Here is a 144,179-nt window from a genome sequence, read left to right as displayed (position 1 = left end):
TATTTATTTTATTATACTTTAATTTTTCCTCCAAGTGGACAGAGGATGTCAAAAAAGTACCAATAAATGCAAACAACACAATCAATCAATTTGACTCCTGTGATACTCAGACTATGCCTGGACTGTTTCCTTCTGATTTCTCAGTGTGAGGATTTACTTTGAAAAGCAAAAGAATGGGCTTAAATTTCCCTTCAAAGCTTATCTGTACTTGAAGTGAGGAGGCTTCAGCGATACCAACAACATAAACCTTTAGAAAGTCACCAGTTGATAAGCAGCAGCTGCAGAGGTCTTACAAAGATCTCTCTCTGTGGAGATCATCACTGCGAGTGATGATGGGCTTGGCAGAGAAAAAGACTCAGTTATTAAGAGGTCAAACTGCCTATCTTTTCCTCCTGTCTTCACATCACTTCATTTACAACTTGCTCAGTGTTAATGTAGCAGAGAGAAATAGTAATGGAGTGGGAGACAAAGACAAAATAACACATGGTGGAAATGAAAAATTGTTCTCTATGCTGACAGATTCAAACCTTTACAAATTATCATGTCACATATTTCTGCACATGCATTCTTTTATCAGCCCTCAAGTCTATTACTTTTAAATTAATATTATATTTTAAGCTATTACTGAAATAACCCAAATGAATATTTGGAATTTAAGGGTATCACTAATCTTCAGAAACACAGAGGTATTTCAACATCAAGAGAATTGATAAAAATACTCAAACTGCTACTATCAAAACTTCTTACAAAACTCCCAAATGCCTTCACCTCAAGTAGATAGATTGTTATTGTTATAGAATATGACTCTGGGATCATTTGCTGTCTGGAGTCACTTGTCCACAATGGTTACATGGATTTTTCTGAGAACTTTTAAAACCCTAGCCAAAATGCTTCAAACATTTCCAGCAGGTTTTGACATTTATTAAGTTAAATTGTCATAGTCAATGTCTAATTTTAACTCTTAATTTCCTATCTGCATTTGTCTCAGAACTCTCTAAGCATGAGATTCCAAACAACAATGCAGGGAGTTCTTTGACCCTGCTTTATTCATAAGAAGGGTGAAAAATTCATCTTTCTAAACCAGTCTGCAAACCAATTGTGCCTTTGTGTAGGTTACAGTTCCCAAGTGTGCAATAAGAATCTCATGGTCCAAGGAGGAAAATATGGTTTCAGACATAACGTAAGGAGAGTAAAAAAGGTATTAATGGAAGAATGTTGAAATGTCTGAGCAATGAGACTGCAACAGTTCAACCTACACAATGCAGAGTGGGAAAAGTTTTTACTTGCTCACTCTTGCATTATATACAAGTTCTGTCAAACCCAGTTGCAACCTAGAGTCTCAAAAAGAGCACAATTGGTTTGGTTACATCCTTGCTCAGAGTACTGAGGCACTACTTCAGCAGTGAATTAGGGCTCTTGGCATTTCCAGTCTTTGACTTCAAAGCAGTAGTTAGAAATCTAAGTTGTCTTTTTTAGACAACACTAAGAAATTTTGCAGACACTCTTAACATATGTGGTTATGAAAAATCTGTATTGGGGCTGTAAAAAGAGGGAGGCTATTTTGTCTCTTTTATGGTTTTCTTTATCACTCAACTGCTTTAGTTTTGTGGAAACAGAGAACATCAAAAAAAGTCCTTCTGTTCTTTAAGTAGTCAAAGTAGATTTCAAATAAGAAGAAAACATAAGTAGTTAAGTTACAATATAAACTGAAAAAACTTTGTGGTTAAATCTGTGATATTCACTAATTCTGGATATTACTACTGTGACATATGTCTGTGTTTAGTCTCAAAGTTTAGTGCAAATGTAAGTGAGAAAGCAAAAATCCTCTCTTATGTTTTCCTTCTGCAGGCAGCTTGCTATTGAGGTCCCTCCTAGCTCTGAAGCCAAATTCAAAAAAAATGACAATTGCAGCAACCAGCTCCAACCATAACTTTAAATTTCTTATTTCATTATATAAAGTATATTTCATTATCTTTGTCAAAAGACTTATCTCAGTTAGAGACCTGGGAGAAAGTTAAAAACAAATCTCCAAAGATCTTTCTTAAAGGTCACTGCTAACTTCTTTTCTTTTTCGAAAGAATAACAGCTATTTAATCAGCCATTAGAGTAAATCTGTCACGGATGCATAATGTATAAAATTAGCATGCATGTGAATAACATAAACATGCAAATTTACACATCTCTTGCATTCCCACCATTCTTCTCTGTATCACCAATCACAGTTAGGGCAAAGAAAGACAATAATCTGGAAGCAAAAAATCAGGACCTACTATTGCCCTTACCTATTTGTATCTCCATTCAGTCTCTGACACCCCACACCCTTTCTTATAAGTCACAATGAATGTCCTTTTCCCTAGATCTGCACAATAACCAGTGCAGCTGGGTCTCTATATCAGCACCATGTCAATAATATAACATTTTAAAATACAAATAATGTAAATACTGTGTGTTTAGACTTTCAAAACTAACTGTCTTATGAAGAGTTAATTTTTAATATTATTTCTATATCAAGTGTCTTTTCCTCTTAGCACTTACTAATGTGCACTTACTAATGTAATGCACTGGCAATTCGAAAAGGTGGAAAATCAGAGTTCTTTCTCTAGACAACCTGCATTGGATCCATTTATAGCTGGTACTCCATCTGTTGTTATAGAAACACGTTTCAATATTATGACCTCTCTCTCATCTAGCTAGCTGGTTTAATTGCAGCCATCACCAGGACGTCGAAGGACTGGACAAAGAAAACAACAACATCCAAAAATTCTGGGTCAAGTTAATCAAAGCAGCCTGGGTATATTTACATATATGCATGTACATTTCTTCCTTATAGTACTACTCATCTATTAATTGCAATGCTCTTTTTAGTTATTGAAGGAAAGCTGTAACAGACAGATTGGGATGACATTTAGTCTGGAAGGTGGTAAGATTTGTGGCCATTTTAATCCCTTTTGGATATGCCTAACTCTGGTTGATAATGAAATTAAATGGGGGCACAGTTTCCCAGGAAAAGTGGTAAAAGACATGTTGCTTGGGACTTTTGAAAGTAGGTTGAACAATGCACAAGAAAATGTCCTGTCAAGAACGAGCTACACTGGCAGAATGACAGACTACACAATTTAAGAGTTGCTAGCTATTTCTAACTTTTGTGGGAATCAGTTAAACCCCACAGAATTGCCCATATAAACATGAAGCTAGAGTTTACTTTGGGGAAAGGAGAGCAGAAGAGAGAGAAGAGTGAAGGCGAAACAGCAGTCTACAGAAATAAATACTGAAGAACAAATCTTCTCAATTTCCTTATGCAATTGAACTCATCATATCACTAAAACTTTTACATACTCCTAAATGTTGCATGATCAGAAGGAGAAAACAGAAAACAGAAATTAGTGTTGTTAGACACTAAGCAGAACAAGTGTGAGAGAACTCTGCCAATTAGCAGGTGTGCACAGAAATTCAATAACACAAGTTAAATGTGTCATTTCTCACACTCTGCCATGATTTTCACCAAATAAAATACCTCAGCATGACAAAGTAAATACTAAAAGCACACACTAATATTAACCCAAACAAAAAGCAGTGAGGTATCCTGCTGTCTCTAGTATCCGTTCTTTTCTTTTGGTACTCCACTTTTACTCCATATTTCCAGGCTTTTATGTGTAACCTTTTTTAACAGTTACGAAAAAATGCATCAAAAGCATTTTTGAAACCTCAAGTAAATAATTTTCATCACATCAATTTTATTTATAATTTTATTAACTTTATCAAAGAACAGCAACAGAGGCAGGAACAACTGCTCTTTTACTAGTTTTATATACTGAGGTTATGTAATTTTAACTCTGTGTTTTTATGTTATATTTTACCATTAACACTAATAATTTTGCAAGACTAATTTGTAAAGCTGGCCTCTTATTTCCAGAAGGTTAGTTTGGTTTGAATAATACCACTTCAGTTCACTTATTACCTTTTTTTGTAAATCTGTAAATTATAAAAGTAAAGCAGTGTGACCTATCACAGAACACTATCTCCCTGATAAAGCCTGAATTTTTTCAGGTAATTGTGGCACATGCTGATGTTGTTTCTATGTACAAGGAAAATTAATCACAGTGTTGTATGTGTCTTAGATACTGGTCAGCAAAAGAAATTATTATCAGTGCCCCATAAGTTCTTGACTGTTCATGCTTAAAATCAGACTACTGCCTAACAAGCTTACACCAGACATCTGCCTGCTTCCACACAGAAATTTTTCTTCAGTAGAGAAGAAAGGATTCAGACATTTGCCTGGGTTCCAGCAGCCCAGGTGCAATAGTACCAGTAGCTGATACAGGACAGATCAAAGATATCTGATTGCCAGTGACACAAGATCTATAGAGGACCTACTCAAATGGACAAATTTGAAAGCCAGTAACACTCAGGTTTAAGGAAGCTGTGAGAACTAGAGTGCCAAACTGGTTCATTTTTCTCTTCTCCAGAAGGTACAACTTGAAATTGTGGCCCTCAAAATTATCTCTTTTTCTAGACTTCAAAAGCTCTTCCTACAGTCCTTCATAACAATGACCTCTATAATAGGTAAAAACTAACCTTGCACATGAAGGCAAAGAAAAAAGTATGTATTTCCATAGAGGATTAAATTTTGGGTTTAGAGATACATACGTGCAAGTAAAAGGAAGATCCTAGGTTTTGCCAATATGTTTTGTTGGAGTCTGTTTTTTTAAGCAAACAAAACTTGAAAATGAAAATTTCATAGAGGAAATTCTTGAAAGAAGAGGGAAACTCACATGAAGTACTTCTAAAAACCTATACAATTGCAATCTGTTCCATTTTATCTTTCATTATATTTTACTTAAGATAAACAAGCCATCAGGATTTCTAATGTGGTGTTCTGAACTAGATTCCAAACTGATTTTACACATCAGGCAAAATCACTAGATTTTGTCTGTTTCCCCACCTGACTTAATCAAGTCATTCTAACTTGTCTGGAATGTGGAAACTGCTGCTGCTTGTGACATGGGTAATATTATGGTCTTCAAACAACCTGTTATAATCTATTCACAGAACCACAAGGCAGCAACAAATAAAACTTTTCTGAACACTTTTTAAGATTTTATAATGTTAACAATCAGTGATGCAATAAGACTAGTGAGTAAATTGTTGTGCTGTCTTACTAGCATAGCAAAGGCCATATTTTGAAGTATAACTTGTCCATTGTAGATTATGTTTAGGACAGTATGATTAAGATTAGCCAAATTTAAGCAGAAAATGAAGTGCCAAAGGGTAGACTGTTTTTTCAGTACCTTTGTTAAAATTAACCAGGATTTATAATAAAATAATTATTCTGTCTGCTAAAACTCCAGACTAGAATAGCTTCTTTATATTTACTCTGGTGTTCCAACATGAAGTAATACTGCTGTCCCTTATTTGACTAAGCAGTTCTTTCCAGAGTAACATATACCCAAAATTAGTTCAGAGTTGTGCTACTTGGGTGTGTTTTTCTTTATGTGTATTGTATGTGTTACAAATACATCTAGTTGATAACTTCTCCAGCATCCTTTTCAAGCAATAACAGATAATAGCATCATAAAAGGGAAACACAGGGAGATCATCTGGCAGCTACAATCTCTTAGGAACGAGTAGAGTTGCTTAAGGTTATTAACAAGGTGGGTCTGATGTAGTCTGACATGAGGTATAGCAGCAAAAAACTGCTGAGACAGGACACAATAGGTTCTATTATACCCATATAAATTCTTCAGAAAGGACATAGCTTGAGAAGAATTAAATTAATGAAAATGTACAATCTCTCTGCAGGGACTTGGAGTCAAAAATTAAAGGATAGTATTAGTGTCTAAAGCAGAGGGGAAGGAAGGACTATTACTTCAGAAAATTTGCTGAAAGCTTGATAATAATGATTATGCACAATATTGACTTAAAATGCCTGCACATTAACAGCATTAAAAAGAAATTTTCTATACTTGGAGAGTTTTTTTGATCTCCAGAAGATATAGGATATCAATTTATTTGTCCATGCAGGTGATCACATTATGGAGTTTTAAAATTAGAGTGTTTGAGAGCTGTCAGGCAACTAAGCCAAACACAAGCAGAAAATTACATGCCTCTAATGCAATGACAAGACATCCTTTCTTTCCCATTCTCCTCTGCCTCCTTGGAGGTGCAATTTTTTATGATTTATTTTATGTTCCTCTTGAGATAGCATTTTGTTGTAGTATGTATCTGGGAGTCCTCTAAAATGTATTTATGATGATGAGCGATTGTAATAGCTTTGGAAAAGTATTAAAATCTTGGTGTTATTAAAGCCAGTGTGACTTTCGCCTCTTCTTCAGAGAAGCCAGATTTCAGTATACAGAAATCCATGATAGTATGGAATGTATTCTGCAAAGGACTTTGCAGAAATATTTTTAAATGGAAAATCAAGTGCAAACCATACACATAAACTGTTTTGTACACTGACTTTGTATAGAGTTACATGAAGAACAACAGGAGTGTATTTTAGGCATCATACCATTTGAGAGGTCGTCTCAACCTTCCAGTAGGAATCATTTTAGTTTTGATAATCCTTGAACTTCTACAAACTCTCTCCCTCACAGACAGTACTGTCTTCCTCACTAGTAGATCCTTGCACTAGTAGACTCCATTTGAACTCTTAGTCACATTAAGAAATAGAGAGCATCTAGTACCTAAGTATGGACATTGAAAGAAGCAGAATTCATTGCTCCTCTGCTCTATATTCCTACAAGATCTGGCCTCAATGCAGTCTCCTTTTTCCCTCTGAAATTCTTTTTATTTAGTAACAATTAATACCAGCTCCTATTCTATACATCTCTATCTAAAACATGCACATTTCAAGAATGGAAGGTGACTGGTATGTTATCATTAAAATATCTCAGCCTAAAATAGTCTATAAAATGTAATAAAACACTCTTTGAAACTTTTGTCTTGATTGAAAATTAAAACAAGTTGTATTTGCAGAAAATAACCCTACCTATAAACATATTCTTCAAACTCTGTCTTCTGTACAGTGTTAGTTTTTCATACCAAATCTAAATGTATCTCAAGTTGTTTTAAATATACAACAAAACCAAAAAGATTCATCAAAAAGGAACCATGCAGAGTTGTACACCAAAACATCCAAGCTTTCTGTGTTTGAATTTAAAACAACATTATCCCATTTATAAGAATCTTGTAAATTATCCAACTCACACAGGAGTTTTGATACAAAAGGCTATGTAAATATTTATTTGACCTATAAATAGTTGTGCCACCCCCACAGAGATGACACTTTGCATTTCAGAAGAGTGGATCAATATCATAAATACACAATGCAAAGGGAAGAAGCCAAGCACTGAAACTTGAAGGACTCCAATAGGTCAAAAAATGTTATTTTAACGCAATTTTCTGTAACCATTTATATCACATGTTAAGATCAAGCTTATGATTTTTTTTATTTCTTCCCATCTTCCTTTTACTTACTACTAAATAAATTTTTCACAGATTGTATGAATTCCATTGCTTTTTCATTAGACAAAAAAGAAAGACACTCTACTTTCAGCTTTTGTCTTTTGATGAAGTGAAACTTAAAAGTCCATAATACACAAGTACTTCTGTCCAATGTCTTTTCAGTCACTTAGAAAACAAATTTCAGGTCCCTACATTTATCTTCAAAGTTCTGAAGCAACTAGACATTAAAGAACTTCTGATTTGCATTCTTTCCTTTAGCATTATGGGCCCCTACGAAAAAACATTTAGTTAAAAAAAAAAAAAATCATTTTGACTGCTGTTCTCATCTATGGCAACTATTCCTCAGTTTTGCATGAGAAAGAACCAACACACCCACAGAGTATGAGCAGAGACACACTTTCAAGAACCTTGTGGCACCTAGAACACATCAGAATTATAAAAAAGGAAAACACCAAAAGGTATGATATTCATGTCCTGATAAGCACAGTTAAAGCTTTTAATATTATTAAGGGTAGACTGTTTAGAGACTGACTCATTTATTCCGACACAGGAAAGCTTAAAATCATACAGAGAAAGCACGCTTGAGGTTCAAAGCAGTATCCCTGCCTAATGTTACATTGTGTGATGCAGCAAACTGATTTTGTCCACAGTAGTTTCTGTATCACATTGCACTTCTAATTATGGATATATCCATCATTTTATGCTGAAACAACTACTAGAATTAATTACGGCATAGACGTGCTCATTCATATAGTTTTTCTGTGCTAGTGTAACTTACTTGGAATATTATCAAGACCGCGTGTCCATTTTTTATCATACCTCTTATTCTGCACAGGAACCAAAAAAAGCACATTCTCTCAGTCTCTCGGGTACACACCCCACAACACGAAAAAAAGCAATTCCAATCTCTTTTGATTCCAGGAACAGAAAGGAAAGCTATACTTGATACTTCTTCAAAAGTGACTTTAGAAAGGCATAATCTAACTATTGCAACTGGAGTCCAGCCAAGGACCATCGAATAAATAAACCTATTCTTGCAAAATACACATGAAATATTCCGTGATATAAAGTTATCATGAACATAGTTTTATTACTTATCTAAAAGGCTGAAGGCACCCTGCAGTTCTAAGCTAGAGGACTTGACTAATTATTAACTGAGAAGTATATCACCCTTTGCATCACAAAACAACCAAGCTTTGCACCTTTTCTTTCATTGAGGGCCTCTCATACACTACTAGCATTTGAAATTTCAAAGTAGGAACCCAAAACATTTAAAATGGTCTCAATTATTTTTAGAATTTCACTATAAAAGGGTAAGAGAAAGATACTCCCTAAAACTATAAGACTATATTAATGCAGACCACACTTTCATTTTTAACTTTCTCATAGTTCCCAACAAGCATGCAAATATTTGTAAGTTTACATACAAATTTGTACATTTAAATACAAATATTCTGGAAAAAATAAATTTTAAATCTATTGAGTTAGAAGACTGTTATTCTCTTCACTTTCAAGTACACAGAAAAAGCATTTTTTTAACAAATATTTTTAAATTTCATTTTTTTAATTGTTATTTACCCATATTAGAAAATTATAGCTTCCATCTTTGATCAAGGTCATTACAGAGAGGCAACAAAATCATAAACTTGCAAATTGTTTCACTCTTCAATACTGAAGATAGGTTATTATATATTTAAATAAACACACAGAGTAAAACGTACAGATATAGAAAATAATCTCACCAACTAACAAAGGGTACTCCATGGCTTTTAAAGACTGACAGCACCACTATCATTGAAATGTAAGCCATATATTGTCCCTATTAGCTGTTTAATACTGTTTAAATTTTTCATGAGCCATGGTTGCAGAATGTGGTCAGTAGAACCATTTACCATCAATATCAGACCACAAGCTGTCTCAGAAGAGACAGATTCTTATATTAGTGAATTACAGTTAATTTAGCATTTTACTGGAAATTCCAGCTTCTAAAAACAATTACAAAGAAGTGCTCAATCAAAATATTCATTCTGTTGGGTGAAGCATTTCCTTATCAAGGCAGTACGTAACCTTGAAGCAATGAAATAAGAACCAATATGATCAAGCATGTTCTGTTTCCTAGCCAGGGTTCCACCTCTCAGTCCCTTTATACTGTACCACGTGTATTTGTGTCATCTGACTGCATCCAATTCAGGACGTACAAAAGTAATTGGTCTTACCTTGTCTTCTAGAGCTGTAGCAGGGGAATCTGGTGAGGGACACTGGTCAATTGGCCTTCACACCAGTGAATCTTTTACAAAGAAGTACCCAGAATGCCAGAATTATATGGTAAGAAATTTCTACACTGCACAAGGAGCCACGGAAAAACTAGTATGCATTTATTTCTCCTTTATAATGTAAGACACAGAACTACCTTTTCAGGGAAATAAGACAGAAACAAGAAGGCAAATTTAGTGGGAGTTTTTTAATTGCAGGGTAGATGGGATCCACACATTATAGAATAGATATAAGCCAATTGCACTAGTGAAATTATATACCAACAGAATTTTTAGCGACATCTTACTTTTCCTGTAAGTTCATCTATTGGAACTGTACAACAAAAATTTCAGGTTTATATTCATTTATTTTAAAATTATATATTCTTCTGCCTCTCAGGATTTCCAAGAAAGATAATAAATAACAAAAATAAAAACATAACTGGAAAGAAAATATTATTTTAAAGCTTATGATTTCTAAACCAACCGCACTGCTTTAGGTGCACAACTCCACTCATGGTTTTTGGTAGTATCTGGAATTGAAAAGCACAACCATATGGCTGTTACCTGCAGTCTTTTTCCCTCATACTCCCATAACATCTTAGGTCGTCATGTTATGGGCATTAGAGAACTGTCCCTAACCTGTTTCTTCAGAATCTCTTTATGGAGTTTTTGTTCATTAATTTATCTTGTCCCTTTTTGTCCTAGATGACATTCATGTTTCTAGTCATTCTCCTCCTACTTTGAGCACATACTCCTACTTACAGTATTATGTATGTGATCTAGTGAACAGCACTGTATAATCCACTTTATGCACCACCTTGGAGATTTTATCATCATCATCATCATCATCATGGCTAGCCTTCGGGAACGAAGATTTGAGAAGGGCTCTACCCATGTTTGCTACAAGCACACTGGTGGCTAAAAAAGCCAATGCAAGATAGACAAGTCTGGTTGTAGAAGGCACAGCAGAAAGACTCCCCAGGTGACATCGACGAGACGCGATTCTTTCTGCGTTGTCTTTTCTCCTCGAGAGTGATCCTGCGTGTGTTCTCAAAAGAAACAGCAGCGTTATAGATGGTGTGTCTCCAGGCCTCCCGATTGGAGGCCAGGGTAGACCAATGGTGGTGATCAATATGGCCAAGGCTGAGGGATTGTTTCAGGCAGTCCTTGGATCTCCTCTTCGGGGCTCCTCTCTTGCGGCAACCAGTGGCAAGTTCCCCATAGAGCATGATCTTAGGGAGGCGGTAGTCCTGCATCCTGGAGACGTGCCCTGCCCAGCGCAGCTGTGTTCTCAGCAGCATGGCCTCAATGCTCGTGACTGCTGCCTGTTCAAGGACAGACGTGTTGGTCACATAATCCGTCCAGTGGATGTTTAGAATTGAACGGAGGCAGAGCTGATGGAAGCGTTCTAAGAGACGCAAGTGGTGGTGGTAAATGACCCATGATTCAGATCCCTATAAAGAGTAGACAGTACAATGGCTCTGTAAACGCTGATCTTTGTACTTTTCTTCAGGTGTTTGTTTTGCCACACTTTTTATGGAGTTTACCAAAAGCTCTGTATGCCTTTGCTAACCTGTTGTCTATTTCTGCATCAATCTTACCGTCTGAGGAGATGATGCTTCCCAGGTAATTAAACTGCTGGACTGACTTGAGCTCTGTTTCACCAATGGTGATATGGGGATGGTGGAAGACTTCCTGAGGTGCAGGCTGATATAAAACTTCTGTTTTCTTCAAGCTGAAGATGTATGTGATCTAGTGAACAGCACTATACAGTCCAGTTTATGCACCACCTTGAAGATTTTATAAATCTTAATCATATACTTTCTTAGCCTTCTCATATTCAAACTGAACTTCTAACATTCTTAATCATTTCCCATAAAGCAACTTCCCTTTCCCTTTTATCATTTCAGTTGCCTTTGCTTGCTCCTTCTCTCCTCATTCCTCCCTGAGATGAAGGAATCAGAACTTATTGAAGTACTTATGAAGGTTTAATATTACACCAGTGGTTATCAGATTTCTCATGTTAAAAAAAAAAAAATGCTGTTTAAAGCTTACTGAATATCCTGAAAACATGGGACAGATAAAAAGCCAGATTTTCAGGATGAACTCTCTTGGTTCTGTGTATTTATACCACAAAATTTTTGTCCCTAAAGCACAGTGTAGTCAGGATTCAAACAAACTTAAAACTGATTAGGACTTACAGCATTGAAGACAAAAATCAAACATTTTGCCCTAAAAAAAGATGTGATTTCTAATTATGATTTCTTTCAGTGATCATAACATGCTCATGACAATTAAGCAGTACAGGCTAAGCTGTGTGAATTAATGAATTATTTGACAAGAAGTTGTATTTCACTTAACAAGAACCATTCATTTCCTCTCAATCAAATCAAGTCCTTTGCCCAACTTCAGCAACTAAAAGCAGAACCCCAAGGAAACAATTAACACCACCTCCTTCTGCTACTTAAAAAGGTGTTCTTGTTTACGTATCTCCCCACTCTGCAAGACAGCACCTCATGCAATAATTATAAATAGTGAGAACGGAATATTGGTTTGGAATATTTGGTTTGCATTTAATTCCTCGGCACCTCAGGAAATCCAGTACTCTGAAAATAATACTTGGCTCAGAGAACACAATACAAAAGTTGTTTTTTTTTTTAATTTTATGAATCATACTTCATCTTCATGCTCTCTCTGACTCATTGTTTAAATTCTACAACTAAAGAACTATGAGAATAGTTATTGTCTATAAATTCAACTAACATTTTTATGTCAGCTCCAGCCATCTGGTTTATTTTTTAATCTCTTCAAGAATGGATTTAAGACTTTTCTTTTTGCATCAAGATAATAGAAGAAGATAAAAAATACATGCTTTCATCCTCTGGTTTTTCACATTTCAGGAATAATAAAATACAATATTAATTCTTTTCTGAGTTTTAGCACTAAGAGATTCACATTATAATCTTCCTTACAGCTTGCTGCAAAGCACTACATGCCATACAAGAAAACAGTAATTACAGTTTTTCTACAGATTATTCAGGTGTGTAATTTTTAACAAGTGCACTGAGATACATTTAAATGGGTTTAAAATGTTTTTTTACTTCTGTCAAGTAGTGATTTACTAGTAGGCTGTCCATCAGATCCTGATCTAGTGACAACCAAATCTAACAGCAGTTTCTCTTTACTTTTTTAGGAGAAAATACAAAGGAATACAGCTACTAAATATATATAATTATATATTTTTTAAATGCTAAGTATTTAACATATCTGCAATTAAGTTTCCTTTGTCTATTGGAATTTTTAAAGAATAGTATTGGTGAAGGGAGCACTTTGTTTATATTTATCATCAGCAAAATTTTTAAGAGCTGAATTCACTAGTCTGCATAAGTCCAATAGTACTAAATAGCTGGATTTCTGAAGCAATTTCTGTCCATCGCAGCTCTGTAGGCTACAGGGTTCAAAAATCAGTGAAAGGTGGTCTGTCCTCCAAGCAATTTTTGAACCTCTAACTTTTCTAACACTAGAGATCCTCTTGGTTTTATATCAACATAAATTTTGGTGGTGATCTGCAGCCACAGTCTAGCAAAATATTTCCATACTGCAGTAAGATACTTGTCAAAAAACCCTGTTCCTATTAAATCCAAGAATTCCCATCCTATATTCTGAATAGGATACATTTAATAAGTTTCCTAGGGTATAAAATATTGAAGTTAAAAAGGTCTGATGTATTTTGCCTTAAAAAACTTTCTAGAGCTATTGTTTTCTGGTCAAATAGTACTAAGAACAGATTTGTCCACATTGTGAAAAGAGAGAGAAAAGATAAAATAACAAAAGTTGCCTGAATATTTTTTTTAATTCTGATTGAAATTACCTGTTAAAATTTTAAGAGATGCAGTTCTCATTTCCCTTTTACATAGAATCACTGTAACTTAAAAAGAGTTTTAAAACATCTTGTCTTGGAAGTTATACTCAACCTAACCATACATTGCATGTGGCTCTTTGTCACTAAGCTGCTGCTTACCCATTATAGCCCTCATCTTCATGATGAATCACAACTGGCCAAAACAGTAATATAAATGCAATTTATGTTTTACCCTCCCTCTTTATGATTAATTCTACTAGAGGTACAAATTTGCATGAACGAATTTCAGTGTGTTTTCTGCCCTGAACATTTCCTGCTGACTTCAATTCAGCCCTGCTGACATTTATTACAAATAATAGCTAAATATTCTTGATTTAATGGCTGTGGTGGCCCCACGTCTGAAGGTGATGTCTGTAATAAAAGCAGACAAGACAAGCTTATAAAAAATACTAATCAGATTGTGTTTGCACACATAATGGAAAGGCCTCACAGACGTACCAGCAAAATGGAATGACAGCTTTTAAAATGCAGCTGCTCAAAGTCAAGAGTTCAAGAACATATCACCTGCCTTATATTTTGTCCCTCTCCATTCTTTTACCACCTCTCTAAAGCACAAGTGACAAGACAGCCAAAAGGGTCAAAGTTTCAGTTTTGACCCTCTTTACATAAATAACAATGAATACCATAAATCACAGTGTAGTCACACCTACTGTCATTGCTAATTCTTCTACCAGAAAAGCATGAAGAACTAGAGGGACTTGTCACCACTGAGTCAGACCCACATCTTCGGAGTCGTTCATCCTAGGTTAATATAAACCATGTCAAAAGGCTCAATTTCCATCTACCATGTTCCCTGAATGCAAAAATGTTCTAGTCTTTAGACAGCAAAAAAAAAAAAGGTTGCCTGCCAGAAGTACAGAGCAGAGAAGAAAACAATAGCTGAAGAAGTTTCACAAGACGTACACATATTTATCACAGAAAGATTGAAGAAAACACAGAAAGAAGGATACTACACAGGTTTACAGATGAGGACACAGTCAAAGACTTTTCCTTTTGACCTGTGAACAAACAGTTACAATGCATCAGGGATGATAAAAATTAACAGGGCCACTTCAAGTTTTAAACAAACAGCAATACCACCTTCTCCCCAATATTCTAGAAAGGATCCTACAGCATCCAAATTAAAACCAGTAAGCCTGTAGGTCTCTGAAGTTGGGGGGGAGGCGAAGGGAGGGAGAAATAAATCATACCAATAATGCTTTTTAGAAGTGCCTCACAGCACTATATCCTTTGCTTTCTCTTAGTATTATCACCATGCAAATGGTTTAAGGAGCAAGTTTCTTCATCACTGTCCCAGGGACTAGAGGTGAGGCTGACTGGCCTATAGTTTCTCAGATGCTCATTCTTACCCATCTGGAAGACAGGAGTAACACTTGCTGTCTTCTAGTCTACAGGAGCCTCTCCCTAATGCCATGATCCTTCAAAGATAATCAAGACTAGCCTTGCAATGACATCAGACATCTCCCTCAGTATTTCTGGGTCCAAAAAGTCAGACCACATGGACTTACATACATCAGATATACATCAGATATATACATCAGACCTCATGGCCTGGTTTTTATAAGTGCTCCCTAACCTGCTCCTCTTCCACTGTGAGGAATTCCTCTGTGCTCCAGACTTTCCCTTTTGTCTCAGGGCCTGGGATTCCAGAAGGCTGATCCGTAAGGAAGGAGATAGAGAAAGTATTTAGTACCTCATCTTTTTTCTATGCTGTTTGTCACCAGTATCCCTGCCCCACTCAAAGTAGCAGCTCCCTTTGCTTGACTGTCTACCTGTCAGGAGGGAAATTCCTTGAGCTTGGAGAAGGTGACCCTTAATAATCAACCAGCTCTTCTGAACTCTTATCCTCTCCTGTCATTGTTTGTGAGGACGACCAAGTAAACAAAACTGGGCATTCTATGATGATGGCCTAAATTCAGCTTTATTTGCTTCATCCAGAATGTTACATCTTGTTCTTCACACAGCTGCACTCACACACCGGCTCCTTCTGTAGAATCTTACATACTAACACTATTCTTAGCTCTACTATCTATATTTACCACTAGCCTTCACATATGATTGGATGTTCACCTCTTATTTACATTCTTTTCCATGCTGCTAGGCACTGTGGCCTTGCTGCATCCTCCGACACTCTTCATGGACATATCGCAAGGGATTCTTTCAAGAAGATCTTTGAAGAGGACACAGTCTGTTCTCCTGAAACACCATGCTGTGGTCATGCTTTTTTGCCCTGCTGTGCCCTTGTAGGATGACGAACCCACAATCTTATGGTCACTGCAGACAAGGCTGTCTCTGACTTTCATACCTATGACCAGTTCTTCCTTGCTTGTAAGCAGCAGGTCCATCAGAGCACCCTGCCTTCTTAGTTCCTTGATCACTCATCATCCACATGCTCTAGAGAGTCTCCAAGACTACTGTTATCCCTCCAACAGATATCAGGGTGGCTAAAATCCCCCATAACAACCAGGGACGGGGAATGTGATGCTTATTGCAGTTATCTGAAGAAGGTCTCTGCTACCACTTCCTCCTGCTCAGGACATCTATAGCAGACACCCACTGCAACAGCAATTATCTTGCTCCACCTGCTGATCTTCAATCACAAGCTCTCAGCTGGCTCCTTACCCAACCCTGGGCAGAGCTCCACGCACTCCAGCTGCTCTCTCACATAAAGGGTAATGCAATCTCTTTGCCTTCCTATTCTTACTCCAAAGGAGCCTGTATCCAACCACTGCTCTTGAGCCATCAACCCTCCTTGCTCCTTCTTCTGGAGCCACATCAGTGACACTGCATAGCCTTCTTAATGAGGCTGCTCTCTCCTACTAGTCATAGAAAATATTTTTCTTAACCATAGCCAGGTTATTTTCTTATCATGGTTTGGTTATGAATAACAAAATATTTATCACCATTTATCAGTAACCAACAGGACTTACAAGAAAGTGTAACTTAACAACAAATTTACAAAAGGGCTAAAGGATTGTGTTTAAATCCTCTTTTTTTTTTTTCCTTTTATTTTACAATAAGGACATTTAAGACAGGGACTTCATCTAATTCTAAAAGCATAAAAAACCAGGAATCTATGCATATTTTAAACATTTTTTAAAACAACATATCTATGTATCAGACATGTACAACATCTAGTATTACCTAAGAGTTATTTCTTACCTATTGTTCTGTGAAAATAATGTAGTGTATCCTGTTTTTCTCTTCTGTCGTGGTTTTGCCCAGCCAACCAGCCCTTGGGTCTGAGGATGGTTTTGTCCAGGTGGATTTCCGGACAAAAAGCCAATCAAAAGTTCCAGTAATGCCTTTGCTAATTACATAATTAAGAAAACGGAAGAGAAGGTTGGTTGCACAGTTGAAATTAGTAGCAGTTCAAATTAGGTAGCCATGTAGGAGCGGTGGCAGGCCCAGGTGGGGGCCAGGCCCCCTCCATCCCCCTCTTGGGCCAGGGGCAGGTGTGGCACTGAAGCCCCCCCTTCTCTCTTGTAAGAGAGTGGAGAAAAAAAAACTTTAGAGGACTGACTGCTTGGACAGAAACCGCTGCAGAAGAATTCTGGCAAAGAGCTAACAAAGTGTCCAAGGTCAAAGCTGGCAGTCAGGGGAGAGAGAAGTTCAAAGGTGGGGGCTCTTTCTCCCCCCTTTCGCTCTCTCCCTTTAGCAGGGAAAAGACTGAAAAATAAAATCCCTGCTACCTGTGAAAAATAGTTGGGGTGAGGAGACCCCCATGCGGCTCACAAAGGAGCTTGTGGATGTTCAGGGAAGCTGAGACTTCATGAGAAGGACTGAATTGAGGCAGAGTCCTGTTGAACCTACGCTGGAGCAAGAACAGCTCAGGTGGGATGTTGGAAGAGTTGTGATCCTTTAGAGAACCTAAGCTGGAGCGAGACAGCTCAGGTGGGATGTTGGGATCCATGTGTGGGATCTATGCTGCTGCTGAAGATTTATGACCCTGAGAGAGAAGTTTATGCTGGAGTGAGAAAGGCTCGGGTAAGCTTGGAATCCAAGTGTGGGATCCATGCTAAACCCATGTCGGAGAGGTCTATCAAGGACTGTTCTCCCGTGGGGAGGGACTTCCACAGGAAACAGGGGTGGACTCATAAGCCATTATCCCCTGTAACTCTGTGGTGAAGATTCATGGTTAAGAAGTGTCTTCATGCAAGTCCATGGAAGAGAAAACCTTCAGGGCCTGGGTAACTCCCAGCCTCCGGTCTTAGCCCAGGAGGGGGGTAGGCCCAGCCCTGGAGGCCAACACAGAGCAAGAGAGAAAGAGAAAGAGTTCCAGCTGCGACAAGAGTGCTGCAGAGTTATTGAAGAGACCTGGAGCTCCGAGAATGGAAAAAGAGATTACTTCTCCTCCTTGGACTGATGTAAAGGGGGGAGAAGTATTTCTATAAATACATAGTTCTTTTACTTAAGTAAAATTGTTGTAGATATAGTTCTTTAGTAGTTTTTATTTTGCTAGTAATAGATGTTAATATTATTTTTCCTAAATCAAGTCTCTTTTGTCTGCATAAACTTTCTCTCAACTAATAGTAATGGGGTGGGGGGTGTGACAGCAAATTGACCCAGAGCAAAACCACGACATTTTTGGTGGAGAATGTGGGCAGAGACTGCCCAGAGAGGCAGTGCCCAGATCAAACCCCGACATCTTCCTTTACCAACTTGAAAATTCACAGCAATGCTTACTATGTTCTTAATTCATTTACAGTCTGAACCAGGAAAGACTTGTGCACCACTAATTCCTCTTGTAGATAAGAACTCCTAGGAGCTAGGCTTGTTTTATCTATATTTATCTCTTGTCTATGGCAACTCTGTTTTGTCCTTTCTGACAGGCACCAAATAAGGACTGTCCACATCAGAGATTTTAATTACTGAAATCCTTTTTTTATTGATCACAGACAGCAAAACAGCTCTTGTGTTAACCTTTCAAAATGTCAACTTAATTTCTGAATACAGTGGGGTTTTTTTAGGTCTATTGCTACAGATTATACATATTGTGTTATATTACTGTTACAAAAAGTGTGTTTTAATTGTATTCCAAAAACGTGCTTAAGAATTGCTGTAATTCATGAGAAGAGCTGCTTGACTGCTTACAGACAGTCTAAGCAGATCAGGACATAGGCTTATAGATTTTGTTGGGGCAATACATATTCTATTTGTTTGGATTTTTATGCCAGACCCCCTCATTCAGATTCTGCACAGACCTTACATTTTTATGTAGCAGAGGCCTGAGCAAAAGTCTGAGGTTGCATTTAAAAACGTTCCTGTTGAACGGCATTTAGACAGAAAACAAGCACCTCACATGGCTAACACTAAGTTTAGCTGAAATTCTCCCTCAGATCAGGAAGATACTAGCAGCGTTCCACCACCTCTGCAAATTGTTCACATCATTCCCACTTCATCAGAAAAGAGTGACCTGTGCCTCACTGGGCACACAGTCGTTTGACACTACATAATTAGATTACGTAGCATACTAGAACAGAAGCAGAGGTTGTGAATTGTTATGTACCTGTTCTCAGAGTTTTTTATGGCTCACAGATAGTGACCACTAATAAGAAGCTTCAGATCACACATTCCCTGACACAAGGTGCATCCAACCTTTCTCTCAGGATTTTTGAAAAGGAGATCCTAGTGGATTAATGATAACAACAATGTTCTGAATCACTTCTAAAGAAAGGGGTGCCACTGATAGGCTCACTCAGAACTAAACAAAATGGCTGCCAGAGGTAAAAAAGAAATTGGATACTCCATGTGCTGGCTTTCTTTATTATTTAAGTAACATGTATTTTCCAGATTCTAAATCAAGTTCAAATCAAATGAGAGAACAATTACCTTTGGGCTACTGGCCCAAGGACCTATCCTGAACACTGGTTTTCCTCCTTTGATTTTCATCAGCAAAAGCAGAAAGTATTTGGTTTATTCTCTATGGAATTTCCATGCTAAATAATCAAACCTACAATACTTTGGGTGACCAGGGATATTATTCATGTTCTTAAGGCTTTGTGGGATTAAGGCTTAAGTCCACAGCACTTCAAGGTTACATAAGGTCCTTAACTAATTTCATTAGCACTTTAATGAAGGATTCCTTTTTTTATTCTTTCTTTTCTTTTTTTCCTTATTTTTTGCAGAACATTTCTGCAATGATTCTGCACCTGAGCTCTGAAAGAAATGCTTCAATAGAAGTCTCCATAAAGTCAAAGTCAAATAAAAACCACTGAATTCTTTAGTAAAACCCACAGGGGAAGAAAAATCAAAACCAAAAAATGCCACCATTTTCTTTAAACAAAAATATTGACATTGCTATTTAAACTAAACACAAGTGCACATTAGGAACATTTTCTATTTGTTCTTGGTCTGGAAATTAAATGTCTACATTCTTCCTCATAACATTGCCAAAGGCAAATCACTTACCAACAAACAAAACATTGTGACTTGTTCTTAAGTATCTTGCCATCACCTCTATTGTTCCATTTGGTATAGCATAATGCCTGTGTGTTCATTAAGTCCACATTTTACAATATGGCACATGTTATTTCTCTCCAAAAGCCTGCAAGCCAGGTGGGAAAAGTCAATAGCTTTGGTAACACTGAGCATTCCTAACACAACACAAAATGCTTGCTTTGTGCTTTGCACTGTCTGCCTATTATGCAGAAAATCAAATTGCCAGTATGTCCTTTTGCTTAAAGCTGTAAATACAGAGAAGGTCATAGTAAACAGTAGCTTTTCTGCACATGTAGCAGATATCTACAGTTGTCTTCTTAAGATTTTTATTTTGGAAAAGCCCTTCAAATAAAAATACTTATGTATAAGAATTGGCTTCTTTGCTTTCCAAGGCCTGTAAATGTGTGCCATTCCTGACGAAGAAAGACTTTTTCCCATTGTTCCAGCTGTGTCTAGAAGTGTATAGCTGATATATTTCAGACTATTTACCTAAAAAGTAGTGGGAAAGAGGGTACTTCTTCCAACTCATTTACTCAATTTAAGTATCAGAGTATATAAAATTTGTAACACAGATTACAGTTTTAAAATTCTGCAAATATCTCTCCCAGACCAGGTCCAGAAGGACTGGTTCCACTAAACTTACCCGAAACAACAATCTGCAATACATCTGAAGGTGGCAAACTTGAGCGTACAGGAAAGTGCTGGAAATAACCTAAAGGTATAACTAGAGAGCCTCAGATGTCAACCATTTGATTACAAGAAAATATTTCCTAGTGGAATCCTGAAAGCCTAAAGATGAGATAAGCTTTATGAGTTCTTCTTTTTAAAGCTTTCCAGTCTACTTGTTTGAACGTAATATCAGGCAAAGCTTTTTTTTGTTAAGAATGACAATTTAAAAGGAAAAAATGTCACAGCAAGAATTGACTCTCCATCACTACTCCTATTTTTGAAATCCACTACAGAGGAAGTCACTGAAGGTTATTTTAAAATCAGTGTATGGAGGGAAGAGAAGAATTAGAGAGCTGGCATTTAAAAAATATCCAGAAGTAAAACTTATGTTTTTGTTTCAGTAAGGTGACATCAGATGTGCAGTGTGTTCAGATTACACACAACACAAAACTTTGAGAGAGCAAAAACATATGATCAGATAAAAATGTATCATTCTTGACAGTTTATTCTACTTCAGTTTTAACACAGAAATCACAGAAGCCACACATGCACACCATAGTTACACGTTCATCAGTACACTACTGGTCTCTGTTTGACAGAGTGAAAGCCATCATTCTCAGGATGGAGTGCCTTCAGACTTGATCTGCAATTGTTCACAGTCTTAATCTGCAATTTTTCACATCAGTAGTAATGAAATTAACTTAAATGTTTTTTATTTACTCTTAACTTTACTAGTACAAAGGTTGGTATTTCATGTCAGCTCCACATTAGCCGTAGTACAGCTATGCACCAGCAAACCTAGTGAAAATGTGAATGTGGGAGGAGTTCTACTTTAATAGCACAAACGGAATTAAATATCAATCACACACTTTCTATACCCTCCTATTAATAAAGAAATGCCTACCACTTCCCCATAAACCACACTGCAAATCATTCTAAATATCCTTGGACAAATCCTCTGATACCACCAAAAGCTGCTGAAAGCCACTCAAAACAGCCATGAAGTAAGAAGTAAGATTCCCAGAAATCTTGAACATGATACACTGTCTTACAATATTGTAAAACATTTTGATGCAAAGCTGTGGTAACAGAAATTTTCCTGTAAAACTAGGTGGAGGTTCTCTCAGCTAAAACAATTCCATTCCATTTCTCTGGAGCTTCAACATTCCAATAAGAAAATATTCACAGAAAATACAGCCAAGAAAAAATTTCTACCCCTACCAATCTGCTGATTTGTAGTTGATAGATAGACTCTAATGCTTAACAAATGCAAAGTTTCCAGCTTTGAAATTAGTAGCAGAACACTTATTTCTACCAAAAAAAAAAAAAAAAAAGTAAATGTTATTTCCCCCAATATCTTATACAGCCCTGCAATTCCTCAATCTGCATGATGTGATATCCATTATATTCAAGATTGCGCTAAAGGATTGGTAGAGCCTCTTTGGTTTTTAAGCATTTCTGACAGAGGATGTACTGTGCCTGGCTAAATTGCATAGACTGTTTCACAATAAGAAGCATGTCGTGTCTTTAGGTGATGAGGCTTCTGCTTTAAAGCTAAGCAGCTCAGATAAGGTGAAAGCTGATAAGGACTCAAAGGATGAGGATGCTGGAGACTGAGAAGATAAGCCTTTTTTCTGCTTTTTTTCCCATTACCATTTTCATATCTAACCATTTGGGACATTTTTCCTGAATGGGAGTGCAAACCAGATAACAGCATTTTGGAAAAACGGAGTAAACATAATACCTATAACTGTTTTCTTTCACTACTGTGGCACAGTAACTTACTGTTGGGATCACTGCATATATTTAATGGTGTTAGTGGTTCTGTAAAGATACTGTAATGACTAGTGAAAATATTATCCTTTTTTGAGGGGATTATAGTAGGGCTAGTGGTTATCTAAAAACTAGATGAATCTTCATTTTTATAAGAAAAAGATAAGGGGAAAAAACCTTTACATTCTGTACATTAAACTCCACTGGGAGATTCTGCACACTGGGGTTAATGTCCTATACTTACACTAATACAGTTATTTATTTCTACTGTAACTTTTTAGAAGTTTGCTTCTCCTTTTAGCCCCTTCTTGTTGTTTTCTTATAGCATTTTGTCAGGAAGAAAAAACCATTAAATATTCATAAACTCTTTTATTTATAGCATTAATAGGGATTAGTCTTTTTCATGCTTTATGTGTTTATTGCATAGTTCAACCAATTTTTCAGGAAATAACATTCTTCAAAGAACACATGTTGTACTCACACACTGATCATTCCATCTCCCACATTCTTTGCACTTGTGATTGGTCTATTTTGCACCAATTAGCTCAATTCGAGAAACTTTCAGCAACAAGTTAATCATACCTTTAAATTAGTCAAAAGAACTTATTTATTTTCCTTTCTTAGTGACAAATCCAGTTACCATTATTAGTTTACTTACAGTCACTCTTCAATATATATTGATAGTTTCTTGGCCTTATCAGCAGCACCCAATTAACATGGCAGCATTACATTAGTACAGTTTTAAATCCCCAAATTACTATCAGCTAGATAAGTGGTGGAAAAACATCATTACTGCAGTATTTTGTGCCATTATATAATGATTGTTTACAGAGCACTGTGCACCTAATAAATTACCCATTATGTGGGTATTTGTGATGCAGTATATTATTAAGAATAATCACCCTTCTCTACAACACAGTTTCAGTTCACTTCAGCTGACAAAATTAAATTCCCATATGTCTAGCTCCTTACTTAGCACAGTACCACTGTTGAGTTTAATAACTAACTCCAGCAGCTAATATTTACAGAAAACCACCGATGATCCAAGTAATGGTAAGGTAATAGCAAGACAGAGACTGCTTAAGTGCTTCAGTTAAGAAGGAAGTAATGTTTACTGTTTTATTCTCACTCCCTCCTTCCCATCCACCACATCCATAAACAGAATGAGGCTTCATCACCTGTACATGCCACTATCATTCCATTGCTTCCAAACACTGAAAGCGAGGTAACAATAACAACTCAGCTGTGGTATGGTAGTCTTTCCACCTTGGAGCAGCACAAAGCAGTTGAATCCAGAATTCTCAGTTCAACCTTACTTACCACTCTCTATCTTTGAAACTAAGTTTTTATTGACTGGTATCATATATTCTTTTTCAAGATCCTTCTAAGTTTAATGTCTTTCTGAGTAGTCATTCCTGAAAGAAATACCATTCAAATACACCCCCACTGCATATGGCCACAGAGCTAGGTCAATTTATATCAGATCAAATTCTGCACTATTTCTACACAGTTCAAATATATGTGTTTTACTGTAGTCCCTCAGGAGGGGAAAAAAAAAAAGAAACAAAGAAGCAGATTTTAAAAATATTACAAGTTGTTAGATGCTGCTTAGCTTTCTTCACTCAGGGTATATAAAGAACAAGGTCTTCTGTCACAGAAATATTTCACATTTCTTCTTCAGAGGTATATTTTCAGGCTTAATTACAGGAATGCAATTTACAGGACTACTGCAACCTACTAGAAGAAAAGAAGCCTTTTCTCTTCTTTTACAAGGGGGAGAAAATATGGCATAAAGCTCATTAGTTAGGTGGTCCCTGGACTCTGCATTACACCATGTTCCACCAAGAATAAACACATAAAAATCTTTTGTCAGAGGCTTTGATGACTTTTATTTGAACTGATCAGTGAACCTAGACTGATGCAGTGTGCTATATGTACAGTATGCTGAGGTTCAGCTGTGCTACACCATATGAGGGCAACATATGGACATGTAGTGCCCCACTAATCTGGAGTCCTGGAACATTTGCTGCAGCCAGGTGCCACTGAGGAAGGTTCCCACCATTGAAAGAATCTGGGCATAATGCACCAGTGTCTCAACATTGCAGAATAGTATCCTACTGCTCACCCACGTACCTCTAGAAGAAGTGGTGTAACTCCAAGAATTGACCAGGGGTATTTTTACTTTTTTTTTTTCTTAACCAGTGACAACAGAAGGACAGGTGTCTACAAACCAGCTTTGGCATCACTGAAATGGTTAACATATGGGCCAAATAAGAAGTTAAGCAGTGTCAGAAGGAGGTTAGATAATCAATAAAGTGTTTCCATCTCTAACTTTGATTCTTCCAGCACAAGAGATGTGCAGTCTTGTATTTACTGAGAAATGACCAGGCAGTGTTGTAGTGGTGGTTTTCTAAGAAGCAGATCAAAAAACCCTTGGGAGATCTGCACTCTCTGGAAGAACAGCTTGCACTTGGCCAGCTACACAAATGAGAATAAGCAGAACAGTAAGGTTAAGATTCATTCTGGTCTGAAAGGTACGTTACTCTAAAATCTTGAGTTATACTCAATATTAAAGGCTGAAATTACTGTCGTAAGGAAAAGCTCAGTTTTCATTACATGTGTACAGCTACCCAGATACACAAACAAAACAGATCTCTAGTGACAGCATATATAAATATACTTGAACCTCTTGTTTGCCTGAATAGTCCAGGTCATTACCCCTTGGTGAGATCATAATTTCCAGAAATAACAGTACTCAAGTAAATGCCATGAGCTGGTAGCTGGACTTCTCTAAATGGCGAAAGCAGTTGCATCCTGTATTAGGTAAAAACAGCAAGGTTTTTGTACTGGTGGGGGATAGCTCTGTGAGAAGAGGTTGGGGCCACTCTGTGCTGGACACAGCCAATTCCAGCTGGCTCCAATGAACCCACCGCAGGGTCAAGATGTGGTACCTCTGTAAAAGTGTATTTAAAACACGGGAAAAATGATAGCCATATGAGGAGAAATGGGGTAAAAAGAGCCAGAAACAGGGGGTCAGAGAAGAAAGAAAGGGAGGAGGTGCTCCATTACAGAGCCAAGATTCTCCTGTAGTTCAAAGAGCAGACAATGGTTGGATAGATTTGTTTCCTGAAGTAACCTACCCTGGAGCAGGGGAACCATATGAAGAGGAGCAGCAGTGAGAAACTTCCAAGTACAGAGTACAGCCCCCTCTCCCCATACCCAACCCTATCTCCTGTGCCATGTTAGGGAATGGGTAGAGATAGATGTTGGGAGTGAAGTTGAGCCTTAGAAAAGAGGAATGTAATGTGTTAATATTTATCTTCCTGTTTCCCACTAGTTGAATCTATTGAATTGTGACTAAACTGAAATAATTTTCCCCAAGTCAAGTCTGCTTTGCCTGTGCACGTAATTGTAACGTGATCTGTCTTTAATTCAGCTTCTAATTTTCCTCAACCTAGTTTCTCCTCCCATCTCACAGAGGGAGACAATGTTTGGTGCATGGTTCTTAGCCAGGGCTAACTCTCCACACATCCCTAGACCAAAACACAGGCTGAGGCCTGGGCTCTTGTCATGTGTCTGAGAGATTAAGTCTTGGCAAAGACCTGGTAGAAACTAGTGCTTGACTGAAAGACTTAATCCGTTACAACTTGCATTTTAGGCTAACCTTGAAAAAGAAGTCCATGCATCCTTCTTAGTTGGTAATCCTGAAAATTTCTAAGTTTTAGTTATTTATTATGACAGACTTATCACTGGCCCCTTGATGCTTAGTTCCAGTATAGGCTTGTATAATGGCTGCATGTTTCCTTTATATGTCTTTCTCCTCTAAATGATCCACTTTATTGAAAGATACATTCAAAATATGTTAAGAGGTGAGGGGACCAATCCAACACAGATGGAGAATTACTGAGAGTTGAGAGAAGATTCTTCTGACATACTCAGGAGAAGCATTCTTTGAATTAATTGCTTGCTGTAATGGCTTCCCATTACTACCAGTAACTGGCAATTTCTACATGCTTTTCAAACTACCTTCACAGCTAGAAGAGCATCTTACCATGTTAGAAATTACTTAAATCTCTCCAATTCCAAGTACACTGAAACCAAAATGTGTTGTTTCAGAAAGGTACATGAGCAGGATATATTAACATGTCTAGGATTTAACTCAATATGAGATTTTTTGCATAGCAAATTGATTTATGAAACTTGTTAACGGTTCACTAAAGTTTCAGGGATTTCTCTTTTCTTTTGTTTAATTCCCTGTTTGGAAGGTTCCTGTAAACTCCAAGATGTTCAGAGGAGGCATTCTGGTGATTATTAGAAAGAACACCATCCTCTTCCCTATGATATAAATATGGATGCTGAAGAGCCCAGAGGTGGGAAAAATCTCACTTGTGACAGGTAACAAAATGACTGCAGTAAAAAACCAACATATCAAGCTGAGGTGAAAACTTTCACACACGTAACAAAAGGATATCCATTTTCATGATGGCAAGTTGCAAGTAACAGAAACTCAAGACATCTGGTGTTTTACCCTAGAGCAACCCACCCACAGCACATTCAATAAACACAAGATGACAAGAAAACTAAATACATAGATACATCATACCAGACATTTTCAAAGCAGTCAAACCACATTTTTACCTGAAATACTAAATTTACTTACTATTATCTTCCCAAAGCTCACCAACGTCTGTACAACTGTTTCAGGAATTAATGGCTACGAAGCTTCACAGTTTTTGAATGAGAAAAATTTTCACTGCCAAAACCAAGTACCTGTAGGTGACAATACAATTCTCCAAATTAGTTTGTCATTGTATCTCTGGGCACGCTTTCAAATATACTACATATAATTGATTATATCAGCTAAAAGGAATGTTTCCTAATACTTCACCTGTACAGCTTCTCACTGCACTACATAGAAGAATTCCAAGTGAACCAACAATACAGTGAATAGATAAGATATATGGAGATTGCAAGTAGGACTTGATTTCACTACTCAGTGTTCACTTCTTCACATACCATGATAGGAAAATAAATAATCTTCATTTGCATCAGAGAGCATTTTGCTCAGATTCACAACATTAAGACTATTCCAATACAGTATATCCTATATCTTCATCATTGTGACATCTTTCTATCTGATCCTTACAGATTTATCTTTACAGATTTTTTATTGTTAGGCAAAAAAAATTAATGTTTAATTCTTCTGTTAAAGTCTTAATTCTTGCTGTTCAATACTATGGAAAAGAAGAACACAGTATTACTCCTTGGCAGGAGCCTTTGCAGTATTTGACGACTGTCATCCCTTGTACCCTAGTCTACTTATCTCTAAGCTAAACATCTTCAAGCTGTTCAATCTTTTCTGGTAGTTAAGGCTTCCTCGAGATCCCTTGAGGGAAGAGCCATTCCCCTAGTTTGTCAAAACGGTTTTGAATTCCACCTGATATCCCAGTATACTTGTAGCTATTCCTAAAGTAGTGACATTGGCAAATTCACCATCTTTTAGAGCAGTTTGCAGATTTATCTCCTAACCCCTGTGTTGGGATTCATTTCTGTTTGTATCATACTGAAATAAATAAGACCTCTTGTCTTTGAGAATGCGTTGTCTTTGCACTTTGAGAATGTCTTTGGCCTACAAAGACAAAAAAAGGACAAATATTTGTGAGAAACAGCTAATTAGCAGTGACTGGCCTCCTAGAAACTGTAATTTTACTTGGAATGAAAACAAATATTATCTAAACAATAAAGAGGTGCCACAATAATCTCAATTGCTAGGTTTATAAGTGTATATTCACATCTTAAGATTCCTGAATTGTCTTCTTGGGAAATATAAAAATCAGTATTACCATCTATTAACTATTTAAAGAAATCTGTCCAGGATATTAATGTCCTTTCCCAACTTAGAATATACTGAAAGTGTCAGCACTTAATCACAGAATCATAGAATGGTTTGAGTTGGAAGGGACCTTAAGGATCATCTAGCCCCAATCACTCAGCATCTAGAGCAGGAGGCTCAAAGGCTCATCCAACCTTGTCTGGAACACTTCCAGGAATGGAGTATCCACAGCTTCTCTGGGCACCTTGCTCCAGTACCCTGCCATCCTTAATCACCTGAACCTCAGTACTTCTATTACATGTTAAAAATTATTATGTCTCTATTATTTAAATTTGGCTATTTGCTAGTTTAAGCACTGATCCTCATTACCAGCTGTATTACCTATAAAATTAATGTCTTCATCTCTAAAGAAGTCTAGTAATACACCTGCTTTAGTTCATCTATTGTTTTGTCTAAATATGGTCACAAGTTTAAAAATAACTGATTTATAGATTTATACAGTTTGAGTTGTTGATGGAAAAATTGCTGTTTTCTTAATTAGAGAACCCAAGTAAGCAGGTTACTACAAATACACATGTGGAAAGTCTCACTAGACACTAAGTTTGATTACCTACTGAGAACAAAATTAAATTCACAGAGAAATGTAAAGCCCTGTCTACTCTCAGCTAGAATATCATTCAAATGTTAATAATTAATTTTATATTTCATATTTAATGATAAAATATCTTAAAAACTAGGGCCCTCATTCAGGAAAACAAATCATTAAATGCATTGATAAAGCTACATAACAAAGTCAACAGAACCTAGAAATTTCTGGATACCAAATTTTCAACAGGGTTTATGAACGGAAATATTTCTAATGAGATTCTTTTGATGAATCTCCACAGGTCAGCAGAAACATCGCAAAACTGACACTTGATGTTCCCAAAAATGCCCAAAGGGTGGAGAAAGACTATAAAAAAATCTGTAGAATCCTTAAAAAATTTCTAGATCTAAATGTTTTCCTGATAAGATGATTGGAATAGAGCTCAAATTATAGATGAGAAAACCTGAAAACAGTATTAAGGATACATGAAAGCAGTGCATAGAAATAGCCAAACCAGCTTTGAACAAAGTAATTTTAGAGATGGAAATTGAAAGCACTCTGCCATTCCCAAGCTAATTAACCTGCTGAGAGGCAGAAATAGTATCATAATACTGCAGTACAGGGGTTAAACTAGTATATCAGCATGTTATTTTACTAAGGAGTCTGCTTGGTGCTGAGCTAGGAATTTCTGTAATGATGCCGCATTGCAAGTTCTGGATATGTGGTAACATTCCAAATCTATGGGAGGACCAGCATCAAAACCAGCTAATAAGCCTTCTGTGTTTTTAAATGTTAAATCATACATTATTTCTATTTTTCTACCATTTAAAAGCCAACTGACAACATGTCTACATGGCCTTTGTTATATTCTGTTTTTCCTCCAAATACAAAGTCAGAGAAAGATATTTCACTGAAAACAGAGAAACAAGTTTAATTGTACCATCTTTCTGTATTTAGTTCAAAAAATGTATTATCACCATGAAGAATGAACAATAGAAAAGATATGCACACTGCAGCTAGTACTGATGTTTATATTTAGAGTTTAAATATTCAACTCATAAATATAAAACTCAAAACATAAATCTGTTCTCTTTCTAACATTATAACATTTCTTTAAACTTATAGAAACATAGAATATCCTGAGCTGAAATGGACCCACAAGGATGACCAAAGTCCAGCTCCTGGCATTGTATAGTACACCACCAAGAATCCCACTACATTCGTAAGAGTATTGTCCAAATGCTACTTGAACTCTGTCAGGCTTGGTGCTGTCACTGCTTCCCTGGGGAGCCTGTTCCACTCCCCAAACACCCTTTGAGTGAAAAAACTTCTCCTGATATCTATCCTATATCTCCCCTGACACAGCTTTGGGCCATTTCCTCAAGACCTGTCATCACCAGAGAGAAGAGACTGGTACCTGCCTCTCCACTTCCCCTCATAAGGAAGATGCAGGCTGCAATGAGGTCTCCCCTCAGTCTCCTCTTCTCCAGGCTAAACAGACCAAGTGCCCTCAGCCACTCCTCATATGGCTTCTCCTCCAGTCTCTTCACCATCTACACTGCCCTCGTTTGAACACTCTCCAATAGATTAATGTCTTTTTATATTGTGGTGCCTAAAACTGCCAAATATTCAAGGTGAGGCTGCCCAGTGCAGAGCAGTGGGACAATCCCCTCTCTCGACCAACTGGCAATGCTTTGCCTGATGCCCCCCAGGATACGGTTGGCCCTCCTGGCTGCCAGGGCACTGCTGACTCATACTCAACTTGCCATCAACCAAGACACCCGGGTCCCTTTCCACAGCACTGCTTCCCAGCATCTCATGCCCCAGTCTGTCCTTACATCCATGGTTGTGACATCCAAAGTGCAGAATTTGGAACTTGTCTTTGTTGAACTTCATTGGCAATTTCCTATCTCTAATTTGTTGAGGCCCCTCTGCAGAGCCTCTCTGCCCTCCAGGGTGTCAACAGCTCCTTCCAATTTAGTATCACCACCAAACTTCTTAGTATCCCTTAATGACATTAATATTAATATATTAGCATTTCATTTCCATGTTTGACATTGACAATTTTGTAAATACATACTGCTTAAAGTCTCTGATCAACAATGCTTTTAAATTCTCTATATTACAATTTGGCCCAAGCAAGATAAAAGAAAACAACATTGATTTGACGTACTACCAAGTTTTCTAAGTAATTTTTTTTCATTTGAAGAAATTAAAGGAAGAAGGTGTATTTTTTTTTTAAAGGCAGCTTAGCAATTTTTTTCTATTTTACTGTGAATCAGACAAACTGCAGGTTGTTTGTCTCATGATCCAAGTCTACTTCTACTCTGAAGACAGCAAACAAGTATACAAGGGAAAAGTCCTGCTTTTTCTTTGTAGAAACACTGAAACAGAATGCTTCAGCACTCTTTTGAGTTGGATTCATACTTCATTTCATCAGGAGTTTTCTTTAGTACAACAGTCAGCTATGATTCTGTGTCTCACCATCACACATCCTTCAGCATACAATCCACATCTGACTTTCCTGTCTCAAACATACCACTGTAACCGCTTCCAATAAATCATTTAAAGAAACTATGTAAAATAAAGTCCTTAGTCTCTGAACTAAAATCCCAGCAGCACATTTATGCATGTTGCATTAGTGGCAAACACTGGGACCCTCCATGCCATCTGTACTCGGTACATGACCGGGCAATGTACAACAAATTTAAACTATGAAGACCCACAGAAGAACTTCAAGTGGAAGATACCAAGGGACAGACTTGACACTAGTATCCCACTGCCATTAAGGGCATCACATTCTGCTGCATTCTGCACAGCACACAGAGACCTGGGGTGAGCTCTTCTATGCAGCAGCACAGAGACCTTTACAATGCAGCACAGCCTGTCTTCTAAGACAGAAGAAGGGCAAACAACCCAGGCTATACAGATGCAACTTAAACATAGCAAGGAATGGTTACTGGCCACCAAGACCTACTCATCTACACTGTTGAACTTTCTCTCTCTCAAAACAACACAGTTGGAAATGGACCTACCATAAATACACCTCAGTCTTTTTACTCAGCCACATATCTCTTCATCATCACGTACGTGTCAAACTCCCATCTACTTTTCATAAAAGCCACACATCAGTATACCCTACATGCATCTAATAACGTACCCCATGCCAAGCCCTATCAAGATTTGTCACCTCAGTTGGGTAAAAAAAACATCAAATACCGCTTCTATGCATGAAAAAAATCTAACTTTGCCAAGACTTTGTTTGTCTCGATTTTTGACTAGATGCCTTGTGTTCTCAAGCCTCACTGGCTACCCTCTTCTTTAATAGGAAAAAAACCTCCACCCACCAGGAGAGGAGGCCCTATTGTGGATCATTTCTAGCAGAAATTCTCCTTAGCTGATGCCACCAGCCATGCAAAAGTGCCCAAGGGAGACTTATTTGAAACCTCTTAATAGCCTCTCACTACCATAAATCACAATTCATAGTGCTGGCTGTTCCAGATAGTGTCATTGCAGCTTAGATAGTGTCTCCATTGTTCAGATCCCAAAACACAGCTCCTTATGAGTAAAGAATGTAATTTTCACTTGAGTTGCCACTAGAATATATGACACTAATGACAAAAGCAAAAGAAAGGACATCTCTCAGGTTCTATACCCTGGCTCCGCATTATCCTTAGGAGGAAGAAACATCCTAAAACCATACCCTATGGCTGGGTCTTGGGAAGATCTCCCAGCTGAAGAATCCAAGCCTCTCATAAAAGTGCAGACACGTAGCCTGCCCTACTTGGTGTGTGGAAGTGTCTGATCATCAGTCTTGGGTAAAGGTGGCAAGCCAATCTTGTCATAGATAGTGATGGGTAAAGAGATGCCAGAGCTCAACCTTCTCACTCGGTTTCTTGCAGGCTGTAAGGAGGGTGGTCACCTCCTAGTCTCCTCAATATCAAGACCCTGTTTCTGTTTTCCAGCTGTGGAAAATCAGCAAATTACTTCACAGACGCTCGTAAGAATGGTGTTTGTACAACACAGTGCCAAAAGTGCATCTGGCGTGCCCTGGGGAATGGCAGAAGGCCTGCTGGGATGATTGTAGAGCCATGCCAGAAGGAGCATGCCAAAGCAGCACAGCCTTATCTATTCTAGTAATTGCGAGACGATTTTAACTGCCAAACCATATCCAGAGGGGGAGGTGGGAAGGGCTTTGGATGGCACAGGGCAAATTCATGCCAAGAAGCATTCTGACTGTGTATCAGTCCAGATAAATGTGAGCCAGTGCCAGAAAACATTAATGCCAGACGCAGAGCCACTTGCACAGACACAATCACAACACACAAATAATTTCCACCTACACCCATCCGTCTTCTCTCATACCCTCATATAAATTCACAGTCCTCATGTTCCAGATTTCCTCTCCAGGCTCTTATTGCTTTGGTTTATTTCACACAAAGATTCCAGAATTTTTACAGGTAACATTTATCTAATTACACTACTTACCTAGGATTTCTCTTCTTCATGGTTTTTGTGCATTGATTTCTGCTGGTAGAGGTTCTGAGTTTGCAAGTCTTATTCTGATCTAATGATGTATACCGATTTAAGAGATAACATTTATATCTTTTATCCCAATGTAGGAAAGATTTTTAAAAATTGAAGATGCAAATATATCTTTTTTTCATTTTACTTGAAAGAGAAGTCAAAGGTGCAGATGGAAGGACTTGTGGTGGCTAAGAAGAAAGGCCGAGAGAGGTTCGAGATATGGAGAGCCATTTACGCACGTTATTAATGGACTTTTCACAGACTTTGAATATTTCACAAGCTGAAGGAGCTTGGACAACAGAAATAGACTATAATTGTACCACATGAGTGGTATTGGACTTTCTATGATTGTGTTGAGTGTTGTACCCCAGTTTTATTCACTGTAATGTGTTAAGACATGTTGAGACGTTCTCTCCCTTACAGTTCTTCTTCATCCCTGATTGGGTAAGATTTGCCACAGTGTGGGCAGTCCTGCCATCACCCTTTGTTTCTGTGATTGGTCCTCAGTTACATCACACCATTCCTACACTCCCTATTTGTTGAACCTTCCTATCAATCCCATGCTCCTCCCTAGTTCTAGCACCTTCTACCCCAAACCCTATATAAGTAGGAGTTTCCCCTGAAAAAAGTGACAGCCTTTCTGCCTTCTACTGAGCACAAACCCCTGTGTGCTGTCATCTCCTTTCCTTACCCCGGGCTGCGACAAGGACTAGGTAATTGATTGTCTCTGTAAATTACAGTAATGGCCTACAATTTGTCCCTGCAATGCAAATTTACTTGCTTAGAAGTAGAAGAAAACCCAAGTCATGAAAATCAATGCTTTGAAATTCCAAACTGCATGATATGTAAGTCATAAACTGCTCAGATTTCACCAGAAAGCTGACTAGAGGTTTGCTTTTCCTACATTCCCCAGAATCGGACGCCTTGTCAATCCTATCTCCAATGGTTATAAAAAGTTGTCTTAGGTAAATGTAATGGCCAGTTTATAATTTGAATTCTTAGAAACACAGTTCCAAGGTTTAAATTGTAAAAAGTCTGTGCTCCTTAATAACTTGTTTTGTTATTTTCCTCCCGAAAAAACTCCAAATGAACCACCATAATCTTTTTCCACAGTGATTATATAACACTAAAGTCAACAGAGTTGCAAAGTTCCCTGTTTATTTGAGGGAAGGATTTTACCCCTATTCCCATGAATGGTACCTGAATCCATACCAATTCTGTTTGCATCTAAAAATAATGTAATTAAAGCATGGCTTAGTGATATTCTTCAACAAAACAAACCGAAAATCTTAGTGCCTCTATGTTAATTAATTTCATAGATTCATACAGCAACACATAGGGTTATCAAAAAGTTCAAAGTGAATAGTGACATAGCTCCAAAACTGTAAATAACAGCTGGACTTTTGAGATTAGTGACTGTGGATAAATCAATGGTAAATTAAAATACCAAAGGTCTTATTCTAAGTGAAAGAAAATAATGTTTTACTGCCACTTGAGTGCATTCCAATCTTTCCTTTTGTATGCACTCATTCGATTTGAGACCTTTTTATTAGTAAAAAAGAGCCATTTCAATCACTTTTAAAACTGCCTAAAAGGTATATATTGCATAGTGAGACTTTTCCCCCCCTCAAACCATTATATTTTACAGAGTAAATACATATTTTCAAAATAGGACCTACATTCTTATTTACCCAGTTGACCGCAAATTTACAAGTAAGTGTCATATCAGTTCAAGATTTTTGCTCTGCCTTTTCCAGCTGACCATTAGTACAATGCTTCCCAAATGAAAGAAAACTCAGAAGTAAGAAATCACGCCTAGAGTATGCAAAACAGGAAAAAAAAATTCTAATATTTACAGGGTTTGTTTGGGGTTTTTCTCAGTTCTTAGGCTGAAGTGTGATGTAAGAATGTCAATCCTATGCCATGTGTTTCCTCTTTTTACTTTTTTGAACTCTTTCACATTCAGAATTACATACAGAGTTCCACTGTTATGATTTATATAGCTATCAAAGCCACCTAGAATTTTTACTGCTATTTGATGAAATCTTACTATCCCTCACATCTTCCTCTCATTTAACCTTTACATCATAACCATAGAGTCTGTATTTTTTCTTTTTCCTTTCTTATCCACAGTTCTATCTGTTATTTCCTTTAAACTGCATAAACTTCTTAACTTGTAAACTCATAAAGATGGGGACCTATAGTGTCATCTTGGACAATACTGAGTTAGTGCAGGTAGCTTGCATTATCTAGTACCATGCTTTGCTCCTAATCATTTGCAGACATAAATGGTACAGAAAGAAAGGCAAACATTTAGAAATTTGTCTTATGATCAGTAGAAAAAATATCCCCAGAGAAAAATCTTCCAGTTGCAAGTTAAATATGAGAACCAAACTGATTATTCTTCTACTTACATACTTTGCAATCATGTGTTAAAAACTTCAGTAACTCATGCTTTTTCAGTAATTGCAGTCTTCCACTACAGTATTTTCTCCTTTTTTTTTTTAACACAAATCAACTTGAAATGTCCCAGAATCATTCACAATGACATAATAAAAAACACAGGGAGTTGCAAAAACATACAAGGATCTACAACATGTCTCTGTCTGTAAATGTCAGGAACTACTGGTAACAATTCAAAGCAGTCTCAAGGTCCACAGAATTTCACACCTCATCTTGCACCTTTGAGTAATTCTTCAGGTTTTGCTCCACTATCTTCAGAGCCGTCAGTCCACTTTCTGTAAGGGAATACTGAAGTAGCCCTTCATTTTCTGCAGATATTCCCACACAGGAATCTTACATTAATAATTAGACATCTATATCTTATTGTTTACCTGGACTGCTTTCTTAATCCCCTGGTTAATGATCTTCCTCTTCACACCAGTCTTTCCACAGCCTGGTACAGCTACAGCCTCAGTCTTCACTCCCTATTCTGCCTGGGCTGCAATAATTCATAACATCTGAATTTCTTTCTGAGAGAAAGGTTTGTTATATTGAGAAGCTAACAAGGCCCATCATAAGTGGTTTTCATAAATGCACAAGCCTCTCACAGGCCCAAAATTTACAACTGTTATATACATACCATCACGCAGTAACAATCTGTACATGAAAGTGGAAATTACTTTGTCGGAGGTTTGGAATTGATATTAAGCCTCTCCTTCCCCACTAAGAGTAAAGAACTTATCATTCCAATGGAAACAAAGGTACATATTTATAAATAATGAACATAAACACTTTAATCATCAGGGTTTATAATTCCATAGGACTGGAATATTTTACATCCAGTTTTAGTCAGTTGTACTTACCTGGCAATAGCATTTCAAATTTAATTATTGTACTAGTTTAGATGTGTGAGTGCAAAATTTTATGTACATTGCAGTGTCTCTCTCAGAATAATTCTGTCTGGGCACGTTCTACTCCAAGTTCTCAATTCTGCCCTTGTTAGCATGCCTATTACTTCTGTCTTTACTTTGTCCAAAAGGAAAAGAAATCCTCTAAGATGTAACACTGTCTCTAACTATGATGGAAGATAAATGTGTGTCCCCATTCATATAAATGTGAGAAGTCATAACCCTTCAAAAAGAAGCTAGCCAAAGTGAACTTCAGTTTTCAATAACTGACTGACATTACCATATAAAAGCATAAAAGCATGAAAGTCATGTAAAATGAACTGTCTGCTGCAATCTTCAATGTTCTTTCCATATTCAGATAGTGGCAACTGTTCAAAACAACCAAAATAGAACTCACAATGCTTCTGGTGCAGTTTACATGGAGAGGCGAAAGAAAAACAGTAATACTTGTGTCTTCATCTCTTTCTTTTCCAAAGTGTTTTCTAGCAACTAAGATGCATACAACACTGTAACAGTACTGTAGCTCTCCTCATCTGTGACTTCAATCTCTTTTCTAAACTTCTTAGCCCTTTACATAGTATTGTACAGTCCTCGTGGATATTTCATCTTTCAATGAATTTTAAAATAAGGACTATGTTTGGAAAAAAAAAAAAAGATCCTAAGAAACATATAACATATTAGACAAACTATCTAAAAATCTATTTGCAAGTGTTATTCCTGCAAATACCAATGAAGATGCAAAACATATCTGCATTTTTTACACCTACACTCCTTATCTCACTTTTTAAATTAAACCCCACCCACTACTGGGAGTTAAAACTGCAACTACAACAGCTATAGACAGCATGTTCAATCCATAGGTTTACTTTTACCTCCTTTCCCTAAGCATCTCTGCTTCTGTTTCTGAAATCTAGGCTCTTGACTTTGCTGTTGGATTTAAGTTTCTCTTCTCTTTGATGGATTGACAAAGGTTTTCTGAGGCTTGGAGTGAATTTCTACTGCATTTATTCAAGTAAGGGACTGATAGCCGTGGTTAAAAATGACCATCATGGTACTAGCAGATGCTACACAAACTTCCCTGCAGAGCTCTGTGAATGCATTTCAGTCCTGATCTATAATACCCCTGCTATTCTTAATCTGGACCTCTCCTGTGCAGGGCCTGAAAGGAGTTATCTGGTATTATGGCTCTGTGATTCGAGCAGAGAGCCGCTAAGGACTAAACAGATACCCCAAAGGTCATCTTCACTTGTTCGCTAAGCCATTTTTATCATCAGATCTAGATTATGCAGAAGTTAATAGGCATTGTCATGAGTCAGTAAATATGAAATTGTTTTTCAGCATCTGGACAGAGCAAAGCAGTAAAAACAAGGTTACTCACAAAAACACAGAAAAAAAAAAAAAAAAGGAAACCTGAAATTAAGGCATACAAAACCAGGGTTTTTTTTGCTACAACTATATGGCATTTTTCAATTCTACATATAAAATTCCCAATTCAGATTTTCAGCTTGTGCTTACTACTGACTCATCCTGAGGAATATTGGTGTACCAGTGCTGTTTACTCAACATGTGAATTATAAAATGTTCTCAGTGATAGTTTAAAAAAAAAAGAAGTGTGAAATGCTAGAAGCTATACATACATAATGGGTATTTAATGAGAAAGCATTACCAAAAAAGAATACTGCCAGGAGGGCTAGTCTGAAGTGAGATGGAAGGCTTAGCAGTTCCTGCCCATTGTCTTTGAGACAGGAAAAGCACAGCAGAGAACACAAACCAGCAGCATATCTTCACTACTATAAGCTTTAATAGATCTATTGATGTCAGAGCTATGACAGTTTACACCTGCTGAGGATCTGTCCCTATACTAGCAAGCAAAATATAGAGCAAGTCGGGAGAAAAGAATGAATCCCAGATGCTCACTTTGTAACTGCATGTTGATATTATTTCTTGAAATGCAAGTTAAGCAAGTCTAACCTTTTTATCTGTTATCTTCATTATATGGCACAGTCTTGCATCTTGAGATATAAAATTTTAATAATGATTTAGCAGGTTTCAAAGTCTTTAATGAACATGTTACCCTTTTTCTTGGGAATAATATTCTATTGCAACATTCAAGATACGAACTCTAAATTTCCTTAGATGTTAACGACTAACTTATAAACCTTTTTAAAAAAAGTACTTGCCAGCAAAATAACAATATACTTCCTATTATATTAGTGTGAACAGTGTCACTGAAACACAAGCTATGACTTTAAGTCCACTTGCTTCAAAACAAAGCAGAGGGTATTAAAAAGGTATTAGTAGCCAATGCTTGTATGATGAAATACTGGATGCCACCACAGGCAATAGATGAGGTACCAAATCTCAGTCATCCATTATTCTAAAGTACAGCAGCAAAGTGAATCAGTACTGAGTGTTCTTGGTTAATCAATACCAATAGAGCAACTGTAGTGACCTGTAGTGAACAAGTGTGAGACAGAAGAAGCAGCAGAGAGGAGTTGACTGACCACTACCCCTGTCCCTTGGGGAACTGGAAATAAAGCAGTGAAGAAATTTTCCTATTAGAATGTTCTTGACAGGATGCAGACAGAGTTAAAATAGTCTTGAAAACTTTTCATATTTGCCATTATTACTGGTGAAGTGTCACAATCACAAGAATGAGAAAAAGGGGAGAAGGTTTTTTAATCATTCTGGTTTTGTTTCTCGCAATTCCACTGTATTTGAAATGGGAATAAAATAGTTTTTCCTAAGTTGAGTCTGTTTTGCCCATGACAGTAATTGGTGAGTCATCTCCCAGTTCTTATCTTTAGCCATGAGATTTTCCATCTCAAGTTCTCCCACTGGTCTGCTAAGAAGGAGGACTGAAAGAGTGGCTGGGTGTGTGTCCAGCCGCCAGCCGAAGTCATCCCACCAAAACTTCCTTTATGGGCTTCACGAGTTTTAAATGGCTGTCTATACTTTAGTGGCTACACATGGGCAGATATCAGAATCTATTATGAAGGGATATGTTCAGAGACCTTTTCTAATTAATGGTTTAATTATTGATATGCTTTTTATGAAAAGAATATAATCAGAAAGGAGTGAGAATGCTACCAGGCTACCAAAATTTGTCAAGGCCCCAAAGTAGAAGAAATAAGATTAAGTGCAGATACACACTTATTCCCCTTAATTATTGTTGCCATGTTTTCTTTGAATATTGATTTTTGCAATGTAGAACAGACTTATTCCGTTATATGTATTGGATGGTAGCTATATTAAAAAAAAGAAAAAAACCACAAAAAACAGAGTAAATGTGTTTATATTAGGATGTGATATAGGAATTCAAATAGTTTTGAAAACTTTTCATATATGTTATTAAGTCTACTGAAATATTAAGTTACAAAACTCTTACTTATACATTTGTTGACATATCAGTGGAAGGTTTTGATATTTCAAGATTGTAAGACTAAGAAAAGATGTAAAAAATGTGTTGCATACATTTGCTGGGAACTATAATGCATTCAGCTGGACCTTGACACAGAGGTGAGAGTATGTCTTCAGTGTAAAGTTTGCGCCCTGCGGTGAGTCAGCTGGAGCTGGATGGAATTGGCCACAATTTGCTCTGTAGGGCACAGGAGAGACTCAGCCTCTTCTTACAGAGGCCACTCTGCAGCCCCACACTGCCACTACCAAAACTTATGCACATAACCTCCTAAACCGAAGCAAAAAAGCTAAGATGATGACATTTCCTCTGATCTCACTCTAAATAACAAAACAAACCAAAAAGAAACAGAGTATTCAACCCCTTTTCTCACAATCCCTCTATCAACAAGCACACTGTCTGTATGATATTTCTACATGTAGTAAGGATTCAAAACAAAAAATGGACTTTAAGCCTATTTAGCTTTTGGAACTACCTCTTAGCCTAAACCTTTAAGTGTTTTACATTTTTCCCAGCTTGCTTTGCTTTCACATATTTACTCCATCTTAACTTTACTCCTTCCGTATCTTCTACTTCCTCTTTGCAATCCTTAAAGCATGAGCATTAACCCATTTTTGGACAGATAACTCAAATGCTTAAAGTTGTGAAGAAAAATAGTTACAATTAGCCAAGTGTCTTGTTCATTAAGCTGCAAAAATGAATACTACTGCTGTTCTAAGTACACACTCAGGAATGTACACATTACTTACCAGTATTATACCTTTGAATTCATTAACTTTCAGTATTCAAACAAAAAAAGGGGGAGTAGAGAATGAGAATATGCATGTGCTTAAGTAAGTGCTGAATCAAACAAATTTCATTTAAAAATTGTTAAGCCTATATACTCCTTATACCAATTTCTCTTTAAAACAAGTACGGTCGCTAAACATAAATACCAAAAATGATAAACTAACAACCTCATAACTAAACACTACATAGAAGTCTAAATCATATAGCTGGAATATGAAAACAAAGATTACAGGTATGCATGAATGAAGAAAGAATGGGGGTGGCCACCCAAATGAGTGAGAGAGAGATTGTGTGGATGTATGAATGTATGTGAACTATATGCACCTTATGCCATATATCTGAAACAAGCACACTCACACAACAAACACTACCTCTAATACATCACCTTAATAAAAGACAACTCATAATATGATGTTCCTCCCCTAAACCCTTTTTTCTTTAATAAGTATGTTTTCCTCAATTATATGTAGACCCTCAGATAATAAAGGTTTTTGTTCTACCCAATTGCATAGAACTCTTAGGTAAATAAGGTTTTTGATTAATAAAGTTTTGTTATTGCATAGAACTCTTAGGTATATAAGGTTTAAGCAAGAAATAAGTTTACTATGTCAAGTGAAAAATGTTTTGTTAAAAAATAGCTAAGAATTGCACAGTTTTTTTGAATTTGCACTGTTTTGTATCTTGTTATTAATAAAAACAGGGGAATTGTGGTGTGGGGTCTTGTTACATGTGCTGCAAAGCATCCTGGGAGTTGTAGTTGTAAGTACTCTGTCACACATGCACAGTTAAATGCTTGTATAGGATTGGCTGATAATGTCACATGTTGTGACGTATCAGCATTTGAAATTACTATATAAGTTGTGCCTCTTTCAATAAAACCATAATTTCGTTACACACCATATTGGTGTCCTCATGGTCCTAAGGACTCATTACTTATTATATTAATAACTGTTACAGTTACAATTAGCCAAGTGTCTTGTTCATTAAGCTGCAAAAATGAATACTACTGCTGTTCAAGAAACAGTAGTTGCATACATGGTAGTTGCTTCCCAGGCAATCCCTAACCACACTTACCGTAGCAGTTTCCCTGGTCTCAGAAGTGTATTCATTTCATCTTGGACACTTTATCAAAGTGGACTGGCATTGTAAAACCACCAGTTTCTGCCAATCCTGTGTTCCGAGGTATTACATCGAGTAACAGCAGTAAAGAGCCTTGTTTCCATCAAAGCCATTAAAGAGACAAGAATCAGGAACTGTACAACAAGATATAAATATGAAATCAATAACAGGAATACATAATCTGTCACCTGCATATAAACGAATTTTATTCCCAACATCTACAAATCCAAATAAAGCACAAATGTAACATACAGGTGAACTCAGCCTATTTTTCACTCCGTTGTTAAATAAATTTATTACAAACACCTCCTTATTGATTATACAGTTTACATCACTCTTCAAAATTATACACACCCTTTATTATCTTTATATGGGATTAGCATTCTAAATATTTTAAAGCTAGAAATAGCACACTGCAATCATTACCTTTAGATCTGTAAGTGTTCTGTAAGACACATCTTTTGCTATCATTATTAATTTAGGATGTTCTGAAGCATAATCTGAGTCATTTAGAAGGCAATGAAGAATTAGAAAAGCAATGGTTAGATAACTGGAAAAAGAACGTATTTCCCTGCCTAGCAGAAACACTCATGACGATATTTAGTTTTAAATAGTTCACTTATTTCTGAACAACTTCTCAGATTCATACTTATTTCCACTAATTTTCATTATTTATCTAGAATGAAGTGTGCTATATTATCTGCATACACACTAATTCAATCTGATACTGTTTTGCACTTCTCTAACAGCTAGGTTGATGTGATCTTTTCTTTCAAATTTCTTAACCTCAAAGAAAGAAAGTGCTAGTTCACAATAGCATAGCTCCAACTGAAAAAGGATTTCCTAACAGCTTTGTGATACAGCATCATTGAAACTGGTTTATTTCTCCTTTTCTAACTTATTTTCAGATATACAAGGAATCTCACTTGTACTTTGTCAGAAACCACAACTCATGAAAATACAACGCACACTATTAAAGTCACAACATTAGGAAAATTACTGCTAGCTTGTCAGAGAAGAGTTTCTTTTCTAATCTGAATTTCAGCCTTTGTGAAATATGCTGTAGGAAGTCCCGGAAATGAATCACCCAGACTGTCGAGATTATGTACAGCTTGAGAAGCAGCAGTGAAGAATTTTCTGTGTAACCAAATTCTGTTCTAGACAGAGTGAGATCTTGTTATTTCAAGACTCAAGATTTTGATGAAACTATATCAACATGAAGAAAGTAACATCATGGTCAATAACCTCATGGAATACAGGCGATTAGGACTTTTCAATACAGGATGGTTACTGAATAATACATTGCTAATATTCACATAAAAAAGTCAAATGGTTAAGTAAAAAAAAAAAAAAAAAAAAAACAGGAAAAAACCCCAAATACATTCACTTCTGTGAAAGCTGCTAGACATCTCAGAATTTTGCGATGAAAGGCCAAATTAATTGACTACCCTACTGGAAGATGTACACATTAAAATAAGTGGCAAAGCAAGAAACCTCTGAAGACTTTCAGAGTAAAACAAAAAAACTCACATCTCAGGATGCATGTAGGAAAACCTATAGATACCATACTGCAAAGTAGAATGGTAAATGTTTTAACACCTATCACTTAAAATCTTCATGTCAAGTCTTTCCTCTACTTTAATGTGGGTTATTTGCAGGAATTCTTTAGCCAGTTTAATGGGCACCATAAGAAAATGTTGATTTAATAATACTGAGAAAGAGCAGCACCTGGAGGCACTAGTAAGTGCAGTGGTTAAACCCCAGCTGGCAACTAATTACCAAGAAACCACTTGCTCATTTCCCTTCCCACCACCAACCAACCCTGGATACGAAGGAGAATTAGAAAAAGGTAGAACTGGTGGGTTGACATAAGAATGGATTAATAACTGAAATAAAGGAAAAAATTAAAAACATAATAATCATTAATAATAATGGGATTAAAACACAAAAAAACCAAATTCATGCACAGTACAACTGCTGACCACCTCCCAACTGATTCTCAGCCTGTTGATGTGCAGCAATCAGGATTTCAACTTTATATATTGAGCATGATGTTCTATGGAATGGAATACCACTTTGGCCAGTTCAGATCACCTGCCCTGGCCATGCTCCCTCCTGGCTTCTAGTACAGCTCCTTACTGGCAACATTGGAAATAGATTATTTTATTACTTTATTATCTCATATTGAAACATAACTACTTATAAGTTTATTAGACACTGCCAACTCATTATAAATCACTTTTGCCCCAAAACTGCTTCAAAATTAGAAATTCCCTATGGCAGAAATAGCAGTCTAAGCACAAATTTCTAGAAAGTACGAGAAAAATGTGATTAAAAGATCTCTGCCTGTATTTTCAGTCAAATATTGCACTGCTGGTGACTTCCACAGAGATAACAAAGCAACAGGCAAAGGTAACTGGTAAAATTTATCTCAAAAGACAAATAGCAAACACTGCATTGCTTATTCTACTTCAGTGAGAATTTGTCTTGAAAATATCCTTCTTTTTTTCCTTACTCGGATTGCTGGTGCAGCTAGAAACTCAGATGAAAAATTAGCTAACCAACAGTCCCCAAGACACATTTGTTCAAAACCTGCTTCATCTTCAGTGGACACCTGAGGAGAAACTAGTTAAAAGCTTGACAGATTCAACACATGGCAAAGCATCTTTTGTTGGCAGTGCTTTAAATTGCTATGAGGGAAGGTGTATCAGTGAATTAGAAGTCAGCAGAGGGAAAGAAAAAGCCACTGTTAGAAAAAAGTGTTAGAAAAAAGTGTCATACCGAATTCCAGAGGCTCAGAAAAACAGCAAATTTTCCAAATTAATTTTAAAAATTCTTTAGCAAATCTTATTTATCTATCTGTGGAAATATATATTCTAAGAGAGATGTTATGTTTAGCACTAGTTTCACATCAGGTAAAAGAACAGATTCTCCAGTTCATACCCTCTGACCTTCAGAAGAGTCAAATTTAGACACTATAGATGCAGGAGAACAAATAAGTTTGTTTTTAAATTACAGTTGGATAAGCTGATGAACAGTATTCTAGATGTGCTCAGCTGTGATAACAAAGGTCTGTGCTTGATAACACAGAGGGGTTTTTGAAGTCCTGTTTCTTACATCCCAATGACACATATCAATGCAAAACATGTCCAGAACTATTCAAATGCAAGTGGATTAGATTTAATGAAGTACGGATTAGACTCCAAACAAAAAGAATCATATGTCTGAAAGGTAACTGAAAGTATAACACAAAATAAAATAAATCAAATTAAATAGGATTGCCTGAATGACTCTATTATAATGGTAATAACAGCCCCTCCAATATCTCCTGCTTCTTCTTAATCTTAATTCAAGCCTGAAAGTAAGTCTTGTTAAGCTGAACATCAAGTCAAGTGTTTTGCCTCCTCCAAGATCTACACTGTATTTAAAACCACCAGTCACAATCTGGCTTTACCATAAATCAGAGATTACTTGCTTTGGGGTGGCCTTGTACCAACACCCTCCAAACTGGCTTGGAGTAAAGATGTGCTTAAATACTTGGCCAATACATAATAATAATAAATCATTTCCTTTTCAATTCCCAGTCTTTCTTCTAGAACTCTCTTCAGAAAGGGAGGAGACAAAGATTACAGACATAAAATTCTTTGTAGATTAAAGAATTAAATATAAGTATCAGGTCAAATGCATTCTAGAATGTATAAGAAACATTCTTGTATAGATGTTCTGAATCTCCCTTTCCTCCCATGGAATTCTGCTACATCACCTATCCTGGAAGATGGAATGGGTGTGTATATAGAAGCAAATACATCTTCATTTTGTTCTCCTGGATAAAAAAGACCTCTATAGACAAAAATAAGCATGCCGTGATACTCTGGTAGGGAATTCAGATCTTTTTGTGTGCAGATTGTTTTGTGTGCAGAACCCTCTTCTAGTTCTGGTTTTAAAAAGTCCTTTTTATAGTTAAGGATGCTCAGTGATTTCTCTATTAGCCAGTTTCATTTCTTTGTGTATATGAAGGAAAAATCCATACTGCTTGACAAAAAGGAATGCAAATGTAAAGGAATTATTTATCCATTCTGACTAATCAGGTAATTAATTCACTGTGGGGAGGGGGGTGACCATGACATGACAATTTTCATTACAATCTAACTAAAATTATTACTTGTCTCACTACTGCAATGAGTCAACAAACTTGCTTGTGTATTTCTTTGTACTCACAAATTATACCCATTTATGCCTGACATAATTCAGCATACTTTTTGTTCCAAAGAGTAAAAAACTCTTAAAAAACAAAGTATGCTCTAAAAATCCCTTTTCAAGAGATAGTTTGACTTTGTGTCTTTTTGAGTTTCACTCCCTGCTTGCAAAAGCTTTCCAACTTACCTGAATGCTGATGTACAAGAATTCAATCTGCAAAGCTCCAGGAAAGGAGTGGTTTTTCACAGCCACAAGACATATGTGTATATATGTGTACTTATATGATGGGTATGCCTTCAGGTTAGACAGGGCAACTGTGATGGATGCAACCATCCTGCCAGCCCGGCCCTTGGAAACGTACCTTCAAGTCAACCTTCTCTGAGCCTGGATTTCTCTCTAAGACATACAGACGTGGCTGCCAGTGCAGTAACCTGGTACCATTCTCTTCAGAGATAGTTGAAAGCCAGAGACATATTGTAGAGCTGTGCTAATAATGTGTTCCAGTCAATCTCTGTGTCAGAGAATTAGGAGGTGAGGTGTAGAGTGAGTGTCACAGTCACAGAATGGGAACTTTACAGGTTTTTCTTCTGGAAAGAGAAAAGATGAATGGTTATGAGCACCTTTCCTTTCTGGAGGCAAGTCTGAACAATAAAGCCTGTTCTCATAAGTCTAACTCCAATCTCACACTAGAGAGGAGACCGTAACTAATATTTTCAGTGAGGCTATGAAGACTCTGCCTGCAATAGGCAATCTCCCTCTGAAAAGCACGATAGAGTAGGCAGGAGGAAAGACTGGCTCTGTTACAGGTTCCACTTCTAACACAGAGCTCATTTAGCTCATTTATAATAGTATTACATTAAGTTGTCCTGTAACAAGTTGGCTATGGGTATTTTAATGCAAAATCAGGTTTAGTGAAGGCAGCTACAAGTTAAAAATATTCATCTGCCTCTTCTCATTAATCATAAGGCAATTTACATGCTCTGGCCATATGCATTCTTAATAAAAATAATATCAGCAGTCATAGGACTGATCCAGTTTTAATAAATTTTGCAATATTCACATTTTCAAATAAAGTGGATAACAGCCGTGTTTAGAAAAAAAAAAGGATACTTTTTCCCCCATGTAAACATGTCAAAGACCTAAAAAAACCCTACATCTTGATAGTAATCTTAAGTTATTATATTATACCTATTGACTCCTCTATTTTAATCATGATTTTTATAGATTTTCTACATAATGATTTACCATGATCTTTTATTCATTTACCATGACCAAAATTTCTTACAAGCATAAATCAATTATTTCACTTCTACAGCATCTAACCTAAGGATCTCAGAAAGTTAAAAATTGTCAGCTAATTAATTCTAACAACACTGCTGTAATTTGACAAAGGTTATATAGATTTCACTTCAGCCACCAGCAAAATACCTTATCCTCTGATGTGAAAAGCAATAGCTCACTAAAAGGGCTCAATAGAATAATATTTTGGGTATTTTTCTACGATGTGCTCTGCAGTTTCTATTATCTAGTTGTAGATTATTTGGGATCTTACAGAGTCAGAATTAAATTACTTCAGAGAATGCATATGTTTATGTAGAAGGGGTCAAGAAACACATGTGGTTCTCTGCAGAAGGCACAGACTTAAATAATAAAAATTTGGAATTAATGTAGACTGTGCCTGCTTGGCCAGATGTCCTCTTCATGTTAGCAAAATGATTTAGCCATAGCATTTGTTAGTATTACATTTTGGGACCTCTTAGTGCAATTATCGCACTAGTAATTTAAATGTTACACCATCAACTTGCAAATGTTCACTTAAACTGAGGCACATGGCAGTATCTCTATGCTTATAAAACACATGATAAGTCACATCCTTTTAGCAAGCACTTCAAAAAACAGGTTCACTAAGCACATGTTTGACACAGCTAATTATAGAATCAATTACATGAAATACAGGAGTGCAACAGATGACATGCTTGAAGCATCCTGATCTGCATGGGGTAGAAACCCAACACAACTCAAGAAATATGGTAAAAAAGCCATCCCATTCAAGGAAAGAACTGCCCACAAAACTATTAGCAATGCATCAAAAATATGACATTTCTTATAAATCTAGAATCACAGTTTATAATTCTCAGTCATCCTGCAAACACCTTGCAGCACTACTGTAGTTGCAAAAAACAGCCTCTCAGTGGTATTGATGGACCACACGAAGCCACATTGGCCCTTCCTTCGTTGTCTTCAGACGCTTTCTTTTCTTAACTCTCTGATTTGGAAGTGTACAGAGAAACTGTATAGAATAGATGGTACACATTTGTATGTCTTAACACATTTAATTTAGATATTGTAGTTACTATGGCCTTTCAGGTTTTGAGAATCCTATGCCATTTAGACCTCACACTATTTAGGAATGCCAGACTATGGCTCCCTAGAAAGACAGTTGAGAGGTCACTGAAGCTTAATCAGTTCCATAATCAGAGTACAGTTCATTCCCTGAAAGAAGGACTCTCCCCTGTACCCTTTCAGCTCCAACAGCCACATAATACTACGATCAGAAGAATGACCTTTCTAATTCTGATGTCTGACTCAGCTCCAGGGACAGTTTTCCAAAGTGCTGTCAGTGTTTGAGCCACGTATTAAGATCCTGAAAAACAGCATGCAGTGTGATCATGAATCATCATGGTAGAATAAGCAAAAGACAAACAGTGTGAAGCAGGTGTGAGCAGAAGAAAGATGGAATGGGGAAAAAATAAGCATACAGGTATATAGGTGAAAATGGTATTACTGAATTTGCTTTCCCCTCTCCTTTCTCCTAAGTTATATTTTTGGCAGCTTTTTCTCAATTTTCCTGCTACTTTGTGACTCCTAAAACACTTTAATACAAATCTTGGCATTAAAAAAAAAAGCAGAAAAATCTGCAAAAGGACAACCTCTGCCTCTTTTCAGAAGGGAATAAGAAATGCTTTCTTCCTCCACCCTCCAAAGAGGAAGGGAAGCATAGCAGTGAAGAATTTCCTTGAATCTTCTTCAATCATTTTTTTCTAACATGCTGGAAATGTGTCTCCTGCTTTCATCTTCCCTGTCTCTATTCCTTCCCTTTGCTTTATTCTCATGATAAAATGGTGTATATCATTAACAGTCTTTAATGGACTTACTATTGTTTTGATTTTTTTTTTCTTCCAGAGATGTAGTTGGTACTTGCAGCTGCTTATAAAGTATTTCAAACAATCTAAAACAAGTGGCCTGAATGATTTGAGATTATTGGTCAGGGCAAACAGAGCCTTTCAACTTCATAAGACAAATTAAAATGCATTATAAGATGATAGTCATGAAAGCCATATGCAATTATATCCTAAAGTGTTACATGAAACAAATATGGTCTGCTCAGAGATCTATTCCATATCAAGAAACCGACTACACGTGGCATTGGTTAACAGGAGCTGGCAGTCTCCAAAGAATGGTTGCAGAACCAGTGCTCTATGAAAATTGATTGCTCTTTTAGCCCTGGAAGAGGTGCTTTAGCTCAGAATTTACACACTGCATAAAGATGTGTTAGGTACAGTAAGCCTTTAAACAAAGTGGTAAGGATGTGGACCAATTCCATGACCACTTAACTTCTCTGCTGCTCAGGGATCTCTGTGAAGTTTAACAGAGATATTCATAGTACCAGATGGTCTGGAATTTAACTACACAGAGGATGGAGTGGGAGGGAACTCCATAACCTTTACCTTTACTGAAATAAGCAAACTGTAAAACACAGTTTAGTCACAGTACTCCTTTTTTTTTTTTTTTACTTTTGTTTAATTGTGCTTCATTCTTTTTACAAAAGGCACTGCCAGAAAGCACCCCTGATAGCTGGCTCCAGGAAAACAAAGGTGCCAAGACATAGGGTGAAAGTGGACCTGCTGTTGGACCAAGACAACAAAGGGGACGATACAAATATAACTTGTGTGTGCACAACCCATCTGACCATAGTTCCCTCACAATTATCCTTCCTGACAACACTGAAGAACAGAGTGCACAGAGACTACCTCAGTCCTCAGATAGTATTTGCTACCAGCCCTCATACTACTGTCACGACATATGAGATCCTCTAGAGCTGATGTCCCCAGACCAAAGATATTGGTCTCTGAAGAATACCAGAAGAAAATGAGCACTCCACATAGCCCTACGTTTCACAAATCTTCCAGCTGGTTCTGGGTATATCTCTTGCTGCCACCAGAGACCCTTCAATTACTGAAAAGTGGAAAATCAAGTATTAAAGGGTGCCTGGAGCATCTTATATCAATCAGTGTAAAGACCAAAAAAAAAAAAAATCTATTAATATTTTAGACAACTTTGGTCCTAATTTCTTATTTAATGTGTTTCTGGAACCCAAATTAAATTCAGAAAAGCAACACCACTAAAGAGCAAAACCACAAAACATTGTATTTGGACACAATGCAGGAATGAGGACCAAACACTAGGGATCAAAAAAACTACACTCAATAATTCAAATTGCTCAGTAATTAAAAAAAAAAAGTATTTTATGGTTCATAAACCAATGCATCAGCTGTTATTGCACTTAAATTTTTCATTCTACCAATGCTCCCTACAGAAATGCAACCTGAGCTCCAATAAGCAGGTAAAAGTGAGATTCTTATGGAAGCTTTACAGGTAAACTAATCATTCAGGGATTAGTTGTATTTCATGTAAATACCTACAAATTTCAGAGCGCAAAAGGTAATAATACTTTAAACTATAATAGTAAATTAAATTCTTCTTTTCTTCTAGTGCTCTTAGAGAAGAGTTTTAAGCATATCTTAGGTTTACAAAAATAAACAGTGATGATCTGTTTTTTTGATGACTTGGGTAAAGAAAGCTATCATTAAATCCATCCTCAGCACAGACACCTGCAGACTTAGACACTCAGCGAAATGGTCTGGGAACCTCTGAATGCTTCTTGAAATTCTAAACATAGAATGTTCCTCAGACATGCTTTTCTGGGCTCTGGTGAAAGTAGCAAAGGATTTTGCTCGTCTTTTTCCTATTCCTGTGCATTGTGCACCCTCTAGTGGCCAAAAAACCCAAAACAAAACAAAAAAACTAACCAACAAAGCAAAAACATATTTTTCACTATTCAAACCCTTTCTTGGCTTTACTGTAAATGCAAGACAAATGAAGTCTTCCCTATTTTCTCAGGCATTTCATGCCACACAGCAGCTCAACACACTGAGATGAATTAAATAGATTGTCATAATGCTATTACTGTGCAGGTAGTATGCAGTTTCATGTGAATTCTGTTGTAATTAAGGTCAATCATGCCATCTCTAAATTAACAAGATACTCAAAATCAATAAACACCTCTCTCAGACACATGGAATCTCAAAACCCTATCCAGATTCTACAGTCACACTGCAGAATCTCTTTGCCTAGCACAGTTTTAATGTAGTTTGCACAATACTTGCAACATGATTTTGTCTGGATTTCCTGATGTAGCTAGAATACAAAGCAATAACAACCAGGAAGTCCAGAAATTACAACAGAGAAGCAAAAACAGATCAAAACTCACCAGCCAAGGACTACTCTTAACCATACGAAGGACAAAAACAAACAAAACAAACACACGTAAAAATCAAACAAAAATTCAAAACTAGAAACAAACAAAAACCCCCAATCAAACAAGAAAACCATGAGTATACCTTAAAAAGGATTTGTAAGCAAATTCAAGATTCTGGATGAGATAGAAGCAATAAAAATAAAATTCAAATTAATGATCCTAAATAGATGAAAGGATTCAGAGCAAACACACCCTTACAGGACACAGGGACTGGTAAATGTCTTACAAAAGGTTAAGGGATACACCTACATTGGATATACATGGAAAAATTTGCAGCTGCTCGGCCCTGTGCCTGTGTCAGACTGATATTCTCTGAGATTGTAGAATTCTTGTAATTTCTGTAAACCTTCACACCAACCAAAGAGAAGTTAGTATCTGACTAACTCCTACTAAAGGCTGTAAGTAGCCATATTATCCTTCTAAATTATACTAACAGGACATAAAGGCCTAGTTTTAGAGGTCTATGTACTTAAAATGAGTTAACAGATAGAGCTACACTTGGCAAGTCTTCAGTAAAAAAAGATTTTTCTGACTTTGACAAAACGAGGCGTCTTCTTTATGCTATTACCAGTTTTTCATACAGAATTGCATGCAGTTGTTTTTATGAATGTATTTCATTCGGCAGCATGCAGCACTTGAACTGTTTCCAAAAATAGAATGAACTCCATTCTTTGTTTTTAAAAAATCTGTTTTCCCATAGTAATTGATTACAATATTGTCTTTATAATAGTTCAAATGGCTAACCAGTAAAACTATATGTACTAATACTGTTACAGCTATTGTTTCAATATTACAGCATAATGACTTCATGTTCCTGAAAATTATCATTTTCAATTGTACCTACTATGGTTCTAAAGATAAGCTACAAATTGCTTTGCTCCTCTCTTATGGGTGTTACATCATTTCTAAACTTGTACATAACAGAAAAATTTAGTGTAAAAGTTCTTAGGCTCCTGAGCAAAATTTTTGTCCTTTCATACCTAGCCTTTCTAGTTCCAGTGTTTATTATCCATCTGAAATGCCTTCTCTGCTGTAAAATAAACATGTTTTGTAAACATTTAGTAATTACTGATGATGGTGGGTTTTGGGGGGTTATTTGGTTTTGTTTTTTTTAACAAACACCTCCCCTCCTTTGGAACTTCTTCCATGGTTTTCTTGTAATCAATGCAAATACATAACATAAATATCTTCATGGTTTTTAAGCCTAATGTGAGATTATCTGTATATTCACAGGGTACTTTAACTTGGGTTTATCCTGAAAATTTTCCTCTCCATCTTTTGGCTCTCCATAGTAATGATAAGGAAGCCCTTTCCCTGGCAAGTGCTTTTTTGTGTCAGATTTCAGTTAAACAAATCATCTGAACTAATATTTCAAAAACAACATACTTTTGTATTTGCAAAGAAAGAGTAAATCACATTTAAGATCAGGTACTGCACAGATTATGTACATGTTTGAGACAGTGATTTTAAAATTCAGATGACAAATTTAGAACTATTTAGAACTAATACATATACCCAAAGCAAAGGTATATTATACATATGTGTATATAGAGAGACAAAAACCACAAAAATTGCTTTGCTCTCTTTCAGCATATTATGCTTGCTTTGTAGAATGAGAAAAGCACCAGGTTTTCTGTATTGTGTATACACAAGTGCCAATCTTGGTGTCACTACCTTACACATATACAAAACCAGACAAATACACACTCCCTAGCTTCTGTATTGCAAACAATCATGTTTTGTCATAAAATTGAACTAGCACATACAATGAAAAATTTATTTGTTTAAACATAAAATTTTTTTCTCTGGGACACGGTATTTTTGTTCGCTTTAAGCTCTTCAGAAATCTAAGTGATTTGCTGACTAGTATTCTTTCGTGTCTCATGAGAACCCTCTAGTGACCGCTGCTGGTTTGCAATGGTCAACAATTATTCATGTTTGTAACGCCTCTCCTACCTTGTCTTATTCATGTTTGTAACACATCTCCTAATTTGTCTGCACTCAGGCAAAAATCACATGATTAACCTTTTTTTTTCCCCAGTGACACTATTTGTTGATGGGATTCCTTTGACAAAAATAGGTAGTAACATTCAAATTTTTCATAGAACCCAAATATCACTTCAAATGCTCAGTGCAACATGAATGGCATAGTGCTATCGCACTGGTAGGTTACACTGCCAGTTCTACCTAGTTCAGGCACCAGCAATCTAACTGGAGCCATGCTCATAACCAGAGAGTTTAATCTAGCTTTCAAGTGGGTTTTGATGCTGCAATTAAGAGTTTACTAAAGAGACAGTTATTTTTAAAAGCTCGAGAATACCTAACAGGCCAGACAGGCATACTCTTTGCCTGGTCAAAAACATCACTAAAGAAATAGGTAAAAGCAAATTTAGTAATTTTGGGGAAACTCTGAAATTCCTTACAGCCAAAAAAATTTTTTTCAGATATTTAGTTAAAACAACTGAATAAGCCTAACTCAAAACACAGCATACTCTGCTTTCTCACTCGCTATATTTCATGCATGAAAAGAGTATCTCTATTTAAAAAAAAAAAAATTAACAGATTTGTATACTTTTAACTTTTTGCCTTTTAAACTCAGTTTCAACTCAGTGAAGCAGCCAACAAATATGGATTTAATTATAGGTAAAAGATGCTTTACCTGCAATGCAAACTCAATACAAAAAAATCCAAGAAAGCAGCCCTGCTTTAAATTTGCACAAATAATTCATTACACTGATTTGAAAAGAGCTGTGCTTTAATACATAGATTACTAAGGGCTTGAGTCGATAAAGACCTAGATTTCTGTGGGTAAAGTTTTAGTGAAAACCTGATCATCTGTAAGACACTTCATTAACGTCTTTTAATTCTTGTCTCAATGATGAAATCATTAGAGTCCCTTAAACTTCTAGCTAACCATATTCATCTGCCAACTTCTGAAAACTCTTGCCAATATGAATTCAAGGCAGAATATTAAGGATCAGCTGACACCTTCTGATAACGTAGGAAGACCCCTTTCAGACACAATGCTCCTGTATTACATCTTTCTTCTGAACTTCTTCAGCCTTCTCTATCTTACTAGATAAGGTAAGTAATTAAGGCAGACAGTGGTCCACAGACTTGAGGGCATCATGATTAGTTGGGAAGTCATGATTGACAAACCAGAAATAACATGGTTTAATTCACTCCTTACAATGATACTACAGTCAAAAAGTTGTGTTAACATACACAGACTGCATTGGTGCCACAAAATGCCCTGTGACTTCTAAAGATAACATTCTAAGCTCCTTTTAACTTCACTTTGATTTTTTTTAGCAATTTCACTCATTTTCTCCTCTAAGAAGCACAGTGGGTGAACTTCACCAGCATAGAGTAGGCTTCTACAGGAACCTCGCAACAACGCTTGAGGGGTGTTCCGGGGTCAGTCATCAGTGGGAGCTGGTCTTGTCCCCTCTGCATACTGTCACTCTTTACTGCTGGAATAATTCTTAAGCTTAAACCTTTTTCTTAACTAACAGAAGAAACACAAGCACACTGAACCTCAGCAATCTCATCTCTGCATTATCTCCTCTACAAGATGTTAAACACTGGCAGAAGTTTAAGCTGTCATAAGTAGCAGTAAAATGCACTAAGGTCAATTAAGTAAAAAATTAATTAGCTTAGCAATTTGTTCTGTAATGAAATGTATAAATGTAATTTAGCAAAATAACATGAGGGGATGCCAAAATATGGTCTTTAGGATACACTGCTTCAGTAATGGTTTTTTAAATGCTCTCTAAAATATCAACGGATTCATGATCTTTGACAAAGAGCACGGTATTAGCAAAGATATAACAAATCTGTGATAATGGCACCAGAACTATCATGGACTGTGATGTTGACATGTCTGAAATTTTATAATCATACTTACTTTATCCGCTTTTACTTTTGTTCGTTTTCTGTATTTATCTTTATATAAACTTTATACAATCATTTACAATTCCATCTAAAAGGAAGCACACAATAAGCTTGCTATTTTATACAGCAAAATACAACCCTCCTTATGAAAATAACTTCACAAAACCTTCTACTTCACATTTTCAGCAGGACAAACCTCTTGAAACAAGAGGTTTCTTTCAATTTGGCCAATATCTCATTATTATTTACCCCACAATCACAAGCCATCGCTGAGTTTTGCAGAAGAGCTGAAATTATACAAACCACTAACTGACTACTCACATCAGAACCACTGCTCTTGCTTGCACTGCCATCTGCTGTTGATGTTAATTTTGTTTCTTGCTCAATAGCTTTAAAACACCAATTTTGTACAGCTAATTTCACCTAGCCTATAAGAAAGATACATAATCAACATTGATTTTTTAAACTATTTTAAACACACTAGTTGTTTCAGTTTCTGCTGGCAGTAGATGCATAATTGTCTTATTCTCATGCTTTTCTAAACACACAGAATAATCCCAATAACGAACGAAGATTTTCCGTCTGCTGTTTTGGAAGTGTTTGTTTAGGATCCTGTATGTGTTTCTTAAGAGATTTTCACAGAATAAAAATTAAGAAGTAAACCAACTAATCACAAATTTATTAAAACCATGTTTATTTTTTAAGCCAACAAACCTAGCACAGAAATGCATGACATATTAAAGACATAAGTTCTACTATTCTTTAGAAAGCAGACCTAGTAAAATATTGTGGAATTTTGTTATTTTAGTAAGGTCTGCAGCTCTACAGTAGCAATAGAATGCTAGGAATTTTATCTGAGAGGGCCATTATCCAATGAAACAGAGACTATTATGTTTCCTTTGCAACTGTCTTTGGAATTAGCCTAGGTTTCTATATAGACAAAAACGCAGACAAACTGAAGAATAATTTTATTTCTGAAATTCAAACTTGGTAGATGTATTTATTTTAGTTTTGTAAGTTTATATATGCATGTGTTGGGGGGGGTTAATTTATGTAATTATATATATATTTAAACATACAACATGGCCCTAAATCCACTAATAATTTCAGAAGTAGTAGGCAAGCCATGCTATCCCCATGGTTGACTTCTATTGCTCCTCAGAATACTGAGTTGGAAGGAAAATCTTCCTTCCCAGGGATCAATCTTAAAGGCTGAATTCCAGGTAAAAGTTCATCACTTTTGAAACAAAAAAGATATTAAAAAAGGATAGTAGGATTAAAAGCACTGATGAACTTTTGGGGCAGATCTCAAGAATCAAATTGAGGACTTGTTTCTGCTCTATTTGCTTTCCATGGCAAGGCTTTAGTAACACGGGGGGCTACAGGTGCAGCTTCTGTGAGAAGCTGCCAGAAACTGCCCAACAGAGGCAGTGCCAGCTGGCTCCAGGACAGACCCACCACCAGCCAAGGCCGAGCCCATCAGCGACGGTGGTGGTGCCTCTGGGACAACAGATTTAGGAAGCTAAAAAAGTTACTGCACAAGAGCAATTGCAGCTGGAGAGAGGAGTGAGAACATGTGAAAGAAGCAGTTCTGCAGACATCAGGGTCAGTGACAGAGAAGGGAGAGGTGCTCCAGGTTCTGAATCAGAGATTCCCCAGCAACTCCTGGTGTGGCAGCTGTGCCCCTGCAGCCCATGGAGGTCCATGGTGAAGCAAAGATCCTCCTGCAGCCCATGGAAGATCCTATGGCTGAGCAGATGGATGCCTGAAGGAGGCTGTGACCTTGTGGGAAGCCTGTGCTGGAGCAGGCTCCTGTCAGGACTTGTGGCCCCATGAAGAGAGAAGCCCACCCTGGAGCAGGTTTGTTGGTAGCACTTTGACCACTTGGGGGACCCAGGCAGGAGCAGTGCACATTCCTGAAGGACTGCAGCCCATGGAACAGACCCATGCTGGAGCAGTTCATGAAGAACTGCAGCCTGTGGGAAGGACCATACTGGAGAAGTACAAGGAGTACTGTCTCCCATAGGAGAGACCCCACACTGAAGCAAAGGAGTCCCTCTGAAGGAAAGAGTCCCTCCCCTGAGGAAGAAATATTAGCAGAGACCATAATCCCATTCCTGTCCCACTGCACTGCTGGGAAGAGGAGGTAAAAAATCAGGAATAAAGTTAAGCCCAGGAAGAAGGCAGGGGACTTATTTTTAACATTTGGCTTTACCTCATTATCCTTCTCTGGTTTGACTGGCAATGAATTAAACTAATTTCCCAAAGTCAAGTCTGTTTTACCCATGAGAGTAACTGGAGAGTGATCTGTCCCTATCTTTATCTCACCCCATAAGCATTTCATTATATTTTTCTCTCCCCTGTCCAGTTGAGGAGCGGAATGATAGTGACTTCAGTGGGCACCTGGCATCCAGCCAAAGTCAACTCACCACACAATTTTAGGTAAGTTCTTTCTAGTGCTAGGGACTGGGCTGACAGAACAAGGACATGGGCAATGTTAAAATGGTATGAGTATATAAACTACACCTGTTAAGAAAAGAGCAGAATCAGCAGTCATACAGTGATGGCAACACTTAGGTTCAGCTGTTTCTTTTGGAGAAAAGACAGAGGAGAACATGACAGAGTTGTACTATGAATTACATAAAATAGGTAAATGAGAAATGACTGTTTGTGCCCTTGCAATACAGTAAGAATCAGAAGAGAATATTAGGTGGCAGGTCCAAAGTAAAAACACCACCACAGGAAAAAAGAGTGTTTTTTTCCAAATTAAGCCAAACTATCTAAGAAAAAAAAAAAAAAAAAAAAGAATAGAAAATGACAACTGGATGTCAATAGGCAGGACATAGCAATTTAAGTAACTACATTGAAGACTTAACTGTGATTCGGTGGGACAAAATTATGAAAGAGTTGCATAAGATGAACAATAGTGAGAAAGAGGAAAGCAGTATAATGAGCATGAAATTTGTAGTAAGAATCAACACTGCAGACATAAGCAGATCCAGGAGATGGACAGAGTTTAGGCTGGCGGATACAAAACGTTCCATGACAGCTACAGTAAGAGTATGTAGAAATGAATGTCAGTATTTTTAAGGGTATTTGGTAAAGTACCATTTTCTGTGGGGTAAGCTATACACAGGAACATACAGGGACACAAACCTGATCACCAAATGGTAAGGGAGGCAGTAATAAGAACCAAACCTGGTCAGCCACACTAACTGATGTGGGCATATGAAAGTGCAGGAATGTTTATTCCAGCGAGGCTACCTTGATTTGGAACTTGACTGGCAAACCGAGGGACTAGTGGTAAGCCAGGAAGCAAAATATACTAAGACACACACCTGACAAAGCAAACACGGAGACCATGACAAGAAACAAACCCAGCTAGTCACAACAGCTGCTCGACTATCAAGCATCTACAGCTGCCACTCCCAAGAAAAACTCACCTGGAGTTTGCAACCTGTCAGTCAGTCTGCAAACTCAGGGGCCCTGAATTGTGTGGGGTGAGGGAATCTACAGAGCTGTGGAGGGACAAACAGGGGAAGGCAGAGCAGGAAGGGAGACAAGGCAGAGAGAAAAAAGTGGCCCAGTTTCCTGTAAAATCAGGTACTGGGGAGGACTTGCATGTGTGTGTGTGTGAATGGAATGAGGTGCCAGCCATGGGAGTCAGACTGAGGATGTGGGTGCTCCTGGGCTGTGGTGTCAGAGAACTGGAGTGACTGGGGGGATCCCCACATAAGCTACTGTAGCAGAAGGGGCTCCTTCAGTCACAGTGCTTCTTCCCAAATCTAGCTGCTGTAGCAGACTGCTCTCCCAAAAAGGAACCAATCTACTTCCCTGTTTACAGGGAGCACTCAGTGACAACACTGTGTTTCCTCTCTTTCTGGTATCACTGCACTCAAGAATCACCTCCACCTGTATCACTAGCAGAGTTAGCAAAAATCCTTCTGGTGGATCTTTTTACTGCTGAAAATGCAAACTATTTCTTTTCTACTCCTCCAAATAAAGATTAAGCTGAACTTGAAAAGTTTCACAAGTAGACACAAAAACCCAAACGAAAAGAAACCAAAACATTGTAAATAGATTTTGAATATTGCAAAATAAAACACTAAAATTAGAAAGTGTCATTAATTAATGCCACTTTAACCCATATAGATTATAATAGGTCTCCCATGACATCACCACATACTGTCTTCTCACAATAGTATTTTTGTTATAATGCAGGTAGATCCTCTGTGTTCTGGAAACCAAATGAGGTCTTTTTTTAAAAAGTTAAAAAAATGTGCATGTTTCCTACCTCATGTATTACACAGACAGATAGTGGATACTATCAAGGCAAAGAATTAACCCAGAGAAGGAACGCTCTTATGAAATCTGCTTTGGAAATTTCAATTTTTATCCCTGTATTAGCTCTACCATATCCCATGGATATGTAGAAAGAGACTTTTTTTTGCAAAATCTGTAAAACTAGCTTCCTAGTTTTAAACTCCCCTTTAATTTAAGGGAAATCATCCTTTGAATTCAAAATAAGATGCATGAAGATAATTAAAATTTAAAAAAAAAATCATTAGCAGATACCAGCTAATTTCTGTTAAAAAAAACCAAACTATTAGATGTTTTTAATACTAAGTCTAGACCTCAGCTAGCAGTCTACAGAATAGAAAGAGTAAGAGCTATTTCAATTCAAATTTGCTGCAAATATTATTTCACTGATCATGAGGAAGTATTTGTAGACCAGACACTGACAGATTATTAAAACCATTTTTATTAATCGACCCTTATTAAACAATTCAAACACCAATTCAGCCAGCACCTGAGAAACTTGAGAAACTAAATTAACCTGTCTAGAACTCAGGGAGCCATGATGTCACATTCATAAGCAATCAGTTAAATACAAGTGCTTAACAAATGAAACCAAATTAGAATATGGAGAAAACTGAAAACACAGGAATAATTTGGAGAAAACTAGAAGAATTTCCATCAGCCACAAAGCACATATTATAATCTTACCCCTACCCAACCCCTCATCCCCAGTGTAAAGGTATTACTTCTTTTCTGTTTAGCCTTAACACAGTCTATCAAGTTTGAGGACTCCAGCAGATTACTACACTTTATTTAAATGCTGAGTCTTTGGGTTACACTTTGGGCTAGATCCTTGAACAATTAAATTTTTATTGCCTTCATCCTTCTCCAGTGAATCAAGATTAAGCAAGTTAAGCAAGGTGAAAGAGAGGAAAAGAGGGCACTGGTCAAGCATTCAGTCTCACACAGGAAGCAGCTGGAGCCTTCCAGAGCAGTGATCCCTTCTGATAAGCCACTTCCTGAAAAGCTAACACCTCCTGAGGTAAGTCCTGATGATCCTGCTTCTGCTTTCCTCTTCTTCACACTGTGCATACTATCCCTGCAAAATTAACTCATGCACATTAATTAAGTTTCCGCACTCATCACCTCCCACCTTCACATTAATTATTTGGGGAAAATATGTTTCAATAACCTTCCTATCACAAACCATTCACTTTTCAGGAGCACATTCTGAGCAAATTGATCTTGCTACACTCCTTTTTTCTTGTCAGGCACAGCATATATTGCAGTACAATCCACAACTGAAAGAGACTTCCTGTTCAGCTGACTGAAAGTCTTTTGAGTTGAAAGAATGCTTATTTTCCCTATTTTCTAGATTAATAGCTGAGGTCCAGAATTACTATTAAAACCATCTTATAGTACTTGAGGGGATTAACTGAAATTAACTGATACTTGCGAATGGATTTATTTTTTCATAATAATTACTATCATACAGCTTCACTGCAGCTCTTTCCTAACAAGAAAGTTAAAACTCCCACCAAAATGGTTTCACCTCTTCAGTACCAAGAGACTCATATTTATATCAATTCATCCCTAAATCAGGCACTTTAGCATTTGTCCAATCATTTCTCTGGAAGAATTACTTGGAAATTAATCAGATGCTTGGGAAAAATACAAGTTAGATTGTCCCAAAGCCCTGGTTGAAAACGTCAAAGGATATTATTAAGGAATGCTACAGTGCTGATAAAAGAAGCCTTGTTAGATAATAGAGATTTCTGCTTCCCCCATTAACAGCTAAAAACAAGCCATATATGCACTTTATTTTTATTACTATTTTTTTAAGATAAGAAGTGTGAAAATCCTCATCACTATAATGCATTGTACATAAACTAAAATATTTGACAACGTATTCCTTTCACACGTCCAGTGTCTTGCTTCATTTCCTTTCTCATGAATGACTTAAACCAGAGCTGCCTTTTAAACTTCATCCAGCACATCAATTCTTTGAAAAACAGCACCTTCATAAAACATAGTGAAATTAAGAGGTAAGAATGAAGCACAAGCCCAAATGAAGAACTAGCAGACCTTCTATGATATTGATACTGTTTCACTGAATCTGAAAAGCACTAAAATAGATTATTCTTGTGTGTAATCTAAACCCAATACTAAAATGGGATCAATCCAGATTCTCTAACAAATCTATATAATATAAACATAAAATAATTAATTTTACATTATTTTTAATAAATCTATTAACCTAAGTAACTGAGAGTTACCAAGGTCCTTTTCAGATAGCTCCCTCAGCACAGTTTATTAACTCAAATAAACAGATTTAAAAGGTAACTCGGGCCAGACAGGAGCACAGTTGTCTCACTTGCAGGCACTCCAGCTCTTGTTATGTCCACACACTGCAGTGCTCCCAATGGCACTCAGGTACATTCTTTACAGCACATCCAATTTTTTTCTAAAGGCTGCAGCACAAAATTAAAAGGGCATCAGGGCATTCAGATATTACTCCCTGACTGTTGTCTGCAGTAATCAGCAAGCATTTTTAAAAGTCTGTCATTAGTCACTTTCAATACAAAGCCACCAGAGTCTTTTTGAGAATCAGAGTAAATTAGTGAAGCATCTTCCATTTCCACTCTCAAACTGACAACCTCACTCAGACTCCTGAAGCCTTACAAATAAAACTTTACAACTGTGTTCCCCACTACTAAAGAGCTAACACAGTCAAGTCAAATAAATACTAGCTAGTACAGGCTTTATTTACTGCAAAATTCAAGAACCATGGCACAGCCAAATCCAGCACCACTCAGACCTTCTCAGTGAGTTTTACTTAGATTTTGAATACACCAAAGGAAAAAAACAGCTTTCAAAGCAAGTTTGCATATTTTAATTCTAAAGAAACATTAAATTGCTCTTAGAAAATTCAGCTCAGTGAATAAATAGTTCTGTACATATCCAGAAGAATTTCTAACATTTTATCCAGCAAAATAACTACTAAAATAATAACATATTCAAACTTACTAGTTGGTATGTTACAACCATTTAAAATTCCCAATTTATTATAGTTGCTGATATTTGAAACAAGAGGTAGTAAGTTGTTTTTGCAAGGATGCACTGGGAGATAGCACAAATTCCACCAAAGGTACTTAAAATTATGCAAGTTGGGAACTGCTGACATGATGTCAGGACATGGAGAACGTACCCTACCATGAGCAAGAAAACAAATGCTTTCTTTTACTATTTATTCCTGATTATACATCAGGAATGTATAATCTAGCCTTTTGCAATACTCCTGATGATTCAAAAATGACACTGTCCTTGAGTGACAGGTTATATAGATATTATATATAGATACATATTTTTAATATATATGAGTATATATATCGACCTACAGCTCTAAACCTGACGGACTCTAACCTTTTGAGAGCTGCTTTTAAAAACAAGCTACTGAGCAATCATTATTTGAAAACAATAGTGAACATTTTTAAATAAAACATTAAAACAAAGATTTTTACGAGCTATTCATGCTTAATACAAATGCAAGTGGCAAACCTGAGAATGTAATACTGATGGAAGCACTGGATTTAGCTTAACCTTTGTATTCCAATCTTAACTGACTGGAATAACGTCAACCTGTTTTGCAGCATTTTGTTGTTCAGTGCGAGTTTCCCTCTGACTTTTCAAAAACTACTCTTTTGGGTTTTTTAAGTACTCTCCAGGTGCAAACGCACTGGAACAGTCCCGCGTTCCTGTCTACAGGACTGGTATAGCCTTGGTTTTCCCATGCTTTTCTAACGCGGACGGGACACACTGTTCATGAAACTGTCTCCTGGCTCATTACATCATTCCGATCTCCCTGCTAACTCCTCTCCCCTGTCATGTCTCATTCGCTCCACTGCTCTCACAAGGACTTTGCGAAACCTACTGCCACCTACATTCGCCTTCTGCTATGAACCAATGCCAAAAAGTCAGCACGACCGCTTCCCTACGAGATCCCTGCCCAGCAGACAAAATGGCTGTTTGCCCTTTAACCCTGAGGGAGCGGCGGGCGATTCCCCCCGCGGGAACACGGCGCAGCCTCGGCCTCCGTCCCAGGTTAGGCCCAGCTCACCGCCAGGCTCAGGCTCAGCCCCAGCCCCGGCCCGCACAGGGCGGTGCTTCCCCCGCAGCGCCGCCGGGCTGGGCGGCGCGGAGCGGCCGCAGGGACGCGGGCCGGGGGCGGTGGAGCCGCGATCGGAGCCGGCGGAGGCCGCGCGGTAACGGGGCCTCCTGAGCGGCCGGGGGGAGCGGGGCCGCCGAGGGCCGGGTGGAGGAGGCGGTGGCGGGGCCCTGTGTTTGGGAAGGGCGTGGAGCGGGCGCTGAGGGAATGGAAGCTGTCGCTGCGTGTCGCAGCAGCAGTGGGTGCGTGTGTCCATGTGCGTATTTCTGTGTATTCTGGCGAGAAAAAATATGTTTTTCTCTTTCAAAGCAGCTTCATTTTCGTGGCGAAATCTTCCTCTCCTTTAAGCCTCCTTAGAACTGGTTTTGATGGTTAAGGTAAATTTCACTGTATTCAGAGATTTGTTTTGGAATAGCACACTAATGACAAGAATTTGACTGTTGTGTCAGCATTATTTTGTGATACTATGAGTCGTCTGTACAGCATTAAACTTAATTCTTTTACTTAAATCCTTTTAGTAATGGTGGGTATGTTCTCTGGCATTTTGTTTTCCTTATTTTTTAAAACTTAGTTGACACAATGACAGACTTTGAGAAGAACCTCCGCCAGGACATGATTTCTCAGCTGCACAACTTTGCTGCCGTGGGAGATGCAGCCAGACTGAAAGCACTGCTCAGTCGTTCCCCGTCACTTGTCAATGCAGCTGCGGGGAACGGCTGGACAGCCCTGATGTTCGGTGCCAGGAATGGACACCTCGAGGTTGTGCAGGTTCTTCTTGAGCAAGGGTAAGCCGCTTAATAGACCCCATTCAAGATCTCTTATTTTCATCCCTTTTTGCCCGTTTCAGTTCATCTCAGAAAAGTAAGCTTACTGACAGATAATGTCAGAATTTTTGTGGTTAAAACCCTGGAAGGTGTACTCTGTGTCAGTTTGTAACTGCATTCTGCTGTTGCATAATGCTTTCTATATTTGCTGAGAAACTCTAAAAGTTAAAAGCATCTCTAAAATTATTCTTTTGATCTTCTAGGATATCTTATCACTCCTCTCAGAGGCCAACAAACTTTGCATCCCATTCCAACCACAATACTGAATATAAATTTGGTGTGTTTGATTGTTCATTTAGATTTTTTCTCTAAATTTTATTTGTAATCCACTTGCATCTATGTTATAGTGCAGAATTTTTTTGACCTACTGACTCTTAAGTCAGACATGACACACCTTTACCAAAGCTACCAGTTCATAAATTTCAGTTGTACCTTAGTTTTTGAACAATACACATTCTCCTTCTTGCTTGACCATATCATTGTTACTTTCTTAAGAAAGCATCACACCAAGCGTCTTCATTGCTTGTCAAAAACTTGCTATTTGCTAGTCATCTGTTGTAGTTCTGGTGTTTCAAGACGAAGATGCAAATAGTGCTTCAGTGTTCTTCTTGAGACTCCAAAGAAAATTCATCTCATAATGAAGGGTTAGAGTCAGATGTGATTCAGCTGAGCTCTACATTAATCAAGCCTGTTTGATTAATGCAATTCCTTTCTGCACTCCTAATTACACAACCAAGCAAGTTTAGTTCATTTTGTAGTTATGTGTAACTTCAGGCATAGCATTCCACAGCCTCCAGTCATCATGCCACCCTTTTTTCTTATTTTTTTCAGTCTTACCAAATCCTGAGGCCTCTGCTGAAGCTCAGCATAAAGCATTAGATGAACCAGTAGTTTATATAAGAATCAGTACTTTCCAGCATGTAGAGGAGTATCTCAGTGGCAGATTTTGTGTATTGAGGAATATTCTGGGATTTGGGGGAATCTACCAGCTGGTAAATAGGATAACAGTTTTTAAATGCTCTTTTCAGGGTTGTTCTCTTAGGCAATTGAGTATAGTTCCTGAGATGATACTGTGGCCTCACTGGTCTCATTTTAGTTAACACTTAGTCCTAATAATTATTTTGACAAATAAAATTGCTGGTTATATAAGCATGAATGTCTGTGAAAGTTATATTTCATAACATTGCAGAGAATAATCCTGGAAAGCCAGTCATAGAATTTTATCATAGAATTATAGAATCACAGAATATGCTGAATTGGAAGGGACCCACAAGGATCATCAAAGTCCAACTCCTGGCCCTGCATAGGACAAACCAGGAATCACACCATGTGCCTGAGAACATTGTCCAAATGCTTCTTGAACTCATCAGGCTTGGCCACTGTTGGGGAGCCTGTTCCCGAGTCCAGCTACCCTCTGAGTGAAGAATCTTTACCTGGTATCCAGCCTAAACCTTTCCTGACACAGCTTGAGACCATTCCCTCGGGTCCTGTCACTGGTCACCAGAGACAAGAGATCACTGCCTGCCCTTCCTCTTCCCTTGTGAGGAAGCTGCAGACCAGGGTGAGGTCTCCCCTCAGTCTCCTCTCTTCTAGGCTGAACAAGCTTCCCCTCTAGAGATGATGATCACGGCATCAACTTCATGGCCCTACTTTGGACACTTTCTAACAGCTTTAGATCCTTCTTAAATTGTGGTGCCCAAAACTTCACACAATTCTTCATATAAGGCCACACCAGCATAGAGTAGAGAAGCACAGTCACCTCCTTTGAGCTGCTGATGTGCTTGTCCGTGTTTGAGAAAAGCTACAGAAAATGTTTACAGACTGGAAAAAAAAGATCTTGGTAGTCTAAAGCGTTCAGGCCACTGTTGTGGACACTGAAGAACTGCCTGATCACACTCTGCACATAACCTTAGCAGATAGAAGGGGGAAGACAAATCAGAACAAAATTCACTTGACTGAGAGGTAGGAAATTAAACGACGTTTTGCCTAAAGGAAACCTTTAAAGTTGATGAGCAGTAGTAGTTTCTTTAGCACAAAAAACTTTGTAAATAAATTTTGAATGTTTTTCTAAACTATACTCAAATTCCCTCAAAACCTACTAAATTAAACTAAAATCTCAAAATGGTCTTGCCTGTAACTCGATACACAGTTACCTGTATATCAGCAACATTATTATACTGGCATGTCCTGTTTTTAAAAAATTATTAATTTGGCCCTGATCTAGTGCATGATCTGGTCTTTATAGTGACATTTCTGTTTTATTTACCCATTTGAGTTAAGATTGACAAAAAATTAAAATGTGTTATTTTGACTTCCCAATCAAGCCCAATCTGTTTCAGGTTTGGGTTTCTTTTTGAATTCAAATATATATCACAAGGCATTGTTTCCTCAATTGTTTCCTCATCTATGTCATTTTACAAACATCCCTGCAGGGATCAGTATTGCGGTTGTAATGGTGCTACTTCTGTCATTAAGTAGGGGCTATCTTCTTGATTCTAATTTTATAATAAATCATAGAAGCATACTTCTGACTTATGAACCCTTCCGTTGGAAGGGACCCACAAGGATCAACTCCTGGCCCTGCACAGGACACCCCAGGAACGACACCATGTGCCTGAGAGTGTTGTCCAAACACATCTTGAACTCAGACGGGCTTGGTGCTTTGACAACTTCCTTGGTGACACTGTTTGATGTCCAACCACCCTCTGGGTTTCCTAACATCTAGTTTAAACCCCCCGACTCAGCTTCATGCCATTTTCTTGGGTCCTGTTCACCAGAGAGAAGAGATCGGTGCCTTCCCCTCCACTTCCCCTCACAAGGATGTTGTAGACTGCTATGAGATCTCCCTGCAGTCTCCTCCAGCTAAATGGACCAAGTGACCTCAATTAAATGTTTTATTGTAAATGTTTTGATGCTAATTTCAGTAGCTCCTAGAAAGTAATGCTTGTTAAACTTTAATAAATGCATTTATTTTGCATTTTTGTTACTGGTTATGAGGAACAGACCCATAGCATGACTTTCAAAGTTTTATCTTGACCTTTTTTTCCCATGATATAGTGTGTGGGATTTTAATTAATCCATTGTTGTTGTGGTCCTGCATGAATCTGAGAAAGAAGTGTTGAAAAGTGAGGATACCAAAGTGAATGAGTTATTATGGACATATTGCTAAAAACTGCTGTTGTGGTCCTGCATGAAGCTCAATAAATAATAATCTGGAGTGGATCAGCAAAAATTAAAAATCTGGTCTTAGCAGAAGAAAATGAAGTACAATCACTTTTCATTACCATAATGCTAAATATATACCATAATGTGCTAAAATAAAGAGTGCCCCAGTATAGACAGAGTATCTAGAAGTTCTTGCACCTTAGTAGGATCAGATATGCTGTAAGTAAGAATAACACAGCACCAGGACCCTTCCTAAACATATTTACCCTGGTAACCACAGTTCTTTTCTGTTTTTTTAGGTGTGACAGATCCATCATTAATAAATCAAGGCAGACAGCTCTGGACATCGCTAAATTTTGGGGGTACAAACACATAGCTAATTTGTTGGCTAATGTCAAGGGTGATCAGAAGCCTAGTTTTTTGTCCAATGATGTGAAAGAATATGAAAATTATTTTGGCATGACACTTCTGGACAGAAGGAGTGATAAAAGAACAGATTCCAAGTGGCTGAGTAAAAAACAAAGCCATCCAACTACAGTATACATCCTCTTCTCAAATCTAAGTCCCCTGGTTACTTTGAGTGGGGGAATAGATAGTTCCCAGCAGCCAGAAGTAAAGCTTTGCAGGCTGTACCACAAGGATGTGGAGCAGTGCCTGAACCAAACCGAAGAGTGCACCTTGATTTTTCTTGGAGTTGAACTTCATCAGAACCTGACAGCTGCTTGCAGTGGAAGAGTTCTGCAAGAAGATGAAGAGGACGGGTTAGTTGCTTGGTTTGCTCTTAGCATAGATTCCGCTTCTGCTGAGAAATTTAAACAGAAGCATGAGGACTGTTACTTTCTTCACCCACCAATGCCAGCACTGCTGCAGCTACCTGAAAAAGAAGCTGGTAAGATGCATGAAATGCAGCAGGTACCAAATGTGTGATTAGAAGATAGACTTTAGGTTTCAGTGAGGTACAATGCAAGGACAAACCATGGCAAAGGAATTGGGTATTTTCATTGGCTTTAGAAATATTTTGATTTTAAAAACCAGTTAGTGGTTTTGGTAAGGGTTTTATATGTAAAAACGTGCAGTTGCAACGGACTACCTTCTTCAGTAGCAATATTAGTCTGTAAAGCCTATTGATCATCTTGGTTTTTAAATAGTACTATTTAAATGTTTTTGTATGCACATTAATGTTCTGAAAAGAAGGAAAAAGTCTGTCATTACTGAGTTTTCATTACAAGAAATGAGATTTGCATCTTTAATAAGATTGTGTTGAATACTCATCTGAGAAAGAAGTGTTGAAAAGTGAGGATACCAAAGTGAATGAGTTATTATGGACATATTACTAAAAACTGCTGTTGTAGCAGTTTTGCTTCTACAGAAGGATAAAGGGCAAGCTTGACTTGCACCTCAAGTTTAAATGGAACAATGCATTACTATGTCAATACTTGTAGTAGCCCTAAAATGTCCTCTGGAAAAAGTGTGATACATAATTCTGGCACTTTGCCCAGACAGAGTAACTTTTGTGACAGGCAGAGTATATTGATCCAAATGAATTTGTTTCTGAATGTATAAATTGTTCTGTAGCTGTAGGGTACTGTGTTCGATTGCATGAGCTGTGCTGCAAAGAAAAAGAGTAACTCATATTGCTGCGTAACTCATATTGCTCAACTTTTCTTGTAGAAGATTATGATTCAAACCACAGCCTTACTTTGATTTTTATCTTAAAAGATTTTACTATTTGCTTGTTCTGTACTGTTAAAAGATCACATGAATTAGTATTTGATTTTGTGAATTTTCAATGTATCCTTTTAAAGGAGTAGTAGCCCAGGCTCGGTCTGTTCTAGCGTGGCATGACCGTTACCGATTCTGCCCAACGTGTGGGAGTACCACCAAGACTGAAGAAGGGGGTTACAAGAAAACTTGCTTAAAAGAAGATTGTCCCAGTCTCCAAGGAGTTCACAACACATCATACCCAAGAGTTGGTGAGAATATTTTAGAATATAATTGCTCATAAATGGCTTGTTTGTATTACTATATACCTGTAAATCAATTTATTTCCAATTATTTCAGCTGCTTGCTGAGTATGTGTGTCTCAGCTCTATTTAGGATTAAGTACTTCAGACTTCTCTTTTTTTGCAGTAGTCTGTAACACAGAATTACTGGGAAAATACCAGTCATTACTGCAAAAAGTCATATAAATTAAGAATTCCAACAACATGAGTGAGATATTAACAGTACAAAGGGGCACATTTTACTTTTTTTTCCGCACCTGCATATTTTTTTCTCACCTTCTGCAAGCCCTCTGAGCTTGAAATAGCTCTGTATCAAATTTGGCCCTTTATCAGATTTCTGACATAGTGCTCATTTTCCTCTAGTGCCACTTGGATGTTATTAGCCATCATCACTGGCTTGCACTACTCATTGTCAGTGACAAATTGCCAGGCCTACTAAGAATACAGGCTTTTATATACAGTCTTCCTGTCTCTATCATTCTCTTCTATATCATTTCTTCTTTTGTTCATGTGTCGCAAAGGAAGTGCAAATTATGGGGAATTTGATGGGGAAACAAGAATGGAAAAAAGTTTACTTTTTTTTTTCTGGATCATTTGGTGACACTTTGATCACCTTTCGTTCTCCTACTTTGTCCTCCTGCAGTTGTAGTTCTGGATGTTGTGCATGTGTTGTATTTCTGAATTACATATCCTCTTACATGCTCTAGATGCATCTTTTTAGCAATCAGTTCTGTCATATTCTTCTATCTTGTGAACTATAGTGAAGCTTGCTAAAATATTTAGTGGCTGTTTCTTTACAGTCTCTAGCACAACAAACTTAGAGAAAGAATGGGACTCCATGGGAAAGGCTGATGAACCTGCATCCACTAATGAGGCCTTTCTCTCAAGGTTACTAGTATTCAGACAGCAACACTTCATATTCTGTATTGTGCCATGTGGCAGATAACTTTGAGCTGGACAGCAATCTTCAAAATTACTGTGCTGAAGCAAGCCTTTTCGTACAGAGAAAATACTAGTGTTTGGGGAAAAAAAAAAAAACACGTGAAAAACAACAGCAGGAGAAAAACAAACGAACAAAACAAACAACCTAAACACTGAAATACTTAAAAGCTAGATAACAATAAAAAGGGGAAAATATCACAAATCAACAGGGTTGATGATACCAATGGGAGAAGATACTAAGCTAGAAAGAAAAATATAGATACAATGACCAGAAGTGAGAAAGTAGGTAAAAGTGTAACATCATAGAAAAGGGTGATAGAAAAGAGTAAACAAAGTCAAAGGTGAACAGTTTAGTCAGTGTTTGCACTGTTGCTAGAGTATCTGGTTCTTCTTTGGTATTCGGTCAAAAGTACATTCTTCAGACCTCTGTGGGTGTAGAGGAGGTGACAATAAATGGGTTTGCTGGAGAAACTATTGCAGTATGCTGTGTGCTTAGCTAGGTTAGTATTGCTGATACTCTTAAGACATTGTTTGTAACCAAACAGGCTTTGGTTTCAGGTAATTTCTGTTCTACATTTCAAGCCTTGGTTAGTAAACTGCTTCTACTAAGCATGTATGTTGCAAAACAAAGTAAATAGATATCTTGCAGGGAGAAAAACTCCAAAGTTAAATAAAATAACAGCTTGGTCTGTGAAGAATTATGATTTCAACCACTTAAAGATATCTTATTTACCTTTACATTAGTATTCAATAGGATGACATTTACTCTTGCTTTTAAGTCCCTCAGATGCTGAAATACATTCCTTTCATGTCCCTTACAGATCCTGTTGTGATAATGCAAGTCATCCATCCGGATGGGAACCACTGCCTTTTAGGTAGGCAGAAGAGGTTTCCCCCAGGAATGTTTACGTGTCTTGCTGGATTTGTAGAACCTGGTGAGTAATTTCCCTTACCAAATATTTTTTGTCGTAACAGTATTGTATGTTTACAATAACACAGAAATATATTTCATGTTACATTAAATTAATGGGTTTTTTTTCCCATTAGATGAGTTGTTATAATAAATATGCTTATTCTGTACTTTGCAGCAGTTGATTTGTAAAAAAAGCAAAAAGCAACATGAGTAAATAAAAACTTCAAACTGTTTTGTCATTATGCAGTCTTAAATCACATATATAAGTGAAAAAAAAAATTCAAAACCACATATACGGTCATTTGTTTGGTGATACTTTGCAAAGGATTTTAGCAAAAAAAATAAGAGTTAAAGTGTAACTTAAGGTTAATATAAAGTTAAGGATATGCATATATATATTTAGGCTCTGATTTATTATATGGAAGATAAGTAGAAATTATATCATTTTGAAAGAAAAGAGATATTTTGCTTGAGTGTTAAGCATAATAGTTGGAATTAGTTACAATTATTAGTATCTGCAGAACATTTGCAAAACATTCTTATATTGGGAAATGTATAATTGTATTCAGTAAATATATGCAGGTTAACATACTCTGACAGCATGAGTAAGTTGATTCAGGTGTCATTTGAAAAAAGACAAGATGTTTATTTCTTCACTCCTTTTCTTCCTCTGTTGGTCTGATTATTTTGTGATACTGAATTGAAGTCTGTATAAAGTGAAATTTTAGAGTAGTCAGTGATAAAATCAGCTACTCTAATCAGCTGAACATAACTAAACTAAAACCTCTGTCTCTGATCCATGGACTGTCTCCTTTAGTGAACCTGTAATCAGTGGTAACAACACAGTACCTGTGTGTGTATGATGTGACCATCAACACTCAACATACACATCTAGCAGTTTTCCTTGAATATGGAAACAAAGTTTTCCATTTAAGTTTGCAGTATTGTCTGTGTGTTAAGACAATGAAGAATGAATCAAGCAAAGTGAAGAATACAATGCAGAAAAGTCTTCTGTCACTATTTTCTTACTATTTATTATAACTAGTTGATGTTTCAACTTGCAGTACATGCTGTCACAGTCATACTGAAAATCTAAAAACTTACACAACACTATTTATAAATAAACAGATCAGCATTTCAAAAGTAATTAAAGGAATAATGTATTTCCTACTCAGTTTTTGACATTTAGTTGTGGTTATAATTGTTTTTGTGTAGGATAAATTATCAATTCAGGAAACAAATATTATGATGTGGAAATTAATTACAGTTTATTTTCAAAGTTCCATTTTGCTTTGGTATCTGGTTTTACCTTACTAGACTTCTGTATCTTGTGCTTCAGGTCTGTGCCCTGAACTAGATCTTTATAGATAATTGCCTTGGGCAGTTTCAAATCCTTGGAGTCAGTTCAAAGCACGGTATGTGATTGCTGCTTGGAGTATTTTCATCAGCTGCTTGTTCTTTGCCCTTTCTGATTAGGCGAAACAATAGAAGATGCCGTTCGAAGAGAAGTGGAAGAGGAGGCTGGAGTCAAAGTTGGCCATGTTCAGTACGTCTCTTGTCAGCCATGGCCAATGCCCTCATCCCTAATGATTGGCTGCTTGGCTGTGGCAGTGTCCACAGAAATTAAAGTTGACAAGAATGAAATAGAGGATGCCCGCTGGTTCACTAGAGAACAGGTAAAGTTCAATTTAATTTCCTTCTTCTATTGATTAGTCTGTGACTCTGTTGGTTCTGACATACAACAGATACTTAGTTTTTTCCAGCAAGTTGAATGAGCATGTCTGCTTTCCATTTTATCATAGTACAGTTGTATTATATTGTGGTTGTAGATTGCATACAACCAGAGAAAGGCAAATATTCACAGGAATGTCTGAGTCAATTGCAAGCCAATTTTATGAAATTTTTGCCAGTTAGCTGTTCACCTTTCCCTTTTGGGAGATATCCAAGTTATTCTTATTTTAACCCACTTCCTTAGCAAGCCTGTGCTTTTTGTTTTGGCAGAAGGAGTGTTAGTAGTATTCATCATGAGGGTTTATCCAAATGACCGTCCTATCAGATTTGCTGGAAGGGGGGAGGTTAAGGAGAGAACTCAGGGAATTTTTTTATGAATCGTTTGAACATCTTTTTTCATGCAGTACTATTTTAATACTCTGTTATTGAATGCAGTTTACTGTGCATTAATAGGAAGTCCTACACTTAGCTTCCCTGAGTAGTTAAAATACAGTCAAATAGAGGCAAAAAGGACCTTCCCAAAAAGATCTCAGTTCATGAGTAGAAGAAGGAAAGATTGCTTACATAACACAGTCTTCACAGGTTTTCCCACAGGTAAATTTGGAGCTAAACCTCTCATAGCAATGGACTTCTGCCCAGCATTTCCAAGTGTTTTGACTGTAAGTCAACTTCAAGGCAAAGTTGGTCTCCTACATTTCAGTGTATTTTGTCAACACTGGGAGCATTATTTTAAATGAACAGTAGTTCTGAATGAAGTCACAGTCAGGTAGAACTGGAAATAAATGTACTTCAGAAATGAACTGCAGTAAAAGTGTAATCCCATGTTGCTTGCAACTGCTTCAGATAACCAAGATAACACATCTCCTTCGGTACTACATGTAAAAATAAAAGTATTTATGTCACAGTGTAGAGCACCATCTGGTGGTCCTTACCATAAAAAAACTTCACAAAAACCTTAAATAGTGTAACAGCAATCAGTCTTGACAGTTCTGTTAGGAAGAAGGTATCCTTTGGGGCTCAAAAATGATAGAATTTACGAAATGTGCGTTCTTTTCTCCATCTGTCTTGCAAAATCTGTTAATGCCTCTTTAATAGCTATAGTAATTAGACTATATTGTAGACTGATGTGTCATCATAGGAAAGCAATTCGTTCATTAATACAATGTTAGATTCTATATGATTTATAATATTCTCTTCTAAAGATAAAAAAATCTGGTTTTATTGCAGGTCGTGGAAGTTCTCATCAAAGGAAACCAGCGTTCGTTCTTTGTACCACCGAGTCGAGCTATTGCACACCAGTTGATTAAACACTGGATTGGAATGAATGCTAATCTTTAGTTCAGATAATTGATTTAAGTTAAGTTACTTGTCTTACTGAATGCTAAATTAGGAATAAACTAGAATTGTTTATTTATCTAGTCGTTGTGCAACCATACGATTTTTTGAGCCCTTCCTTAGGTTCCTGAGCTAAACTATGCAAATCATTTGTAGGTGTTTTCATAGCTGAATTAGAAATGGACAACAATTATCCCCAAAAAGCAAGCAACAAATAGATCGAATTGGTACCTTGTTGTGCAGAGGCTGTTTTTTTGTCCTAGAATCAAATTATTATGCTTTTTACTGTTACACTTTTAATGTTTGATTTGGTCCTTTCTCCAGTGGAAGGAGTTACAGCATTACAAAGAGGGATGTCTGACCTTGCCTGCTGTATGTATTCTGTATTTACATTCTCCTATTTTATCTTAATTTTTTCTTTCTCATTTTTGCCTTTCTCCATTCTTTACATTCTGCCTGTCACAAAAATTGGCATTCAGCGCTGAAAGTCTCAGCAGCAATGGTTATTTTTAAGCTAATAACATATATAAATGGTGAATATGAGGTACTAGGTATCTTTTACTTTAATAACCTAATTTACATTAATTCTCTAAGCAGAGCATTTATTCATCCCTTCTGATTTGGCCTGCATACAACTTACCCAATTGTATATCAGTCTGAATTTAAAGGTATAACACAGTGCTTTGGTTTCGAAAAGGTGTTGGAGAGCCATCCCCAAAAGCCTAAACATTAGTATTTTATAAGATAATAATGTACTTAATGCCCCTAGGCAGTGAGTTATGTCATTCTCTGATAATTAGAAATGGAACCGTAGAGTAATGGAAGAGGAAAAAAAAACATACCATCTGAAAATATGCACAAAATTCTTTATGAAATGGAGATGCTAATATTGTTACTGCTATTAAGAAATTTACACTGGAAATAAGTATATTAACTGCAGGTGTAAGACGGAAAGCATTATATGAATTAAAATATTTACTTATGTGTACTTAATGCTATAGTTCAAATTTTTGCCTTAATTTATCAAGTTATTAAAAATGTTATTTTCAAAATAAAAGTATATTATTTTTATTACTAATGGCATTATGTAATGGTTTCTAGTCTGTCATTCTACAGTCATCGCAGTTATAGGAAAAGAAATGCAAATGACCCAAGGGAAATACAATTACAGCGATAAATGCAAACTTACTATTATGTGATGATTTGTTTACTCAGAGTAGTTTTCATTTTGTTTAACAGCAAATGATGTCCTATTTGTTTCAAAATTCCTGCCACACTGGAATCAGGAAAACTGTTCTATAAATCCTATTTGTTCTTCGTTTCCTGTCCAGTGTCACACTATACTTAGCAGTTTTGGGGATTTTTTTGGTAAGGCAGTGCATATCAAACTTAAAGCAAGAACCATTTCTTACAGCCTTGGAACATTTGACATATTACACTGCTTCATTCTCTCCCTTGTTTCAGCTCTATGTACAAATGAAGACCACCAGGTTATCTCTTGAGCTGTCTGGAGGGGAGAAGGAAGCAATGCACTGCTTCCCTTAAAAATTGCTTTTACAGAGAGGAGGAATTGTGGAAAGCTGTCATGGACTACAGTTACCAACAGGACTGCATGTTATCAGTGGCATTAATCTTTTAAGAAAGAATGTGGGACAGAAGGAAGCCTGTTTGCAGGTTGCTCATACAAATAAAGGAGAACGTTGGAAGGTGGTGGAAGCTAAGCAGTGAGAGGAAATTCTGACTGGTACTATGGCGGTTGCACATTAACAAAGATGAACAAGAAAGGAATGAGGAGCAGATGGAAAAGGGAGGATAAAGCAGAGAGCAAATATAGGTAATGTAAAAATAAAGAATTTATCACTGTGAGGCAACTAAAAGTACATGTCTAAGACCCATCTACATATTAGTTTTTCATGCAGGAAATTAGATTGAGTTGCTATTGGGATGAGCATGTAACTCCAAACAAAGTAGCCATAATCAATACTTACATTAATACCCTGCTCCGTTTTTTATTTGAGAATCTATGACAGTATATATCTGCAATTACATTAATACCCTGGTCCGTTTTTTATTTGAGAATCTATGACAGTATATATCTGCAATTACAATGCTTAGAAATAATTTAAAAATTCCATTTTACTGCATGAAGAAAAGCAGAAAATAGTAGTGTGGCAATGGAAACCACACTTGAGTAATCTCTGATTTTTAGAGTAATATTTTAATGATCTTTTAATTCTAATAACTTCTCATGTGTGGACAATTTTTAATATTTATAGATTTTAAAAATCTAAACAAAATTTTTTTAAAAGCTTTTTAAGATTTTTTTTATCTTTTTCCCTCCCCAACAGATGAACCATTTACAGAGAAGACAAATACCTTGTTTAAGAAAATTACTTTGATAAATTTAATCTCCTATTTAAAGGAAAAGTTTTCCTGGCTTTTTAGTGCTTAATTTGCCCAGTTTGTAGGTCAAGGCTTGAATTTTAGTTTGAAAATTTTCTGAAGGACAGTTATTGTCTGGAGTTTACATATGAAATGTCTAATTGAAGAGCAAAAACTTGTAGTTATTTAGCAACTACAGCAATTCCAAATTAAAAAAAATTCCAAATTAAGTTTAGCAGCAATTAAACTGAGTGTAGTGGTCCTGGCTGGAATATGGTCAGGGCAACACCTCCGTAAGATCTCAGTTGCCTTATCCAAAAGACAGCAGCAGCTTTACAAGCAGGCTGCTTCTTCCTTAAAACACTAAAAATAGAGAGGTTTTCTTTGCACTATGTAATAATGATCTCACTCTTTTCTCCCTTCTGCAATGGCACAAGAACATAATGAGTATACATGATGTATAGATGTACAAGGCAGAGAATTCTGGAATGCCTGTACACTAAGAGTTACCTTCTATTCAGTGTATAATTTGAAAATGTGGGGTTTATCTATTTTTGAAATTATAATAACTTAAAATAATATAAATAGTAACAATAAAATAGAAAAAGATAAATTAGGTGTTTAAACAAAAAAAAAATTGTTATTTCTAATGCAGCTGTAGTCTCATGCAGTGTAATGACGTTTTATGTAATTGGTAATATTTTTACAAACTTTGCAGTGGTCCCTATAAACATACTTCTTTTATCTCATTTTTTATACTGGGTTTATGTGAACGTGAAGAATAAAATCATTCCAGTGTTGATAGTGTAGCATGAACATTATGTCTTATGTAGTACCAAGTTTGTAAATGATTACCTTGAATTCTACGATGTGTGAAGCAAAAAGGGGTGAATGTCAACTGTCTGATTAAAGGTAGACCAGTCATGACGCTTCCATGGAATTAAATGTACTAATCAGATTCTGAGCTTAGGAGACAATAATAGAAAAAGAAGTGGATCAAGACAGTGAGCACTGCTTCCTCTTTTATTTTTAATTTTCATTGACAAAGCTGACATTTTTTAATGCCTGGGTACATTTGGTTGTTATTTTCATTATCTGCTTTAGCTGTAAAGAGTTAAATAACTAGTAGTCCTTTATTGCCTGAGTGATTTGAAGGATATGTGTATACAGCATAGCATTGCTGACTGTGGTTGACAATACAGAAGTAGGTAAGTCCAAGGCAAAAAAAAATTTGAACTTGTTATCCTATTAAGGCTTAGCAAGACAGACAGCCCACCCTTCATGAGCTTAGAAAAGCAAACTATTCACAAAGCGTCCATAGTAGCAAGCAACTGTCTGAGGAAACACTGGATGTGGCACTTAGTGCCATAATCTAGTAACCACATTGGTAATGGATCAGGGGTTGGACTTGATGATCTCAGAGGTCCTTTGCAACCCGGCTGATTCTATGATTCTATGAAAATGAATATTGGTTTATACTAACGGTAAGTATAAATGTCTTTTTTTTTTTTTTTAATAAGACCCTGTAAGGTAGTATTCTACAGATACTAATTGTTATAACTAATCATAACTACTATAAAACATGATAATCCTTCAGATTTTTTCACAGTGAGAAAATAAGAATGTTTTCCTAAATGAAAGATTTTTAAGATGGATATTTACTTACTGAGATTGTATCTTGTCATTTTAGCATATCAGAACTTCTTAAAATATATTTTTAGAGCATTTGATGAAGAAAAAAATATTTTATGCAGTATAAAAGAGATACAATGCACAGTAAACTACGTTCTTTATTTACAAATATGTTTTTACTTATGTGATGATAAATACATGAACATTGATTGCAATGAACTGATACTACTGGAAAAATCTTATCAGTAAATTGAAATATTCATTATATAGTACTTCTGTTAAAATCATCACAGAATCCTGTATGGACTGCACAGAGGCTACCTACTGGTTTGCTGCAGTGTAAAGCAGACCATATTTTTAAATGAAGGGAAGAATGAGAAATGTTGATGCAGAAATTAAGTATCTCCAAAATCTGAAATAAATGCATATCCTTATTAGTACATTATTTTGTCTTTAATGATGCAAAAGCTCAAAAGAATTAACCAAATGCAAGATTATTTAGTAAGTAGGCAGAAGCTTTATAAGAAATTAGGTTTACATACAATTTTGCAGAATTTAGGAGGTGAAACCTATGACTTGACTTCTCCCTAAAAAGATTGAAATGCTTCTGTATATACAGCCAGTGATGGCTGAACTATTTTTCACTACTACTTTGCTGCACTTGCATTCTCAGTATACATTTAAAATAATCTTGAAGACGTTTGACTGACTGCTACTGTAGTAGTGCACCCTGCCTCAGGGAGATAGCTTTAACATAATGGCAAGAATAGTATACCTAGTATTTCTTTTCGAAAGACTGGTTAAAATCTATTTTAACACCTTGTCTGGTGTCACTTGATGCTTATAGAAAAGTCAAAAATAATGCAAAATCTCATTACATGGGGTTTGGATTTCCTAAATATGCTGGTTTATGGCTTATGTGATGTGTTCTGAGTTGCTCAGACAGTAACATTCCTTGAGAATCAGAACTGCAGAAATATTGACTGGTGTTTCATATCTTTTCATGATCTGAAAAAGGAAGATCCTGATTCAGTGTGCTCATTAGAGGTCCCGCAGCGTATTTCATGAAAGACAGTCATTTCTGGTACAATACCTGTTGCAGATTGATCCCACTAATGCATGCTTTTCTGAGTGTTTCATTTGGATACTCTGTCCTCAGAGCAAAATGGATACTGCCAAATATCTACTGAGTTTAATTTGAATGGAGGCTGATTCTTAACAGTCATAATTCATATTTTTATTAATTTTGTGAAATGATTTAGGACACTGTTACAGACCCTGTAAGTGGCTGCCTGCCACTTTTTTCTAGACATTTTGTAGGCACCTAGACACCTTTTCTAAAGAGCCATCTTTTCAAACATTTTTGGTAACATATCCTGTATGTGTCTGACATGAAATACATTTTGGGGCAACAGTACTGCAAAAATGGGTGTTCAGAAATTATTCGAATAACGTACTAGTGGAAATTATAAAAAGGCAAATCAGAAGGTACTTCAGTAAGAGATACTTCAGTGAGGCAAGAGTTGTGCAAACCCACAACAGCAAGTAAGGAATAGAAGAATACTGAGAAATAGATGCAATGGAAGTAAATTAGTAAATTCAGTATTGTTAAGATCATCTAGGTAATGGGGAAAAAGAGTAGGATTCTATATCCAGAGGAAGTAAACAGAAGGGTTTGATGTAGTTGAAAACCAGAAGGAAGGAGCAGTAAAAGGTTCTTGTTTCAGAAAGGCTTGGTTTGGGTCATTCTTCTACAGTACTGGATTCAGTGGGGAAGTGTTCAGTGAGCTACCACTCAATATATTTATAGCCATGCCTTATATAGCATAGGATGCTGAAATTGTAGGAAGGGAAATTGATACTATCCTGAAAGAACTTCAAATATTTTGCAAATGTATTGTGTCATCACGCCCTCCCTATTCAACATTAGTAAATCTATTCACCATGTTTTCCTTTCTTTTTTTTTTTTTTGTCTTTTCTGCCTATCTCATCATTACTGTATAAGTTCACTGAACATGCATGTTTAGAATACTTAAGAACACATGTTTTCACATTAAATCTCCATTATATAAATATATATAAATTATATATATTATATAAATCTCCATTATATAAATATATATCTCCATTATATAATTATATATTATATAAATATAAAATATTTTCCATATTTTCAGTTTTACTTTACTGAAATTTTTTAAGGCAACTCCTCTGCCTAGAAAGATGAACTCAAAGACATATGTTAGAGAACTATTTTTTTGCCTTTGTTATCAGAGAGTTTGTCATCACTTGCATTATCCTGAAAGAAATAGTATTACAGATGTCATTCACAGTACAAATTAACCCATTCTAGGCAGAGCTTTAACTGTATTTAAAGTGTGATGTAAATATAGACTTGTTTATAATGTGATTGTTTACTCAAAATGAGATGTTGTTATTCTGAGCTCACCCAAGCGCTGCTATTTGTAGTAGGAATAACCTGTCACGTAGAGCACTATGTCACTGGACATTGGCTTCCATCCAGTGAGCTGCTGAGTGCCTCTATTCCCAGCTAAGCTGGTTAGACTCACGTTCATGTCAAATCCAGCAGTGGACAAAACAGTCCCTAATGCAGGGTCTGACCCTGCAGTTCTAATGCACACAACTAATCCTTACTCAGGTCAAGAGGTCTACTCATGTGGCTGGGATTGAAGATGATGAAATTCCTAATTCTGTCATCACAGCTCAGGACCAATAACGCAAGAATAGACAAAGGCAATGCATGGATAAAATGAGTGAAAAGCAAAGAACTGGTGCCTCTTCTGCTGTGGTAGACTTTAGAGGAGAAAGGATAACGTAACATATGGAAATGAAGTATGGACAGCAAAAGTTATCTTTTCAGTGGTCACTTGAAATTTAAGATACCACCACTTTTAACACACTGAAGGTACAATAAAAATTAATAATATATAAATAATAGAATTAGCATCTGAGCTGGTAAGAGCTAATCACAAATAAACAGTGCAAACAATCATTATAATTTTGATCTACTTACTACCAATTACAGAAGTCACTAAAAAATAAAAAAAAAAAAAATACCCTAATCATCCTTTTAGCCTATACCTTTAGTCTCACCTTTGACAACATAACAAAATCTGTAATCCTACCTCTGTAAACAACTCTGACCTTTCTCTATAGCTACTGATGGTTTCACGGCACCTTGCTCAGACTTTTAGATTTTAGAAGGTATTAGATCACTTCCCAAAATCCTGTCATGCAGAGAGCCAACATGATCTACCTACTCTACTTCCAGAGTATCATGTGCCACTAAATGCTGTTTGAGTAGCAGTAAAACTACTGATCATCTCAGACCTAGAATTTCTTCTCCAAAGTCATATGATGTTTTACCATTACAGGGAAAGGAAAAAGGGAAGGGGAAGGGATTGAGTGTGTTGCATCTTTCTTAAGTTGCACTGAGAGAAGTCCTAGAAGTAAAAATATTTTCTCAATTGCAACTTAATGAGTTATAACTGAAACCTCAGCCATCCCAATCATATGATGGTTCTGTGTTAGGCTGTTGTTCCTAATGTCATCAGTCTGCAGATCTTATATATGGCACCTCTAAATACGAGGTTGATACTGCTGGCATACTTGCATATGTAACTCTTTAAGAAAATATGGATTTATTTGTCTGGAACTGATAGGCATTGCCTTATATCCAAAATTATAGCTAAGTATCAGTCCCAGCTCTTGCCTCTATGTCCTTTAAAGCCTTGAGACTTTAAGCTCATTCTTCCTGCTGAGAACAGAGCTCAGTTGGCAGGTTTGGCTGTCTGCCAAGCTCTGACTGAAGATTTCTGGAAAAAACAGAGGTACAGCTTCATCTTGAAAACTGACAATGTAAACATTCCAAAATGTCTGTTGTGAAATAAGTACAAGACTTCCTCAGTCTCCCTAGAGTGTCTTCCAAAAAGACAGAAGAGAATGCCTGCATTTTGCATCCAGCTAATGAATAAGAACACCGGCATATTCAGTCATGTGGCCTCACACAAAATTAAATTTTTTCAGAAGTAGAAGTCAATGACTGTGTCTTGAAAGTATTACTTCCCAGCTGTTTGGCTAGCTATGTATCACTGCCTACAGTGACATGTAACGTGAGTCTTATAGTGTCAATATAATTATTTAAAATGCTTTATCCTAATACTCGTAAGAAAATTTAGACATCCTCATTATACCAGCTAGGTTTGTAGCCTAAAAAATTTATTCATGGTCTTTCCAAAATGATGTGGTTTATGTTCTGATAAACATCTAAAGATGCTTATGACTAATAACACTTGCAACCAGTTGATATTTTCCCAACATAACTCTACTGATTTTCAAGACCATGCCAATGATGTATTAACAGTTCAAATACTTCCCGTTTCAAAGAATGTGAATTATGGTTTCCAAGCTAATTTTGAATAGAATGCAAAATATTTGTATTAAATAAACAGAACCAAATTCTAACACATTGACTTACTTTTGAAAGTGAACCAGTTTCATTATATTCGAACACTGTAAAAAAAAAAAAAATAAAGCCCCACAGTAGTAAGTTCAAGCTATTCTGCTCCTTCAATATAAATTTAAGGTCTCACCTGAGTGAGAGATAATCTTAAATGATCAACTGCAAGAAAATGACTGACTAGCTATACATGGATGCAAAGCTCAGCTCCTGTGTTACAGTTTTGGTTCAAGGGGCAATCCAAACTATGAGGCTCAGGTTGGTCTTGGTTTGCTTTACATGCAGCTCATGTAAAACAATGTATTAATCTGTGTTTAAAACAATGTATTAATCTTTAAAAACCAGAATCAGATAAAATCATAGACTGTAAAAAGTCAGCCACTGCTCAAATCTTCCACAGGCTTTAAAGAGTATCAGTTCAGGCCCCAGAGCTGACACCATTAGTATTGATTTTAAGCTATTTTAAGCTATATCAAAATTTGTTTCTAAATAACCAAGTGAAGAAATAGATGCATTATTTCCTACTCTAGAACTTTTATATTTTTTATTATAACCAGTCCTTACATGGGAAACAAGTCAATTTAGAAAGGCTGAGAGAGTTAGAGAGCAAAATTATTTCGGAGAAGCTTTCTCTTTATCCGATGTTTTCCCTCCCACACAGAAAAGTGGAACACAGATGCCCTCGGTTCTTAGAAATGAGTAGAAAAAGAAGAAAAAGCTACAAGGGCAGAAAGAGCTCTGATTCCAGAGAATGTAAGTTTACAGAAATATTTAATTTGAAGTAAAATCATCAGAATCATATGTGGCTGTTCTTCATTTTACTCATCAAGACAGAAACACGTTTGTGCCCAAAACTGTTTGTCAAATTGGAAATATTTACACTCCAGTGTGGCTACATACAGTTAACATTTTGGTGGGGCTTATTGTTTTGTTTTTGTTAACTGCTAACCTAGCTATTTCTGGCAAAGGCTTTCCAAATATATTGTTATTGTTTAATTGCCTCAAAATTTCATCATTCTTGGTGTAAAGTTCTCCAAGTTGTTGTAGTTTAATAGTTTATTCTAATCCTATTTAGGTTGATGTCACTGTAAACAGTTAACCTCTAATGCACATGACCTATCCTAAAAAAAAGCCCAAGCAAGACAGAATTTTATGTCATTGTATGAATGCCATGAAATCTTGCCTAGTACAGCCAGAAAACATAATTTTCTTCTGCTTTCAACAGGGAGCTGTGGTTCACACCTCCTGGCAATGTGCCACTGATCTGCAGTGTGATTGTGATAATTGTTTGCTAAGGTATAGAAGGATTATAAAAGTCACATTCCATAGAATTTACCCCAGACTGCAAGAAGGCAGTAGGATATTGATTCTCCCAGTGTGTTCCCAGGAACTGAGTAAATAATGGGAGGAGTAATAAAAGTTAAAAGTATAGCTCTTACTACATAGAATATTTTATCCCCTAACAACTGTAAAACTTCATTAACTGCTAATATATTGATTTTCTCAAATCAGATTTAATTAACATGGTCCAACCCGTTTAATCTGATTTCACATTACTTATCAAATAATTGAGACAAAACAATTTAATATTGAAATTTTAAAATAATGTTGTGTAAAATACACTACACCTTAGAAATAAAATAGGTGTTTTCTATGAAAAGTAACTCAAAGTTAATCACACATTTATGATACTGCTGACCAAGTCATGGAAAAAATGGGTTTTTCTTTTCTTTTGCTTTAAATTAGATGAACAGTTATCATCCATGTGTAAATGCCAGCAAAGTGTAGGAAGCCTTGAAAATAAAGCAGATGAGACTCTGGCTCACTTTGCAGAGCCGCTGGATGTAAAGATTACTGGAGAAGATGGAAAAGATCATGTAAACAAGAATCAGAGTAGCTCAGAAGCTTCTGAAGATAGAGATCTTGATAACGTATCAGACAGTGAAAAAGAAGGAAAGAAGGAAAAGAAGTGCCCTCTTAAAATGTTTTCTCCTCAACAAGATGAAATCCTAGCTACAGTAACTTTTGGTGAATCAGAGGACTCATCCAAGGGAAAAATTACACTATGGGGCAAGCCAGACTCTTCAGAGTCCATTAGCTTGACCACTGGAAAAATTTCTGCAGAAGTAAAATATGGTTCTTTTAATTTGAAAGTAGAAATTAAGAATGTTTCTTTGTCTGATTCGGGAACAAATATTGTGGCTGAAAAAAAGAAAAGTTCAAAGAACAAGAAACATTGTCATGAAAGACAATACCAGAAAAGTCAATGTTCAAAATGTTCAAAGTACCAGTGTCCTTCAACTTACCATTCAGGAGAAGACATTGGGAAATACAGGGGATCCTCTAAATATAAAAGTCCAACTGCCATCAGTGGAAGTGCCTCCTTGGAAATGAACATTGAAGCAAAAGAAATTCAAGTGCAATATACCAGCGGAAAAAAAAATCTGAAGGTTAACATCAAAGCTGGTGAGCAGGCACAGAGCAAAGCATCCAACAAGGAACATGAAGATATGTACTGGAGTGAAACAGATTATTCTGTAACAGAGGCACCGTGTAATACAGATTGTGAGTCATCTTTTAGCTTTCATGAAAAAGCAGATTATACATTCCCAGATGGATGTACACTTCTCCCTCCACCTAAAGAATTTGCTGACTGTGACAAAATGCATCTGGATACAATTGCAGAGGGGGTGTCTTTGTACCCTGTTAATAGCAGAAAGGACTCTGACAGCCTCACTACAGCCTTGAGTATTTGGGGGAAAGAAAATTTTTTCTGTAAACTTAACAAAGTGGACTATGAAGACCACACCAATGAAAAGGAAGATTTTTCAAAAGACAAAATAATTTTGTCAAAAATAAATAATACAAATTGTCTTGTAGCTATTAATACTTTGTATAACCCAAACAATGGGAAAGAGTGTATAGGTAAGAACAATGTATTAGGTCAAGAAAGAAATAACTGTGACAAACACAGAGACACAGGGCAAAAAACAGCGAGAAGTAAGTCTTTCCCAGATACTACCCTCAACGTACCATCACCAGTTTATCCTAGAAGGGATTCTGGCTTTTATTCATTGCCATCCTTAAAAGTATTGCGTAAGGAGACTAAAGCAGGGGATAACAGGAACTCACATATTCTTACCAAATATACAGAACTTTCTAAATGTCCTGACTTGACCTCCTCACTGACAGAGCTTTGCAAGTGCCCTGACTTGACTTCTCCACTGAGAAATTTGAGAAGTCTTAAGTCTTCATATCGGTATGCTTTCACATCATTTGATCATGATGTTACCATTTATCCATCTGAGCCTGAAGAAAGTCTAGATGGCACTTATTTGCTGAATGACTATGCAGACTGTGCAGGGCAAGGTGAAGAAACAGAAGAAACATTAATGGAGAGTCTTCATTCCAGTGGTACTATAAATGACAGAAAGGAAAATGGGTGTGAAGAGCCTCTGAGAAATCTGGCCATGTGGAAGGAAGACTCTGAGTCCACTGAAGAAGCTTTAGATAAAGGGGCACCAGAGTACAACTATAGAGAAGAGCACATGGAATGGCAGAACAAAGCTGAGCTGGTACAGTTCAGTCCACATTCTAGAAGCTCTGCAGGTGAATTCATTAATGACAAGGAGAGTACTAAGGACGCATCTACAGAAAACATCCCAAAACAACTTTCAGCCTTAGAGCTAAATGTTCACCCACCCTCTGCAGAGTCTGAGGTAACAAATAACAGAAGAGGATCAGTACCAACTGACTCTCCAGTGATAAATGGAGAACTAGATAGAAGATTGATCCAAGATGATACTACACTGACACCTGAATGTTTTGGCTCTGCAATAAGAAAAGATACTAACCTATCCTGCAGTACACCAGAAAAATCTTTGCTATCATCGTTGTGGTTAGATCCCAAGGAGCAAGACATAAATAAAGAATCAGAAAGCTTTTCTGAGATACAAGACCTATCTGGGAATATCCTTGTTGGATCTGATTGCCATGATTCAGCAGAGGCTTCCATATTATCTACGTCTTCAGCATGTACAGAAAAGAAAGAGAATTCCACAGAACATTCAGATGTTATGGAGAGGTCAGAGAACTTTTGCAGTAAACAGTCAATTGATGATACCTTAAGGAGAGAGCCTGGAGCACATCAACAACCTCACTTAGCCAAATCCAACTCTGAAGAAATTGAGAAAGGTTTTGAAATTAAAGAAGATTATTATGAGAATGCAGATATCCCCCTATCATCAGTAAAACAGATTAATCAGAAAGGTAGGTGTTACAAGATTTTTGAAGTTAATATCACTTACACACCTTTTGCATAAGAGCTTTTTTGACATCTGTGTTTTTTTGGAAAATATATGTCTATTTAAAGTTTACAGTGATATTGTTATGGTATGATATGCTTGGCCATGTGGTTGTAATATGCAGTTAATGTGTTAAGGATCCTAGGAGCCATCCTGTAGAACCAAGTAACCTAAATAAAATGAAAAAGTTGAAAAGTTTAATGCATCTTTAATCAAGGAGCAGGTTTCCTACATCAGACAGTCCACGCATCCTATACATGTATTGAGAGAAGCAAACACTGCTGCAGGAATAGTAAAAGCAGTCCCATGTGGCATGAACTCAGAGCTCTAGTCAGTGTTTAAACCACATAAATCTGTTTTTTCAATCCATGTGATCTAAACAAATATTGAATTCTAAGTACATCTCAGTCTTCATTCTGGATAAACCTTTAAATTCTTTGAAATTACCAGAGCGGATCCTTTAACCTTATTTTCTCCTCTCTTTATATATTAAAAAATCTGCCTATGAAAAATACTTATTTTTCAATAACTAATATTTTACAAAATTTCTTGTCTTCCCTTCCATAACTCATCTACCCATATCCTGGTCATTTAAAATTAGTGTTTTGGATCATAAAACTGTAAAGATGTACTGGGACATTGCACACTACAATGAGTCCTTTTTACATTATGAATATGTACAACAAATATGTGTGTATCTGTTTTTGAAATACCACTCCAACTACTTTAATTTTAACTTTTTAATATTAATCAGGTTGTATGCAAGTATACCTCAGATTGTCCTGTCCAGAAGAGAATGTTTCCAGCAGATTTGGACTTTAGGAGGTTTAAACTGTTGAAAAATATGTATTTTCTCATTATGGGAAAATGTCATAAAGAACCTTAGTTAAAACCATCAGAAGCTTTTTAAAAATCTTTTTAGTTCAAAAAAAATACTGGTATGACTTCCATGGTTGTCTTGTTTGGCAGCAATAATGGAAATTTAAAAACTACCTGAAGTTTATATATAATAATGTAAATATATATAATGGCCAGTCTTCGCGAGCGAAGATCCGGGGAAGGTCTTTACACCTTCCAGCCTGCGCATTGGATTTTTTAGGTGAGACACAGTGTGCGCGGAACTGAGCCCACCCTTTAATCCTAAGGTTCATCTGCCGGGGCCAAGCGAGCTTGGACGGTGGCAGCGAGGTCCTTAGGACGTAGATGGATTGCCTTTAAGGGCTAACGAGCTCCATCTGCCAGGGAGTGGCCCTGACTGGGAATCAAACCTGGGCCTCGGCGGTGACAGCGCCGCGCCCTTAACCACTAGACCACCAGGGGCTCCCTCCTGAAGTTTATATAAACTATATAGATATGCTATATAGTTATATATTGCAATATAGATTAATATCTCAATATCAATATATAAAATAAATAGATAATTTATTAAATGGAAATCTCTATAGAACAAGGTATAGAATGAAGACACCAAAGGAAATATGCATGCCAAAACCCTTGATATTATACATTAGACCTTAACAGTTGAACACACATCACGGAAGTGAGATGTAGCTATTTCTTGCATTTTTATTTTACTCTCTCCTCTTCTCTTTTGACCCTTACTAAGAATTATCTACTTGTGCCTGGTCTGTAACTTTGGCCCTCTTTTGATCTATAGTTGTATTTTAATTTTCCTTCTGTGTTATTCCTAGCAATCCTGTGGAGGTCCTACCTTTAATGAATAAATGTGTATATCCAGGAGGCAGTATAAGCATTTAAAGTTTTAAAACTCTTTAATATGAATCAAAATCCACTTGTAGTTTTGGAATAATAGCCTACTTTGTCATGACAAAGGGAACAAAAGGGCAATGTGGGACTTCCTGAGCTTAGTAATCCAGTGGTACAGAAAAGGAAATGTGGCATCTTTCAGCAAAGAGTGAGAATATCTAGAACAAAGAAAAACAGATGCAACTGTGGTAAACCAGATGGGGGGGAAGAGCCCTGGCAATCTAGAAGTCAGCTGTTGTTGTGGGGACTTCACTTATCAGAGAGGAAAGGATTCCTGCAAAAGGCACTACAAGGGCACTACAAGAGATAGGCTTCCTGACTCTCAGCAACACTCAGGAAATAGTGCCAGGGAATACCCTGTCTCTGCTCCGTGGATCTCTGAGGGAGATCTACTGAAGCCAGACAGAGGCTATAGAACTGTGAGAGCACAGACACAACCTTACAGGGAGCCTGTTGAGGCTGGGCTCACTTTCCCCCTTGCCGGTGGCTACATTTGCATTTCCAGAACAGAATATAACTCAAAGTCTGTTTTCCAAATTTTTTTTAGCTGAAATAGTGATACAAAAAATAAATTTATTCTGTTTTACCTAGGAAGAAACCTAAAATAGAAAGGTATATCGTCCTCTTATCTTCACGTGTATCTTGCAAGATTATTCAATATTATTATGTGTTCAAATAGGAGTATGTTTATATCTGCATACTGACCACTTCAAAAATGCATGAGCGCTTTAAATAAAATCTATGGGCAATTTACACATTCTTGCATTAAAATAATGACATACAAATGGCTATGTACATATTTAACTACAGGTGGCTGTACTTTTCTCTGCATGAACATCTCAGTTAGTTTAAAATATATACTTTATGAATATTTTCAGTATTTTTAGGTATTTTCATTTGTATGTTTGGTTAGATTACTCTTCTATTTAGCATATGGAAATATTAAACAGTATAATTGCATATACAAGTTGTCTCACACATTCCTCACAAATTATATCTGGTTACAATTTAGACTTGAAATCAGAAATGAATAAAACTAGAAAGCTACCTTTGAAGAAGGACACCAGAGCAAGTGACAGTTCCCAGGAAGATGCAATAGATCAGTGGGCCAGAAGACGGAAACAGTTCAAAGACAGCAAAAAATGCAGTTCAACTGGAGGAAGCTCCATAAACAGCACAATTACTGAGGGATCAAGTGAGTACTTGAGTCTTACAATTGTGATCTTTCCCCTTTGTGTGATTGGCACTTTGACTGGGTTTTCTGAGGAAACTGATCTCCAGTTCACAACCTGAGTGCCTGCCTTAGTCATAATCATGACCAAGCATATTTTAATCAATTGAACTATTCCTTATAGGAAATTAGTATCCTCTCTCCTTGGATAAGCAAACAATATGACTGAAAAAAAAGTTGATTAAACCATACTTGTTCATATGCAATTAAGACAAACTCTAGGCACACGCAGGTAATCATATGGCAGCCGGTTTGAGATTATAACAAAAATCATAATCCTGATGCCTACTTATGTCAAAGCCATGCTGAGCTGGAGTATGCTTTCCTCCCTAAGGAAACCACCTGCTCCAACTTTTATCTTGGGCTTGTTGCCTAGATTGTCCTTCACTGTGCCTGCACTGACTGAAACAGTTAGACTGTTAGACTGTCTCATTAAGAAATCCATCACATCACTGCAAACTTGAGCCTGTACCAAATTCATCAGATCAAGTTTCATGGGAAGGAATTTTAAAGATGAACTGCTTAATGAATTTACATTTCATGCAGATGGGATCACCAAGCAAGGATTGCAGAGTCTAGGAGAGAATGTATGTGTTATTTCTTACTTGACACTGCCTTGCCTCCTGTTTTGCTATTTTAGTAATTTAGGAAATACTTTGCACAGATGAAGAAATGTGCAGTTCCCTGTGGAAATATATGGTGCTATAATGGTTCCTTTTGGTGTAGGAAGTTTTATTTGTAGATACATAACCTCCTTTTTGAAGAATGTAAACCTATAGAAGACTATCAACTCTAAGAATTCAGTGCAGGTCCAATAGACAATAAACTCTAAGTATGTTCTATCCCTGTCGCAAAGAGGTAAGTCGTTTATCAGCAGGGCCTCAATTCACTGCCTAAACATAGATGTCAGTTGCCAGCTGGGATACTAAGAGGACCCTGAGATAAGTGAACTACAGGGAACATGTCTTTTGAAGCAGTAACTGGATGGCAAGCAAGATACCCTAAAGCATCTAATGCAGTACCTGTGTTCGGATAACTGAGCCATTCCCTAAGTTTTTAATACCAGTTAACAAACTAGCAGAGATGACTGACATTTCACACAGAAATAAAAAAACCCCTCTTTATTGGTAGCAGTTTTCATTCTTTGCCCCTAAAACAGATTCACGTCCATGGTAATGATTTAGAAAGTTTTCATTGTCAAACCACGCAAGCTCAAGAAACCTATCAGGAGATACTCACACCATGATAAACTGTTCATTGATTTCAACAGTAATTTCTTTGAATATAAAGCTGAAACATAAATTTTATTAGGTCAAGCACATATTGGTTTAATAGAAAAAGTATATATATAGAAAAGAACCAATTGCAAGAGCTAGAATTGCTTTCCATGTGATAAAGTTTTTAGTAGCATATGGTGTGAACCCAAAATGATCTCCAGAACAGGTAATTCTTCCACAAATTGTCATATCTAATCATTTTGGATGGTATGCTATAGGCCTGATACTTTTTTGTGTCTAGGCTGTTTCCTGATGTTTGCAGACTTCAGACAACCTGACTAATATTTAGAAGAAGCAGCTCCTTATATGCTTCCTTCCAGCAGCTGGGAAGTGGGGTTGTTTATGACACACAGACTGTTATCTGTTCTGAAAATGCAAGGAGAAGAGAGAAGAAATGTCTTGGCATAACTCCTTGCTGCCAGTGTGGCAGTATGTATTTCTGTAGTTTTGCATATCTGTCACATTTTAAGCTCTACTACAATTAAAAAAAACCAGGATTAAACTGGCAAAATATTGGTCTATACCGAATTGCTTGGTGCTAGTCTACATTTTATTAATTTATGCATTCAGTCTAACAAGTTAAAATGTGCTTCAAACATATCAGCATAGTAATGTTTATTTATTCGTTAATTTTTTTGTTTATTTGCTAGCAGCTTCTTATACAGTTAATCATGCTATCTCATACTTTTTGCATAATAAGGGAGAAGCCAGTGGGTGTGAAGTATTTGTCTACACAGACATAGTTGAGCAAACTGTCTATGTCAAAAGGCCACTTAGATACATTCAGGAAGTAACTTCCAAACAAAACAAAATAAAGGTTAATTTTTATCTTTTCTGGTTTGAAACTGGAAAGCATTCCAAATAATTGTGACTTCTAATACAGAGTAAACAAAGCAAGAAAACCCTTTCTCCAGCTGCATTAAATCTGGCTGCATTTTGCTAGGCATTTAGTACTGAAAGGAACATGATAGTTCTTTTCCTCTCAGACAATTTATATTTTCAATCTATCTGTTATCATAGTGTCTCATGATATATACTTTCATGTGACTTTCAGCATCCAGTTTTAGCTTTGAAGTTCCAGCTCCCAATATGCTTGGGATGTTGCCATGCACAGCCTTTTCCTTCATAGTCTAACTGCTGTTTATAACCTCTCACACAGACAGCTGCCTGCCATCCTATTGCCTTTTAAGCCTGAACATTTCTGGCTTTACCCTCAGAAAAGAACTAGAGCTCCATCTCCATGGGGACTCAGTGCAAGACATTGTGAATGCAAATTGATATAAAATATGAACCTGAAAATCCTTGGGATAACACCTGTAGCACCATACCCTGAGATCAGCTCATTTGTTTAGAACATGGTGCTAATAATTCTAAGGTTGTGGGGTTGATCCCTGTATGGGCCATTCCCTTAAGAGTTGGACTTGATGATCATTGTGCATCCCTTCCAACTCAAAATATTCTGTGAAATGCTGTGAAATATCCAACAGTCTAGGACATGCCAGAAGTTCTATGTTAAAAGAAAAAAAAAAACACCAACATTATTTCCTCACCCTACTTTTAACAAAACTACTCATCTGGAAGACATAAGATTAAGAAAACATCAAATATGGTCATCACTACCCAAGTCATGTCAGATGCTTTTGAACTTCTCTTTTGTCTTCCCAAATGCACTGAACTTGTACTAAATTTCTAGAGGACTTGTTTGGTTCCCTGATCTAATGGGCCCCATAGGAAAGCTTAAGAATTAGCTAAAGCCAGACTTCTCGTAAAGACATACATCTCCTGTTTTGACCATTTGCATTAGGACTTCTTATTCCAGTTCAGTATGCAATAGCATCCAGTATTGTGGTCTTATATTTGGAAATCTTTAGACACTGCCCCTTTAACACCAACAAAATTGAAGAACTCAGTACATACAAATAGTTCATTAAAAATCTTGCGGCACTTCTTCCATGCTGACTGGCTAGGAATAACTCTCTGTTACTCTTCATGCATTTTCTCTACTGATGTAACTTTTACTTCTTTTATTATCATGACAGTAAATTCAGAGGATGCTCGATCAGTAGATCCAGGACTACATGCTGAAAATGAAGACAGAGGTTTTTATACAGAAAACTTTCATTCTGCTTCCTGGGTTTTCAGAGGAGATGATGTCTCTCCGGATAACAGTCCTAGGTGTCTCAGCAAAAGACCTAGACCAGTGGCAAGTAAGTTGGTTGGAGCAACAGGTAATAAATGTCATAGAAATTTATTTATTTTTGGCACTCTGAGGTTTTCTGGGGCTCAACATGTGGGAAAAGATGCTGGATGCTTATGCTGAAGACAGGGAAAAGACTAATGCAAGACTCTAAAAGATTATTGGAGTAAATAAGTAGTTCTTATTTAGCTACTGTCTTGCAAAATGTCATAATTACTTGACAAAATTGAAACTGGTAAAAAGACATAATTAAGCCTCAAGAGATAATGGTAAAGGCAGGATAATTTCATAACATCTTTAAGCCTGGCAAAATCATAGAGAGATATTTATGGTCATAAATTATTACAATGATCATAAAATCTCTTCTACATCAAAATTTCAAACATTGTAGATCCAGAAAGGAAAGAATCATTTGCTATGAAGGGTTATTCTATTTGTGGCTTAGACCCTGTTGTGAAAAAAGATATAGTGACCAACTTTTTCAGGGAGATCGAGGTTCTCCTTGACTTTTCAAATGTTAAGTTACTGAAAAGTAACACAGTTCAAAGATCTAAGACAAACTGAAACCCCTCTGTAGCTTTCCAGGAGATTGTTCTTTGTTGGAACTCTAAGAATATGAGAGAAAACAAATGTCCTCTATAAATATCCCGATATGTAAAAACTCCTCCTAGAGGAGAGCTCAGAACTTTGGCAAGATAGTTAGTCAGTACTGAAGTATCTATTTTAGACAAATAATCGTCCTTCTGCTAAATAATTTGCATTTAAAGCAGTTTCTGTCTTCCAAATAGTACACGATTTGAAGACAACACATCTGTCATAAGTTACTGTTAAATTGGCCTCCATTAAAAAAAAAACAAAGCACAGTAAGGCAATCAAATAATCAAAACCAGACACTCTGAGAAATCAAATTTACACCAAAGTCCTTCATAAACATAAGATTTGCTAAAGAGCCAGGCCATTTGAGACACAATAATAATACTAGACTCTGAAAAAAAAGAAAAAAGTAGGCAATTAGACCCTGATCTTTCTTTTACTGAGGCTCTCTTTAACTATTTATATCTCTTTAACTATTAATTTCTGCTGAGTTGAAAGACATTTCAAATGGATACAGCCACTGATGGCAGAAGATGGAGTGGGAGGGAGGAAGGCAGTGGGAGTGGGGAGTGGACAAGGAAGGATAATCAAAAGGAAAAGAAACAACTATCCAAAAGACAGAGGCCTTCTGAAACATAAAAAGAATGAAACTACAAGAAACAGATTTAAACCCATTTGAAAATTTAGAGTGTATTTTCTATTTGCAGCATAGAGGTCTGACACAGAAAGCAGGAATGTTTTTCTCATCCAGAACACAATCAGTAGAGTGGAATATCTGAGCACTTCCCCACCTCTTCATTACGAAGTCCAGGCACTTAATTTACACTGCTAATGAGACCAAATTTCACTGGTGCTGTCTGTGCCCTAACATGGATGGTATTTGATGAGTCACAGTGTGAGGGGTGGCACCATCCAAGGACCAGCACTAAACATCTAGGAGTGGTACTGAAAACACCCCAGCAATTTGTAGAAATAGTAACTGCCAGTGACTACAAAAAGTTTTGAGAACAGGCTGCTGCTTGTTAAATTCAACTTGTAGAGAAAATGGATATCTCTTTTTTCCAATTTTGCAGTTCGAGAAAGAACAGTGAAGATTGCTAAAGGAACTGGTAATTACCCTTGGGGTTTCAGGATCCAGTTCTCAAAGCCTATCCTTGTGACTGAAGTTGACACAAGTAAGCTGTGTTTGTACTGGTTAATATCTCCTTCACAATATATAAAAATAAATACATAATATTTAGTATATTATATATATTATATATACTGGTACAATCATATATCTACATGATATAATATGATCTACTAATACTAATAGTATACAGCATCTGGTTTATATTAACATCTAATATAAATGTACATGAATAATTTCCATAATTGGTGCAAGGTGTTTAATAGTGTACCCTTGAACTGCTTAGGACAAACTGTTTCAGAACCCTAGTATCCCAGGGGATAAACCAGACTCCACTGCTCTATCTCCTTCCATGTCAGTTGATACCTTCTCCAAGTGCCTCCATCCAGATGCAGAGACTAAAACTTTTGTGGGCTGACATCTGTGAATGACAATATGACTTTAAGAACTAAATGGGGGATGCAGAGATGCTTCGAACATTTTCAGAAGTCTTACTGACTGGGAACAGTTCTGCTTGGACGGGTTTCCACTGAGCCATCTGTCAGTCATTACAGATGTGCTGTTTACTTCTTCAGAGTAGTATAACGAGTGTAAGGAACCACTACAGAAACTCCAAACCCCAACTGAGTAACAAAAAAAAATCAACAAAGAGTGTACAAAGAGTACAAGACAATGCCTCTAAAGAGGAATGATGGCATACCTTCATAATGGTATTGGCAGTTTCACTCAGGAATGAGATCTTGGGAGTTATCTCTGAAAGGTCTCTGAAATCATTGGCTCTGTATATACTGTCAGCTTAGAAATCTGGCTGCCCTGTAAGGCCATCCATCCAAGAGAAGGATACTCTAATTAAACCTACGTCCTGAGGACCTCACTGTCACTGTCCAAGCTTGCTAGACCCTGGCAGATGAACCTCAGGAGTAAAGGGTGGGACCAGTTCTGCACAAGCTGAACCTCACCTAAAAAATCCACTGCGCAGGCTCGAGGGTTATACCCAAGCTTGTAAAGTCCTGCAGCGACAGGTGAGGGACGAAACGGCAGGTGATAAGGTGCACTGGAAGCCACAGTCCTAACCTACATGGAGGCAGTTCAGGACATTGGTCGCCTGAGTCTGACCCTGGAGATGACAGACTCACTCAGCAGCATCCTGAATGACCAAGCAGCCTTTTTCAAGGAGAGCACTGCTTGCTCCACATGGAGAGGGGCCTAGAAAAGGTGACCTAACCAATAGCTCATCTCCATCCTTCACCTGGTTGGTTAACCGCGGCCAACAGGCACCTTCTGTTGCGGTCAAATAAAGATTAAGAGTAAAAGGCACACACCTGCCTCCAAAGGTGTGTCCAAATTGACACTCGCATGCTGGAACATCAGAACCATGCTTGATACTGCAAACAGTGGCCGTCCTGAGCGTCACTCTGCTCTAATTGCCCATGAACTGTCACGACTCAACATCGACATCGCTGCTCTCAGTGAAGTTCATCTTCATGAGGAAGGCAGCCTTAGAGAACGTGGTGCCAGTTATACACTCTGCTGGTCAGGTAAACCCAGTTCTGAAAGGTATCTCTTAGGAGTTGGCTTCATGATTAAAAACTCTATTGCCTCTAAACTTGAAAATCTGCCAACTGGTCATTCTGATCGTATCATCTCCCTACGCCTCCCACTACACAACAAGCAACATGCTGTTCTCTTTAGTATATATGCCCCAACCCTCCAAGCTGACCCTGCTGAAAAAGATAAATTCTACAACGACCTACGCTGCCTTATCCAGAAGGTTTCTGCAGATGATAAGATCATTATCCTTGGTGATTTCAACGCCAGAGTAGGAAAGAACTCTGAAGCCTGGAAAGGAGTACTAGGCAAGCATGGTGTTGGGAACTGCAATGATAATGGTTACCTTCTGCTAGAGTTTTGTGCTGAGCAGCAGCTTACCATCACCAACACTATCTTTCAGCAGAAAGATAGTCTGAAGACAACCTGGATGCATCCTAGGTCCAAGCACTGGCACCTCATTGATTTTATCTTGGTCCGACAGAGAGATATCCGCGATGTTTGTCACACCCGCGTGATGCCTAGTGCAGAATGTCAAATGGATCATCACCTTGTGTGCTGTAAACTTAACCTCCACCTTAAGTTCAAACCTAAAAAGGGTGGCATTCCTAGAAGGAGACTTCAAGTTAACAGTCTTCAAACAGCTACAGTGAGGGACAGTTTCCAGGCAAATCTTCAATCCAGGCTCAAAGTCCATTCCACAGATTCCCTCTCCCAAAGCACTTTGGCAACTTATTAAAAATAGCATTCTGCAGTCCTCTGAAGAATCCTTAGGGTTCTCCTTCAAGAAAAACAAGGACTGGTTTGATGAAAACAATCATGAGATCCAGGAATTGTTGAGTAAGAAGAGAACTGCTTACCAAGCCCGCCTTGCTCAGCCGTCTTGTCATATAAGAAAAGCAGCCTTTTGTCTTGCATGCAGGAAGCTACAACAGAAACTTCGTGACATCCAGAACAAGTGGTGGACCAATCTAGCAGAAAGAATCCAATTATGTGCAGGTACAGGTGACTACAGAGGATTCTGTGAGGCTCTGAAAACAGCCTACGGTCCTACACACCAGGTTCAAAGCCCTTTACTCAGTGCAGATGGCCAAATGCTACTCACAGATAAAGTTTCCATCTTGAATCGATGGTCTGAACACTTTCAGACTCTCTTCAGTACTAGCCATGTAGTTCAAGACTCAGCAATGCAGTACATTTCACAACAACCAATGAAAACTGAACTGGATACTGCCCCCACCATGGGAGAAACTCTTAAAGCAATACAGCAGGTGAAAATTGGCAAGGCAGCTGGGGTTGACAGAATCCCACCGGAAATCTGGAAGCACGGTGGCCAAACACTCCATGCTAAGTTTCATGAATTTGTGGTACGCTGTTGGGAATGAGGTGAACTGCCTTCAGACCTTTGTGACGCTGTCATCGTCACCTTGTACAAGAGGACAGGAGATAAATCAGACTGCTCAAACTACCAAGGTATTACTCTGCTCTCCATTGCTGGTAAAATCCTTGTAAGAATTCTTTTGAACAGATTAATACCCGCCATAGCAGAAGATCTTCTACCTGAAAGCCAGTGTGGTTTCCGAGCCAACAGAGGTACCACAGACATGGTATTTTTTCTCAGACAACTGCAAGAGAAGTGTTGGGAACAGAACAAAGGACTCTATGTTACCTTTGTTGATCTCCCCAAGGCTTTTGATACTGTGAGCAGAAAAGGTCTGTGGCAGATTTTGGAACGTTTAGGATGTCCTCCCAAGTTCCTCAAAATGATCATCTCACTTCATGAGGACCAGAGCGGTCAAGTCAGATATGGCGACACACTCTCTGAGCCCTTTCCAATAGCCAGTGATGTGAAGCAAGGCTGTGTTCTTGCACCAACTTTATTTACAGTCTTCTTCAGCATGATGCTCCAAAGGGCCACAGCAGACCTCGATGATGAAAACGGTGTCTACATTCGATATCGTACCAATGGGAGCCTATTCAACCTAAGGCAACTGAAGGCCCACACTAAGACCTTAAATTATCTTGCTGCTTTACGCTGATGATGCCGCCCTCATCACCCACACAGAAGTAGCTCTGCAGCATTTAACATCCTACTTTGCAGAGGCTGCTGAGCTTTTTGGACTGGAAGTCAGCTTGAAGAAAACAGAAGTTTTATATCAGCCTGCACCTCAGGAAGTCTCCCATCATCCCCATATCACCATTGGTGAAACAGAGCTCAGATCAGTCCAGCAGTTTAATTACCTGGGAAGCATCATCTCCTCAGATGGTAAGATTGATGCAGAAATAGACAACAAGTTAGCAAAGGTGTACAGAGCTTTTGATAAACTCCATAAAAGAGCATGGCAAAACAAACACCTGAAGAAAAGTACTAAGATCAGCGTTTACAGAGCTGTTGTACTGTCTACTCTTTTATATGGGTCTGAATTATGGGTCATTTACCGGCACCACTTGCGTCTCTTAGAACGCTTCCATCAGTGCTGCCTTCGTACAATTCTGAACATCCACTGGATGGATTATGTGACCAACACGCCTGTCCTTGAACAGGCAGCAGTCACAAGCATTGAGGCCATGCTGCTGAGAACACAGCTGCGCTGGGCAGGGCACGTCTCCAGGATGCAGGACTACCGCCTCCCTAAGATCGTGCTCTATGGGGAACTTGCCACTGGCTGCCACAAGAGAGGAGCCCCGAAGAGGAGATACAAGGACTGCCTGAAACAATCCCTCAGCCTTGGCCATATTGATCACCACCATTGGTGTATCCTGGCCTCAAGTCGGGAGGCCTGGAGACACACCATCTATAACGCTGCTGCTGCTTTTGAGAACACACGCAGGATCACTCTCGAGGAGAAAAGACAGCGCAGAAAGAATCGCGTCTCATCTGTATCACCTGGGGAGTCTTTCTGCTGTGCCTTCTGCAACCGGACTTGTCTATCTCGCATTGCCCTTTTTAGCCATCAGCACACTTGCAGCAAGCGTGGGTAGAGTCCTTCTCGGATCTTCATTCACAAAGTCTAGCCATCACGATGATGATGAGAAATCTGGCTAAAAAGCTGATTGTATCAGTAACAGCAGTGAGAGTGAGACACAAGCAGTCAAAGTCATTTTGCTGCTATCATCTAAAACCTTGGTTCACCCAAATCTAGAGTAGTTTTTGCTCTCTCCATTTCAGGATGGGTACAGTAGAATTAGAGAAGGAGCAGAAGGAGACTGTAATAGATTCTTACTACAAAAACCAGATGTAGTGCTAAATGTCATCCCACACGAAGAATGCCTGGCTTCTAGCAAGGCATCTAAGAATAGATTTCTCACTATTACCAGCCCTATGTATTACATTGTCCATCCTCCTGACAATATCAGGAAAGCCTGTGAATTCAGAGGCGTGTGAACTCATTAGTTCCTTACCTAAGTGCAAATAAAATCACAGGTAATGAATACAACAATAGCCTTGAAACTTAGCAATTTATCCCTGCTAATCTACTAATTAAAATTAAGTCTAGCTACTGACATTGTTTATTTGTATATTGTTTTCAAGTATAGTTGCTTTAAACCTGCAGGGGGAAAAAAAAAAGTTGGGTTTTTTTTCCGACAAAATCTAGTAAAATTGTATTTTCTCAATATATGACTGATTTCATTTAAACAGAATAGATATTAGAAAGAAATTCTTTACTGTGAGGGTGGTGAGGCACACGAATCAGTTGCCCAGAACAGCTGTGGCTGCCCCATCCCTGCACAGGTTCAAGGCTAGGCTGGTTGGGGATTTGAGCCACCTGGCGTAGCAAAACGTGTCCCTGCCTCTGGTAGGGGGTTGGAACTAGGTGACCTGTATGATCCATTCCAGCGCAAACCATCCTATGATTCTATAAAAATTATTTTAATAATATTTTAAAGACCACTTATGATCATAAAATCTGGTATGGTATCCTCCTCAAAGCAAGCACAAATCAAAATTTTCTGACATTTGAGAATTTGCAAATGATTTATAATCCCTGTGAAGGTGGACCATGGCTTTATTGTGGCTGTTTATTATTATTAAGCTTTTACTCATCTCTTTCCTACAGTGTCTAAGCATCCTCAGAAATACACTGAAGCATCACATTTACTGCATCATAGGGCACAAAATCTCTAAAAAGATACATTAAATAGTGAGGACATGGAATAAAATTTTCCAGGAACATTTATCACCTTCCTAATTTGCTTCCATTCCTGGCTGGCATGTGTCTGAGAATTATTTTGTGAGTGCATGTACTGTACAATGGTTAACAAATAAATGAAAGGTCATGCATTAACAATATGATTCAGTCCCCTCCTTCACTGACACTTTTTTAACTTATTATGTTATTTTCTCCTAAAGACAAAACCCCTGAAAATTCTATGGCCAAATTCAGTTAACCAGCAAAGACAAACATCAGCACAGAAAGTATTCTTTGGAATTAAATCCAAAGCTCACCAGAATAATAGGTTTGTTTTTTTTCTGCTGGCTTTAATGAGCATTGCACCAGATCTTTGTTTGCCCGCTAGGCCAAAACTCTCAGATACTGAAATTATTATTTGCACTTTTAAATCCTAATGGCATTTTTAATGAAATTTCTCAACTGCCAGTGATTATCTAGTGTTACACCACAATCCAAATCCTGAAGATTCATTTACAGATGACTAACATGTTACTCAGTAAAACTTCTTCCACCTCGAAGCTGATATCATGAAGGCTCTAAAGCATACTCTGGTTGAACAGATGCCTGTTTTGCTAGAAAAGCTTCTCTGCACAGCCATGCTTGATATCCTAACTCTAAATAAAATTGAGTTTTTGATAGGTTTGGTTTTGGGTTTTTTGTTATTCCAGATAGTGCAGCTGAAGAAGCAGGGCTTCAGGTTGGGGATATTCTGATAGCAGTCAATGGAACTGATGTCACCAGCATGCCACATTCAGAAGCTGCCAATCTGGCAAGGAAAGGTAATTTTAAGATCACAATAAATTACATGACTGGTCAGGTTTCCTATTCAATGCTCCAAATACAACCAGAAAAACTGGGTGATGTATGCAACAGAAATCTTGAATATCAGTTTAATGCATTCGTATTTAATAGAGTAATTTTACCTAAGTCACTTTTTTATCTAGGCCTTGTCTTCTAGACACATAAAATTATTTCCCAAAGAGCACATGTGACTGCAGAGACACAATTACCTTATTTATGCCTTATACTTCCTCAGGGAGAGACTTCATATCTTCCTTCAGTGCAACCAGTAGTTATTTCTGTGTCTCCAAGACCTGAAGTCTAGTAAGGAGAGCAGAGAGCTCATTTCACAAGGCCTCCTTTTACACCACCACAGAAACAGAGTCAGAGATATTAATCAAGTATATTCTTCCTAGAATTGTGATGATTAAAACCCAAAGATACCCATGTTTGCATGCTGGAAGTTAATCTGCTGCCATTCCTTTATTTATCTAAGATAAGGTTTTGACAAAGGCTCACGGGAAATTCAATAAATTAAAGTGCTTTTACAAGACACTGACAAATTTAACTTGACACATTCCATGTTCTTTAATTATAGAGGTGCCATTCACACTATTATATTTAAGAATATGTTGAGTCTTTTAGCAGATAAATCTCTGATTACTGAGTATTTTTAACTCTTCAGAGAACGCCCTCTGGACTAAATCTTGGCACACAGTGTTCCCAAAGTCAGATGTCCCTAAAAAAGAAATCCAGCAAATGCTTTGCAGATGAAAATATGTCATAGTCACATTTCTCAGTTCTCTTTCAGGCATTGCTATCTGCTCTGTAGTGTCAATATAATCAGAAGCTCAGGCCTTCTGGTCAAAATCATAGATGTACTGATAGCAATATTACGATTTTGTATCTCACTGATAATATTTTTGGAAAATCTTGCAACCTATCATGTCTTCCTTATGCTTACCTTTTGCAATTGTTAAGTAGAAGCTTTGGAATAGATTAGCCTCCGACAGCCACCCCCTTCAATGAGGGGCACAGAAAAGATTAGAAAACTCCAAGGCATGGAAAATAAAGAATTCTCGAGAGCATATGTAAGATGGCAGAGACTGAAGGTGTCCCTAAGAACGTTATCAGCAATTTTTGCATAAACCTCAATTTATGTGCACCCATTGGAACAATAAGATTCAATCCCTTCTTTTAACTGATAAAATACACAAGCACCCAAAATGCTGCTTGCAAAAGTAGGTCACAATATTTTTTTAAGTGGAGTCTTCAGATAGCTGACTCCATTAGTAGCCCTCAACACAAAATTATTTTCATTCCTGAATATATATTAAAAGAAGGCCAAAGATTGCTTGCTTCCTAGGCTGCTCTGCTCTTTGCTGCTTCCAGAAGCTACAGTGGGAGGACAAGGGCATGGAGTAAAATACTGCCTTCCTGCTCCATACACTATATGAGTATTCAAAAATACTGACAGACTGGTTTTGGCCTATGTGTTTGCACTCTTCATGTAATATTTTAGGTCCTGATATCCTGACTATGATCGTGGGATCAGACATCAGCCGTTACCCCAACACCCCCAGACCTACCTGCCGAGGATATCTGCATAAACGAACACAGTCAGCCATTCTGAAGGGCTGGAGAAAGAGGTGGTTTGTGCTGAAACACAATGGGTACCTGCACTATTACAAACACAAGAAGGTAAGGAGAGTGGTTGGTGAGGAACCAGGCTGTGTCTTGAACTATGAAGTGCAGTAGCTTTGTACTCACGGGTCATCTTGACTTGTGCTATTTGCAAGATAATGTCAGCACTACAGGGTTTTGTATGAGGTGTATAAAGGAGGCTTGTTGGGTAGTTCTGCTTTCCTAAGCCTAGTCACAGACATAGACACTGTCTGGCTTTTATGGATTCTACATTTAATCTCTTTATTCTGATCTTCAAAAAGCCTTTAGAAGGGATGAGATGAACTAGCTTCAGATGTGTAAGAGCTCTGTGTTCCATCTAGCATTGCATGTATTTCCTGAAACAGGCATGATTATGTGATTTCTTTGTGTCAGTGAATAAGTTACAGACCTGCACATTGGGATAGCTTGGTTTCTTCAGAGTAGAAATACTCAGTACTTCATTCTGTCATGGGAGCAGGGACCTGTATAGGACTTAATAATTCTAAGTATATATAAGACTTTAACTTAATCTAGTTAAACTTAACAACAAGACATACAAAAAATGGATATGGCAGATGCTTCATGAAGGGAAATCATAGAAATCATAGAATCATTGAAATCATAGAATCATAGAATTAACTGGGTTGGAAGAGACCTCTGAGATCATCAAGTCCAACCCTATTTTCTGGGGGGAGACAACAGGGTTTTTTATATTTCATTTGGCTTTATCCTGAGGCTCCATTTCAACATAGCATAATTTACAACCCTTTAATTGTATAATGAGTCTTTATAGCCCTAAATCAATGACTTCTTGGTTATCTCAGCTACAGATATTTGAGTATTCTATAAAGTTATTTGCCTCTAAATAAATGAATAAATAAAGGCATTTCACTTAAAAAAAAAAAAAAAAAAAAGAAGAAGAAAAGAAAAAAAAAAGCTTTCCCTTGACACAGTTAGCTCCAGGAGTGGGGGATATAGGCACTGGGCTCACAGTGAATTCACCTGCCCTACAGTATCATTTTGCTGTAGTCTGTGAGATGGCTCAACAGGTGCTGCATGTAGTTACAAGTTAATCCGTTCCCCTGTGTGTTTTTATGATGAAGTTATTCATTGAGAAAGTTACTTATATAAAATCAAACAGATTGATTTCAAAGACTCTCATCTGTTCAGAGCTTTTTGTGGCAAAACATTGTAAAAGCTTGTAAAAAAACATTCAAGGTCATCCACCTAGCATTCATTCTAACCTCATTTCAAGAACAATTAGCAAAGCTGAGAAAAATTGCCTGTGAGGGATTTATCACTAGATGAAGCACATGTATCTTTCAGGGGATCTCCTAGCTCTAGTAGAAGGGCATCAGTGGATATATCAGCTGGTTAGAAATAGTTTTGTCTCCAACATACTGTTTGAACACATACCAGTAAAATAAAGCCATGTCCACCCTTAATCAAAAACTACATGAGAACATGAGCATAACGCATGAGCATAATACCAAGTCCTTGGCCTGTAATTAATCTTTATGTTTACTAACATGGTCACATACCTTTTGATCAATTCAGCATATAAACATTTAAGAGAATTCTTTTGGAGAGAAGATTTTATTTTATCCTAGTCAGGTACATCATCAAATTCCTGAAATGTAAAAAAAAGATATCTCATTATGCCTTTTAAACACTCTTCAATTAAGTATATCTGAAGACAGTGTGTTAGATAAATTGGATTGAGGATTAGAAGGTACCCCTTAATCTTACATTCACTAATATTTAATTAAATTTTTATTTATTTATTTCCACTAGTGTTTTTTTTTAATTAGTTTGTTTCTCAGTTAGCTTATTTACTGCACTGAGAAAATAAATATTTCAGTCATGCAAACTTTATGTTTTGATAAGATGGCTCTTTAGCCAAAAGCATACATTTGCTTTTTCTTCAAAGAGTAAATAAATTTAAAGAACTGCATAAACATTTTATAGTAATAACTAACTACTGTTTGTTTTCTTGCATTATCCAAGGTTAGTGCTATTCAATCTTTTTTTAAATCATTTCATACCATTTTTTTGCCAGCTGCTCTGTCTCTGTTCCTGATCTCCAAATAATAAACTACATGGTGGTAGTGGATGAAGGGTTGGACTTGATGATCTCAGAGGTCTTTGACAACCCAGCTGATTCTATGATTCTATTAAATATTGCAGTACTATTTTAGCAACTAAAAGCACAAGGACTTTCTTTACTGCCTCATTTGCTTACAGAGTGCTCTGGAGAATCCTTTATAAGAGAGACAGAATCCACTTAAATATAAATACAGTTATTTACTACTGTGAGATCCATTGCCCAAATGAAGTAAGAAGGAGCTCAGCTGGACTCACTGACACTTCTTTCTTTTGGTATGATTTTTGTCAGGGTAAAAGAAGACTTCTCATTCCACTTTTTCTTCTAAGGGAATTACAAATAATATTTGTAGTTTAATACAGCCTTTATGTAGCATGATGATTTAACTGCATGATTAATTGGAAATGTTGTCTTCCAGGCCTTGACTCACTCAGGACAAAAAATTTGTCCACTTATCTGATCTAAGATATTCTTTGAAACAGTTAATTGAAGGCAAGAGTAATTCAGAGAGACAAAATAAGTTCAGGATAACCTGCTTATCAGTAAAAGAAAAATATCTTCTATTAGTATATTTCCAGTGATGCCAGCAAGGTCACTGGTCAAAGATTTCCAGTTGTATCAGAAGACAACTGAGCATTTTATTTATGCCTGAAATGTTATATATAATATTTTGTAGAGAAGAAAGGAAAGGACGTTTCATCTCTACGCTAGTCCATATCAACAAACACAGAGAGTTAGATTTCCTCATCATTGCTATTTGTAACTATAAATTGTCAACCTTGAACTTTCCTTTTCCCACCTACACTAAAAAGGAGATTGATGTTTCTAGAGTTTTTACATTTGACTCACCCATGTGTTTGCTGCAGTTTCAGAATCATCTCTAGCCAGTCACACACTGGTAAAGTGACAGTTGTTGCAAGACGTTCAGTCACTTTACATGTGTGGTCATTTTCTTTTCCCTCAAACAGGTGCTGCCACTGACTGTCCTCGACTCCACAATCCATATAAGTAACCATAGCACCTTTTTCAGCTCAGTGGATGTGGCTATGCTTTCCACTTCCAAGCAGAGAAATTGAGTTAGAACCTTGTTTTCTCTAAATTACAGAGATCAGCAGAGATATAATGCTTTATGATATTTTTGCCTACAGTTAGCAACTGTGGAGTTCCAGTATCTACTCTACCATTCTGATCTCCTATTGTCCAGATCACTGAATCTTCTCAAACATACTATTTCCTTCTTTGTCAACATACCCCGTTTTTCTTCTAAGGGAAAGATATATGGATATTATGAGGAAACAGACAAGGAATGTACACTAAAATCCTTCCCTAAGGCAATCGAGTTTCCTGTGCTTCAACTTAACACATTTTTTCAGGGAAAGTTGAAAGCACATCAGCACATCAGCATGGCCTTTCTTTGCAGATAACATCATCTGCTCCTCTTAAAGTACCATTTGCTGCTCATCACAGTAAAGGGGCTGCAACATCACTAGAAAATGCCTATGGGGAGTCTTCAGTATAGGACAGAGAAACCTTAATCAGTTTTACGTGAGACCAGTGATATAGCAAAAGCAATTTGCCCACAGCAGCAGAGCATCATTTCAACATGTTAATTCTCTGAGCTGTCACCAGCAAGTCTCTTTCAGAAAATGACAGCTAACTTGAAAACCCTAAAATATGCTTCAGTCTTCAGGATAAAAAAATAATGGTCTTGATTCATTAACGAGAAGGAATATAATTTCTGGGGCTCAGGAACAAATGGGCCATTGATGGGTTTAAAGACAATGAAGCTTGCACTCCTCTATCGTGAGGACATACCTGCTAGAGAGCTAACATTGTTCTAGGCTCAGTAGGAAAACACAAGGATAAAGAAAAAAGCATTATAGTCAAACACGTTTCCCTAAATTTCTCATTACAAATATCCACCATGTAAGGAGTTCAACTAATTAAATAGCGGAATTTACAAAAACACTAAAAGTGCCAGGGAAAGCAAAAATTTCCTAGTTTCAATTAATCATTGCTTTCTGGCTATGTAAGACTGGATAAATAAAAAAAAATATATAAAATGTTTTTTATGGGCCATAAAAAGAGACAAAAAAAGTAGAGTTGATAAAATTAAAATAATTAATGAAATATCATTTTTGTAACAATGCCCTAGCTCATCTCTCATTTTCATCTTACTGTGTGTCTAGGAAAGATTTCCAGTCCCTTTGACATAAGAGGACTCTGAGGATAGTGACATAGAGAGGATAATGAGACAGATAATCAATCTAGCACCTGAAAAGGAAATGAAGAAATAAATATCATTATGGTTATAGTTTAGGAAAAACTCTAAAGAGGCCTATCTATCTCAAAGCAGGAAACTGTGTTGTCAATGTATCTCCCTTGGAGACTTCCTTTCCAGCAGTCAGAGACTGATGAATTCTAGTCAAACCAGCTCTATCAGGTCCTTCTATTACATTTGTCATTTATTACATTTCCCTCTCCAATTCTGTCAGCTAAGAATGATGTGGAACAATAGTAATTAGGAATAAATGTCTAAAGAGTATGAGTTTCCTTACAGCATTTTGTATGGACTTCAAACAGGAAAGTCAAGAAGATATAATAGGAAGGAAGTTAAGTTGGAAGGAACACTTAAGTTGAAAATTTCTGTCTGGACAGTAGAAAAGAGCATGTTTTAGAGATTCAGCTTTAGTGAGAGACAAGTGTGAATAAAGAGCAAATTCACTTTCACACGTAGCCCCAAGTCTCAGAGAAATGGCCTTCATGATAGTTCATATTGTAAGAAAACTTCAACACATGCTCCTGAGAAGCACTCTCTCTGTGGCAGCAGTGAGGGATGATCTTCATTGTGATTTTATATAATAACGTCAGTTTTAAAAAGAATTATGATTTGCATTTCTTAGGTTCACAAATTTAGTGCCTCTAGGAAGCCCTTGGGCATAGTGTGAGTGACTAAGACAAAGTATTTCAAAGCTGAGAGGGCAGTGGGAACAAAAATGTGCATTTCTTAACAACCAAAAGCAATTAGACCCCAAACTGGTAAACAGCTATTACATCACCTAAATGATCAGATGTTAGATCGTATTCCTGTTTCTATTATGAACCCAGTTAATTTCTGTCTTCCCTGTTTATTGCACTTTAACGTAGCCAACACACTGGCAATTAAGTGTTGCATAGACGCTAATTATACAGTGTTATTTGCATTCAAAGAGGTCCATAACCTTCACTTTGTCTCAGCAGCAGAATGCTTTCCTCATTGAACTTTCTTTAATTAGTGGTGTTCTTGTGAAATTGCTGTTCCTTAGATACCTCTAGTAGGATACGTTTCTAGTAGGTGTTTTTCAGAACAGTGGAATAGAAGAGAGAGGGGAAAATGCTTTTAAATTTCTGCAATATATAGAGAGTCCAATTATTACAACAAGAAAGAAATCCTCTGCCTGCCACATGCAGACCCTGCACAACATTTCAATCTATGACAAACATTCAGTCCTTTGTTTTCTTGAACAAGCTTTCTTGCTAAGCCTAATCACTTTATATAAAAGGCTTAGCTATAAATAGAATCATAGAATCATAGAATAGATTGGGTTGGAAAAGACCTCCAAGATCATCAAGTCCAACCCCTGATCCAACTCTAATTACTATATCATGGCACTAAGGGCCATGTCCAATCTCTTTTTAAAAACTTCCAGGGATGGTGAATCCACCACCTCTCTGGGCAGGCCATTCCAATGCCTGATCACCCTCTCTGTAAAGAATTTCTTCCTAACATCTAACCTAAACTTCCCCTGGCAGAGCTTGAGCCCATGTCCCCTTGTCCTGTTGTTGGTTGCCTGGGAGAAGAGACCAACCCCCACCTGGCTATAACTTCCCTTCAGGTAGTTGAAGAGAGTGATGAGGTCACCTCTAAGCCTTCTCTTCTCTAGACTAAACAATCCCAGCTCCCTCAGCCTCTCCTCATAGGACTTGTGCTCAAGTCCCTTCACCAGCCTGGTTGCTCTTCTCTGGACCCGCTCCAGCACCTCAGTATCCTTCCTGAACTGAGGGGCCCAGAGCTGAACACAATACTCAAGGTGCGGCCTCACCAACGCAGAGTACAGGGGAAGGATCACTTCCCTGCTCCTGCTGGCCACACTGTTCCTGATCCCGGCCAGGATGCCATTGGCCTTCTTGGCCACCTGGGCACACTGCTGGCTCATGTTCAGCCTCCTGTCAATCAGCACCCCCAGGTCCCTTTCCACCTGGCTGCTCTCCAACCACTCTGTCCCCAGCCTGTAGCGCTGCAGGGGGTTGTTGTGGCCAAAGTGCAGGACCCGGCACTTGGCCTTGTTGAACTTCATCCCATTGGAGTCAGCCCATCTCTCCAGTCTATCCAGGTCCCTCTGCAGAGCCCTCCTGCCTTCTGGTAGGTTGACACTCCCTCCCAACTTGGTGTCATCAGCAAATTTGCTGATGATGGACTCAATCCCCTCATCTAGGTCATCGATAAAGATGTTAAACAGGACTGGGCCCAGCACTGATCCCTGGGGGACACCACTGGTGACCGGCCGCCAGCTGGAGGCAGCCCCGTTCACCAGCACTCTTTGGGCCCGGCCCTCCAACCAGTTCCTAACCCAGCACAGAGTGCCCCTGTCCAAGCCATGGGCTGCCAGCTTTTCCAGGAGTATATTATGGGAGACAGTGTCAAAGGCTTTGCTGAAGTCCAGATAGACCACATCCACAGCCTTCCCCTCGTCCACCAGTTGAGTCACCTGATCGTAAAAGGAGATCAGGTTGGTCAAGCAGGATCTGCCTCTCCTAAACCCGTGCTGGCTGGGTCTGATTCCTTGTCCATCTTGTAGGTGCTGTGTGATTGCACACAGGATGATCTGTTCCATAACTCTGCCAGGCACCGAGGTCAGGCTGACAGGCCTGTAGTTACCAGGGTCAGCCTTGCAGCCTTTTTTATGGATTGGGGTGATATTTGCCAACTTCCAATCATGTGGGACCTCCCCAGTGAGCCAGGACTGTTGGAAGATAATGGAGAGCAGCTTGGCAAGATAGATTTACATCTGAGCATTGCTCATAAATATATCACTTCTATTTGTTCTTCATTCTTGCTTAGAGCTTTAATATAGTCTGGGAATTGCCATATTATTTAAAGCTTATTATTTAGAGTGTAGAATCTGATTTCTTCTTTACATTTTCCATTACTTCCATGGCTCCAGAATATATTTTTCAATTTATTCAAGAACTTTCTGAATCCACTGTCTCCAATACATTCACTGTATTATTTCTATTGATAAATGAGAAATAACACTAGCTGCTATGATATGCATGATAATTTTGGCCTACTAACAGATTGCATACCCCAACCCAGAGAAAGATTCATACTCAGATACTTTATTTGATCTGATTCAAGTTGTTCAAAATTTTAACCTAATCAATAACTCTTCCTGTGAGCCTTGGTTCTGCAAACTGTTTATTATATTCTGTGAATTTAACTGTAGCAAATTATTCAACCTCAAGAAAAGAATTATAATGTGAAGATTAAACATGTCAGAACTCCTTTTGGTTGTACTTCACCTGATGGCCAATACTATTAGGTGTATGATGATTATGTTTTTCAAATTAGAGGATCTTTTACATCTTTTTCCCCAATTGTTTTGTCTTCAGTAAGTTTCTACGCTCTGTAGTTTAGATGCAAATTAGTTAAAACAAAACACAACGAACAACTAAATAAGTTCATCTCTTTCTACTGGCAAAAAATACCATGTGAACAGTTTTGGAGTCCAGAGCTCCCTCTTTTCTGACATACACAAGCCCTTACCTCAAGGGAAAAGGAAATAGATGTAAGGGGAAAAGACATAAGAAACCTTAGTCTCTTCTTTGCACCAATGTGCCCAGCTCAAAGGAGGAATAAATGCAAACAGGCTCTATCTATAATTTCCTAAATTACCAAACAATGAGCCTATCACAAAGTACAGTAATTAAAAAAAGACATAGGGAGGAGAAGAATTTAGTGATATTACTAAGCAAGTGGCACCAGACCTCAAGAAGAAGCTGGTCAGAGAAAACTGAAAGATAACAGATGGTGAAAATGCTGCAAGCCTGAGTGCCATGGAGGTTTGTGGCCATATCAGCTACAATGGAGAAAGCTGGGCAAATGAGAAATAATAAGCAAAAGGAAAAAAACAGTTCAGTTTCCTGTCTTGTTTAAGAGATACCTATTTTAAGAACACTGGGGCACAGCCATGAAGATAGTTTTGAAAGACAGTCAAAAATTCAGCCATGCCACTACTGACCTGAAACCAATCTGACCCAGTGACCTGGGAGCAACTACCTCACACTGTCCACTGCCAGTCTCCCAATCGAGCCAGACTTCAATTCCTGCTTTCTAGCACTGCTTAGTTTTCACATTGTTTAGATTTCTTCTAGGATTTTATCTTGTTTTCTGTAAAGTTACTTTTATTCCATTTTCCTAGTACTTGAAGACTCTTTTGTAGCTTAATTTTAATTTCTTTTCATAGTTATTCCTGTTGTTACCTTTTGTTTCTTTCACTACAAATAGCATGAAGTTTTCATATACCTCTTCAGATTCTCCTCTCTAATAGATGAAGGAGCTTAACTGCCATAGCAAATATAACTCTGCTCAAACAAAATCCTTTGAATACAGTGAATCACCCAGGACTTATGAATGGCATTTAGTTTCTGGAATTATTTACATCAAATTAAGTAGGGCTGCACGCACTACCTTAATGAGCATTTAATACAATAAAGGAAGGAAATGCCTAATTTCCTATTTTTATTTCTCCCTTTTATCTGTTTCTGATCATTATGCATTGTTAATTATATTTTTAATTTTTTTTTGCTGAAACATTTCTCCTAAAATTCAGATCATCTTAGGAAAACTCAGAGCATGGGAAGGGTTACTTCAGATGTTTCTACTGTTCTTAAAATAGCATTTACCAAAGCATCACCTGCTTCCATCTTTCTACTCCTTCTACCTAGAGAAATTTCCACGTTTGATACTAGAGACTGCCAAGAATCCATGAAGAAGCTGATTACAAACTTGAAGAAAAAACAAAAATTTTTTTTTAGTTTAGTGCAGAATGGAACAGCTGAAATTTGAGTTAGTTCATTTAAAATCTGCATGACACATATCATCAACTCAAGCAGCATCACATAGTTATATCAGGTTCCATTAAGGCAGTATCATCAGTGTGTTACACTTCAGTCACAAGCGTAAGAAATTACTTTCATAATTATTTTTTCCAGAAATATACCTTACTCACTTTTTGTAGCAAAGGTATATTTGCCTAAGGAATCATCTCAACATGTTATTCATGAAAGCCACACAAGTGAAAAGAAATACCCCCCTTACCAACATGCAGATGTGGCACATGGGTCATGGTTTAGCAGAGAACAAGGTAGTGCTGGGTGAACATTTTGACATGATAATCATGACAGTCTTTTCCAACCTTAACAATTCTATTATTCTGTGATCTGGATTATCAGAATTAGGGGAGGATGGCTGTCTATTAGTCAATGTTCCTACATTTGGTCTAATTTTAAATGCCTCAAATCTATCTCACTCCTTTCCCGGATGTGTTTGAGATACAGAAGACCTATATAATTCTTGATACCACAGAACCTCTATCTGCATTCATTCTAGACAGCACAGAAAGAGTTTACAAAATAAGTTTATAAGGATACAATAATAGTGATCCATGATTTCAGTATCTGTAGTTTCAGACCTTTGCCTTCAGGTCAGGGTGGTGAGAAGAATTCAGACCATGGACAGGAGCTTGCACTTTTTATGCTTTACACTAGAAATGAGAGAAATGAGATTTGGACCCTCAATATGTATTTTGGTTATGCTGTCTGCAATGTAGTTTTGTGTCTGAAGGCATTATAAATAAAGTAGGTCACACAGCACTGACAACTTACAGGATTGCCTTTATCTTCTTTACTTTTATATTAAAAAACTTTAATTTTGCATTAAAAAAATGGAATGAGAACAAGGAATAAAAATGTAGGAAATGTACTCATGAATGTTGATTTATACTTTTGTCAGTATTAGGGTTTATTTTGTTACTACAGGAAAATCATGTATTACAAAGGGATAATTACATGTGCTAGTGAGCATACAATTAAGTATTTAACTATCTAATTCCACAAGTGCATTTTTTTTTTCATGCAAGGCTATGTACGTTTAGTTTTAGGCCAAGGGAAAATTACATAGGGTATTTGCAATCCAGCTCCTACTGACAAAATTTAATTAACACCTAATAATCAACTAATTTTATTCTATAAGACTCCACCATCTGTGTATTTTGCAAACAGCACTAGTGCTTTTCCTATGTCTCAGCATTAACTCCTCTTTCCCATTTTATTGCTACCAAATTTCATGCAATTGTTAGAGTTCCAGTCACAGATCTTCGATAAAGAATATGGGTTAAAACACAGCTAAAGTTCACTGTCCAGATGTGTGTTTTGAGTCAAGATGTGTATTTAGGGGGAGCTGAGCTGGGAAATAAGCGAGGGGATAAACTGTTTCACCTACCTACGTGTACTAAGGAGCTTAATGGCTCTTTATAACTTACACAGGGAAAGACATTGGCAATGCCCTTCAGTCTCAAAGAGCTTTAACACAATTAGGAACAAGCAAAATGGTTCTGAAGAGCTTTCCATTGAAAGTTATTTAAATTATATAGTAAGGGTTATGAACAGAGTTATATTTACCGCAACTTTGCAAAGGAGCTGAAATTCGGCCTTTTAAATTATGCTCACTATTCTCAAATTTAAGTCTTTGTTGCCTGTATCTACCCATATAAGGTGAGATTTTCAGCATAAACCCAAACTGCAAACATCACTGATTAGTAAAGAGATCTGTGTCTCTAAATTCTTCAGTCCACTGTGAAAATTCCCACACCACTTAGCTGAACCCTCAATAGCTAGAACGTCTACATGTCTACACATACCTACAAAGGTGTTTGGTACAGATACGTCTTCCGATGAACCAAAAACAGTTAAGAGATCAAAAACACAGATGCAAATTTAGAGGGTGTTTGACTAGCGTGTCATCTGTGATTACACTGTAATTTCTGGGACTGCTGATCATTAAACCATATGGTGGTTCAAAAGTACAAGAGCTTTACAACTTTGAATATTCCTTGAGCTTATCCTCCTCTCACAGGGATCAGTTTCATAATAGTTCTGAACTTTGGGCACTCTTTCTAATTGCAGGATGAAGGGAAGTGCAAACCCCTGGAAGTAACAAAACTGGAAGGAGCAGAAATTGGTGTTGACACCAGTTTGGGGAAACCATTTGTTTTTAAATGTATACCTCAAGCTGGAAACAGAATTTTCTATTTCTGTGCAACTTCCAACCAAGAAATGAAGAGGTAAGCGATCTTTCATTTTAACAGTGTCAGTTTTGTTAATCCAGTGTGGAGAGGGCTCTGTATTTTTGGAAGATGTTCACAATATCTGCCTTGATCAGTAGAGGAAAAAATTAAAAATCTATCAGCTACTTATGGGAAGATAATGTTTCTTTTTAGAAGCTTCAAAAATTATTTTTCAGTTTCGTAGATTTTTTCTTAATTGTTTTCAGTAAAATCTTTTAACATTCATGTTTTCCCATCCCCCTGAATTCTTGGTTTATCATGAGAAAAAAATTTAATCCATGTTCTCATGCCTTCTCTCCCACTGTTATATCAAAAAGAAGTGTAAATATTCCTGAGGATATAAACTTTCTTATCAGTCATTTCATATAAATGTCCTCTTCTGCCGAACAAGGACAGTGCTAGTAATAAACACAGTCCCATCTTCCATTTTCTTTTCTGTCATTTGTCACATTTTCATTTTACTATTTTAAAATGCAAATGTGCCCCAAAAGCACATTGGTTCTGGGGCACTGACTTTTGGTTTGACACAGAGTTAGACTTTAAAAATGCTCTTTTGCATTTCCCAACAGCAACAACTGACAAAACAAAGAGCTTAAATTCACCCAAAGTACAAGTAAGAACTTCCTAGTCCTCTCTTTCAAAACATACTAAAATCTAAACTTATTGTACTCTTTGTTTTATTGTGAATTGTCAAAAATATAATAATGGCCAGTCTTTGCGAGCGAAGATCCGGGGAAGGTCTTTCCACCTTCCAGCCTGCGCATTGGATTTTTTAGGTGAGACACAGTGTGAGCGGAACTGAGCCCACCCTTTAATCCTAAGGTTCATCTGCTGGGGCCAAGCGAGCTTGGACGGTGGCAGCGAGGTCCTTAGGACGTAGGTGGGTTGCCTTTAAGGGCTAACGAGCCCCACCTGCCCGGGAGTGGCCCTGACCGGGAATCGAACCCGGGTCTCCGCGGTGATAGTGCGGCGCCCTTACCGCTAGACCACCAGGGGCTCCAGTCAAAAATATAAAGCTGTTGATATTTGGTATTCATTGACCCATTTTTTTATATCATCTCACTGCTTAACATAACCCACCATTTTAATATTAGAGCATTTTCCATTTCCAAATTTTATATTGTACATAGTGCAACAGAATAACTTTGCCAACAAAGTTACTGCTTTAATCTGTGGTGTCTCCAGGATTCTTTGTGTCTCTTACGAATTCCTTGTCTGCATTATGTCAAGAAGAGTGATCATTTAGCCTAACATGTTGAACTATATTCAACATCTGTAGATTCCCTTGTCTGCAATATTGCCTTTATTAATTATAATGCATTCTTACACAGCAAGCTTTGAGACTTTTTTTTTAGAGTTAGCAGTGTTTATTTAGATTTAATCCACTGCTTTTCTATCTTAAAGCCTTGTGCATCCTGAAAATTGCACATCCCTTTAGGTGCTGCACATGTCAGCAAGAATTAAAAGAGGCAGTGAAGCATGTTTGTACTACCAAACTAAGCTACTCTCATTTTTTGTTATGTTATAGGTGGCTGGAGGCTATGGATAAAGCAGTGCATCCTGTCCATCAGGTAATGCTTTATTTAGATGAGAAGTATGTGTATAGCAGATTGTGCAGAAGACTAAGAGACAGCAGCTGTACATGGTCAGCTGCAGACAGCAACATGGAAGCTCCATAATTTTGTTTTGGGCTGTTGGGCTGTGAGTCATCTCCAATCTAAAAGCCACATACAGAATTATGACTCAGCTTACATGTTTTGCTGCCATATGGTGGAACGAATCAAAATGCTCCCTCTCTGGATATCAGCAGCTTTAAGCTGATTCAGAAACATAACCCAGAATTAGTGTATCAGGCAGAAAGAAAGGATAGAGATGACTCTCACAATCACGTGTTATGCTGGAGGTAATACAAACTGGAGTAGAAGGAGAGAAGGTCATATCTTCATAAGCATTTCCCACAAGACTCCCTTGGTTGCAGGCAACCTGCTTTTTCCAAGAGGATATTCGGTTGGGGGAGGCATGATTGCTGAGTTCTTATTTTTTTTGTTCCCAGGGAAGAAGAAAGTCAAGTGAGCTGAAAAACTTTGTCTTACTTATCTCTTTACACAGGTGTGCTCTCTGCTGGCCCCTGTGGCTGGGAAAAATACAGCCATTATTGATCTTGAGCTGCTACTGAGAGATCTATGAGCCCAACATAACTCAGCATCAATAGTCCCTGGCTGACCCCTGAACTGGGAATTGCAAAGTTAATTTTAGTATTTCCAGAATTGGAAGTATAGGGGTCAAAGACATTTTATTCTGCCGTTTCCTGGTCCCATGATTCCTATTATTTCCTTCTACAGATGACGACCTTTGTGAAAACAGGAGTTTGATTTGTCAAGTTTTTTGACAGAGCTTTAGCTACTGAGCTACCTTGTTTTTAACAGAAAGAATGTGAGGCTCAAATGCAGAATAAGTATCAAGGTCTACCTTTTTTGCAAATGAAATAAAATAATCAATTAAAAAATATGACAATTGCAAGGTACAAATTATAACCTGCATTCATGAAGTGTAAAAAAGCAAGGGGGCGTAATTTATTCCTTCAGCAGTGTTTAATGATGGCTTTCCAAACAGTGAAAGGTATTTATTTTTGCTTTAAGTCCTTTTCCACTGAAGTAAAATTGATCAGATTTATATTCCTTTTGCCTTTAGCTTTCAGGAAGGTTGTAATTGCAGAACCAAACTGGTTTCCCGGTATATTTTACCTGTCAGTGTTTCTCAAAAGAAAATGAAGCAATGAATGTATTTGAAACAGCAAAAATAAATAAAACAATTTAAAATGTGTACCCTAACCAAAAGAAACAATAAAACAGCCTGAACCAAAAAGGATAGTAGAGGTTCACATACACAAAAGACATCAAAGGGTTGTTCTTTAGTGTAGCATGCATATATAACTTGTTGTATAAAAAGTTCCAACGTTATATTTACAGAAGGATCACTCATGCATTCATCCATTAACAGCACATTAAGTTGGCTTCTTTCTGTGCCACTGCATTTTTGACTGCACTATCTTTTTTTTGTTTTGTCTTTGAGTGAATAATATCCTTTTTTGAAATAAATGTTTGATTTAATATGTCACTTTTGTTTCCTAACCTTCCTTCTAACTAGACTTACCACTAAGTTGAATAGGAAAAGCTTGTATTTTTCTTCTTTTTTGTTTGCTTAGTTTTTGTTACTGACTTTTTGCAATAGTAGTGTGTTACAGTAGAGTTTACAACACAGGGATTTAGTAGACCATTATACTGACACTGTGTCCTCTTTATGAATCTACAAGGATAACTGCATTAATATACCTAGTGTTACTGAAGTCCTCTTCTGCACTTTGCTGCAATAAGTCTCAGCAGGTTTCCATTTGTAACAAAAAATACAGTCAGCTATATTGTGCCAGGTCTTTTTTCCGTCTTTGCCTTGTCAAGGATACTGAAGAAATATCATAAATAAATGCAAAAGAAATTCCCAGTGGAAACAAACAGGAAGATATTGGTATTGCACATATTTTCCCCATGGATTTCAAATGACAATGGTAGATGTAGAATTCTAAATATGTATTGCAGATGGCAAAACACACTAGGAGAGGCTGAGATTCTAACAACTCCCTGATTCATAGGAGAAGAAAAAATGCTTTAATCTCACATTAAACAAGTTGATCTAATAACACAACAGATTATTTTTTCCTGATTTTCTTTTTGGATTATTTTATCATACAAATAGCCTATACATTGGCAGTGTTTCATGGGTTGAGCTTTTTCTTCACCTGTAAATGACAATAAAGTAATTTTGGTAATGGAAAAGGCTCTGCTTTCCATAAAGGGATGGGAAGGTGTCTGTAAGTATTTTGTGTGTACTAGTGCTTCCATCCAAGCCTGAGTGCTGTATTCTGACCTCATACACCATACATTTTCCCTGGAACCCAGAGAGAAGATGGTGAATCTTGTCTTGCCAGATTACACATAGTAAAGACTACTGAAGTCCAGCAATCAACAACACAACTAAAAAAAAAAAAAAAAAAAAAAAAACAAAACAACACCTTCTTCATAAAACTTTGAAGTAATCCTCTTTGTACCAGCAACGCAGGTAGTACTGAAAATAAAATAGATGTAGAAAATACAAGTTATTATTGTAAGAAGAAAGTAGAAGTTGGACACTGCCACCCCGTATAGGATTTTCTGATTCCATTTTCAGCATTGACTTCTGTTGTGTCTTAACCCCAGTAGGCAGCTCAGCAAGAAAACCTGTGGATTGAGAGAAGATATTTTACTATGTAACACAAAACAAGGGATTCATTGACTGTATGCCATGGGCAGGCAGGTGTTCAGCCATCTCCAGGAGAGCAGGGCTCCCTCACATGTAATGGTGATTTGAGAAGACAAGCACCATCACTCCTATTGTCCCCACATCCTTCTTCTTCCCTGAGCTTTATATGCTGAGCATGATGCCCTAAGGTCTGGGATATCCTTTGGTCACCTGTCCTGGCTGTGCCCCTCCCAACTCCTTCTGCACCCCCAGTCTGCTCACTGATGAGCTGAGGGGCAGAAAAGGCCTTGGCTCTGTGTAAGCCCTGCTCAGCAATACCTGTGCTATCAACACTGTTTTCAGTGCAAAACCAAAACACAGCCCCATACTACTTGCTGTGAAGAACATTAACCCTATTCCAGCCAAAACTAGCACAACTCTTCAAATTATTTTCACATCAAAAGCTAATTTTATAGCAGACAACTAGAGCTTGTGTCCTTTCATGCTAGCAGTTCCTCCTGAAGTTTTTACCGGAACTTTTCATTACATGCTTTCTTTACAGAACCATGTGTGGGTAGATGTCACACTGCATAACACTACACTCCCACCCTTGGCTATTAAAAATCCTGAGTGCCTGGGGCTTCTGCACCAGCTGGACAGGAGCAAAGATGTCTGGATTCAGCATTACTGCATTCTGAAGGATGGCTGTTTGTACTTTTATGCCACTCTCCGGTCTACACCTGCCCAAGGTAGGGATGGCTGCTAAATTTTCATTGATAATCAAAGCAAAAATGCTTCACTGCCATCTCCATCCAAATAGAACCGTTACCATTAATGAGAGTTTCTTATCAGGAAATTCATGGTGTTCCATGAAGGTGAGTGAAGGAAGATCAGACTCAGTCTCTTTTTATCAACTAGCCACCTCATTCCCCATCCCAGTCTTCTTTTCCTCCCACAGTCTGAATTTTTCTTTCTGAAATGGAGTTAGTCAGGATACGTGCACATTACCTCAGGAAGAAATGTCAGAAATAAGATCCACAGTTCCAAAGTACTTTATGGTGTCTTGAGGCAGTTCCACTGATGGCAGTCTCCTAAAAGCTATCGAATTTTGCATGGGAGCAGCATGAAGCTACTGGGGTTAATTGCAAGCAGAGCTCACTTCAGGCAATAAAAGCCTACAAGAGCAGCTCTGTGAAAGTCAGTATTTAAAAAAAAAAAAAGAAAGTGCTCCAGGGATGGCTCAGGACCTGTAAATGCTTTCTCCCTGTACTAAGGAAGCCAGCAGTCAGAAATATTGTTGTATTTTTGCTTGGCAGCAAGTTTTCAGATCAAAAGAGAAAAACTTTTCTTACAATTTATGCTATTTGCCACACGATCAGGCAAGAAGTGCTCCACTTTATACCACTTGCATAGCACTTTTCATCTACCAAAGGCCATACTTACAAAGTGACCAGGGGTTTCCTCTCTACATGAAACTGAAGATAAGACTTGCCCAGAGAAAAGCACTGAATTAGCGGAAAGGCAAAAATTAAGTATTGCACATTTATGACACTGCTCATACATTTATGACTATGCTCATACTACCAAATGTTTTCTTTTGGTGTCTAAATATCCTATTACATACAAAGTCTTGTACATGGTAGTGTTTTGTCTCATGTTATTGCAATTTTTTCCCATTTCACTACAGATTTTCGTTCTCTCATATCATTCTCAGCATTAATTTAATGCTGTTATGACTACGTGTGAGACGCCAAAAAAATACAGACTTTGAAGACAGTAATAAGAACATTCAGCTGCAGTTGGTCAGTTCTGTAGTCTTTTTGACTATTCACCATATGTATATAAAGTAGACATACACCTTGCAGCACTGAGATAAGATCTGGGGAAAACAACTAGCTAAAATTAAAATGTCCTGAAGACAAAATTCTGTCTAATGCCTCTCCTTCACAGCTGGATAGTCATGGCTTCACAATGATGTTACAGGCAGCAAGAGGAACCAGTGCTGACCTAGAACATTTGTTTTTCATGTGGAAATCCATATCCCTTTAGTTTTCAAGGGAAAGAAAAAGAAAATATCAGTGACAAGATCCACCCTTCCAAAGAACCTTACAGTGGCTTGAGACAACGTCATGGATAGGAGGCAAAAACTAGAAAAAATATTTTGCTAAATAAAACTCTACTGCTGATCATTTGCTAGATAGGTGTTTTACACTATTTTGAAATCAATTTTTGGAAAAAAGAAAAAAACAAACTGAACTTTCATATTTTTAAATGTAAATTCTGTAAAACTCTGTCCATACCCCCAACAGAAAGCATCTGAAAATCCAGTTCTCCAGATTTGTTGGTATGCTTGTAATTGGCAGTAATTCTATAAATGGTATCTGTAATATACATCATGCATGCTATTTTATTCTACCCAGGTGGCCTTTACCTGCAGGGCTATATTGTGAGTGAACAGTCTCTGGGCTCCAAGAGATCTGTAATTGAACTCAAACCTCCATCTGAAGAATTTAAAACCTTTTACTTATGTGCAGAGAATGTAAATGAAAACAAAAGGTAAACCAAATTGCTTGTTTGTTTTTTATCCAATTTTATTTGGCAAGCTTTAGGAAAGCAGGAGCTCTGTAGTTCCTGGGAAGATCTAATGACAACTTTTCAGCCTCTTTTCCGTTATTCCCCAGATTTCCCTTTAACAGTAGCTTTAGTCAAACTGCAGTACAACATTTACTTGCACGTGTGAGTCACCAGTTCTGTTCTTGTCCATGTTGGAACCACAGTAAGGCTGGCTGGCAGAGGTTCAGAAAAAAACCTGGATAAGGTGCCTTTCACAGTTACATGTGGGAATTATACTAAACATAAAAGCTATGGCAAACTCTCATTAGACAGAATGGAATTTATATGCTACTCATTCCCAAGAATTATATACTTCCATCAATGACCATTAGAATTCAATTTATTTAAGAAAATTGGCCAATGAAATCACACTCTGAAGGTAAATTCCCTCATCATAATCCAGTCAAAGTCCACATCTGTCAGCAGGAGTTCTTGCCTAAAGCCTAGTAATTACATTCTTTGGGTTTTAATCTAATGAACAACCACAGAGCTTTTCAGTATGTTAGAAAATTGGTGTTGATATGTTGTTGTTTATAATCAACTCCTCCATCTTCTGTATCTCCCCGGTGCCCTGACTATTTAGCACATAGTAACACAGCTGTACAAACACCATTTATTAAAGGTTTGTTTCAAAGAACATAGAAATACATGTATAAGACTTGATCAGGGACAATTGTTGGTCTTTCATTTCTTCTAGGTGGATTACAGCCTTGAAAGCTTCAATTAATAAATGGTTACCCCTACACCAGGCAATCCAAGATTTCATGAACAGACCACTGGAGGAGACAAGGATGTGAGAAGGCGGCTCAATTTTTCCCCAGTTATGTTTTGCATTTTAAATTTCATGCTATGTCTTATGATTCATCTCAAAAGATGCTCTAGCAGCAGCTACTCTTTAGCATTGGCATACATTCATAACTTTTGTAAGCATTAGTAAATAAATGCAAAGCAATGTTGCCTTCTTTGTTACTGTCTTTATTTTGTGTTTCAGTGCTATACAGTCTATGTTTACTTATTTGAGATCTTATAGTGAAAAGTTTTAAGGCCAAATAAATAACATGCCTTCCTTCACACAGTAGAGTATGCCACAAGCAGAATTGCCACATCCATTCTCTTCCTGCGTAACTGCACCATAGCAAAAAGCAGATTGGAACATCAGCATCTTACCAAAAAACTACTTTTCCTTTAGTTTTCATACCATAAGTCATGCTGTCTGAGGGCTTAGATGTAAAGTCTGCAGCATACTCAGAATCCAATCCCACCAGCCAAATAGATCATCTCATCATTTTCTTTGTTTAAAGATAAACATATGATTACAAATTAGGATCCTGCTTAGCACTTTCAAGACTCATATCTGCAACAACAGTTTACATCGTGTTAATCACATTTGTGACTCTGAGCCACAAAGCAAGAGCCTTTCTATCAAACTAGGCTAGAGCACAATTAATTGGGAGTTGGACAAAAAGTAAAAATTTATGGGTTAGAAACAGATTGGATGCAAACTAATGAAACAGTTTTCTTAAAATTATTTTGTTTGTAGTTTTTAAAAGGTATTTTAAGCAAATCTCATGTTTAGTAATTTTTCAGTATCAAAGTTTTCAGTTTTCTCATATACAAGACAGTTATTCTGTAATAAATCTTATAACATCTCCATAAACACTAAAAGCATAAAGAAAACTTTTTGGCTGTTTAAAAAAACAAAACAAAAAACAACAAACTGAAACACTTCTGGTAATGCTCAGAGCACAAACAGAAAACATGTGAACTTGTGAACTTAAAAAGCATCAATATTAAGTTTGTTAAAGGACATACTGGCCTTGCATCTCAATGTCATCATTTGTTGTTTATGCATCCTCTGCCCATTTGCAGCAATAAATGGCAAAAACTGCATAGCTGTTTTTTACCCCCAGGTGCTTGTTGCTGTTCTCACTTGAGGGACAGACACATATTAAAATGACACATTTTATGAGCCTTAAGATCTGTGAAGTAATTCCTCATTTTCTCTAATGCAAAGTCAGTTGGCAGAGTTTAAGTGACTACTGACAGCTTTACCTTTATACAAAAAATGTTGGAGAACAGTGAGAAAAATATGATCACAGTGAAAACTCTACCTCCTTCCTGGGAAACAGAAGTCTTTCCTGGCTTTCCCATTGGACTAAAACAGAAATACACTGTTGTTTAAAAGAACATGAAGTAGAACATTATTTCTACCAGTCTTCATGTTATCTCAGTAGTGTCAAGAGATTGCTGTTGTCTTTATACTTACAATGCTTCCGATGGAAACTCAAGGAAGTAGGTTGAAATATTTTTGAAGTCTTGAAAAGAAAGCCCCCAGAAATTAGACACATAGTAGATAATGTAACTTAAGAAACAAAAGAAAAACAACAGAAAAACCCAATCCAAACCAAACAAAAATGACCCACATTAAAAGCCCACATAAGAGGTATTTATTTTGCTGTGAAACAGAACAGAATGTTGAGTTGGTCACCAAAGAAATAACAGTTAATCCAAATACAGATTTCTCCAAAGGTTGAGGAAGTTTAGATTTAAAACTGTATTTAAAATTTCCTTTTGGAATCTAAGTAATATTAGCTTTTGTTGCAATTCCTTCAAAAGAAAACATAGAAGGTGAAACTGGGACAAGCTACGTCATTGCTGTCTCATGGCAGCAAGGGGTCAGCAGAGCTGTGCAATCACTGTATTGTCAGCATCACGGCTCATTTGTTTGCAAAGAAGAATTTATAATTATTGCTAAATACCTCTGCTTTCAAGGTTTTCCTTTCACTGGCAGGAAAAGATAGCTGTGCTGAAGCCAGAACACTTCCATTAGGAGAGTATGATATTGCACTGAGAAATTGGGTCATGTACTTGAAGCATGATTTATTCAGGTGGTTTTCTGCCTTCCAAATTGAGCTCATTTTCTGCCCTGTTCAGCAGAAAATATGTACAAGGTTCTGCAGTGGGAAAGCCACACAAGGTCACCATGGCATTTTATTCAAAGGGCTGAGTTATTTAGCTGGAAAGAGTTTGAGGTTACAAAAACAATTTTGTGAAGTGCATAACTCCCTTTTTTTTAGTAGGTTTCTGAAGGATAAAGGCATTGGGGGATAAGTGTTTTATCTTCTTTGTTCCAAGACCCTGGAATACAATTTAAGAGAAGCTGAAAGTCATTTTAGTGGAAATTAATTTTGATTTTTTTCGGAGTTAATCCACCTTTCAAATACAGCAATGATGAGTTATACACAAGCAAAAGCTGAAACACTGCAGCACTCTGGGACAGAAATCTAACTATCTAGTACCCAGACTTTGCTGACTCATAAATGTGTGTCCATCCCCTCCGCTGGAGTTGTGACCATTCATAAAATGACATGCTAATTTTGTGTGAGTGAAGGGGAATGAGTTCAGCAGTACACAGAATTTGACATACCTTATTCAAGATGATGTTCACAAGGGCAATTTATGCCAACCAAGTCAGATTCTTAATAACGAACAAAAAAAAAATCTCATGCTGACAGAGCCAGGAAATGCATTCATTTTCTGGGGAAAAAAATCTGTTGCTTTCATCTAAAGGCTTCATCATCTAGGAGAAAGTCTTCTGTTAAAGAAAATACACAAGAAAAAAAAGACCTAAAGAGAGTTCTTAATACTCTAGAACAGCTAAAGGTTTTGATAATTATATTTGATGGGGTTTTCATTTGCATATTATATGCTATAATGTTAGATTTGTTATGTTATATCAGTTGTAGCAATGAATAATATCATACCTATATTTATAATTTATAACTTAGTACTTTCTTAACTTTAGATTGATGAGAGTTGTTATTTAGCATCAGATGAAAAGTACTGTTTTCATCACAACAAACTGCAGCCACTGTGATTAGGAAGAATATTTGAAAAACTGAATTAGGAGAAGATATATTTCATTTAAAAATAAATGTTACTGGTTTTTACACTTAGAAATAATAAAATATTTAAATACAAATTTCTACATTTCTAAGTGAAAAAAATAGGAAGGAAGACATTCTGCAAAAAATTTCAAACATTCTTGTCCCACCTAGGAATGAAAAAATATTTGAAATGTGGTCTCTGAAAAGTAAATTTATGGGCTGGACTCAGTGATCCTTGTGGGTCCCTTTCAACTGAAAATATTCTTTGAATATTTTGTGATTGCTGTGAATATTATTAAAATCTATATATTTAAAGGAGATATATAGATGTGTATATATATATATACACAATATATATATATATACTTTATATAATATACAATCAGTTGCTGGGTTTTTTTAATCTTCTATTGGATTTAGGCTTTGATTTTTCTGTAAATAGCATCATTGTTCCACATTCTCAAATAGGAAGACGCGCATCTATTTTTTTCAGCAGCACTATGAAGTGTTTAGCTAATATTCTTTCTTTAAAAGCTAACTTCAAATGATAAAGTGAAAAACATGATAAACCATTGTAATTCCATGGGTACAGAAAAGCTGCTGAACTTGTAGCTTCCCTCAGGTCTTTAGCAGGGTATGATATGCAGATTTAACAAATTCAATTAACTACGTTGATCTTCATTTTCAAAAATAAAAAGTATGTTTTCCTGACACAGGACACAACTGTTCACTGATCTCCAGTTGCCACAGCAGTGGGTATTCTAAAATAATATGGTAACAGATGATTGCACTCAGACCCACTATTAACCATTTATTTTTCTACTTCACATGCCATGGGGTTGTTCTTACAATTAAGATGATTTCTCCACATGGGGAGAAACAAGAAAATTAGGTACTGGAAAGAAAGACAGTTTCCCAGGGCAAGCGTTAAAGATCCCAAAGGCAACTACTTCCCCCAGGTTGCTCCTCCCTGTCAGTGCAGAAGGGTTCCCCTTCCCACACACCTTTTGGCATCCTCTTCCTCAAACTCCTCACCAGGCTAGAAAGTCAGGTGAGTCAACACTCCATACAGGGAAAACAGCTTGCTCAGCTTGCTGTGGACTATCCACTGATGGGAAACAAAATATTCTTTTCAGTGGGAGCAAACTATAATCGCTGAGGCTCTGGGCATTTTGGTTTAGGACTCATACCAAGACAGGTCCTTGATGCTTTTATACAACCACATTTTACACTTAAAGTGTATTTTCCTTGACCAGCAAGCACAGCCAATTATTTTTCTACAAGGAAATTTGGCATCATGCATGTGTTGATCAAATCACTCAGATCAAAAAGACCATTTACTAGCAGCCGACTGACCTGAGCTAAAAAAAGTTCATAAAACAGATAAACCTAAATTAAGGAAATGTCTGGAAAATGCTTCTCCAAATAAGCAATTGCCATTATGATTGCCAAAATAGCTTTGAAACACAAATGGGAACCACTAATTTGAGATGAGATCATATGTTCATGAAGTGAAAAGTATGGATCTGAAAGGGTATGCCAGTAAGTGCATACCTCTAGCACACAGGGGAGCAGGCACCTGAGCTGGCAATGACTTGCTGCTGAAAGTAGCAACACAGCCATTACAAATGTTTTTTCAGTTCTGGAACTAAGGTCCAGTGTGCCCTTGTACAGCACCACGTGAATGACCCAGCACATCAGTTCATACTTTCTGTTTCTGTGTAACATAGAGAGATCACAAGTTATGATTCACAAGCAAGTGTGAAAAACAGCCTAGATTTTTAGCAATGAAACAGACCTCTCTCTAGGAAAATAACAAAGTAATCTGATGCAAGAAAGAATTGAAGCGGTAAGAGACACTAGAAAGCAAATTTTCAAACTCAGCCTGCAAGTACTCAAGAACAGCTACAGCCAAAACTACTTTTGTTATAATCTACTGTCAAGAAGACAGTATGAAAGCTAGAATGAAAAAAACTCTGGTTAAAAGCTGCAGTGCAAAGGTAGAAGAAAAAAAATTAACTTAGGTGGTCATCAGTAACTAAATAAAGAGTAGACACAGTGACTGACGCACAAACACCCAGTGAGAAAGGAGGATTCTCACTGGGAATCACAGTGGATACAGCAGGGCTAGAGAAATCTAATCCTAACTTTGCATATTACCAGATGTAAGAGAAACTATCACTGGCTGGAAATCCTAACAAATACGCATAATCCCTGTAAAACTGAATTCGAGCCTGCTATGCCTTCATGATTGTAACATCGATTTTGTGCTAGCAAAACAAAAGTTTACATATGCATTCAACAGTCACTCTGTGCCATGCATTCAGGGTGTATTCACTGCTGTAAAGGCTGCTCATTTGCATTTACTCTGTTCAATCAATATTTCATTGCCAATTTCATCTGGATTGCAAGACAAGTACAGAATAATCCAACAGTACCAATAAGTAGTAACAACAGAGTGGAGAAATATGGCCAGATGTTTTTAAAATCCTTCTAGGGCCCACCTATGGGAAGAAATGTAGGCTGTAACAGGACAGTAAAGAAACACTTTTGCTTTGAGCTGATGGCAATGGGTGGATTTGTAGGAGTGCCACCCAGAACATGTCAGTGCAAGCAAGGTAATCCCACAGAATAAATTCCATGCCAAAGAAGAGTAAGAAGAGACACCTCTCTCTGTCAAGTAGGAAAATATGTCAGATCAAGGATCTTAATTTGAATTAAGGATCCTCACCAAGTGGACAGAGTGAAATCATCAAGAGATTCTCCTCCTCACACAGAAACACAAACAAATATGCAGGACCACCAGAAGGGTCACTGCAGGAAGAACCCTTACAGAGAGTTCTAAGTGCTGATTTGCTGAGGTGATAATGGGTTGTTGGCATCATTGAGAAGAAAAGTCTACTCTGGAAGATTTGTTAAAACCTACTCAGACATTCAGGTAACAGCAGCACTCTACAGATGAATAGCAGCTGTATATAGTCTGTAAATAGGATGCTGTGCAAATTTCATAGGAAACTTATTTTGTGACATCAGGTTTGAGCATGAAATTTCAGCACTTGTTATCAGCTACTGAGATCTGCCAGGTGCACAGCTCCAGCTTCAGAGGCTTCGGATCAAAAATAAAGGATAAAAAGTAGAATTAAAAAAGTCATCCTTCTGGTTTTTTAGCCTTTCTCTTCAGTTCTTGTTTTTCAAGAACCATTCAATTGGTAGAATGAAGCAGATGTTGTATTGGAGAAAGAGTTTTTTACAGAACAATGTTATTTTCAGGTTCACATAGCAATGACAAAATATTTTGCTACTTTTATCTGCCACAGTCTTGAGTTGTAAAAGGGATTTCTTCATTATATACAATTATATGTGTCATACTACTAACCACAATATGCAAATTCTTTACCATCAGTATTATAGCCTATAATTACTACTCAAAGTTGCCTCTGAAGAGATAAACTGACTATGATCCAAAAAGATTAGCCAGGTAAAAGCTCTGAAGAATGAGTGATTTCTCAGTTCATGTGGTAAAATCCATCTAAATATGCAAGGGAACCTGTGGTTCCACACTACACTGCCATACTGACTCCCGAGGCTGCTCCAGACAAGCTGGCTCAGATACCCAGGGCAGCGTAGCCAAGTTTGTGCAGTGGTGTGGTTGAGCTGCTTGGTGACAAACTCACTCAGGTGTATCTCAATAGTTGTGTGTTGCACATGCAGATGCAAAAATTTGCACCAAGCCTGCTGAAGCTTAATGATCTGGGACATCTAAGCCCCCGTTGATATAAAATAAAAGTTTGCAAACTGTAATTTCCCTGTGCAGTGGGTTATGGCTCACCATAAATAGATGCAAAACGTATTTGCTGTTCACAGAAAGAACAGTGTTTTCCTTTAAAACAAGTTTTAGATGCTGCATCTAGAAAAAAAAAAAAAAGGAGATTCAGAAGAAAAACTGAACACAGCACAGTTAGTAAACCTGCTATAGAGCACTGCAGTGTCAACAGACAATAAAAATAAAACTTGTTAGGAAAAACAACTTGTTCAGCAGTCAAGGTACATTGGCACAAGACCACCAAGAAAAAGCAAGATTTGCTTGAGCTGTAGATGTTAATGTAATGTAGGCATAACTGTCCCATTATTTGGCTTTTCAGGAGGAAGAAGAGATTAAGAGCAACATGAAGTAAGTGTAAGTAAATGTAGAATTTATTTCTGGATATACAAAGTTATCTTGTCACCTTCATTGTGACAATGGTATGGAGCATCTAAAGACAAGGAGAGAACATGTGAAAAGAGTAAATGGTTTAAAATTCACAGATAAAAGGAAACTCTTATCAAAAATGTCCTTTATTTCAGAGTGTCTTGTAAGTTGTTTTGACTGAGATTGGACGAAGGCTGTATAAAATATTCATAGTCAACATTATACATGCACATGTGCACAGACACTCTGAAGGATTGTACTGCTGTCACTACCTTTGGCTTTAACCTTATTCAGATCACCTTAGACTCTGTGGGACTGCACTGTTTTTTACTGTCTGGTAGCTCAGACACAGTTTTCCCTGGAGATAGCTGCCTAGAAAGAGCCTTTTGACAGAATGGAAACTCTCTACCAAGAAATCCTTAAGGGAAGAGTTTAAAGATCTCCATACTAGCTGCTTAGAGGATAAAAAATTAGAATAATACAATACTAGACCTCTCTTAATTAAAAGCATGATTTTTTTTTTTTGCTTCAGTTTACCTTCTCATTTATTTGCTTAGAGTGCCAAACAGGCATTTTTACAAAAGCAGTGAACCCTACAAATTTTGGTTCAGAGAGGTGCACTGGATAGAAGGAAGTGCATAAGAGAAGTTTTTCTTCTCTCGTCCCTTTGCAGCTTCAGTCTAGTTACTGTGTCAGTTGAAGAGCAAAGACTCAGCAGGAATATCCATACATATCCACTCAACATCTTGTAAATGACATCAAGATGAAAAATAAAGTTCTCACATTGTGGGAGGTAAAATAAGGGGGCATTAAGGTTGGTCACTGAAGGAGTATTCAATGCTGACAAGTGATGTAGTGTAATTAATGAAGATCAAAGGAAGAGAAATTTAAAGCATTTCACATCATGATTTGTTGGAAGTGCTGCAACTTTTTCATATATGCTACTGCTCACCTCACTAAATTTTAAAAGGTGTCCTAAAACTTTAAAGGGGCTCTCAAACTGCACTTACAGGCTAACAGGAGGAGCAGTTTCTTTCCTAAATTGATCTACTGATGCTATTCCTGATCAACAGAATTTTAATAATTTAATCATTTATTTAAGATTTTAATGCTTTCAAAAGTCTTTCATGCTAAGGAAATGTAGAGTAGGAGAACATGGTGTGATTTTACACTGTGAAACAACCTTACTAAAATCCCATACCTCCAGGGTATTTTTTCTCAGGGTCAATATTCATGATAGTGGTTAGGCACTATCTGATCCCATGCTATTCACCAAACTCACACTTCCTGTTTGCACTACTATCTGGCTTTTTGTTTTGTTTTGTTTTAACTGTGCAAAAAGACCCACAATTTTTGCTGATTCTTTCCTCTCCACGAGAGTTTTCTCTTGTAGAAGAAAAAGTAATAGAAAAAAACTAGAAAGCATTAGGCACTAAATCACAGTGTAAAATCATTTATTTCTATATCAATAAAAGCATTCATAAGTGTCATAGTTCTGATTTCAGCAAAGAATTTTTCTTTCCCTTCCCCCCTGCATGGATGAGCCATCAGGTGAACAAAGAAATCGGTTGTCCACTAATGGCCGAAATTAGTCTCCTAGCAACGAAAGGGGAGGAGTTGGGGGGGGGGCTACTGGGGTGTGTGACTGGAAGGGGGTGGAGGCTGGGGGGGGAGCGGAGTCTCTCTCTGCCCTGAGGGGAGCCTGTTGCAGGCTGGAGACACTGCCGGGTTTCTTTGTCTCTTTCCTGTCGGAGGAGAGTTTTTGCTGCTGCTCTCGGCTCAGCTGTGGCTGGCTGCAGGCCCTGCTTACAACGGACCCTAATCAGCTGAAGTTTGTGAGTTTTCTTCCATTGGGAGAACTTTCTGTTTTATTGCTGTTGTTTTTCCTTCCCCTTCTTTCCACTCCCCCCACCTGGCGGCAGCCAAGGATCTCACAGCGCCGCCTGGTGACAGGCACTGGACATTACAAGTTCTGCTCCTCCAGTGACCCAACAGCGCCACCTGGTGAATGGTACAGGACATTACAAATTTTGCATCTCCAGTGACCCGACAGCTCCCCCTGCTGACTGTGGTTGGAACCGCACCAAAGGGTGCTAAAAATTGAACTATTTTAAATTTTCCTTTTGCCGGTTTATCGGTTTTGTTCTTGAAGGGGATTATTGGTGGGTATAGGAGTATTACTTAGTTATTTTACTTGGTTTTTTTCGTGTTCCTGTTAATACACACATACCTTTTAATAAAGGGCTGTTATTTTCCCCTTTCCATAATTTGTTTTCCTTCAATCAGAGCCTCTTAATTTTGGATTTATAATTGCTTGGAAAGAGAAATTTGGGTCTTTTCCTCCTAATCCATCCTCAGCAAAAGACCCTTGTCTCATTTAAACTGGGACAATAAGAATCTCTATGGGATTTTTTCCCCCCCCCAGAAGTTCTAAGCAGCAGCAAATTAACATTATTCTCTTAAGTATTCAGGAAAAGTATTTACGTCAGAGATGAAGAAGCTTTCAAGTTAAATGTGGTGCATGTACAGTGTATATCAAAGAGCAAGCAGTTCATGAAATTGTCCATGTGTTGCTAATGAACATGGTGTGATTTTACATTCTGACTGTAAGACAGGAACAAATAACTTCAAACAGCAAAAGCAACTAAACTCAGCTAAAACCAAAGAGCATCATAGTATCCTCAAATTGAATAGTTCCAGGATGCCAAGTAGAAAAGTAGGAGGACAGACACCCAAACACACCAAGGAAGTGAGACTATAAGTAAAGCAAATAAACCAGAACACCTCCTTGAAGGAAATTAATTTTAAGGGTTTCAGTGAAGAATAGGATGTGGTAGATACAGGGACAGGCAAAGGGAATACATAAGAGAAAGTACAAACCAGAGACTATAAGGACACAAATATGGGAGATAAAATGGAAAGAGCACCAGGAGCAGAAACAGACCAGGGAAGAGAAATAGAAGGATATTTTTGGAGTACAGCAAAACATAGTACTTGAGAAGTACAGTGCCAGTAAAGACACACAAGGCAGTGGTATAGGTTAAGATGCAGTATCTCAGTTCTTTCACAAAGCTGCTACTTCACATGGACTGAGGGAGCAAGGCTGACAGAAATGCAAAGTGAGCAAATCACATTATAACTGCCTCATGCACAGAAAAGATATCTTTAAAAGTTTTGGGCAGTGATGGGGGAGGGAATCACTGTGTTTTGACAGACTGTCCTTGCTTGAGGCATACTGTCATCTTTGCGCAACAGTGGATACCACTAAAATCTGAAAAACTGGTAACCTAGGTGGTCTCTTCAAATCTTACTCTGTACAGCAAGTTGGGAAAGATAGCTTTTAAAATAGTAACCTATTTAGCCTAAATAGGTCAGCTTGCTTAAATAGTGCCTCACACAATAAATGTTTGAACTCTTGTTTCATCTTCCATATGTCCTGGAGTGTCACTGTGAATACATGAAGATGACAGCAGGGTCTATACTACAGAGGGAACCATTTGTTGCAGCAAGCTGTTGTCAACAAGCCTGGTAAAAGCATATGACCTTCTCTGCAGAGTAGATTATTCCCAGTCATTCATATCTTTAAATCATGCCTGTATACACTCAACACATTTGCCTTCCTTGCCCATAGTGATCATCAGAAATCCTTAACTGTGATGCCTCAGATCTACAGATTATCTATGGTGCTCCCTCATTCCCCCGAGGTCCCTCTCACAGCAGTTTTTATTATGTTTTTGTGTTGTGTGTCTGTCTCCTTGAGGCTTAAACACAAGATTAATCCCCTTTAATGAAGTAAATGGAAAGGGGTGTGAAAAGGGTTTCAACATCTGTCACATCAGCAGAAAGCTTTTCTTGCTCTCTGTAGAATTTTATACCACATGATTTTCACAGAAGAGCCAATGCAGTTGCTGTACCTATTCATCTACCTATATAGCTTTATAGCCATCCGTGTAGGTAGACACCTTTTCTTAAAGGAAGCAGAAAACAGCAGATCTGAACTTCACCTTGGAGACAAAACGCAAGCAAACTTCGACAAGAAAGCCATGCTGTGCACTCTAGTGATAGGTAACTTTACACCATGTAGACATTAAAACTGGACTGCAATGAGGCAACAGTCCTTAGCCAAACTTCTTCAAAACAAATCAGTACTAAAATCCCAAATGTCAAAGCACAGAGACTTTGTTGGTGTCCTGCAGGAGAAACGTCAGGGTCAGGAGAAGTGAAAATAAAACTGGGCCAACACCACCGATCATCTGTGTACACTTCAAAATGCACACAGTATTTCCTAGCTACTGAAAGTTTCTTGAGATTCATGATCCATCCAATTGACCTTGTACACTGCCCAGAGAAAAGCTTGTGTGCTGCCTTCACTTGTCATTCTGAGGGATCAGAAATATTAAAATACAATGTGACCTTCTCATTGCACAAGATGAGTATCAGCTGCTTCTGCAAAAAATAAGGAACACCATTGAAGCCAAGACTCTGAAGGTGGAATGAGATTTTAAATTCAATAGTTAATACTTCTTCTACTTTTGACCAAAAAGGAAAAGATTTCAGTTAGGAAGACAACCATACACCTAGTAGCCCTGACATTTACCTACTTACAAGGTACTATGAGACCAGAATTGTGTGCTGTAGGCTGGATAAAACTTTCCATTCCTCTCTGTAGAACTTTTATTTTGTCCTTCTTTTTCTGTTTATTGTTATGATTAAGGGAGAAAAAAATCCTGGTATGTGCAAGAGCATATGTTTGCATGAAATCTATCTTATTAATTGCTTGAATAGCTGTAGGCAGAGTCAATAAGCACTTGCCAAATAGAGAGGAATTGAATCCAGGGTTGAAGGGGTTATGCTCTGAGGAAATCAATGTTTCATATAGATATATCCTTAGGCTTTGTAGCTATTATTTTTGAGATGCATTTAAAATAGATCATTCACAGTGTATTCACATTTAATTCTCAAATACTTCATGAAAATATTCAACTCTGGGTAGGTTCTAAGTGTCCTTTCCCCGCAGGCTACTGTTGGGTATTAAACCCAAACAGACAGTGACCTTTGCCATGGGCAAGGACACCTCCCACTAGAGCAAATTGCTCAAGTCTTATCCAGCCCAGCTCTGAACACTGCCAGGGTTGGGGCATCCACAACCTCCCCTGACAATCTCTCCCAGTGTCTCACACTCTCACAGTGAAGAGTTTCTTCCTAATATCTAACCTAAATTTCACCTATTTCAATTTGATCCCATTACTCCTTGTCCTGTCACTATTGTTTCTGACAAAGATTCTCTCTCTGGATTCCCTGTTGGTCCCTTTTCATTATCTTTTCTCTCTCCTGTCAAGTTCAGGAGGGGAGTGACTGACTGTGGCTTTGATGAGTACCTGAATTCTCTTAGTAAAATGCCATGCTGATGGCAACAGGTTCCAGAAGTTTAAAAGATGAGTGAGCAAAAATGGGACAGAAGAGCTTCAACAAAGACAAATTTAAGATAATGTCTATAGGGAAAAATAATCTAGATCTTGCTGCAAAATGCTGGACTCAGTTTTGGCAGTTACAATGCAGGAACAAGATCTTGAAGTCATCCCTGTAAGGTCTCTGAAAGCTTTGCCTCTATATCAAAAAACTTGTCACAGTCACATTTAGAGTTGGCCTCCACAATTTAATAAGGCTGTAGAAGAGTCAGAGAGAAGGTCCTGAGAATGGTGACTAAAGACATCAAATAAATGAAGCAAATCCTCACCCTAGGAGCAGTTGTTTGCCAGGCAAGAAAGTGGGGGAGGGTTAGGATCAACATTTACAAAATCATAAAGGCAGCAGATAAGGTGAGTTTAAAACTGTAATCAAACCTCCCAAACCCCAGATAGGGGACACCAGTGAAACTGGGAGAACAGTTTAAAACACACATAAGAAAGTATATTTTTTTTTTTTTTAACAGGGGGTAGTGAACACCTGGAACTTCCAGATGATCAGGGGGATGGACAGTGTCAGCCAGCTCAAAGAGGGACAAGGCAAGTTTTTGGGTCACAGGTCCATTAGGGCAGAAGAGAAAGCTAGGTATGTTCTAATATTCTTAATATGATAACTGTGGATGTTGGAAAAATACAAGGTGCATGGACTGCAGATAGCGATCAGGTCTTCAGGCCTGCACTCACTCACTCTAAAACACATCCTAACATCTCCAGAAATGGAGTCCTGGTCCAGGTGGATCATTTATATAACACAGCAAGACTTACTCATCTTTTCTTTGACAAGTTTATTCAGCAAGGCTTAACTTTTTATAACCTCAAAAATGCTATATAATAACCAGTAATAAAAACTCAGTCTGCTATCAGATTTTTTTTCTTCATAGTATGGTATTGCAAAGAAATCACTCTGCTACAAGACCTGAATCAGTAACATACTTTCTAAGAAGGAAATTAATGCAACAACCTCACAGTCAGCTGTTCTGTGGTTTGCAACAGTGGCAACCTATGCCTTATAGAAAAATGCTAGAAAAAGAGATCAGAAGATCACTGCCTCCAGGTAAATTTCAACATTTTATATTTTACCACATGTAAAAGTAAAACAACAATCCTGGTATTTTAAACATTTACTTATTATAATTAGCAGAGGTACTGGCCATCAAAATCACAAACAACATACAGAATAGGTATACATGGACATTCATAAACACTGAAAGTTTACCATTCCAGACCCACTGATAAAATTTTATAATGGTATTTAATATTTTTATATACGCAAATACAATACAGCAAGACTAATGTCTTTTTATCCCCTTACCCTTTGTTCTCTTTCACCTAATAGTGAAATTATTAATACATTAATGAGAAGCACCAGCTAGCAGACTGCTAACAACAAGGTAGCATACCTCAGCTAAAAAGCAGAAATCAGTTGCCAGGCACTGACTCATTAAGTCTTACTTCAGTAGAAAATGAAATAAAGGCACATTTTTTTAAAAAAATAATTTTTAAAGCATTTCAAGACAAGTCTCAGAAATATAGAGATGCCATTTTAAAATTACATGTATCCTATTCTTTTTTTTCAGTTCAATACCACTAAACTTCTACATCAAGAAAATACTTTCATGAATATATATATTAACATATGCAACATGTAAAGCAGTTTATTTGTCTGACAGAGAAATCTAGGAGCAACATGACTTATTTCTTACTTATGTTCTTATCTCAGTGCTAATTAAAAACCTTATCTAAACCAATTTAATATCAAACCAAAACTATGTATTTCAATATAGTGAGGGAGATCCATTTTCAAATGATTCTACAACCAGTGATTTGCCAGGATGATTTACAATCAATTTTTTTTCTGTTACATGTCCATTGAAAAAGCCTTCATTCTCGCAAAATATGAAGAGTATCTTTATTTATTAATAGAGTATTTGTTCAGTTTTATAAGATGCTTCTGTGTGAATTTAAGTTACAGAAAACCACTTCTTTTTATCATTATGTTAGTCTTTCTCAGATAGGATGCTTTGAAGTATTTTGTCCTTTTAAGCACTTTATTCCTTTACATTTACTCTCTTAACTGTAAATATATTATTTCTATGGTGAATATGTTTACACAAACTGCAGACACTAGTCAGACATCTCTCCATATTGCCTCAAAACAGATACAGACCCCAGTAGTGGAGATCTCCTCCATATAGCTTAAAGGTCAACAATGTGCAAAAGAGCTTTATTCTCCCAGAACCACTTAAATGTTTATGTCTATCTTGTGTCTTCCCATGCTGTGCTTTATACTAACTGTTCAGGTCTTTTTCCTGATAATATTATCTAAAAATAATCACACAGTTCAGTGGCAGACTTGGCAGAGTTAGTTTAGAGATTGGACTTGATGTTCTTAAGGGTCTTCCCCGACCTAAACAATTCTGTTATGCCATGATTACAAATGCTGGGCACAAGACAACATCCCTAGTCTTCAAACATGCTTTATGTGCATAAAATCAGTAACAAAATGGATACAAATATCTGTGGGCTCCACAATCTTCTAGCCTCCTCATATACATATATCCCAATCATTTCAACCATGGTTGAAAGGGTTTAAGCACATACCTGCATCAACAGGAAGGGCAAACATATTTAGTTGACATTTTAGTTGACTATTACGGCTTTTCATTATTTTTTATCTATTTTTTATGCATATAACAGAAAGAACACAGGAAACAGCAATAATCGGAACACAGAAAGTTATATGGCATTTCCAGAGGTCAGTTTATTAACAGATTAGAGGAGAGAATCCTACTGTATAGAATTTTTCACAGCTGATCTACTGAAAGATTTTTCAACCAACTTCTAAATTGCAAAATATGTAGACTTCCTTTTAAAAAATACTTCAAAAATTCATTTGCATTTCAGTTGCTTTGATCCAAAAGTGACTTTGAAAAAAAAGTCCTTATATTTTAATTTTTCAGTTTGGAAGTTGGGTATTAATTTATAAAACATTTAAATGTTACTTAAAAAATATTAAGCAACATTATCCAAGGTTGACATTTAATTAAATTAATTTTTTTTTCTGGTCTGTGAATGGCAAATAGAGATCAGCCCTCTAATTGAAAAATAGAGGAAGTGATTTATATGCAGAGTGTTCAGTACTCTATGAATCTTACACTCAGCTGTCTGTTTATTAAAATCTGAGAATATGCCCTTAAGATTATATTTCAACTCTTCATCACGTTAACTGCTCCACTGGACTTTGATTTAAATCAGATAGAAAAACCTCTGTTCTTGGAATCCTAATGGAAGCAGACAATCCCTACCTAAACATTTACAGTCACTGAAAAGTGCCTAGTAAAAGGCTTTGTGTTGATTCTTACCCCAAACCATAATGTTTGTTCTAGATTTTTTGATACAACTACATAACATTTCTGGAGATATGATCTTGAGCTGTTCCTGGCTTTCTAGCTGAAGCCACTACATGTCTGAGCCATCTAGACAGGTGGTATTCCTTATTGTCTTGCTCTGGTTCTGTCTGCAGACCCACAGTTGCATGCCTCACCTCTCCAGTGATGATGTGAACAAGGGACCTTGGTACTCTGTGCCCATCTCAAACTCAGGTTCACCGAATATCTCAAGGAGGCCTTTGCTTTTCCGTTTCCTTCCTCTCTTTCCCATTTCCTATAAATCCTCTGAATACTTCTTTCTGTTTTCAGAAATCCGCTGCAGTTACCAAATGATGAGCCCCCTGCCAGGGTTCAAAGCTGGGATTGAAACTGTTCTGTTGTCTCACTTCCAGAAACCACTGTCCTCCACTCATATCCGCCCCTATGCCATGGACCATATATGCTTCCTTGTTCCCTTAAGCATTACTTACTTCTGCCCTCCTCCTGTTGCCATGGCTGTATTTGTCTCCCTCTTTCTAACAGTCCCATATGTTGTTCACATGTATATTCTCTATGTGCCTGCACTGTATGTTTGGTTTCATCCCAAAACCACCATTTTTCCCTGTGCTCCCCTCTTCCTGCTGCCATCATTTTGGCTCTTGACTGAGTGAAGACTCTCTGATCCAGGACAACATGCTTCCTTCCCTCTGATAGATTCCTGCTTCCTTTTGATACATTATCTTTCTACATGGGTGAAATCAAAAACACCTGCTGTGGCTGTAACATTTCAGCACAGTCTCAAGGCTCTTCACCACAGAGGAAAACAGGAATGGGGGGCATGTGGTGCCAATTAGGCACAGTGTCACCTGCTCTGTTTTCTGATTCCTGCCAAAATCAACAGGGTCATCCAGTCTGCTGCCACCTGGCCCAACTCATAAACAGCCAACAGATAGACTGACTATGCTGTAGGTCTTTCCCCTTTGACCACAAACCAGAATGTGGCACCTGGTATCTTATGCAGACATAAGGGGATCTAAGATCACCACCAATAGTAAGGTGCTTTCTTTTTATGACAAGGGCCTGCACAGCAGACCAGTTTTCCAATGCGACCTGCTTCCTGGTTATCAGGAACAACTACATCCCAATTAAAAAAACAAGCAAACTAACAAACAAAAAAACCCAACCAAATATAAAAAACCAAAACCACAGGCACACACACAAAATACACATACACAAACAAAAAAACACACACACAAAAAAACCCACACCAAAACCCCAAACAAATGAACAAACAAACCAACCCCAACCAAACAAAAAACCAACAACAACAAAAACTCCACAAGACCCAACTTTCAGACTTAATCCTGAGGTGCTAATTATCCAAGAAAGATGCAATTATTAATAATTTAACAGGAAATTCAAGTTTTAATTTGTACAGAGAAATCTAGCTTTGGAGACATAATTTGCCCTAAAAATAATGGTGATATTTAGGCTGGAACAAATGTTAAATTGAAGCAGACAAATGTGGTGGTCTTGCAGATGATTAGGTCTGAAAGAAAGAGTAAGTTTGAGTATACAGGAGCACAGGTGATATTTGCCTCAGTTCCTGTACTATCTGGGATGGATGAGGAGTTAAATAAAGAGAGGAGTAAAAAAGCCCAACTCCTCAACAGATGGCTAAAGAATTGGTGCCACTGACAAAATTTTGGTTTTTTTGACCATGGGGCAAACTCTATGGTACCTAGTCTCTTAAAATCAGATGGGATTCATCTTTCTAGGAAGAAGAAGAGGACTGTAGCCCATAAGTTAGCGAGGTTGATCAGGAGGGCTTTAAACTAGGTTTGAAGGGGGAAGGGGCTGAAACCGGGCTCTCCAGTGATCAACCTAAGGATGAAAAGCCTGAGTTAAGAATGAAATCCGCAACACTGAAGTGCATGTACACTAATGCACGCAGTGTGGGCAACAAACAAGAGGAGCTGGAAGCCATCGTGCAGCAGGAAGGCTATGATGTAGTCGCCATCACAGAAACGTGGTGGGATGACTCGCATGACTGGAGTGCTACCATGGATGGCTACAAGCTCTTCAGAAAAGATAGGCAGAGTAGGAGAGTGGAGGGGTGGCTTTATATGTTAGAGAGTCTCTTGACTCTGTAGAACTTGAGGTCAGCAACAATAAGGTTGAGTGCCTGTGGATCAAAATCAGGTGGAAGACCAACAAGACTGACATCATCATGGGTGTCTGTTACAGACCACCCAACCAGGATGATGAAGGGGATGAATTATTCTACAAACAGCTGGCGGATGTCTCGAAATCGTCAGCCCTTGTCCTTGTGGGTGACTTTAATCTGCCAAATATCTGCTGGGAGCTTAATACTGCAGAGAAGAGGCAGTCTAGGAATTTCCTGGAGTGTATAGAGGACAATTTCCTTCATCAACTGGTAAATGAACCTACCAGGGGTAAGGCCCCGCTAGACCTGCTGTTTACAAACAGAGAGGAGCTGGTGGGAGATATAGTGGTTGAAGGTCACCTGGGAAATAGTGACCATGAAATAATAGAATTTTCAATACTCAGAGATTCAAGGAGAGCCAACAATAAAACCTCTACGCTGGACTTCCGGAGGGCAGATTTTGACCTATTCAGAAGTCTAGTCCAGAGCATACCCTGGGAAACAGCCCTTGAAAACAAGGGGGTCCAGGAGGGATGGACGTGCTTCAAACAGGAAGTTTTGAGTGCACAGGAACAGGCCATACCAGTGTGCCGAAAGGCAAGCTGGCAGGGAAGACAACCAGCCTGGTTAAACAGGGAGATTGTGAAGGAAATCAGGGATAAAAAGAGAGTTTACCGACTATGGAAGAAAGGGCTGGCTACTTACGAAGAATTCAGGAAGACAGCTAGATCATGCAGAAGGAAAATCAGGGATACAAAAGCACAGTTTGAAGTTAAATTGGCCACTTCTGTTAGGGATAACAAAAAGTCCTTCTATAAATACATTAATAACAAAAGGAGGGGCAAAGAAAACCTCCATTCTTTGATGGACTTGGAGGGAAACATAGTTAATAGAGATGAGGAGAAGGCTGAGGTACTTAACACCTACTTTGCCTCAGTTTTTACCAGTAAGACAGGTGTCCCTCAAGGCAACTGGCCTCTGGAGCTGGTAGACAGAGATAGGAAGCCAAATAGCCCCCCTGTATTCCAGGAGGAAATAGTGACTTACTGAGCCATCTGGATCCTCACAAGTCTATGGGACCAGACGGGATCCATCCTAGGGTAATGAGGGAGCTGGCAGAAGAGCTTGCCAAGCCACTCTCCATCATTTACCAACAGTCCTGGCTCACTGGAAAGGTCCCAGATGATTGGAAATTGGTGAATGTCACACCAATCTACAAAAAGGGCTACAAGGAGGACCTGGGAAACTCCAGGCCTGTCAGCCTGACCTCAGTGCCTGGCAAGGTTATGGAGCAGATTATCCTGAGTGCAATCACACGGCACCTACAGGAGGGACAAGGGATCAGAGCCAGCCAGCACAGGTTTAGGAGGGGCAGGTCCTGTCTGACCAACCTGATCTCCTTTTATTATAAGGTGACCCGCCTGGCGGATGAGGGGAAGGCTGTGGATGTGTCTGTCTGGGCTTCAGCAAAGCCTTTGACACTGTCTCCCATAATATACTCCTGGAAAAGCTGCAGCTCATGGCTTGGACAGGGGCACTCTGTGCTGGGTTAAGAACTGGCTGGAGGGCCGGGCCCAGAGAGTGCTGGTGAACGGGGCTGCATCCAGTTCATAGCCAGTCACCAGTGGTGTCCCCAGGGATCAGTGCTGGGCCCAGTCCTGTTTAACATCTTTATCAATGATCTAGATGAGGGGATTGAGTCCACCATTAGCAAATTTGCTGATGACACCAAGTTGGGAGGGAGTGTTGATCAGCTGGAAGGCAGGAGGGCTCTGCAGAGGGACCTGGATAGACTGGAGAGATGGGCTGACTCCAATGGGATGAAGTTCAACAAGGCCAAGTGCCGGGTCCTGCACTTTGGCCACAACAACCCCTGCAGCGCTACAGGCTGGGCACAGAGTGGCTGGAGAGCAGCCAGACAGAAAGGGACCTGGGGGTGCTGATCGACAGGAGGCTGAACATGAGCCAGCAGTGTGCCCAGGTGGCCAAGAAGGCCAATGGCATCCTGGCCTGCATCAAGAACAGTGTGGCCAGCAGGAGCAGGGAAGGGATCCTTCCCCTGTACTCTGCGTTGGTGAGTATTGTGTCCAGTTCTGGGCCCCTCAGTTCAGGAAGAGGATACTGAGGTGCTGGAGCGGGTCCAGAGAAGAGCAACCAGGCTGGTGAAGGGACTTGAGCACAAGTCCTATGAGGAGAGGCTGAGGGACCTGGAGTTGTTTAGTCTAGAGAAGAGAAGGCTTAGAGGTGACCTCATCACTCTCTTCAACTCCCTGAAGGGAAGTTATAGCCAGGTGGGGGTTGGTCTCTTCTCCCAGGCAACCAACAGGACAAGGGGACATGGGCTCAAGCTCTGC

The 144,179-nt window shown here is 37.6% G+C and overlaps 2 protein-coding genes across 6 annotated transcripts; both read left to right on the top strand.

The window, feature by feature from the left end:
- The first annotated feature begins 64,307 nt into the window (after nucleotides 1-64,307).
- Nucleotides 64,308-76,290, top strand: NUDT12 (nudix hydrolase 12). Of its 4 annotated transcripts, none has more exons than XM_050328417.1 (8): nucleotides 64,308-64,400; nucleotides 64,616-64,680; nucleotides 64,875-65,088; nucleotides 68,592-69,181; nucleotides 70,098-70,265; nucleotides 72,059-72,172; nucleotides 73,627-73,826; nucleotides 75,109-76,290. In XM_050328417.1, the coding sequence occupies exons 3-8, from the start codon at nucleotides 64,883-64,885 to the stop codon at nucleotides 75,217-75,219; spliced, it is 1,389 nt and encodes a 462-aa protein (XP_050184374.1). In that variant the 5' UTR covers nucleotides 64,308-64,400; nucleotides 64,616-64,680; nucleotides 64,875-64,882; the 3' UTR covers nucleotides 75,220-76,290. The 4 variants fall into 4 exon arrangements, with proteins under 4 accessions (XP_050184374.1, XP_050184375.1, XP_050184377.1 ...); XM_050328418.1 differs by having other exon boundaries at nucleotides 64,352-64,400; nucleotides 64,613-64,680; XM_050328420.1 differs by lacking the exons at nucleotides 64,308-64,400; nucleotides 64,616-64,680 and adding an exon at nucleotides 64,452-64,545.
- Nucleotides 76,291-76,374: 84 nt separating this feature from the next.
- Nucleotides 76,375-123,733, top strand: LOC126646789 (uncharacterized). Of its 2 annotated transcripts, XM_050328343.1 has the most exons (13): nucleotides 76,375-77,050; nucleotides 84,372-84,463; nucleotides 85,457-87,979; nucleotides 90,794-90,976; nucleotides 94,329-94,496; nucleotides 96,154-96,255; nucleotides 102,598-102,708; nucleotides 104,232-104,410; nucleotides 115,704-115,861; nucleotides 117,393-117,435; nucleotides 120,699-120,885; nucleotides 122,557-122,692; nucleotides 123,447-123,733. In XM_050328343.1, exons 1-13 carry the CDS (start codon nucleotides 76,989-76,991, stop codon nucleotides 123,544-123,546), a joined length of 4,044 nt encoding a protein of 1,347 aa, XP_050184300.1. In that variant the 5' UTR covers nucleotides 76,375-76,988; the 3' UTR covers nucleotides 123,547-123,733. The 2 variants fall into 2 exon arrangements, 1 of the variants encoding a protein (XP_050184300.1); XR_007630404.1 differs by lacking the exon at nucleotides 120,699-120,885 and having other exon boundaries at nucleotides 123,447-123,591.
- Nucleotides 123,734-144,179: the final 20,446 nt, after the last annotated feature.

The sequence above is a fragment of the Myiozetetes cayanensis genome, unplaced genomic scaffold (assembly GCF_022539395.1).
Source record: "Myiozetetes cayanensis isolate MyiCay16 unplaced genomic scaffold, myiCay2020 scf4, whole genome shotgun sequence".
Lineage (NCBI taxonomy): Eukaryota > Metazoa > Chordata > Aves > Passeriformes > Tyrannidae > Myiozetetes > Myiozetetes cayanensis.
This window is presented reverse-complemented; position numbering and strand designations above follow the sequence as displayed.

Excerpts from the sequence above, each read along its gene's own strand:
- NUDT12 (XM_050328417.1), top strand. The coding sequence starts at position 64,883 with ATGACAGACTTTGAGAAGAACCTCCGCCAGGACATGATTTCTCAGCTG. Across the intron at positions 65,089-68,591 it reads CAGGTTCTTCTTGAGCAAGG|GTGTGACAGATCCATCATTA; the intron begins GTAAGCCGCTTA and ends CTGTTTTTTTAG. Across the intron at positions 73,827-75,108 it reads GCTGGTTCACTAGAGAACAG|GTCGTGGAAGTTCTCATCAA; the intron begins GTAAAGTTCAAT and ends GTTTTATTGCAG.
- LOC126646789 (XM_050328343.1), top strand. The coding sequence starts at position 76,989 with ATGAACAAGAAAGGAATGAGGAGCAGATGGAAAAGGGAGGATAAAGCA. Across the intron at positions 102,709-104,231 it reads TGCCAATCTGGCAAGGAAAG|GTCCTGATATCCTGACTATG; the intron begins GTAATTTTAAGA and ends GTAATATTTTAG. Across the intron at positions 104,411-115,703 it reads ACTATTACAAACACAAGAAG|GATGAAGGGAAGTGCAAACC; the intron begins GTAAGGAGAGTG and ends TTCTAATTGCAG.